At 42.5% G+C, this 123882-nt stretch overlaps 3 protein-coding genes and 1 long non-coding RNA gene across 4 annotated transcripts in view; 3 read left to right on the top strand and 1 right to left on the bottom strand.

Annotated features, from left to right (window-relative positions):
• LOC132874435 (uncharacterized) overlaps positions 1–7023 on the top strand; it is an 18972-nt gene extending 11949 nt beyond the window's left edge. The window contains exons 3-4 of the long non-coding RNA XR_009651663.1: positions 3722–3784; positions 5361–7023. This is a non-coding gene — a long non-coding RNA (uncharacterized LOC132874435). The remainder of the gene's footprint in view (positions 1–3721; positions 3785–5360) is intronic.
• An 18216-nt stretch (positions 7024–25239) lies between these two features.
• Positions 25240–33707, bottom strand: traip (TRAF-interacting protein). The gene is made up of 16 exons (XM_060910612.1): positions 33315–33707; positions 32278–32385; positions 32090–32147; positions 31147–31233; positions 30810–30849; positions 30602–30729; positions 29779–29873; positions 29569–29682; positions 28311–28398; positions 27451–27540; positions 27255–27343; positions 26951–27106; positions 26812–26851; positions 26614–26727; positions 26459–26509; positions 25240–25787 (listed from the first exon to the last, which is right to left on the bottom strand). The coding sequence occupies exons 2-16, from the start codon at positions 32373–32375 to the stop codon at positions 25671–25673; spliced, it is 1365 nt and encodes a 454-aa protein (XP_060766595.1). The 5' UTR covers positions 32376–32385; positions 33315–33707; the 3' UTR covers positions 25240–25670.
• Positions 33708–33730: 23 nt separating this feature from the next.
• On the top strand, positions 33731–40415 carry mon1a (MON1 secretory trafficking family member A). The gene is made up of 6 exons (XM_060910611.1): positions 33731–33964; positions 35096–35297; positions 35431–35811; positions 36150–36915; positions 38082–38229; positions 38490–40415. Exons 2-6 carry the CDS (start codon positions 35168–35170, stop codon positions 38628–38630), a joined length of 1566 nt encoding a protein of 521 aa, XP_060766594.1. The 5' UTR covers positions 33731–33964; positions 35096–35167; the 3' UTR covers positions 38631–40415.
• A 4667-nt stretch (positions 40416–45082) lies between these two features.
• On the top strand, positions 45083–86619 carry mst1rb (macrophage stimulating 1 receptor b). The gene is made up of 21 exons (XM_060910475.1): positions 45083–45340; positions 49960–51244; positions 59387–59563; positions 61283–61405; positions 62308–62478; positions 62845–63005; positions 63556–63697; positions 68949–69085; positions 69180–69359; positions 69869–69968; positions 70203–70421; positions 70952–71098; positions 71250–71403; positions 71571–71681; positions 71836–72051; positions 74206–74292; positions 74758–74939; positions 75036–75145; positions 75223–75388; positions 76222–76358; positions 81089–86619. The coding sequence occupies exons 2-21, from the start codon at positions 50018–50020 to the stop codon at positions 81318–81320; spliced, it is 4179 nt and encodes a 1392-aa protein (XP_060766458.1). The 5' UTR covers positions 45083–45340; positions 49960–50017; the 3' UTR covers positions 81321–86619.
• The last annotated feature ends 37263 nt before the right edge of the window (positions 86620–123882 follow it).

The following is a 123882-nucleotide window of genomic DNA, read 5'->3' as shown; positions in this document are numbered from 1 at the left end:
CAAGGAAAGGAGCAGAGTGTAATTTCGATGTTACATTAACACATACTGCTAATGACCCCATTCAGTCATTCAGTCTACACACACACGAGAGAGAGAGAGAGAGAGAGAGAGAGAGAATCACCCATGTCTCAGATCCATCTCCCAAACAGGTCACTTTGTAAGTGTAGCACATCTGTTACACCCCAAAAACCAAAAGTATTGGCATCCGTCTACCCCTGTCCACTGATCAAACAGAAGCACAATTCAGCAGAAGTCACTTGTTTGATGTTTATTCTCAGAACAGAAACAAGACGTGTGTGTGTGTGTGGGTGTGTTGAGGCTACAGCAGTGTTGTTCAAGGCTAGACCATAATTAACACACACTTTGCATGAACAAAAGCTGAAATTAATCCCTCATTAAACACCTACAAGGTGTGTGTGTGTGAGAACATCTCAGTCCATTCCCTGTTTTCTATCTTCCTGTTCCTCCAGCTCATTAACACACCTGTGTATAATTACCTTTAATCTATTTAATCAGTATCTGAGCATGTACTCACTTTACAACATCTTGCTGTTGCATTGTGTGAAATTTCCGAACTTTCAGTTGATTTGCTTGAACATTTCTAGATCTTTGACCGTCTTGTGTAATTTATAAATAATAAAGATAATGTTAAAGTGAGTAACAGCGGAGACCTCAGGTTTACAGACAGCAGCAGGCTGGAGATCAGTTCTGCAGGTTCTGTCCATTAAAATGTGGACTATTAGAGGTTAAAAAGCTGTTGTGAGACACGTCGCCTGTTATATCAAACCTGAACTGTTGCCTCGTTTCCAAAATAATCCAAAAATGAAACCAGATTAAACAATGTCACCTCATAATTACTGTTTTTTTTTTGTTTTTTTTTTGGGGGGGGGAAGTATTCTGTATTTTTTGAAGTGACTTTGGGTTGAGAGAGAGAGAGAGAGAGAGAGGGAGGGAGATGTGTGTGTGTGTGTGTGTGTGTGTTCTGTTTCAGGAAACTTCTTTAGTGATGTGTTAAGCTCTGAAACATGGAGGCCATGTGTGTACTGCTTCAATAACCAAACAACAAACCAATAAAAATCAACTGAACCAGCAAACAGAATTTCTCATCTCATCTCATTATCTGTAGCCACTTTATCCTTCTACAGGGTCGCAGGCAAGCTGGAGCCTATCCCAGCTGACTACGGGGTGAAAGGCGGGGTTTCACCCTGGACAAGTCGCCAGGTCATCACAGGGCTGACACATAGACACAGACAACCATTCACACTCACATTCACACCTACGCTCAATTTAGAGTCACCAGTTAACCTAACCTGCATGTCTTTGGACTGTGGGGGGAAACCGGAGCAACCCGGGAGGAAACCCACGTGGACACGGGGAGAACATGCAAACTCCACACAGAAAGGCCCTTGCCGGCCACGGGGCTCGAACCCGGACCTTCTTGCTGTGAGGTGACAGTGCTAACCACTACACCACCGTGCCGCCCCTTCGACACTTTTTCACGTCTAAATACAATGAAGTCACAGAATGATTTTGCAAGACTGCAGCACGATTCCTTTAGAGAGATCGTCCTGTTTCTGCTTCATCAAAACGAGAAAAGGACTGACTCGAGACAGATGTCCTGGCCACCTCACACCAAGTGATCTAGATGACAGAGCAACAGAACTCGAGCGAAACTCTCACGACTTTATTACGACATTGGAAACTTATCTGCGACGGTGAAATCACTTCAGTCGTTTGGCGTAAGGTCAGGATTAATGTGTCCAAAGACGATCTTCATTCGATAGAATTACTGCATGTTGTTTTTGCCTGGAAACATCATTAATCAGTGTTCACTTGTAGTATTTTACCTTGAGCTCGAATCTGACTTGGTGATGCAGTGAAACAAAAAAAATATCAAAGTAAACATCAGACACTCACGTGAAAGTGAGAGGAAAGTAGAAACATCAGAAATGAAACAGAATTTAAGAAACATAACGAGACTCAATATACAAGCTGATTATTCGTCATTTGTACAGTTTAAATAATACTGAAGCTGTGTTGTATTATGTGACATATTGTACACACACACACACGCGCGCGTACACTCACCGGCCACTTTAATAGGAACTTGTTGTTGATTCTAACACTACGTTCACACTGCAAGGCTTAATGCTCAATTCCGATTTTTTTTGTGAAATCCGATTTTTTTGTGAGGTCGTTCACATTAACAAATATATGCAACTTGTATGTGATCCTCAGTATGAACGAAAAGCGACCTAAAAGGTGTTCCGCATGCGCATTGCAGGATACGATGACGTCACAACGCAGTGAGCATGGCCAGTGTTTACGGAAGTAACCTAAAGTTTCCTGTGTATGACAGTAGCCAGCATGGAGTACCTGGTGATGATTGCAGTTGTTGTTGCGACGGAGCCAGAACATGCACAATAGCCTGATGTTAAGGAGGAGGTTGAGAAGGAAGAGGGCAAGGGTTTTGGCTCAGGCGTTCTGCGGGGTAGTGACTGCAACCTCTGTTCAAAGGAACATCAAAGCCATGTTGTTGTAACTTTTTTTGAGAGACCCGCCGCCTACTTCAGCGCAGAATAGTGACGTTTGTGGCTTGTTGATGACGTGTAAGTCGGATGAATGCGACCTGGCGGTTCAGACTGAAGTCGCATATGAAAAGATCGGATAGGAATCGGAATTAGGACCACATATCCAAACGGCCTGGGTCGGATTTGAAAAAAATCGGATCTGTGTCGTTCATATTGTCAATAAAGATCGGATACAGGTCACATATGGGCGAAAAAATCGGATTTGAGTCACTTCAGCCTGCAGTGTGAACGTAGTGCTAGATCCCTGTTCTTGGCTGCAGGAGTGGGAACCCAGTGTGTTGGTCTGCTGTTGCATGCTGAGATGCTTTTCTGCTCACCACGGTTGTAAAGAGTGATTATATGAGTTACTATATCCTTCCTGGCAAAAACAAAAGATCAACCAATCTGTCATTTCCCTCTGACCCTCTCTTATCAACAAGGCGTTTGTTTCCACCCACAGAACTGTCGCTCACTCACTCACTCACTCACTCACTCACTATGTGTTTTTTGTTTTTCGCACCATTCTGTGTAAACTCTAGAGACTGTTGTGTGTGAAAACCCCAGGAGATCAGCAGCTTCTGAAATACTCAAACCAGTCCATCTGGCTCCAAACCAACCAACACCCATACTGTACCACAGTGAAAGAAAGAAAGTCACACTTCACTGTGAGATCACAATTTTTCCCGTTCTGATGTTTGAACGTTGTGAACATTAACCGAAGCTCTTGATTTGTATCTGCGTGATTTGATGCGTGGTGCGGGCTGATTAGAGAACTGCAGAAAACAGAACAGCAGGTGGATGTTATGGATGTCCTTAATAAAGTGGCCAGTGGGTGTATTACTATGTTAAATGTGAGTAAATTAGTGAGTCTGTGCTTTCTAAGTTGGCAAACAGAGACTCTTCATTTTTAAAACTGTTTAATTTTTCTCGGATTCTTTACTCCTGCGTACTGAGACACTGAACTGATGTGAGGACAGGAGCACTCGTCCTCCTCGAGCTCAGCACTGCAGTCCGGTGGATTGTAGGGATTCAAATGTAAAGCTTGTGTTAAATGTAATTAACTGTCACATGTAGGTTTGTTTTAATTTTTTGCTGGAAATAAATTCTTGAATTGTATAATGAAGCAGTGTTTATGTCTGACTCTACTTCAGGACGTCAGTGGTGGTGTGGAGCAGATGTTTATCTTGTTTCCCTCCATCTGGAGTGAGGCTCAGGTACAACTCCATTACACACACACACACACACACACACACACGTAACTAAATACAGGACCAGCCAGAGCTCCATCTGGGTTTAAATCTCCTAATAATACCTGCAGCTGTGTGTGTGTGTGTGTGTGTGTGTGTGTGTGTGTGTGTGTGTGTGTTTCTCAGTGAAAGCAAAAGTGCATTAATAATGTGACTAGAATTGAAAATAAATCTGCTCAGGAACATTACGGTTCATGTCAAAAGCATTTTTTGTGTGTAAGTGACTCTCACTGTGGATTTCTGTGTCATTAAGTCATTTAATTGTTCTTCCTTAAACACGAGATTTAAAACGACCAAACACAAACCATGTGATGATGTCATAACCCTGACCTTTAATCCACCAAACAACCCTGATCCTGGATAATTGGCACACTGGAGACTTCAGCTCCGTCCCAAATCTCACACCGTGCTCTTTTTAAAAGTGATTTTAAAAAAAGAAAACGATTCTATTCCAGTCAGAGAAACTAAAAATTCTTTCATTTCCAGTTCCTGCTGACAGAGACATAAAGTTCCAACTTCCAAATTCTTACTTAAATATCCCAGTGAAAATATCTTCCTTTTGTGGAGGAAAATATCTAAAATTTCTCATGATGATATTTATTTATTTATTTATTTATTTTTTATAAGAAACAAATATGGGGCGGCATGGTGGTGTAGTGGTTAGCGCTGTCGCCTCACAGCAAGAAGGTCCTGGGTTCGAGCCCCGTGGCCGGCGAGGGCCTTTCTGTGTGGAGTTTGCATGTTCTCCCCGTGTCCGCGTGGGTTTCCTCCGGGTGCTCCGGTTTCCCCCACAGTCCAAAGACATGCAGGTTAGGTTAACTGGTGACTCTAAATTGAGCGTAGGTGTGAATGTGAGTGTGAATGGTTGTCTGTGTCTATGTGTCAGCCCTGTGATGACCTGGCGACTTGTCCAGGGTGAACCCCGCCTTTCGCCCGTAGTCAGCTGGGATAGGCTCCAGCTTGCCTGCGACCCTGTAGAACAGGATAAAGCGGCTAGAGATAATGAGATGAGATGAAGAAACAAATATCTGGTCAACAAAGCTGTTTCTCTGCGTTTGGACTCATCTGAATGTTCTCCATCCAGTGGATAATTTTATGATTTCAGTAGAATTGCCTCAGGATTTATTCAAGAAATGTATTTTTGCTTGCTAGGATATTTTAAAGGAGTGAAATTTATAACTTGGAATCGCTTCCCCACTTAATTATTTTATTTTCTTGATTTATTTATTTTTGTGCAGCCTCCATGTTGGTCGTAAAATTAATCAATTAACAAAATGTTTTTGAAAAAAAAATATATATATATATTTCTTAAGTTGTTTTATATTTTGTTTAAGTTGGAAGACTGCAATATCAAATGGGTTGATTAGAGGATTGTTTATCATCTGGTTAAAAATAGTTTACTTTTCTTTTTTGTCTCCTGTGAGTGGAGAGAGAGAGAGAGAGAGAGAGAGAGAGAGAGAAATCTTTGCTCCTTTGTTTCAACAAATGAAGATGAAATAAAAAATTTTAATTCAATTTGTTTGATCAGACGTGTTATTGACAGATGCTGGCGTTGGATGTAAAGCTCCGTATCTTGAGTTTGAATGAGTGACAGTGATTATGATGTGATTTGAACGCAGCCCCTGGCAGAGCTCTGCAGATTTCACTGATGGTGAGTAACAATGGCTGGTTTATCACTTTGGAGAGCCACCGATCTCCAAAACTCTCTCTCTCACTCTCTCTCTCTCTCTCTCTCTCTCTCACTCTCTCATATGTTCCCTCCTGCTGTCCTGCGTCCCGCTGAGCCTTTCAGCCTGTAATTAATCCCAGACCCACATCAGGCCCAGGGGCTGCCGCCAGGTCAGAGGTCACAGAGCGAAGTGGCACTCTGAGGGTCGTGGAGGTGAGAGTCGAATGAAACACACACACTCGGGTTTCTGAGTCAGCAGCAAGACTCGACTCCACACATCCTCCTCTAACACCAACAGGGAACGGGTTCAGTTCTGGATCACGCGCCACATTTTAAACCGTTTAGAGCATTTCAACCAAAAATATATTAAAAACCTGGAACTAAGATGTAGCTGTTTTTTCTAGCATGAACTGTGATGACATCAGTGGGCGTGTCATTAGTTTGGCAAGGAAGTGAAGCACAGTGATGGAAAACACAACAGAAAAGGAAACATCTTCAGAAAAAAATGGACCAAAAACAAATATCTGTAATAACAGAGCAAAACCTCGGAGGTCATCAATGTGCCATCTCCGCCATCTTGCGATGACTGTTTAGTCCTGTTGTGAATTGTGCCACACCCTCCGCTCATGACACATACCTTGATTGCAATGGTTTTGCGCAAAACTGGTGAAAATGTGCGTTGGTTCGCTTTCCAGTTCAAGAACCTGTTCCCTGTTGGTCGAAAAGGTGTACGAGTGATGATCTGATCAGTTCTGGTAATCAGACAGCAGCAGAGTCCTGAGACTCATCCTACATTAGATTAATCCACTTTTATCCAGAGTGACATACAACACACCCGGAGCAGCAGCTGGGGGTTCGGTACTTTGCTCAAGGGCACTTCAGCTATTCCTGCTGGTCCAAACCAGCAACCTTTTGGTCCCAAAGCTGCTTCTCTAACCATGAGGCCATGGCTTCTAATCTGCTCTCCTCTACAAAGATAATCACCTGCTCAACAGTCCGTCACACTGAAACACTCAAACACTACAACACATTCTGATAAACAGTCTCACAACACACTCGGACTCTTTGAATCGACTCTGAATGCACTCCAACACACTCCGACACACACTTCTTCTTCCCCTGTGATCTTGATGTGTCTCCGTCCTTCATCTCACCTGGTTTAATCATCACACTTTGAAGTGATCAAGTGCGAGAATCATTACAGGCTCTAAACAGACGGAGAGACAGGAAGACATCTGGGGTCCATATGGTGGACAATGCCATGGTGATGATGATGATGATGATGATGATGAAGAGTTCTCATGGGGAAACCAGATGATGAAAGATGATGTGCTGATATTTTCCCCAATTTAGTTTTGAAAAAAAGGACTTAATCAGCCCCTGAGGTGCTGGACGTTGTTTTTCTCTCCGGCGGTGGAATCTGATTTCAACTCAACACACATCACGTGATCTCTTAAATAAAAGACTTTTACAAGAAACTTTACAAAAGAAGAATCCATTTCTTTGACGAACTGATGTCAGTGGGCTGGATTTCTGTTCATCACATTTAAAATGTTGAGGTTTTTCTGCAAAAAATAAAAAGTGCTGGAAACATATCAGTGTCTGATAAAAAAAGCCATGAAATTAATTTGTGTTGCTTTTATATTAAAGCCTCAGATAAATTTTGGCTCCATAAGATGGGATTGGTCAAATATTCCAGTCATTATGGAGATTAGAAAGCTTTATGTACACACACACACACACACACACACACACACACACACACACACACACATAGATGAACTGTGCCAGTGCTAATCCTTGGTGCACAGTGGGATTGTGGGTAACAAACAGCCGACTTCCTTCTGAAGGGCTGCTCATTTGTCCTGGTCGTTATCTGTGTGTCTGGAGCCAAATAAAGCCAAAAGAACTTGGGTGAACTTCAGACGACTACACACACACACACACACAAATCGGAGTTTGGGTTGTGATATTTCCTTTTGGAAGTTAGTGTGTGTGTGTGTGTGTGTATGTGTGTGTGTGTGTGTGTGTGTGTGTGTGTGTGTGTGTGTGTGTGTGTGTGTGTGTGTGAATGAAAATAAGATCCAGACCCCCGTCTTTCTCTTCCTCTCACACTGTGTTGGACACACACACACACACACACACACACACACACACACACACACACACACACACACACTGTGGCCCTATCCGGTGTGTGTGATGGGTGCCAGGCCTATGAGCTACACTCTCTCTCTCTCTCTCTCTCTCTCTCTCTCTCTGTGCAAGATTTATTCCTGTTTCTGGAGACGCTCCTCTGTCTTGGAGCAAGAGGCCAGGTAGAGAGGAAGTTATCGTCTTCTCTCTCTCTCTCTCTCTCTCTCTCTCTCTCTCTCTGTGTACAGAGATGTGCTCAGATTCTCTTGTTCATGCCTTCCATGAAAAATAAGGAAACTGGGCAAAAGTCCAGAGCACAACAGTAACACACACACACACACACACACCATGTTCTGACAGTTAGACAGTTACATTTCTTTGCCTGTTAATTCTAACTGCACATTCATCCAAAATTTCTGCGTCTTTCGAATATTAGATTCATAGATTCAATTCATTTCAATTTATCGATTCGATTCAGTTACACAGTTGATTCACACAAAATTAATAATTCACATTCTTTTGATTCATTGATTCAGTCCACTTACAGTATTTGATTCACTTCGTATGTTCAGTCCAGATGTTTGATTGATTTCTACGCATTCAGTTCAGATATTTGATTCACATCGTCAGTTTTCATACACTACCGTTCAAAAGTTTGGGGTCACTTTGAAATGTCCTTATTTTTGAAAGAAAAGCACTGTTCTTTTCAATGAAGATCACTTTAAACTAATCAGAAATCCACTCTATACATTGCTAATGTGGTAAATGACTATTCTAGCTGCAAATGTCTGGTTTTTGGTGCAATATCTCCATAGGTGTATAGAGGCCCATTTCCAGCAACTCTCACTCCAGTGTTCTAATGGTACAATGTGTTTGCTCATTGCCTCAGAAGGCTAATGGATGATTAGAAAACCCTTGTACAATCATGTTAGCACAGCTGAAAACAGTTGAGCTCTTTAGAGAAGCTATAAAACTGACCTTCCTTTGAGCAGATTGAGTTTCTGGAGCATCACATTTGTGGGGTCGATTAAATGCTCAAAATGGCCAGAAAAATGTCTTGACTATATTTTCTATTCATTTTACAACTTATGGTGGGAAATAAAAGTGTGACTTTTCATGGAAAACACAAAATTGTCTGGGTGACCCCAAACTTTTGAACGGTAGTGCATTTGATTCATCTATTCGATTCACAAGTTCAGATATTCGGTCCAGATTCTTGAAATTTGATTCATACATTTAATTTGCATATTTGATTCAGAAACTTGATTCAGTTTGTCATTTCATTAATGTGAATTACAGATTAATGAAATGTGTATTTCATTAACTGATTGAGATCATCACACATTCATCTTCAGTCGTCACTTCATTCTGCTCAGGGAGGAAATGAATCTGGAGCTAAACTGAATCACACGTTTATGATGTTTTATCATGGATTCATAATTACACTCTCCAGCGTCACCCAGAAGAAGACAGGCTTCGTTTTTGAGTCCGGAACCTTTAAAGGTTTCTTAAAGGAGTTTCCCCTGTACAGTTGATTTGAACCTATTTCAGTCACATGTGCTGTGTTTGAATATTACTTTCGCTCCGTCTCTATAACTGATTATTTTTTATATGTATTTTAATATGTACTGTTTAAACCAGTGATGCTCCTCATTCAAGAGGTTCTGGAGAGAGGAACAGGAGACGGGCCTGAAAGACAAACCTATAGCATCAAATAAACAAGAGGATTTAAGTCTCTCAGCACTTTCACAGCACTTTAGGACGCTTTCCTGAGTGTTAAATGTCTGACTCTAACTTGGCGACACAGAGATGCTCTTCGCTGAGACGACAGCATACGCCTCAGAAATAAAACTGTGTCTGAAACAAAGCTGAATCGAAAGCATGAAATCGTTTGATCAGGAAGTAGCACGTGAGTTTTAGCACAAAATACTTTTCCGCAAAAGCAAAAGCAAAAGGAAGAGGAATGAGGAGAACAAGCGAGGTGGAGCTGGAGGTGTTGGTGTTTTAGACAAGCTGAGACATGGCACTGAAACTCTGACACATCAGACCTTTCCTGTTCCTGCTGGTGGAATGCAGGCACACACACACACACACACACACACACATTAAAAATGGATGAGATGATGGACATGTAGGTCCTGTGATGAGGAGACCTGCATGCCAGGTGTGCACAGATAAATAAACACACACATCCTCCGTTTTCTGTCTTTTCCAGAACCTTCTACTGACATAATAATCACTTTCGCTAATTAACATGGTGCCGAACCCACACCACGCCACACCACGCCACACCACACCATGAGGAAACCTGTTGGGTCTTTTGGTTTTGAAGCTGTACACTGGAGCACACTGTATCTTCATGAGGACCGGATGATCAGGAGGACGTTTTTACCATTTTTGGTGCTCACATTTTTGGGACACAGACATGTACATTCAGGTCAGAGAAATGTGGAAAAAAGAAAATCAGAGAGAGAGAGAGAGAGAGGAAGAAAAAAGCAGACTCATTAATAACCATTAAAATCCATTAATCCATTAAAAATCTGCCTCCGTTCCTCAGGCCACAGATTTCAATGATTCAGGAGAAACACAAGCGCTGGGATGGGTTCAAAGGAAACACAAGAAACGAGCAAGAACAAGCTTACTCAGAAACTCAAGGGAAGGGTTTTGCAAAAAGACAGGGAAGGTTTGAGTGCTGGAAGGTTTACTGTTGCTGAAAGACGTCCACGTGTGTGTGTGCGTGTGTGGATCAGTTTCAGAGCTAAAGTCACAAAGGTGCATTTTAACATGAGATAAAGATAATGTGATAGTGTCCTAGCGAGTTAGCCATACTAGCTGTCTGAGGCCTAGCCTTTATGAACATGGCTAAATTATAAAAAGCATGTTTTTGGATCTGTTTTGCCTTTCCATTCCCATTAAATCCCTGCTTAGCGTTCTGGGAAGAATGAAGCATGGTGGTGGGAGCATCATGTTAAGCGTGTTCCTTAGCGCATTCTAGGCTGCCTCTGTGACTAATCCCGTCTTTTCCCTGTGGAAAGAGCCACCATGTAATTGGACTAAACATCAAAATTTACATGGATCAAAGATTATAAAATATAATGTGTGTGCTTGAGCTGTAAAAATGGGCGTGTCTTTAAACCCGTATATGTATATGGAATGAGAAGTTGCAGATTTTCTATGGCTGAAAACATTCTGCCCAGCATGGGCTGCACTCGTGAGCACATACAGTGTCATTACAGGGCCTTGCATTAAGTATTCACCCCCCTGACATTTTCGACTTCTGTGCCGGTTCCCGACAAACCACAAGATTGCGGTGCTGCAGGAGCTTGAGCTATGAGGTCACGCTTTAGACGTGTGTCTATTTGTGTGAAGTCGCAGCTTGTTTTTCCTTCATGTGACAAGAAACTTGACTCCTCAAATCCCTCAGTCAGTCCTCCACACTTTTTACCTGTGCAGGTAGAAGAAGAAGCTCCACCCACTCTGTTGACTCATACATCACTCTTTGTCTTGGTGAAGGGGAGGGGAAGTGAAAACAGGACAATAGAGCTGTCAATCAAAGCCCTGTTGCTGGTGTGTGTGTGGATTGGTGGGGCTTTAATTGCAGGACTGTTGTGCCATGTGCTGTTGAATTCTGGATTGTGATTGGTCAGAAGGTGTTGATTAATTTTCTAGAACAGCAACTCGGACAGTAGTGCAGCTGCACATCACAGGTTTATATTAATGTGTATTAGTATGCTTGTTTTAACATGTTATCATTTCTATAGTAACTGTTCATTCACAGAGACTGGTACAGAGGATGCATATTGTGGTGACGTTTTCTTTGAGATGTTTATTAACCTGAACATTTCTGGAAGGAGTCTCCAGTGTCAGCACTTTGTAACAGTCAGAGGAGCTGGAACATTTTTTTTTTTTTTTGGACGTTTAACAACATTAAATGCAACTCTATAACTCTAATTTCGATCCACATTCACTGGATATGAGCAATCGCGCGCTCTGATTGGCTAATCTACTACTAGGCTATCAGCTCATGTATCATGAGTAGAGAAAAACAAAATGGTGTAGCGCATCAAGTCAGAGATATCACTTTGTTATCAAGTATTTAAAAGAAACAGAAATAGCTAAAAGAATATAGTTTTTTCCCCCAATATCTCCTGTTCTACACTCCAGACCAGTCAGTGGCACTAATGCACCTTTAAGTTGGTTTGCCAACCATCAAAAAAACCCTGAAGAAGAAGAAGAACATGGCGGAGCATGTTGCTGAACCAACCGAGGATGAAATAAAAACTGTTCTCGAAACCCCCCCCCCCCCCCCAAAAAAATACAAACAAAACAAAACCAACAAAATATGGAATATAAGTATTTAGTGGTAAGAATGTATCTTTTTTTTATTTTTCAAGAATTATTATTATCGCATTTTCCACAAACTGCTCCTGTCATTTCGCCGGTTTGTTTACATTCTAAGTGGAAATGATTTTATCGGACATTTTGTACAAAGTTTTTATTTATCAAATTTGCAAAAAATAAAAATAAAGTGTTCTGTTTCTCAAAAACCAGTGAGTGTGGATAGAATAAAACAGTGATTCCACTCAATCTCGGTGCTACGCGACTCATCGACTATCAGCTCATGTACGACTCGATTTCATGGAATAACTGTTAATTATTAAATTCTAGCGTTAAATCAGTGGCAGATTGCTGTGGTATAAGAGCAATAAAACATTTCTGAACGTGCTGTTCTGAGCAAACATTAGTAACAGTAACTCTGCTTCACCACACCACTCCGTCCTTGATTATTTTCTGATAACTGCACGACACGGAGTGTGTTTATTCCTTATATACCTTTTATTCCTTTTACTGTGTGTTATTTACAGATATTTACAGATAAATATTAAAGTATTACAGTTTATTCGACACTGATAGTGATGGCTTTGGTGTTTCATCCAGTCACGCAAGAGAAAGCAGAAATCATGTTGGTTTTGTGTGTGTGTGTGTGTGTGTGTGTGAGATGAGTGATGAGGGTCAGTGGCCTCTACCTGTGAATCAGCTTCCCATTAGTGACCTGCTGAGTGACTCATTGTGAGCGAGCAGCTTTATGAAACAGGAATAAAGGCTGCGTTGCTCTTCTGCACACCTCCATTACTCTGTGTGTGTGTGTGTGTGTGTGTGTGAGATACAACAACTTCAGGTTTGAGTAAATGAGTAAAAATGTTGAAGAATCGTCTCAATAATCCTCAAACTGCTTGCCATCTCACAGTGAGAACGATGAGATAAATCTGACGAAACTCCAGATGTTTTACTTCATAGGAAAGAAAAAAACAATATGATTTCAGTGTTTCCTTTCCATGTAAAAATTCTGCTTTGATTTTAAATCCACACGTTTATGATGTAACCGAAGCCTGTCTCAAGTCTGAGACACCTGAACTTTGACTTTCCTTCAGTGCTGATCTCCATGAGCCATTTAAGTCTGAGTGTAAATTTAACCTGCAGGACGGAGAGAGAGAAAGAAAAAAATGTTGAATGTCTCCTCAGAACTTGAGGGTGCCTTCAAGGTTCTTCATCTGAAATGTTTTCCTCTCAGAAAGGATTTCAGGATGAGCCTTTTCTGGAAGCTAAGAACCATAAAGAACTTGAGGAGAACCCTTTTTTTCTAACCGTGTGTGGACCATCGTGAGTAGTGTTCGCTAGCATTCGTTTGTGATAACTCTAATGTTCATGATCACCTTCTCAGAACAGTGATGAGTCTGGTGAGTGATATAGATCTGTTAAAAATGTTATAGTCATGTTGTCTGTTCTAACCCAAATGAGGATGGGTTCCCTTTTGAGTCTGGTTCCTCTCGAGGTTTCTTCCTCATGTCATCTGAGGGAGTTTTTCCTTGCCACCGTCGCCACAGGCTTCATCATTGGGGATAGATTAGGGATAAAATTAGCTCATGTTTAAAGTCATTAAAATTCTGTAAAGCTGCTTTGCGACAATGTCTATTGTTAAAAGCGCTATACAAATAAACTTGACTTGACTAGATTGAACCCAGTCCTGTGTCTGTATATTAACTGCTCTAGAGCCAATACTAATCCTATAAACTCAGTGAAAAGTCTCGAATCAGAACTCGATGCTGTTCGCCATGTGAGTGGCGGCCATGTTGATTTGACGTCACTCTGTAAACGGGGAAGGACCTGCTTGCTGAGAAGACCAGCCCAAGCTGCTGATTTGAAATCGAGGGATGTTTTCTGTGTTTTTTCGCGCCTGTAGGTGGAAAATTACAAGTTCCTTCAAAGAACTCGGCATAAGTTCTTGCTTCTTCCCTTTCTCATCATGAAACACTGTTCTAACTTTTTAATCCGGATTTAAAAGTGAACTCATTTCTCAGTTCTTGTGTAAACAAAAAGAGTCATAAATGCTTTTGTGAAAAGATGAAGGACGTTCAGCATACAGAGAAGTGTTAGAAAGAGAGAGAGAGGTTTTGTTTTCCTAAGATGCTGCACAAATCCTGAAGTTGGCTCTGCTCCTGGCTGAGGAACGCAAAGAGCTGAATCAGAGCCAGTAAAACTCGCACACACAAGTCTAATGGTCTAATGTGAGCAGCTGCTCGGCAGAAATGCACTGCATGTAGGCCAAACCACACACACACACACACACACACTGAACCCTCACAAAGTGTTCTGGTGTTTTGGCCGCAGATTTTAAAGTCAGATTATCATTCAGCGCCTGCTCCTTCCTGTTTGGATGTGCCCGAGTGCAAAACATTTCACTCTCCTCTCTTGTTAAAAACTAAAACTGGAGGCAGGAAGCGAACATCGGAGCGGCCTGGAAACGACCTCGAGGGGATGGAGATAAATCAGGAGACGGGGAGGTTCTCTGAAAGAGAGCACAAGTGAAGTGAAGTGAAGCTCAGGGGTTTTGCTGATCAAGCAAAAGTGTTTTTCAGAGTGTTTAACCATTTGAAGGGAGTTTTATTTTTCTTCCTTTTCTCTATTGTGTATTCTGTCTTTTCTGGTTGAACAGAAACACCAAAGACACACTTCAGCCCCAGAGCTTTCAGGAAGGATTTTCTGTCGACTGAGAACCAAAGACTGGGCAAAAACTCGAGAAGAAAACACACAAACACACACTTTTGGATGTTTATATTGCATTGATACTTAATCAAGATTTACAGACATGAAATTATGTTATAAAGGTTTTCATAAGATTGTAAATAAGTTCCCAATGCATAAATAATTAAAAACACACGCATTTCATCAGGGCGGCACGGTGGTGTAGTGGTTAGCGCTGTCGCCTCACGGCAAGAAGGTCTGGGTTCGAGCCCCGTGGCCGGCGAGGGCCTTTCTGTGCAGAGTTTGCATGTTGTCCGCGTGGGTTTCCTCCGGGTGCTCTGGTTTCCCCCACAGTCCAAAGACATGCAGGTTAGGTTAACTGGTGACTCTAAATTGAGCGTAGGTGTGAATGTGAGTGTGAATGGTTGTCTATGTGTCAGCCCTGTGATGACCTGGCGACTTGTCCAGGGTGTACCCCGCCTTTCGCCCATAGTCAGCTGGGATAGGCTCCAGCTTGCCTGCGACCCTGTAGAAGGATAAAGCGGCTAGAGATAATGAGATGAGAGACATTTCATCAGACAGTGAACAAACACTCAACCAAAAATCTGTCCAGATCATTCATGTGATTCATGACAAGTCTTTAAAATGGTGAGGGTTGTGTTTTTTTCTTTTCTTCTGATGAATTAATTTCTTGATCTCTGGATACGAGACTGAGTAATGAGTTCCTGCTCCTCCTCCTTTTTTTATTTGAGGAAAAAACATGACATGGCAGTGTTTATTCAACACCAGATAAAAAAGTGATATACACCGAGCCCTTTCGATGTTATAAAGGTGTAAAGATTTGTTGTGTAGCACGCTGCTGTCAGTGTCGTGTCGATATCGGATCTGATTTGTGTTCTTTTACTGTCTGATCAAAGCTCATCGAGGTTTCGCTCCATGATTTCTCTCTGAGTGTGAGCTGTAAACACATCACCCTGCTCTCCAGAAACTTCTTCCTCTCACAGATGCATCTCTGTTCCTGGACGAAGGTCCAAACAAGCATCAGCATCCACTGCCACCTCCATCCTCATTGGCCTCATCAATGATGAAAAAGCAGGAAGTGAGGCACCATTGTTCCCACTGACATGATTTCCTGCACCCTCTCTTGGGTCTAATGAAAGCCCTTCATCCTCCTCCTCCTCCTCTTCACGGTTCACATGTTCTCCTGGCTCGGTCCCAGCACGCTGCCATTTCCCCACGGCCTGAGAGTAAACACTCGCCGATCTGCTTTTTACACAGAGCAGAGCCATGGAGCAGCAGCCAGAGCCAGATGTGAGAACAGGAAGTGGCGTTAGGTTCAGCTCCCAGGCTGTTTTTCTCCCCATGATCATTTTTATCCATTTAGACTTACATTTATTGTTCTGGGAAACAAGTTAGTTCCCGTTCTCACTTATGTTATAGCTGCTATGAACGGTCATTCAGTCTTTTTTTTCTCCCTCATGAAAAACTAACAAACAAAAACCAGCTACACAAACTCTTCTTCTTCTTCCTCACCATACAGAATTATAGTCAGAGCTGCTGTTGTAGAAAATCAATCAACCATCTCCTTCTGACCAATCAGAATGGAGAATTAAAAAAAAAAAGCCAAACAAAAACAGCTCTGTTGTTTCACATAAAGCCAGGAATATTTGTCTGTAATGTAATGGATTTTTTTTCCTGTAATGTCCCTGTGAAAGAAAAGAAACACTCTCCTTCCTCTCTAAGAGCTTCCTGAATGAGATAGACACTCCAAACATAATGAATGATGATGTGTGTTGGACAGATGTGAATACAGCCATAATGGAATCGCATTCATGGTTAGAGGTGTGTGTGTGTGTGTGTGTGTCACAGATGATGAGGGGAAATTAGAAAAGGAATAAAAAGCACAGGGAACAATACTGTACACTGAAGCAGCTTTCCAGAGGGAGAATGAAACAGCATGAAGCTCATTAACACACATTTATCAAGAGTCTCAGAGTGAGGAGGGTTAATAATAATAATAATAATAATAATAATAATAATAAGTTACATTTATATTAGGGTCCAAATTTGTTTTATTTATATCCCAAGAAAGAAAGAAAAGGCAATAAAGTGATTCAGGATTTATTCTGATCTGTGTGAACAGTCTTCATTGGAAATGCGGTGTCACTCTTGGGATTTTATTATTATTGTGTTTCAAAAATCCACCTTTTGTTTGAAGAGTCAACGATTTTCTTTCTTTGTGTGTGTGTCCCTGCCTATATAGGCATGCACTTATGTAAGTATTGGGTGAGGTATCATTTATTCAGTGTGTGCAAAAAAAAAAAGAAGACAAAACCTCGTGACAAAAGTATCAGCAGTAAATCACACTCTAATGTCACCATGATTATATATTATATATATAAACTCTCTAATCTCGAAGGCAGAGTTCACTTTCCCTTGTAATCAAAGTTAAGTTTTTTAGTCTTGGAAATTAATAATAAAACAGTTTGGGTGTTTGTATTTTCAGTCCATGCAGCTGTTTATTCTGTATATATTTAAAGCCTCAAATTAATTATTTTCTTTTTTTATGAATCATAGCCTATAATGTGACACCAAATTCAATAGATCCACATTAAAACATTTATTTGTTTGAAGTAATAAAATCTGTTTAATCCACATAATGCTCATCCTGGGCGGCACGGTGGTGTAGTGGTTAGCGCTGTCGCCCCACAGCAAGAAGGTTCTGGGTTCGAGCCCCGTGGCCGGCGAGGGCCTTTCTGTGCGGAGTTTGCATGTTCTCCCCGTGTCCGCGTGGGTTTCCTCCGGGTGCTCCGGTTTCCCCCACAGTCCAAAGACATGCAGGTTAGGTTAACTGGTGACTCTAAATTGAGCGTAGGTGTGAATGTGAGTGTGAATGGTTGTCTGTGTCTATGTGTCAGCCCTGTGATGACCTGGCGACTTGTCCAGGGTGTACCCCGCCTTTCGCCCGTAGTCAGCTGGGATAGGCTCCAGCTTGCCTGCGACCCTGTAGAACAGGATAAAGCGGCTACAGATAATGAGATGAGATGAGATGATCTCGTCAACACAACTGAGTCAAACACACGACTCGACTCATGAATCATTAAGAAATGATCTGATCTGATGAAAAGAGGTTTTCTGAAATGGGTGGATGAATGAGTGATGACATTACTTACATTTACAAAGAATGAAAGAAAAAATAAATAAAGAGATGGTTCACCTAAAAGAGCCGACTCAAGGAGCTGACTCACTATGATGTAACACAGGGGAAATCCCACTGAGTGAGACACAGAGCTCTGAAACCTGGTGATGTGCCTGGACAGATGGAGTCCCATGTGAGCTGGGTTTCTGAGATTTCATATCCCTGGGCTTTTTTCTGATTCCTCACTCAGTGGAGGAGAAAAGTTGGAAATAATTCTGGAAACATGAAATGATGAAGTGGTGATGCATCTCCATGCATGCCTTCCATCAGGGTCAGACTCTCACACACAGGAAACTGAATCAGGTCTCTGGCTTGTCCAGAATCGCACTCTGTCCCTCCCACAGGCTCTCAGCGCCCTCTGCTGGTCACAACTGTGAAAGGCAAGGAGTCGCTTGAAAAAGGTCAACAGCGATGATAGGGGTCCAAGCATAGAGAAGAAAAATGGTCATTAATTGATCATACTGTGATTCTAATGTACACTGGCAGTCAATGAAAAAGTCCAGGTCAATAATTCAACATATTATACAATACGGAGTTGGGGAAATGTTTGTTTTGAGATGTTTCTATTGAATAGTGTGCACAGAAGTCATTAATGAGTTATCCTCAATCCAAACATTTTTCAATAGTCTTCAGGGAGTGGTCTTCAGGAATCAGCTCAAAGTGCTGTTTTGGAGAAAAACAAAAATTTGTACACGGTTGAAAGGATGGGTTGGATAGCCTTTATTAAGGCCATGAAAAAGCCGACTTTTGTATTCCTTATGTCCAAGATGCCACGGTTAAATCCAGATGACAGATGGCGGGCCCTCGGCATGGTGCAAGCCGGCCTAAGTTTTTCAGAAGTTGGGCGTCGATTGAATGTCCAAACCCTGCCATGGCCTGCGTATTCACCTGATCTCAATCCCATTGAGCATTTATGGGATCACCTTGGTGTTCAGATCCAGAACCGTGTTCCTCGTCCCATGAACAGAGGTCAACTGATCCAGGCTCTTCAAGAGGAGTGGCAGGCCATTCCACAAGACAGGATTCGCCGTTTGATACGCAGTATGCATCGCAGACTGACGGCTTGTATTGCTGTTGGTGGGGACAATACTCGGTACTGAAGCTGCAACTTTCCAATTACAGGGTATCCATTTTGTTCGGACTGTACATTATCAAAGCTCACAACAATAGTGATTTTTTGTTTATTCATCTCGAGTTAAATGTCAGTATATTGATCTGTAAGCTTCTAGTACATGATTTCATAGCTTATGAATAAAATTTTCATAAATGTCACCTGGACATTTTCATTGACTGTCAGTGTACAAGTCTGTACTGTCGCACTTATGTTAGTGTGCAAAAAAGTATTGGCACCCTTCTGTCTGGTCCAGTTGGGCTGTCGTCAAAAAAAAAGCCAAGGTCAGGTTAAGACTGAATCTTCCAGTGTCTCCAGTCTGTGAAATTTCAGCAAACCACACTGTGCGCCTTGGATCTCATGAACCTGGGTACAGCATCAAGTTTGATGTATGTAGACTGTGCAATGAGAAAACCTACTGAATCGTTGGTCTTTGGTCGCAAGGCTGGAACACGGCCATCTTTGAACCTCTATCACAGTGTGAACTCGGACCACCATTTTGGATCCGTGATCAAAGATCTCACCATGTTTCTTTGGTTATCTTTTGTCCAGGACAGCCCAAAATCACAGTGTATCCCCGTCCTTAAGGGAGTCGAGGCCAAACGTCAGCAAAACTGACTCAAGTTCAAGATTCAAAGCCGTTAAAACCTTTTCAAGACCAAGCCTTTCACTCACTATCCGTTTTGAGTCAGTTGACACGTCAGATGTGTGTATGACTAGCAGTCTTCAGCAGAGCTCTCCAGAGATGGGACTAAGTCACACATGTGCAAGTCTCAAGTAAGTCTCAAGTCTTAACCTTCAAGTCCCAAGTAAGTCCCAAGTCTTTTTTGTCTTGGGCAAGTCAAGTCAAGTCAAGTCAAGTCACAGGCTATGTCAAGTCAAGTCCTATAATAAGTCAAGTCAAGTCCAAGTCAAGTCACCTTAGGCGTATTGGCATAATTTTAGCAGCAGAATATGAATTTAATACATTGAAAAGGCAATACATAAGTAAATGTCAGTAAACATCCCTGGCACATGTGCCCAACCTGTTAAATATTTGCATTTTAAATACTCATGTTCTGTAAAATACATAAAACAAAACAGTAATAATGTCACAAAGTTATTTATTGATGGCAAAATTGATTGCAAGATTGAAAGCCAACTAAATTTCTCACATTGTCATCAGCCAACAAGAAAAATAAACAGAGAATTGGCATTCTGTTATGTGCGTAGTTAAAAGAGGGTAGGACGACACCTTGGGTTAACAGGGGCATGAGCTCCTCCAATCTCTAATCATGTCAGATGAGATGATTATTATTAATAAGATACACGTGGCGGCACGGTGGTGTAGTGGTTAGCGCTGTCGCCTCACAGCAAGAAGGTCCGGGTTCGAGCCCCGTGGCCGGCGAGGGCCTTTCTGTGCAGAGTTTGCATGTTCTCCCCGTGTCTGCGTGGGTTTCCTCCGGGTGCTCCGGTTTCCCCCACAGTCCAAAGACATGCAGGTTAGGTTAACTGGTGACTCTAAATTGAGCGTAGGTGTGAATGTGAGTGTGAATGGTTGTCTGTGTCTATGTGTCAGCCCTGTGATGACCTGGCGACTTGTCCAGGGTGTACCCCGCCTTTCGCCCGTAGTCAGCTGGGATAGGCTCCAGCTTGCCTGCGACCCTGTAGAAGGATAAAGCGGCTAGAGATAATGAGATGAGATGAGATGCCTTCTGGTGGTTTCTGATACATTCTCAGCTAATAAATTACTCACCATTTCTCTGGAAAATACTTGCAAAATATGTATGAAATTTCCCTCCAGATGTATGTGTGCTTTGCTTTCTCAGTTACCCTCTGTAGTACGCTGCCTGACCCTCTAACATAACTATATGGCGTAACATAACTACATACGCAACAGTGTGGTCGTGTGGTTTGGCTCAACTAATCAGAGCGCGAGAATCGATCAACAAATATGGCGTCACTTCTGGCCATGTTAGAATGAATCGAAGACAATTTCGTGGTGGAATAATTGGATTTGCAGCAAATTATAGGCAGCTGAAATAATGTAAATCGCTCGAACATTGAAAGGCAAGGTTGTTTTTTTTTGTGGGATCAAGTAGCCAGCGCAGACAGTCTGTGTAGGTGGAGAAAACCGCTTATGGCTGGCACTTGTGGACATCTCTGGATTTTAATAAACGTGCAATCACAGGGCAGCACGGTGGTGTAGTGGTTAGCGCTACTGCCTCACAGCAAGAAGGTCCGGGTTCGAGCCCCGGGGCCGGCGAGGTCCTTTCTGTGCGGAGTTTGCATGTTCTCCCCGTGTCCGCGTGGGTTTCCTCCGGGTGCTCCGGTTTCCCCCACAGTCCAAAGACATGCAGGTTAGGTTAACTGGTGACTCTAAATTGAGCGTAGGTGTGAATGTGAGTGTGAATGGTTGTCTGTGTCTATGTGTCAGCCCTGTGATGACCTGGTGACTTGTCCAGGGTGTACCCCGCCTTTCGCACGTAGTCAGCTGGGATAGGCTCCAGCTTGCCTGCGACCCTGTAGAAGGATAAAGCGGCTAGAGATAATGAGATGAGATGAGAAGATACACGTGGAGAAACCTGAAGCGACTTCGATGTATGTTTGCGCCAGTAAAAAAAACCCCAAAGAATAGAGAAATGTGTCAGACATAATTTAGGTCTCAAAAAGAAGACCTGTTCGCCCGTGCAAAAGTGACATCATCTTACCCCATATGACAAGCTACAGAGGTGTGTGCAAAAGCTCTCTCTCTCTCGCTCTCTCCCTCTCCGAGGCTGCCTCAGCCTGTGCGGAGCGGGGACATATAGAACGACTTTGGCGCGGGAGTCTTGGTTCCCGCTATAATAGATTGTTACGAAAATAAATGTTAAATGAAATATGCATCCCGCGCATTCCTTTCCACAGGAACTTTGATCACAACGTTTCGGTCGTGGCTAACGCACTGTCCTCCTTACCACAAGTGCAACGTTTCGGGAACAATACGGAAAGGACAGCGCGCGGGATTCATCTTTCCTCGAACAATTACCCAGAGACTTTTTAAATTACCTCACTGGGAAATATCCAATGCACCTGTTCAGTTACAGAGTTGTGCTCTCTAAACTGTAGTCATCCAAACCATTGTTTTGGCGGCCTGGTAGCCTGATATACTAAATGTAAATTCATGGTTTGGATGACTGCACAATTTATTTTCGTAACACTGTGTTACAGCAGGAACCGAGACTCCCGCGCACAGTCAGCCTATTTTGCAGAGTTCAGTATTGCTGCTAGCCTGTATTCAAACAGCGAGTGGCATGCCGGGGAATCCAAATCGTGGCGCTTTTTTCAATAGTGCATGATGGGCAGTGGGACGGAGTTTTCTTTTCTTTTTTGATCGGGTAGTGTGACGAAAAAAATGTGCAGGTTGCTGCACTGCTATTTCAAACGGCTATGATAAACTCCCCTGCCTCTCTGCCCTATGGACAGTCTGGCTAATGTACACGAACACACTTACACGAATTTGTACTGCTCATGAACGTGTACATGTTCACAAGCTGACCATTAGCTTAACCCTGAAACAGAACAACAGGGTAGGAAGCTGCTTATGTTATTCAGCATCACGACTGCAAAGTGCACAATCAACTTACTACTACTGATGTACAATATCATTAAACTTGACGTAACTACATTGCTTACCAGCATTCACATAAGAATTTCACAATAATAAACTGAATCCCTAGCTACATCTGCAACTGCTAAAATCCTCCTACCGCTCACTCTCGTGGCTAACATTGGCTAACGAGGAGTTTAGCTGATATCACCAAATAACAACACATTAATAAACTTACTGGGCAGAATGGATCTTCAAATGCCGGACGGAATTGGAGGTTGTGGTCTGGCTGTCAGAAATCGTCACGTTGCAAATCTTGCACTGCGCCATTCGTCGTTTACCTTCTAGGCAGTAGCCCTTGAAGCCGAAAGTGATTACTCTTGGGATGGCTGACATGATGATATGATGTGAAATCTGTGAACACATCGTGGCATGGGGCGTGGTATATAGCCCATGCAGAGAGCGTGCCTGATGGACAGGGCGGTGACAACGCAACGGCAGTGCAATCAAAATTACTGAAGTATGTGCATATTACATTTTATTTTCACAATAAAAACACGATGGAAATAACACTCAGGTCACTCAAGTCATCGTGTGTCAAGTCAAGTCAAGTCCGAGTCAAGTCTCAAGTATTTTCATGTTTTGTCAAGTCAAGTCACAAGTCATGAAAACAGTGACTCGAGTCGACTCGAGTCCAAGTCCCCACCTCTGGAGCTCTCCATTCAGCATGGTCTTGAGTTGCCTCCTCTGCAATATTCCATAGCTTCAAGTCAGCACAGACAGATTCTTTCCAGCTTTTACGAGGTCGGCCATGGTTGTTCACTCCTTCAACTTCCAAGGTAGTACATCTGTTGATCCAAGAATTACAGCGTTGGACGTGTCCAAACCAACGGAGACGATTGCATCTGACGACAGTGTCAAGGCAACGGAGGTTCAGCATCCGCAGAAGAGAAGACGTGCTAATTCGTGTTCCTCTTTTGACATTGCACATCTATAAAAGCATGGTTCTTTCAATGTGCTCAAGCCATTTTTGGTCATCTCTTTGGAGTGCCCAACATTCAGAACCATATAACATGGTGCTACACACACAACTGCTGTATAGTTGACCACGGGTATGAAGTGAGACAGCTTTGCAGGTTAACAATGGCAGCAGCTCTCTAAACTTTCCCCAAGCAGAACGAGTTCTGATAATCCGTGCCAGTTCCCAACCACCTCATATGCAATTGCACAAAAACATTGTGTTCATCGTGGATGACGCAGGGGCACTGCTAAAGATTTTGGGCCCTATGAATGGATATAATACACCCCCCGCCCTTTACGTTTCTGGTAGCCCGACTTCTTCACGATGGTGTCAATCTATTGATGGCTCACCATCAATTCTGCTTCCATCATGCTGGATTGGAAAGCAAAAAACCTAACATGGTGTCACGGTCTGGCTCCGCCTACACAAGACTGTACCATGTGATGAATAGGGAGGGGGTGAAATCTAAAGACTATCTATTCTAATAATTTTGCAGAAAATGGAAAACCAAACCAGAAAGTTGTTGTATTTACACATTTTAAGAGACAAAATTATTAAAAACATGTTTTATTAAATTAACTTACAAATGGTGGTGGCACGGTGGTGTAGTGGTTAGCGCTGTCGCCTCACAGCAAGAAGGTCTGGGTTCGAGCCCCGTGGCCGGCGAGGGCCTTTCTGTGCGGAGTTTGCATGTTCTCCCCGTGTCCGCGTGGGTTTCCTCCGGGTGCTCCGGTTTCCCCCACAGTCCAAAGACATGCAGGTTAGGTTAACTGGTGACTCTAAATTGAGCGTAGGTGTGAATGTGAGTGTGAATGGTTGTCTGTGTCTATGTGTCAGCCCTGTGATGACCTGGCGACTTGTCCAGGGTGAACCCCGCCTTTCGCCCGTAGTCAGCTGGGATAGGCTCCAGCTTGCCTGCGACCCTGTAGAACAGGATAAAGCGGCTAGAGATAATGAGATGAGAACTTACAAATGGTAATAATGTTAATATTCTCATCTGAGGGCCCTCAATCAATGCTGAGCCCTTAGAATCATCCAAACTTCCCTCTCCCAGAACAGCGCCCCTGGGATGACGTACTTTATCTTCTTGAATGAGATCTTTTTCGCAGCCAATATCAACACCTGTTCTTTAATCATTAGCTCAACTTGAACCCATGATGCGAGTTCTGTTAACTAGCTGCCTTTATTTGCACACTATACTCGTGATTCAACAATATTTTCTTGAAGGAATTAAACTTTGCACACGAGGAAAGAAAATACAAACATTATTTTCCGAACATCCAGCTGAGATCATGACCATATCATATTTCATATTTAGCGAGACCAATGTTCAAGACCGAGACAAGTCCAAGAACAAATGGAAATAATTTCAAGGCAAGTCAACATGGAAAACATCTTGAAACAGGACTCGAGTCCTCCAGCTCGACTGTTCATCAATGGGAAGGCCAGCGTGCGGGTTGGAGCTGATGCTGTTCGTGTGCTGATCCATTCTCAGTGACACTGTTAGAGTAGTTTGTTGCGTTGGTCTGATGGGAGCAGCTACGAGAGTGTAGACTGGAGAGATTTTTTTTTTTTGCACAAAATTCTTCCTTCAAACAAGCGGTGCTGGAGAGTTTGATGATTTTTCATTGGATTTGAATGCATTTAGCAGCAATGCTAAGAATGTTAAAGAAATGTTAAAACAGAGTGCAGAAAGCAAATAAACTTGTTTATTAAGTCTCACTCTGCAACTGGAATAACTACAACACAATTATATACATACAAGAGTCCACACCTTCAACAGCGACCAGAAAAATACACAAAGAAAAGAACTGACTGACATTTATACAATTATAAACAAGAAAAAAAATTACATAGGTCATGTTTAAAATAAACAAACAAACAAAAAAACCTCTCCAGTCAGCAATGGAGTTAGTTTTAATGGTGGGTCCCAGATAAAAATAAAATAAAATTTACAAGCCAATCCATTTGAAGGGATACAAGCCTGAACGACCTGCTCGTGTTTCTCAGCTTCCTGGTGCTGATGAAGGTCATGCAAGACGTCAGATGATGAGTTCCATCTCTCTCTGATCACACTGTTCATGACCCCACATTAGAGAGAAAGGAGCGTCCCGAAAGGTCAGAGGTCACTCCAGGAATCCGTCCAGTGTGGCGAGGTTGGGGGTCAGTTTGCTCGGCGCTGGCCTCGATACTTTCTTCCTCTTCGCCTTCATGACAAGCGGCCGGATCTCAGCCAGCGGGGACTGACGCACTCGGGTCAAGAAAAGCATCGTGTTAAGAACGTCGTTAAATACAAACGAAAAAACATTTCAGAAATGAAACGGTGATGAGTGGCAGCATTTTTGTACCTTGTTTTCTCCATCGTGTTCATTTTCTTTTCTTAATTCCAACTTAATCTTCTTTCTTTTCCCTTTCATTCCCTTTAATTCTTTGCTCTTATCATCGTGTCTTGTTCCTTTTCCTGTCTGTTTTTCTCTTTGATGTTCCAATTCTTTTTTTACTCCGATTTCTTCTTTCATTTGACTTTCCATGTTCATCTTTCTCGCTTCATTTTTCACCAATCTCTTTCGTTTTCCATTTTTACCCCAACTCCTTTTTCAGTTGTATTCTGTCTGTTTTCATTTCTCTTTTCTATTTAATTTTTTTCTCCCTTTCCTTTTTTTTCTAAAAAAAACCCTCTCGCTACATTTATTTCTTACTCATCTCCTGTTTAACCTTTCACTTCCTTTTCTTTTCATTCCGTTTTACTCCAAGTCGCCTCTCTTTTCTCAAATTGCAATCTTTTATTTATTTATTTGTACTTTCCTTGTTTTCATTCATTCCTGTGACTCAGTGATGGAAATATTCTCCACGAGGACGTGCCGTGATTTCAGGAACCTGTGTGTGAATAAAAGCCGTCTGTGATAAAGGATACCGGCTGGATGAACTTGGTCCTTCCTCCGAGTCCATCGTAGCCCGTTCTTACCTAACACACACACACACACACACAGGTTACAGGTCTGTATTCATAATAATAAATATACGAGTGTAAAACGATCAGGGATTGGTGGAACGAAGTGTGTGTCTCACAGCTCCAGGTTTGCTGTGCGGGTCGAGCATGCTGCCGAACATCTTCTTCCTGAACAGCAGGGAGTTCCTGAACATGGGCTCCATGGCAACCTCACTGTTTTTCAGGTGTGAGATCTGTCATCAAAAGGAAAACAGGGAGACGTCGATCTATTGGTCACTTCGAAGCAATCAGGCTGATTGATAATTTCTCAGACAGACCTGACTCCTGGACGTGTTCTCGCAGTGTTTGGACGACGCCCTACGGACGAGAACGAGACAAATCCGGATTAATCTCCGTGCCACTTTAAAGCACAGGGTACACGGTTTAAAAGGAGACACGTGGAGATGAGACACTCACTCGGCCGGGTACAGGCGCATCTTCTTCGAGGGAACGGCCACGGGCTTCTTCTCCACCTGCTCAGGCGTGCTGATGTCAAAGGTCATGTTGAGGTCGATGTCCTGGCTGTCTAAGGGCTGGTGCAGGCGCGGGGTCTTGAGCTCGACAGGGGCGGGGCTGAGATACGACGAGCACAGGACAAGCAGGTTGAAATGCGCCACTCAGTGGTGCTTTATATCACGTGTGAGTGTGTGAAAATCTTTGTGGAATGTAATTGTGTGTCATGTGCACAGCGATGGAGGTTTCAGTGAAATGAGACGCGAACCTCTCGAACACCAGGCGGCTGATGGCTTCGTTGGTGCGTGTGGGGGTGCTCAGGGTCTTCTGCAGGATCTCCACTTTTTTCTTCAGACTCTACACACACACACGCACACACGTCACCAACAGCACATGCTGTGCATGAGGTGTGATGACTGGATTAATAACAGACGTGTGTGTGCGCGTGTGTGTCTGTGTGTCACCGTGATCTCTTTATCGGAGTTGTTGAGGTCGTTCTGGAGAGCCTTCATGTCCTCCTTTGCTCGGTTCATCTCAACTGTGACTTTCTGCAACTACACACACACACACACACACACACACACACACACACACACACACACACAAACAGATAAACAAACAAAACAACAGTTTTATTCCTTTTACACCACATCAATCTGCCATTACAGTATTTTAAAACGTATTAAAGAATAACAGCGTATCTGACTTTTTATATCCACTCCCGGTTATGTTTCCTACTGTATAGTTGGCTCCTCCCACTGGAGACTCCTTCCAGAAAGGCCACATCACTGTCTCCTTACAGTGAACTGTACCTCATCACCGTTTACACAAGCGTTAATACAAACCTGCACGCTGCAGCTGCGCTAATGTCAGAGCTGCCGTTATAGAAAATTAATCAACACCGTCCGACCAATCAGAATCCAGAATTCAATGGCGCTGTGTGTCAGTCAGCCATTGTGGCAGCGGGGGCGTGGTCAAGCGCCGGTCTGTGACAGGAGGGCGGAGCCAGGGAAGGTGAGTGGCAGAATCACTACACCTGACGGTAATTAACCTGTGTTTGTGTGTCTTCCCAGTAACCGCGCCCTATTTAAGGAGGCAGAGGGAGAGCAGAGGAGACGCTCTTCCCCGGACGAGAACACAGTGTGTGTGTGTGTTTCTCTCCAGTGTTTATTGTTAAACTGAAAAGTGTGGCAATAAAGCCTTTTAGTCAACTTAATCTCTGTCCTGCCGTCCTCTGTGCTCCACCCACACCTAAGGGACATTCTACAGCCATTTAAAAGAAAAAAAAAAAGAGGAAGTGAGGAGTCCGAGCGCTCGGCTGTACCTTGTTATTCGAGGACAACAGTTCCCTCTTCAGCTTCTCACACATCTCGGTGGAGGTCTGGAAACTGCCTTTCAGACTGTCGTACTCTCTGGAAGAGCGAGAGAAAGAGACAGAGAAAGGGAAAGGTATGCAGAGGAAAAGGAGAAGAGAAAACACATGTCTAACTCTGAAGGCATCAGTGGAGGGAAAACAAAACACAACAACAACAAGAAGAAAACAGGGAAAGTGACTGAGTCTGGTGAAAGAGGAAATGGATTTTGAACCAGCGCTGTGAATAACAGGACGAGTGTGAACCAAGTTTTGGGTTCATAAGTGATAAAGCTCTGGAGTGTCACAAGTCTTGGGATTTTGTGTAAAATTATTATTTATTTTGGTGGAAATATGACATTAAACTTCTCTGTCATGTACAGGATGGACCATAATAATAATAATAATAATAATCTAATTTGTTTCTAGACACCTGTTTATTTTCCATCATCTATCTCACCATCCTTCTGTCTCTCCATCCATCTATTTATTTATTTCACCTTCCCCATCTATTTAATTTCTTCATCTTTCTCACTCACTCATTCTTTATCTATCAATCCATCTTTCTATTTATCCATCCATTTATCTAACCATCTATTCATCCACCAATCCATCCCTCCATATTTTATATATATATATATATATATATATATATATATATATACACAGTATATATATATATATATATATATATATATATATATATATATATATATCCATCCACTTCTCCACCCCTCCATCCATCTTGCGATCCACCAATCCATCCATTTGTTCATCTATTTATCCACTGATCTCTCCATCCATCCATCCCTCCCTCCCTCCCTGCTCATTATTCGTTTCGTTTTGAGCAGAGTGACACTTGATGATTTTTGTTTTGATCTAATTAATTTCCGTTATGATCAGAACGTGGAACCCACGGCGCGTTCATCAGGAGTGAAAGATATGACAAAAACATCACGTTACAATACATCACACACAATATTTAATTTAGCAAAAAATTCTGTTTAAAAAAATCATTTTGCAATTTTAAGCAAAAAGTCATGGCATCAAATGAGCTGCTTCCTTGATTTTTGAATTTGTGAATAAAAGTTTTATTTATAATAAAACAAGCAATCCTGTTACTCATGAAAGGTGGATCAGTATTACATCACCACGTGACTTGTCCCTGGAGTTAAATAAAATAAAACCATGTAAAAACGCAGGTGTGATATTTGATGATGTGTGACGTTACTTTTTGAGAGAGATGCAGTAGATGGAGAGCTGTTCCACAGCCGACTGCCCCGCCCCCATGTCCGAGATCATAGCCTCCACCTCGGCCCTCTGACCCTGCAGCACCACGTCCAGGCTGGAACACACACACACACCATTTAGAATGTTCATATCCGTGTGGAGATGCTCCAGGATGAAGTCCACTCATCCAAAAGTAAACCCAAACACAGACCTTTCGTAGGTTTTCATTTTGACCCGCAGCCTCTTTGCCTCCTCTCTGGCCGCCTCGCTTTCTCTCTGCTGACTCTCCAAATACTGCATCTGCTTCTGCAGGGGTTAAAACAGGGCGTGTCACACACCAGCACTCACACGGACCACGAAGGAGCGAGCAGAGCTCTCAAGTTACACCAGGATCACGATCACACTGACGGCGACTGCGGGGCTCTGCCCTGATTGGTCGCTTGTACAGACATGTGATCACTAACTTTTAGGATGAAAAACAAAAATCTGTGCTGAATAAATCAATTCGTACATTTTAATAACAAGCATGAGAATTAAAATATGGCAAAGACACACGTGGACTCGGGGCTGGATGATAAACAATAATTATACTGAAATCATTTTGTTTGTTTATTTAAAAAAAAAGGGCCCGCCTCTCCCATGTGGTTGTCATGGCAACCCATTTCTCATTTAATTCAGCAAGATTCCATGACTTTTTCTCTCATCGAGACAGGGCTCTCTCCATCTCTTCCTTTCATCATCTTTCTCATCCTCTCACTTCTCTTTATCTATCTCTTTGTCAATCATCTTTTTCTCATCATGTCTCTCTCTAGCTGTCTCTCCATCATCTCACTCTCTTTATACAACTCTCTCAATCATCTTTCTTTCTGTCTATCCCTCTCTCAACCTGTCCATCTCCCTCATCTCTTCCTCATCATGTCTCTCTCCATCCGTCTCTATTTCTCTCATTCAATCATTCCTCCTCCTCTCTCTCTGACTCTCTTTTTCAATTGTCTACCCCCCTCTCTCACTCATGCACACTCTCTCTCACTCACTCTCAGTGCAGTACACAGCATCTCCTTCTCTCCGAGCTCTCTCCTCACTCGGTCCAGGTCGGCTCTCTGCTTCTCGATCGTCTCCTTCAGAGCCTCGGCTGCTTTCTGTTTGTCTCTCCAGTCTCTCTCTGAAACACGCCGCGTCCCATCACACATCAGCAATCCATCATTCCATCCTTCAACACTTCCTGATCGAGTACACACTTACCTTTTTCACATAACATGACTTTCATTCTGGCCAACTCGTTCTGGGAAAAAAAAAAGCAGAACAGAAGCATTGAGGTTCATGTGAGGAACACAAACAGAGGACTGGAATAACGTTCAGTACGTTCAGACCAGATGTTTATCAGTTTATTATGAATGAACTTATTTATTTTCTGCTTACTTATTGTTTGCTTTCTTTCTTTTTAATATTGTTTATAGCAGGTTATATCTTTTTATTTTCCAATTAAAGTTGAAGGTCCTACTTTAAACTGTGATGATCACCACATCATAATGAAGAACATCATGACTTGTCCAGCTGTGCTGCAAGTGAATCTTCTCACCTGTAAGCTCTCGGGGTCGGCTGCGGATCCCTCTTCGTCTGGTGCTACATCGAAGAACAGCTTGCTGATGATGTGTCTCGTGCTGACCTGGTGATTGGACACGGAGAACACGTCAGAGACGATCAGATCAGAGTTCTACTGAACCGATACTTCACCATAAGAGCAGAGAAACGATACGGAACGCTTCTTTCTAGTGAACGTCACACGATTCACAAACGATTTTTTTCCTTTTCCTTAAAATCAAGTCTGCACTCGGAGGAACCCGTTCACAATCTGTTCCAGAAATGAAGAAGGAAGTGAAATGGAAGGTTTCTTTATTCACCTTCATATTTATGTATTTGCACATTACTGCCGTTTTGCTGCCGTTTCCTTGACTGGTTTCATTGTTTGCACATTCACACATTACTGCCCTTCTGCTGCTACGTCTGAGCATTGCCTTATTTTTGTATTACACTACCTATGTTGCACTACATTTACCTTTAGTTTGTACTATACTGGGTGTTTTTGTTGCTTTTGCTTTTCTTTGCCTTTATTTTGTATTACTTCTTCTGCTTATTTATTTATTTGTAATTGGCATTCATGGTGGACAGCAAACTAAGAATTTCACTGTGCAAGTGGACATGTCCATACTGTGCATATGACAATAAACACTTTGAACTTTATTAAAACTGAATTACAGCATTAGTCTTGTTATTTAATAGCCACAGCTCGTGTGTGTGTGCGTGTGTGTGTAAGGGATATGCATGTTGTCGGTGTGTAAATGTAGTTGTGTGTGAGATGGAGACAAAGTAATGGAGATGAATTCAGACCTGATGATTATTAATCTGTAATAAAGTAAAATAACTCACATGCTGACATTTATACAGGAAGTGATACTGGAGGCTTGATAAAATAACTTGATCACATTTAGTCCGGTAAAGAGAAAAGAAAAACACACACACACCTGCTTCCTGCACTGGGGACAGGTCTTCGTGGGAGCTGACTGGAACCACTGAAGAAGACTTTAAGGGAAGAGAAGAAAAAAAAAAGACAGGATGAACAGATGGATAATAAAAGTGTGTTCAGTTTGGACCATGATGAGACCCTGTGGTCTGAGGGTCAGTGCAGCTCCACACTCCGGGGGGCTCTTACCATGCCGCGTGGAAGGTGTGACCACAGTGGATCGCTGCTACATCACTGGAGTGGTCAAAGAAATCAGAGCAGATGGTGCAGTAAGCTCGGATAGGCATGATGGAGCAGCTGGGAGGAAGAAACACACACACAAACTTTATCAAAATACCACAGCAAGACAAACTGACATGAAGATCAGTGATGAGCAACAACACTGTGAATCTGATCAATCTCTCTCTCACTCACTCTCACACACTCTCTCTCACTCACACTCTCTCTCACTCACTCTCTCACACACACACTCACTCTCTCTCACTCACACACACACTCACTCTCTCTCACTCACACACACACACACTCACTCTCTCTCACTCACACTCTCTCTCACACACACTCTCACTCACTCTCACACACACACACACACACTCACTCTCTCTCACTCACACAGACACACTCACACTCTCTCACACACACAGACACACTCACACTCTCTCACACACACACTCACTCACTCACACTCTCTCACACACACACTCACTCACACAGACACTCTCACTCACACACACACACACACACTCTCTCACACACTCTCTCACTCTCACACACACACACTCTCTCTCTCACACACACTCTCTCACTCACACAGACACACTTACACTCTCTCACACACACAGACACACTCACACTCTCTCACACACACACTCACTCACTCACACACACACACACACACTCACTCACACAGACACTCTCTCACACACACACACTCTCTCACACACACACACTCTCTCGCACTCACACTCTCTCTCTCTCTCACACACACACTCACTCTCACACACACACACACACACTCACACTCTCTCTCACACACACACACTCTCTCACACACACACATACACACACACACTCTCTCTCTCTCTCTCGCACACACACACACACACACACACACACACTCACTCTCACAACTAACTGGTTCTCTGAATACAACCGAGATCAACACATATTACGTTATAATTTTGACAATCCCACCAATAGTTTCACATAACCATGATTTCTCTTACCCAAAACACGCGTTTATAGATCCTTATGTTAAAAAAATGACTTTATTCAAACTGATTTGGCATTTTTTCCTGTTTTGTTTCAGCCCACAGAAACATCTTCCGTGTCGCGCGTTCGGTTCAAACGTAACAGCCCCGCCCCTTGCGTCTTACGTCATCAAAACGCGACTCACAGACCACCGAATCACAGGTACCCAAAAAAAAACACACCCTAAAGCTTCTTTAAATCGCACTCATCGTGACACAGCTTTCTCCGCATATTAAAAACGTTTTTCCGTCTCCAGATGTAATATAGAGTTCTGGAAAAAATCAGAAAATATGATTCCGTGAGCTGTTTTCAAGACTCAGTGTCCCGTTCTGCATTGCGTTCGGATGATCTCTGCCATCCTCCTACACACACCCGTATTCAAGCAAACCCCGCCTCTATTCAGTTACAATTCGCGGATACTGTCCAGCGTTCGGTAAGACTATTGGCTCGTTGGAATGTCATCCAATCAGAGAGACGTTTGAAGTATGAAGAAGGCGGAAATGGTCTGAATGTGGGTGTGAGGAGAAGTAGTAATAATAATAATAAAGGCCGTGTGGCAGGTCGCGAGTTGGTTCCCAGGCAGGCAGACAGACAGAGAGCTAAAATGGACACCGCGTTAATAAAGGTAAAATATTTTTCTGTTTTCGGCTTGTAGAGTGTTAATTTGTATATGATGCGATTATGATTTGAAATGTTTCCTTTAGGAGGTAATTATCAGCTTTTACGGAGTGAGTTTAGTTTGTTTATTTCCTAGTTAGCTAACTTGGCGATGCAGCAGAGTCACACTTTCAGTTTTATTCACATTTTTTTCATCTAAATGATATTTATAGTTGTTTTTGGATAGAGACAGGCGCTGAAAGTTTTAGTCTCCGAGATAATTGTACAATCTTAACTTTGAGGTTTACCCCGGATCTGTAATGTCCCTCAGCTGACCACTGGACTAAATGATAAGGGTTTGGTGTGATGTGGATCTGATCTCACAACATGTGCTTGGGCTTTGTGTTAAACTAACTAACGAAACAAAATTAAAAGTGTGCTAAAATAAAATTTACCTGCTTATCATGAAGTCATCTGTGGATTCTTATTTGTGTGATTGTGCATCACACTTAATTCTACACTTTGCTGCCTTGTGCACACACTGGCCACTTTATTAGGAACACACACACACCCCAACCCTTGTTTGATGCAGTTCTCTAATCAGCCAATCGCTTGACAGCAGCACAACACATCAAATCATACAGATACAAATCAAAAGCTTCAGTTAATGTTCACAACGTTCAAACATCAGAATGGGAAAAATTGTGATCTCACAGTGAAGTGTGACTTTCTTTCTTTCTTTCACTGTGGTACAGTATGGGTGTTGGTTGGTTTGAGCCAGATGGAGCGTGAAGGTTTGAGTATTTCAGAAACTGCTGATCTGGGGTTTTCACACAGCTGTCTCCACATAATGGTGCGAAAAACAAAAAACATCAAGTGAGCACGTGAACAACAGTTCTGTGGGTGGAAACAAACGCCTTGCTGATACGAGAGGGTCGGAGGGAAATGGACAGATTGGTTCGAGCTTTTTTGCCAGGAAGGATATAATAACTCATATAATCACTCTTTACAACCGCGATGAGCAGAAAAGCATCTCAGCATGCAACAGAAAACAGAACACATTGGGTTCCAGGAATCTTAGAATCAAGAACAAGTTCCTAATAAAGCAGTATTTTATAGCTGCATGTGTGATTTTTTTTTTTTTTCCCTTCCTCAATAGAGTGATTGATTCTTGACTTGGTCCTTCACATCATTGGGACACATCAAGTCCTCTGTCTCCAAGACATCCAGCATGGCGGCCGACATCCACGGTAAAGGGGTGACATGGGACACTCCAAACGGACACCTCGCACCGGTTGAGCATCTTCGCAACAACAGATCGGAGAGTCCGACTCCGGGGCTGGTGGAAGGGACGGAACCAGGTGAGGCGGGCAGGCGCTTTGGATATTCTCAGGAATCTGTCTCAACTTTGAGATCGATGGTGATCTGTAAATGTATAAATATAGACAGGCTTTCGTGGACTGAATTTATAAACTTTGTGCGTGTGCTCCTCAGGCGCAGGTCAGGAACGTGCCATGTTCGTCCACACGCAGTCTTTCGAGGACCTGACGGCTGACGTGGAGCTGACGGGAAGCCGCCGCTCTGACGCTGATGAGGTGGAGGAGAAGGAGGAGGAACAGCAGCGAGGAGGAGAAGCAGAGCCTGTTGATGAGCTGAAGCAGGATGTGCAGGCTGTTGTCCGGGAGAAGGAGGAAGACGTGACGAGCGAGACATGGCGTTCACACAAGAAGCACGTGTTCATCCTCAGCGAGGCAGGGAAGCCCATTTACACTCGCTACGGCTCTGAGGAGGCGCTCTCCACCACCATGGGGGTCATGATGGCGCTCGTGTCGTTCGTCGAGGCCAAGAAGAACGTCATACTCTCCATTCACGCAGGTCATCGCCATGTTTCACTGATTAGCGGAGTTTTAATGAGAAGAATTAAACATGTAGCACTGAGTCTCTTGAGCCCATGCATCGGGATCAAAGGAAATAAGGAAACTTTTTTTTTTTTGCTTCTTCAGATTTATGTGTTTTAAACAGTTTCGAGTTATTAATCGAATTTAAGAATCTGTGTATCACAGCACTAAAAAAAACCACACGATATTTCTTAGTGAATTTAAACTAAAAACAGTTTAAATTCCAATTTAAAACGTTAATCGGATGTAGTTGAACACACTCCCGCTCGTTCATGTTGACCATTTGGTGTGTTTTTTTTTTTTTTCCCCCCTCAGATGGTTTTCGTGTGGTGTTCCTACGTAAGAGTCCTCTGGTGTTGGTGTGTGTCTCTCGCTCGGGTCAGTCAGACAGCGAGCTCTGGAGAGAGCTGCACTACGTCTACTATCAGATCCTGAGTCTGCTCACTCTGCCTCAGCTGCAGCGCGTCTTCCAGCAGCGTCAGAGCTACGACCTGCGCCGGCTGCTGGCCGGATCCGAGCGCGTCACCGCAGGGCTGCTGCGCCTGCTGGAGACGGACGCAGGGCTGATGCTCAACGCCACCATGAGCCTGCCGCTCTGTAGCACCACACGCAACATTGTCTGCACCAGTCTGCAGGCGGCCAGCTCCAAGAACCTCGTCTTCTCCATCCTGCTCGCCGGGAACAGACTCATCGCTCTGATCCGGAAGAAAGAGCAGCATCTCCATCACACCGACCTCCACCTGCTGTCCAACCTCGCTGCCTCGTCCTCATCGTTCAGGCAGGGGGAAGGCTGGACACCCGTCTGCCTGCCCAAGTTCAACGCCTCTGGGTTCTTCCACGCTCACATCTCATACCTGGAGCCAGCGTCTGATCTCTGTCTGATCCTGGTCTCCACAGACCGAGAGGACTTCTTTAACTTGTCCGACTGTAAGCAGCGCTTTCTGGAGCGGCTGAAGAAGCGTAACGCCTACCAGGCCCTGCAGGAGGCACTGCACTCGCCCACCTACCCCGTCTCACAGGTGGGCATCCCTGAGCTCTGGCACTTCGTCTACAAGTCCAAAAGCTCCGGGCTTTACACCAGGTGAGGAGGAGTTCACCATCAGGCACTATTTATTTTATTTATTTAGATAAAATTTTGGTGATAATGTTCTGATCATCATCATCATGATTTACATTTTATTACGTGCTACACAGAACTAAAAACTCTGCAGTGCGATACAGACACAGATACCTGAGGAAAGAAGGAAAGAAAAGGCCAGAAGTGTGGTGGTGATGATGAATTGCAGTGTGTAGAACTTTCCCAAAACCTTTTCACAAATGAAAGATTTAAACATCACTCATGGTGAAGCACATTAGTGAAATGTTCTACAACAATTAATAAGTTAGCTAAAAAATTATTCGTGTGAACATGAGATGAGAGATTTAATTACATTTTGTTAATATGGTTGTTCTTCATGAGTCGAATGAATATTCAGAAATAAGAGCAGGTCTCAGTATTGATGGAGGCAAAAACTCCACCTTTTTATTGATTTATATAGAAGATCTATTTATATTTGTAGAAGGGAAGTGTATCGAGGACGTGGCGTGTGACGGCTGCTTTAGTTTTGGCCTGAATGATGCCGAGTGATTTATTCTTATAACTGTGATATTTCTGTGTGAACAGAGCGAGTGTGAGAATTACACATTATAAATAAAATTCATTGCACCTCTGTTTGGCTGCAACGTCACGCTGGGTATCGGTATGGAGCAGCTCTTAGATTTCCGCCCACTTGCAGTAACCTGCGCTCACGCCCACTTTTTTAAAACGGGAAACGTTGTTTTGTGTGCGTGTGTCTGAAAGAAGCCTTGCCGGTTGTTACGGTGTGGCAGCGGGTCGTCACCGTCGCCTCACAGGAGTCAGGTTCTAGGTTTGAACCTCGTGGCTGACTGGCATCTCCCTGTGTGGAGTTTGTATGTTCTCCTCTTTGTGCCTGTGTGGGTTCCCTCTGGGTGCTCTGGTTTCCTCCGACAGTCCAAAGACATGTGGATGAGGTCAACTGGATACTCTGCTCTAAAACCCCCATTGGTGTTAGTGTGATGGTTGTTCGTCTCTCTGTAGCCCTGTGATAGACTGGTGACCTTCCCAGGGATTGGGATTGGCTCCAGCTCAATTATGACCCTGCTGGATAAGTAGTCTCGATGATGATGGATGGATGAATGCACGTAGATGAATATTGGTCGGCTGATAGTGTGTGTTCTTGTTGTTAGCCCGGAGCTGCCTGTGCCGTATCGCGCTGAAGAGGAGCAGGAGAGGCTCATGGAGTTGTACCAGTACCTCCACAGTCGCATGCACCATCCGACACGACCCCTGCGCTCCATTTACCGCTGCACCAACACGGAGAACCTGTTCGCCTGGGTGAGAACACACACACACACACACACACACGGGTCAGTCATTAAAATGTAAAAAATATAATTACTGAATTGAAAAAGTTTGAAAAATGGTAACTCTCGGTGTGATGCTCCCACCACCGTGCTTCATGTACATTCATGACACACAGTCCAAGTTTGTGCAAGATGTGGAAAAGTTTAAAGGGTGGTGGGGGGTGAAAACTTCCTGTAAGCTGCTGACATATCCATTTAACTGTTTGTTTTTCCCCTCCCCTGCTTCCTCAGTCAACCAGCGGCTTTGAGCTCTACCTCTGCTTCAGTCCTCTGGCCACAAAAGCCCTGGCCATGTTGGCCGTCACCAAACTTCTGAAGTGGATCAGGAAGGAGGAGGATCGCCTCTTTATCCTCAACTCGCTCACATACTGAGACCCAATTCCTGATCCCCAGGACGGGACGGGACACGTCTGACGCCTCTCGACCACTGACACTGTGCTGGAGCTGCTGTCAGGATCTGGTGAACCACACAGTGGAGGGCTGCACAGGAAACATTTCAGATCCTTCAGAGGCTCGGCATGAGCTTCACCGAACAGAGTAAAGCGAGCTGTATGAGGCTCGGGTCTCGATCATCAAACCTCAGTGACCATAACACAACAAAAACAGGATATTGTCTCAACAGCACCTCAAAAAAAAAACCCCAAAAACAACACCCCTCCCTCAAAAAATCAGAAACAAAAACACTAACATGGCATTCAAGGGACAGTGTGGAAAATGTAGTACTTTTAAATCTCACATAATATAAGATCAGGCTGCACCTTTGATCGAAAGATAGAGTTCCTCAAGGGTTCTTGGTTGCCCACCAGGAGTACACTTTTAAAGATAAGGGTGCTTTTTAGAGCTGTGCCATAGAAGAACCATTTTCATTCCCGAGAGAACCTTTCAGCTTCGGATTCTTTTGTCTTTTTGGGCTTAAATACACTGCTGTAAATACACAGGATGAACATTTTCCACCATCAAATCTTTCCATTTAATGCTGACATTAGAGGAGGGATCTTTTTAAATTTCTCTTTGGAACCAACAGAAATGATGATGAATGATGGTCCATTGATCCAAAGGTTCTTTAAAAATTCTTCTCCAGCATCCGTATAAATGACATTTTCTTTCACTTTTAGGTTAGAGTGTAAGTATCGCCATTTCTTTCTTTACTTGAAGAGTGACATGTAGAAAAGTTCCTTCAGGCTCCATAGGTGGGTTTTTTTCCTCAGAAAAAATCCTGAATTATTATTATTGTTATCTTGAAAGCTCAAAACTTTATGGAACCCCTGACTGCGACAATTTTTTTTGTTGCATCAGTATGTTTCTATGCAGAATGGGTTCTGATTGGAAACCTTCTGATTCCCCTTTCAGACCACCAGAAAACGGGTTCTTGAACTGGTTCTGTTTGGGATTCTTTGAACCTTGGTGCAAAGCAAACCGGCCCACGTTTTCATTAGTTTTGAGTGGAACCGTTGTAATCAAGGATGCATCGTGAATGGAGGGCATGGTACAGTTCACAACAGAGTAAACAGCCGTAGTAAGACGGTGGAGATGGCGCATTGACTACCTCTGAGCTTTTGTTCTGTTATTACAAATATTTGTTTATGGTCCATTTTTTTTCTGAAGACGTTTCCTTTTCCATTGCTGCGCTCTGCTATTGACACGCCCACTGACTTTGTCATGGTTCACGCTGGAAAAACCAGCTGTATTTTGGTTCCAGCTGGGATTCAGGTTTTTCATGTATTTTTGGTCGAAATGCTCTGAACGGTTCAAAATGTGGTGCGTGATCCAGAACTGAACCCGTTTCCTGTTGGTGGAAAAGGGGAATAAAAGGTTCTGTGTACAGGGTGAAAAAGGGTTCCACTTGATTCGAGGGTTCTTGGATTTGCCCCTCTGGGAGAATCCTTGGATGTTTTGAAGAGCGTTCAGTCGGGATATTGCGGAAAGTTAGTGCTTCAAATCTTCGGAATTCTTACTGCTTTCGATTTCCCTCAAACAAAAGACATCTCATCTCATCTCATTATCTGTAGCCGCTTTATCCTTCTACAGGGTCGCAGGCAAGCTGGAGCCTATCCCAGCTGACTATGGGCGAAAGGCGGGGTACACCCTGGACAAGTCGCCAGGTCATCACAGGGCTGACACATAGACACAGACAACCATTCACACTCACATTCACACCTACGCTCAATTTAGAGTCACCAGTTAACCTAACCTGCATGTCTTTGGACTGTGGGGGAAACCGGAGCACCCGGAGGAAACCCACGCGGACACGGGGAGAACATGCAAACTCCACACAGAAAGGCCCTCGCCGGCCCCGGGGCTCGAACCCAGGACCTTCTTGCTGTGAGGCGACAGCGCTAACCACTACACCACCGTGCCGCCAAACAAAAGACATTTTGTTCTAAATTTAAGGTAAAAATAGGAGAAGCGAACAGTTCATTGTGGAGCTGTGCACTTGTAGTTACACAAGTGGAGAATTTTAGCAGCTAAAGATGTGTTGAGATTTTTGTCGCAAAATTGATCTGGTCTTTTCAGGAAAGAATGATCCTGTCCGAATGCAGAATGATGTCAGTCAGGAAATATATGATGATGGAATATTGCGTCCAGCGAAGACAAATATCACGAACAAATCATACTTTTTTTTTCTTCTTCTTAACTAATTATCCGCTTCAATCCACATCCAGCTCATTGGTAATGTCCTGATGTGGCTGAGGACATAAAGATGAACAAAACAACCCGCTGCCTCTTCGGCTCTGCCTCTAAAATATTAAAGTGGTGCTGATTTGAGCTTCAAATTGCAAGTGTAAATATGTGCTTTTGTTTGTTTAAAAAGAAATACCATCGCTTCAGCTTACCTTGACATGAAGATAATCTAGAAATCTAGTCTGAGCTGACTGACTGTATTTGAGGGAAGTGGGGGAAATGTTGTAAATATGATTTTTCCTTTAATGGTGATGAGTAACGATGCTGCCTCGACACGACTCAACTCAATCACTCACCTTTGCCTTTAAAAAAAAGACCCGTCACTGTTCTGACCCACACTGACAAATCGAAAGGGTTTTATTTGAGTGATGTTTCAGATAGATCTTTTCATTTCAGCGTGTTGTCGTGACACACGACTTGACGGAAAAGACAAAAAAAAGTTTATTCACATATAACTGAAATTAATGGTTAAGAAAATCAAGCTGCTTTACTGAAAATGATTTTTTGTTTGATGGCGTGACCAAAAAATACATTTATGGCTTGCAGAAAGCTCATTTGCATATTACATATTAATACACGCTGCTTTAACACTGATCTTTATCGATAATGTCATTAAAGTGGCTATAAGTGTTTTGAATTGCTCATGTTAAAGGTGCACACTGTAACTTTGAAACGTGTTTCTTGATCTCAAGTAAGCACACGCTTCGAAAGGTATTTTGGAAAAAACTGTCATTTGCGATTTTTGTCCTGCGAAAGATCTTATTAGTTTCTGTTTGTTTCAGGGTTTTTTTTTTTCTTTCCTGGGTTGGAAATAAACTCCGTCCCTCCCCAAGATCCAAGATCAGTTTCAACAAAGGGCTGAAACTTGCATTTAAAAAAATAATTATTATTATTTTTTTAATTCAAGATCGATTGATGTTATTCAATTTAATTTATGGAAGATTATTAAAATCTTAACACCTTGCTGTTGGGGAAATTCTGGGCCTTATACCATATTTGACGTATAAATATATGACGTATAATTATTTTTAAAAATTATTCAAATGACATGAATTAGCATAAGCCGAGTGACATAATTAAATATTTTAAGCAATTAAAGAATGAGAACATCTGGGTGGATAAAATTACGCATCCTTTAATGGACTTGCTATGACTTTAGTGCTAAAATGTCTTTGAATTACATTCCTGTTAATATTTATTTTACCGAAATTTAAATGAAGTGTTTTCGAAGCCTGCAATGATAACATTCGGTTAAAGTAGCGTTGCCTAAACGTTCTGCAATAAATGCCTTTAAATCAGTTTGAGTCAAATCTATGCACTGTTCCGATGCTAATAACTATTATTATTATTTTGTGTTTGATGATTACGATAAAATTCCAATAAAATTTAAAAGTATGATGATGGTTGTTTATTTGGAATCAGGTTTGTGTCAGTTTCGTTTATTTCCTCATCCAGGCGACAATCGCAGCAAACACTAACCACTAACGCATCCTCCGCAGCATTACCGCCGTCTCTGATCTCAGTATTGCGGTCGCGGCTCGTAGTCGATATATTGCACAGACTCAGGTAGCCTTCATGCATTTCATCTTCTGACACGACCTGATGTCCAACCTCACTTTTTTCCGAGCTGAAAACCGCGTGGTATTGTGTATCAGGCTGTGATTAGGTTTTATTCGATGTGTGCTGAATGACTGACGCTGGTGATGTCGATGAGTGAGCGGGATGACGAGACATTCCTTTAAAGCAGGGTTCAGGAGATCTCCTCATGCACGAGGAAGCAGATATCATCATGTAGCGATGCGATGCTTTAAACCCATTTGAGCAGCTTGGGGAACTTGTGTGGTCCAGATTTTTCCTCTCAGATCTCACTGTTGTGGTGTTTGTCTGATCCACACAAATTATTCACTCTCCAATGTTGTAATGTAAATAAATTAACAAAAGAAAATCAATAAAGTCTTATTTAAAGATACAGGTTTTTGTTGTTTTTTTTTCTGGTATGAATCACTGTTTCCAGGACACTGTGTATCAGTGAGAGGTGACGCACGTCACGTGATTAATGTTCATGTTGTAAAAGTCAGTGGAGTTTAGTGACGAGCTGCTGATGTTTTATTAATTGCAAGAATAATAAAACATCAGCAGCTCGTCACTAAACTCCAGCATTGATAATCACTGCTCTATAACACACACACACACTAATTCAGTTCACTTTTGTCTCATATCTCTATAACCTGCTTTTCACAGGAGTGTGTGTGTGTGTGTGTGTGTGTGGCCTGAAATATTTAAATGAATGGATTCTGTGGATGCAACTCTTTTTTATTTTGTCTTTAAAAATGAGGGGTTTTTAAGCAAAACAAAACGTGTCATTGTGCACAAAGTGGTTTTCTCCGTTTTTGTTTTAAGCACCTGAAGTGGTTATTAGATCCATCACACAGTCTGTTGCTCTTTATTTATTTTTATGATTAAAATGTATTTATTTATTCTGAAAAACAACAAAAAGCAGGACACTGTGCACAAGGTGGTTCTTTTTTCTTTCTTTCTTCCTCCATTATTCATTTTCTTTCTTTCTTTTACTTTCTCTTATTTACTGACCCCTCTCTCTCTCTCTCTCTCTCTCTCTCCATTTTCTTTCCTTTCTTTCGTTCTCCATTTTCTTTCTCCTTTCTTTTTCTTATTTACTGACTTTCTCTTTCTTTCTCCATTTTCTTTCTTTTCTCCATTTTTCTTTTCTTCTCCATTTTTTTCTTTCTCCTCTCTCTCTCTGTGTTTAAAGCCCCTCAGTGCTCCTTGGATCGGTTACAGAGACTGTTTTTGTTTGTTTGTTTTTATTATTTATTGAGGAGAGAAACCCCCACATACATAAAGCGCGTGCGCGAGCCTCTCACTGGCTGATGCTCCTGAATTAATGTAAAGTTTTTCTTTCATTCTTTTTCCAAGTAAAAATCACCTCACCGTCCGCGAGACAGTGACCCGCGCGCATGCTCTGTACTGGCTGATTGATGAGCGGGTGAGAGACAGTGACCCGCGCGCATGCTCTGTATTGGCTGATTGAGGTGAGCGGGCGCGAGACAGTGACCCGCGCGCATGCTCTGTATTGGCTGATTGATGAGCGGGTGAGAGACAGTGACCCGCGCGCATGCTCTGTACTGGCTGATTGATGAGCGGGTGAGAGACAGTGACCCGCGCGCATGCTCTGTATTGGCTGATTGAGGTGAGCGGGCGCGAGACAGTGACCCGCGCGCATGCTCTGTATTGGCTGATTGATGAGCGGGTGAGAGACAGTGACCCGCGCGCATGCTCTGTATTGGCTGATTGATGAGCGGGTGAGAGACAGTGACCCGCGCGCATGCTCTGTACTGGCTGATTGATGAGCGGGTGAGAGACAGTGACCCGCGCGCATGCTCTGTATTGGCTGATTGAGGTGAGCGGGCGCGAGACAGTGACCCGCGCGCATGCTCTGTATTGGCTGATTGATGAGCGGGTGAGAGACAGTGACCCGCGCGCATGCTCTGTATTGGCTGATTGAGGTGAGCGGGCGCGAGACAGTGACCCGCGCGCATGCTCTGTATTGGCTGATTGAGGTGAGCGGGCGCGAGACAGTGACCCGCGCGCATGCTCTGTATTGGCTGATTGAGGTGAGCGGGCGCGAGACAGTGACCCGCGCGCATGCTCTGTATTGGCTGATTGAGGTGAGCGGGCGCGAGACAGTGACCCGCGCGCATGCTCTGTATTGGCTGATTGAGGTGAGCGGGCGCGAGACAGTGACCCGCGCGCATGCTCTGTATTGGCTGATTGAGGTGAGCGGGCGCGAGACAGTGACCCGCGCGCATGCTCTGTATTGGCTGATTGAGGTGAGCGGGCGCGAGACAGTGACCCGCGCGCATGCTCTGTATTGGCTGATTGAGGTGAGCGGGCGCGAGACAGTGACCCGCGCGCATGCTCTGTATTGGCTGATTGAGGTGAGCGGGCGCGAGACAGTGACCCGCGCGCATGCTCTGTATTGGCTGATTGAGGTGAGCGGGCGCGAGGCGGCGCCGTGAGGCCGCAGTGATCAGCGCTGGAGCTCACGCGCCTCCCGCCTCGATCCTCGGGCGCGCACAGAGGGGGGCGGAGCGCGCGCTCACTTGTGCCGCGCTCTCGTGCCTCCCGCGCTGTGAGCAGCAGAAGCGCGCAGACCTCCGCGTTCACCGCCTCAGGTTAGCATCGAGCTAACGAGCTTTACAGGCGGAGGAGCAGCAGAGCACCGAGGGGAAGACACCCGGCCGCATCGGTTCTCTGTCCGTTTACACAGAGGAGGTGATTTTTGTTTGTTTGTTTGTTTTATTTTGAAAATGCAGTAAAGGAGAGGGAGAGCGCGAGAGATCTGTCTCCTGTTCAGGAAACTTTACCTCACAGTCTCTCAGGTAAGAGTCCGAGCTGGAACTTTCCACTCAACACACCGACTCACTTCACACTGTTTCAGTGGGAAGCGCAGGGAGGTGAACACACAACCTTCTCACAACTCAACTTCATCAGAGTTCTGCCGAAATCTTTCAGGGAGTGAGTGAGTGAGGAGGGAGTGAATGAGGAGTGAGTGAGTGAATGAATGAGGAGTAAGTGAATGAGTGAGTGAATGAGGAGTGAGTGAATGGTGAGTGAGGAGTGAATGAGGAGTGAGTGAGTGAATGAGGAGTGAGTGAGTGAGTGAGTGGTGAGTGAGGAGTGAATAAGGAATGAGTGAGTGAATGAGGAGTGAGTGAATGAGTGAGTGAATGAGGAGTGAGTGAGTGAATGAGGAGTGAGTGAGTGAATGGTGAGTGAGGAGTGAATAAGGAATGAGTGAGTGAATGAGGAGTGAGTGAATGAGGAGTGAGTGAGTGAATGAGGAGTGAGTGAATGAGTGAGTGAATGAGGAGTGAGTGAGTGAATGAGGAGTGAGTGAGTGAATGGTGAGTGAGGAGTGAATAAGGAGTGAGTGAATGAGTGAGTGAATGAGGAGTGAGTGAATGAGGAGTGAGTGAGTGAGTGAATGAGGAGTGAGTGAATGAGGAGTGAGTGAATGGTGAGTGAGGAGTGAATGAGGAGTGAGTGAATGAATGAGGAGTGAGTGAATGAGGAGTGAGTGAATGGTGAGTGAGGAGTGAGTGAGTGAATGAGTGAGGAGTGAGTGAGTGAATGAGGAGTGAATGAGTGAGGAGTGAGTGAGTGAATGAGGAGTGTGTGAGTGTCAGAACACATCCTGCGCCTCTTAGTGATAAAATCAGTAAGTTTATAACTTTACATTCAGCAGGAGGAAAAGTGTCCATCAGTTTTTAACTGCTTTAAATCTATCTATCTATCTATCTATCTATCTATCTATCTATCTATCTATCTATCTATCTATCTATCTATCTATCAAACTGAAAGCTCTTTAAACATGCACATTAATAATTTGGTGGTTGACTGAAATCTTTCCACACACACAACCCATTTTTACTAAAGTTACACATTACAGCCGATCTGATGTAGTTTACGTTTTATTTACAGGAACAGTAACTTTTAATAAAACTAGTTTCTGATGAAATAAAAAGCAAATAACAGCCCCCCCACTTCCCTGAACCACACCTATAGCCTAAAGCTTTCAGTGATTTAATTTAAAAAATTTTGTTTGTTTTCTTGATGTGTTTTGACTTCACAGGATGCTCATGAACCAAATACCAAACATTCACGCTTTATTTACACAGTGTGTGACGTGTGGAATACCTCAGGAATACCTCATGTCACGAAGAGATCATATCAAGAATGTTTGTTTTTATTGATTTCTTTTCACTGAACCATCATCACTCTTCTTTACATCTGCATCTATATTTCCTCTTTTTATACCGTACTGCTTTTCCAAAAAAAAAAAAAATCCACGAGAACCTTCTAACTTTTTATTCTCTCAGCATCATCCTTATTTTATTTATTGTTAAATATATTTTGTGAGAAAGTGTAATCAATTTGAGAGTTTAATTGTACAGCGAAGTTCAGGGTTCAGGTGTCAGAAGTGTCATCAGCTCTGGTGTGAATAAAAGTGTAATAAAGTGTTCATTACCCCTGATTTAATATTCACATCTCTCTCTTTAACACACACACATGCAGTCTAAACTGCAATTAATTCCAAATTAATAGGATGAGGAAATAAATGACTCACTCGCATCTCCACGTTATCTGTCCTCTTGTGTTTATACAGTTCACGTCAAACGTCTCGGGCTCATGCAAAGAAGCCTTGAGGAATAATAAAATTAATGTTTTCACTTAAAAAAATACTATTCAGTGCAGTAAACAGTAATAAAGTCAGTATTTGGTGCCGCAACCCCTTGCTTTAAAAAAACAACAGTAGTTTCAGGTTGAATGTGTTCGGTTTTATAAGGAAATGAGCTGTACGTAAGTAATTTTTACTGAACATTTTGTAAAAGCAGCCTCAGTTCCTTTGGACACTTTGACTGTCACACTTGCTTCTTATTTTTGCAGAAAAAAGTAGCCTTCATTATGTGTTTAATACGCTGCTTTCCTTACTGACATACACATGTTTCTGTCACATTTAATTTTGTTTGAATGTTTGGAAAATATCTGATGTGTTTGTACTGACTCCATGATGTATGCCAGAAAATAAAAATCAGCAATTTATTTTTGTCCTAGAAAAAAAAAGGTGCCTCAGACTTGTGCACTTTACTGTGTTTAAGTGTGAAACGCTCATTTATTTGGGTGGATGCCAGATAGAATTGCTTTTTGAATTGTTGATTTCTTTATCTGACAAAAATAAGATGCTAGTAAGAGGACACAATTTATTTTACCTTTATAAAACAAAATCTACAGTTCATTTCACTGTTTTTATTGTAAAGAGAAAAATGCCTGATCCTGATTGGTTAATCCTTTTTGTCAGCTGGGAGCCAATAAAAGACGATTAAACGCACCAAAGATCTTCGTTTACTCAGTTGTCATTTGGGGAGGTTAAATATTTATGAGTGGAGATCACCTTGTGGATCTTTAATGGATGTGATTACAGCTGGAACATGTTCTGAGTGTGTGTCTGACCCAGAGGAGCGTGACTGTGAGCAGGACTCTGTGGTCATGTTTTTAAACGGTGTATATAATGAGCTGCGCTCTACAGATGCCATGTTCACCATTCGGTGATTTTGGGTGATGGACAAAAGGCAGGTCTAATTTATTAATAATAATTAATTGCATGCTAATTAATTACCAATGATTCAATTAATTCAAATGGCATTTATTGGGTGCTTAGTGCTGTCTATCTATTGCTCTGTCTCTCTATCCACGTGTCTGTCTGATCTGTCTGTCAGCCTGTCTATCTGTCGATCACTTGATCTGTTTGTCTGCCTGTCGATCTATCTGCTTGCCCATTTGGCTGTCTGTCTGTCTGTCTGCTTGCCTGTCTGTCTTGTTTCTGTGTCTATTGATTGATCTAGCTGTCTGTCTGTCTGCCTTTCGATCTGTCTGCTTGCACATCTATCTGTCTGTCAGCCTGTCTATCTGTTGATCACTTGATCTGTTTGTCTGCCTGTCGATCTATCTGCTTGCCCATTTGTCTGTCTGTCTGTCTGCTTGCCTGTCTGTCTTGTTTCTATGTCTGTTGATTGATCTAGCTGTCTGTCTTTCTTTCTATCAATCCTTCAGAGTTCTACATGGATCCCAGCTGGACAAAAACAATATCAGTGACAGGAAATTTATAAATGGAAAGAAATTTCATTAAATCACCTCCTTAGAATTTCCTTTGTTAAAGAAAGCGGTCAAATGTTCCAGGATTTTCCCGTAATACTGTTCATGCAGTACGAATATAAAGTGCAGCACTCCTGCTCATGTTGTTGCTCAGCTCAAGGCTTCATACACAAATGCATTCGAATGCTAAATTTCAGAAATTGAAATTGAAGCGTACTTTAGAGGCATTTACAAGCTTTAAAAATGCGTTTAAGAGCAAACTCCACCTGCTCCTTTCTCCTTATCATGGAGTGTGTAAGCTGCCTGTCAGTCAGTGCCAGTCTGCGCTTTACCAAAGCCCTTGTCCACTCAGCCTGCAGAAAATAAAAAAGGCACTCATTAACAGGTTTGAAGAGCTTATCGTTTATTTAGGTGACTATTTGCCCTGTGCAGTGGCTCCGATAAAGCTCCAAATGTCCACTACTTCCAAAGACCAGGTCACCAGGAACACAAAGCGGTTTATGTGCAATGTTTAACATCCTTAGGCCTGAAGAGGAACTGCAGCGTGCTTTATAAGTTTTATAAATGCGGTCACTTAGCAGTAGTGGAAAAGAAAACAGGACAGACTTTGATTCGAACGAATCACTGGAAATGCAATTAAAACACTCAGACTGATTTATCCTCGAGCATAAACCTGGTCATTAAAATGTGAACTCATGTTTCAGCAGCAGTTAACACTCGGGTACAATATAGAATAGAGGATACAGGAGAGACATGGACAGAGTGCAGCCTGTATTTTTTTGGCTTATGAAACATGGCTTTCAAGCTTGAGAAATCTCTGACTGTTAAACTGTCCTCATGTTGATACAAGGTGCATGCAGCTAATCGCATCTATTTGTGTATTTAATGCAGCGGTGAAAATTCTTCAGCACGTCTTTAACCAGTCATTAGTTCACTTGTTACTTTAACAGACAGGCATTGGGTGAGCCTTGGTTGAGTTTTCACACAAGAAGCACGTAGCGTTTGTGACAGGAATATAAAGTAGTGAGGCCCGCCAGTCACACCGCGATCACCTCTGTTAATGAGCGACAGTGTCAGAGGACAGGCCACAGAATACATTATGCTTCTGTCCATTCTGGAAACAATCAAAATGACCAAATTTCCTTTTCATTTCCTCATGATGATGTTTCAACTCATCAGAAAAGAGCACATCATGGCTCTGATTCATCTCTTGGAGATAGCCACAGATTATTTATTTCCAATCATCCTAAACAAAATAAAATGCATAAAGATATACAATATGATCAGAACCCCTAACCTCAATTTATCCTAAAAGTCGTTTTTGTTTCCTAATCTCTGTCCTCAGAATGACTCCATTCAAAAGCTGGAGGTAACCAGAAGATATCTGCGTTCTTTTGTTCGACATGGTCCACTGGACCACTGTTCTGGTGCCATGTATTTGGATTCAGGCCCTTACGATGTTGGTGGCATCAGATACCTGCCCCTCTTCGTCCCTCGCACCCGTCAACTTCTCTGTGCCTTACCCTATGCCCTCCTTTCAGACCTCCAACCCCATCCAGAACATCGTCGTCAACCCGATTTACAACGAGGTCTACGTGGGGTCGCGGAACCTCATCGAGGCAGTAAACGGCACTCTGGGTAAACTGTGGGAGCTGCGCACCGGACCTGTGGGCAGCAAGGAGTGCCACCTGTGTCAACTGTGCGACATTGAGAACGATCCGTTCGGGGAGGATACGGACAGCGAGGTGCTGCTGCTTGACACCTTCCTCATGTACCTGTACGCGTGTGGCAGCTCTCAGTATGGAGTGTGTTACTTCCACCAGCTCAATGAAAACGGACAGGCGCCGGCGCCCTCCCAGTGCCTTTTTCGCAAAGAAGCCAATTCCGCTGATTTCTGCCCAGACTGCATCGCCAGTCCACTGGGCACCAAGGTCAGCATGGTGGAGGAGGGACAGACAGTGTATTTTTATGTCACTGCAACAGTCAACGACAGCGTGACACAGCGGTACGGCCGGAAGTCCGTCTCGGTGCGGCGTCCTTTAGCCACCGAGGATGGCTTCCACACGGACGTGCAGGACCTGACGGTGCTGCCCGAGCTGAGGCGGGTGTACCCCATTGAGTACGTTTACAGCTTCTACAGTTATGACTTTGTCTACTTCCTGTCGGTGCAGAGGGAGAAGGCGGAGCCACAGGGCGCGTCTCCTTTTCAGACACGACTCGGACGTCTGCCGCGCAACGAATGGGAAATGCGCCGCTACCGAGAGGTTGTGCTTGAGTGCCGCTTCGAGCCCAAGCGCAGACGCAGGAACGCGGGCGGCACCAGCACCGGCGCCAGCGAGGCCTTCAAGGACATCGTGTACAACGTGGTGCAGGCGGCGCACTTCAGCAAGGCCGGGCGTGAGCTCGCCGATGAGCTCGGTGCAGAAGAAAACGATGACATCCTGTACGGTGTTTTCGCCGTCACGGACGACTCGGGTGTTACCGAGCACAACTCTGCTCTTTGTGCGTTCCCCATGGATGTGGTGAACAAGTTCATTGATCAGGGAGTGGAGGACTGCTGCAAATCTGGACCTGAGCAGCTCTCTCGCGGGCTGTGCCACTTCCAGACCTGCGAAAGCTGCCCACACGAGGTCAGTGCAACATGTCTGACAGTCAGCCAGGAAAATCTGCAGGGAAACATCAGGAATTTTAATACAGTAACTAAATATGGGTGTGTTTTGCTTTGCAGTCTCTTTGTCCTGGCAGAAAGTCTCGTGAAATATGTGAAATATTTTGATGGAAATGTGAATATACTCATCACTGTTGTGCACATTTCGAAGTTCTTCAAAATTCAAAAAGCATGCTTTGCTATTTTGACCCATTTATCACAAAAACCTGTGTCCTTAAAGTTTAGTTTTTAAGTCCCATGAGAAGTTAATAATTACCTGTTTATGCAAACCTCGACTGACCAAAGCGGACGAGAGAACATTCCTGTTATTTCAAAAAATTAAGGAAAATTTATCTTTACATTAATTTATTGTGAGGGCATAAAAGATGATCTAAAGACTGCTAGCGCTACTTGATTATACAGTAGACATGACAAATCGATGTATGCAGACATTTCATGAAGTAGTATTTTATTTACAAAAGCCCATAAACCAGAACACAGATCATAAGCAGTAAACAGACTTGTGGCACGACACTAAAACCACTTTTCTAAAACACAGACCTGAACCAAGCGTGTGTGCTTTTTTTCTCTCTCTCTCTCTCTCTCTCTCTCTCTCTCTCTCTCTCTCTCTCTCTCTCTCCATGCTTCCAAGGGGAATGCAGTGGGAGTGATGAGTAACGACAGAATCGTAAATGGATAGTGTGAGTTTTCTGGAAATTATGTCGATGCCATTATGACATATAAAAAAGAGCAGGAAGGGATGATTGCTCCAATTTTACTTTCATATGCACAGGGTGATTTGTTCCATCTGCTTTGAGATTCGAGTTTGTTTTGTTTGGCACGTGAAGCTGGAAATTTGTGACCAAGCAGGGTGAAAGGATCCAAGAGTAGTGAGGAAGTGCCTTCTCTGGCAGGCCAGGACTGTGTGCTTAAAGTAAGGACACAAAGGACGGACACAAATTAAGGTCCACTGAATTAAATTTAGTTTGTACAATGTTTTTAACAATGGATGATGTCACAACTCAGCCTCATGGACATCTGGACATAGATTTAGGTCCCTAATGAACAAGTCAGAGCGGAAACGGTACCGAGTGTGTTGAGAGGATGTTCAGGATGAGCAGATTGTGTCAAAGAGTCCTGGGATGAGCACACAGAGGCAGAGATATAGGATAATTGCTTGGGGGCCCATGAAGTCCAATTGTAAGTCCATGAAAATATCAAAGTAGGGCTTTATGTTGACTTTCTTTGACCTGTTTGGAAGCCAAAACAAGAAAAAAGAAGCTTGAGGAAGGGGACAAGAGGAAACGGATGATCGATGACAGGAATAATTAAAGATGATTACCTGAAGGCAGAACCAGGAAGTAATTTAACATCATTTTGGCAAGCAAGCAGATTGCGAGGACCTGGAGCATCTCACGTTCATTGTTTTAGCTTCTTCTTCTTTTTTTTGGTAGAATTTGTTATTCTGCTCAAGTCGACTCGATAGCTTTCTCATTTCAAATATATACAGAGTTTAAAACCAGAAATGTAGCCTCTGTTGGGGTCAGCGTCATGCGTTGATGGTTTATCTACTCCGGAACTCGTTCTCTGTCTCGCAGTTAAAATATAACGAAAAAGATTCCAGACAGTTACGCAATAGTTGGCTCATTACACTGAAGCATAATATAAATCAGCAGCGTCTCTTTCGCTTTCCTACCTGGAGCTACGATAGTCACTGAAATCACCTCTGTGAGAACAGGAGAGTCTTTCTAACTACAGCAGCAGCTCTTTGGGACAACTCTGAGATTAAACTCCGGAGCAAAGGAGGGACTTGGACATGAACTATTATTTAGAGTGTCTGTGTAGGACGATGCAGAGCAGCACAAAATGACTTTTTTTTTTAATCGTAAATGGTTCAACATAAACTGAATAAAATATTACTGCGAGGGTTATTTGCTCAGGTTGGCTCTTCTTACCGAGCCTCTGTTCTCATGAATATATGTTCTAGAGCAGGGGTGTCAAAACTCAAATTCTGCTCAGGCCACATCCGCATATTTGTCAGAAGTGAGCGCGTTTATCTTTAACACATTATCAATTCTATTGATTCACATCAACACCCGAGAACCGGGATGATTCTTAGAAAATAAGAGCAAACTGAAATTATTTGATTGTCTGCACGATTAGGCCTGAGTGATCACATTTGATTAAACTGATTAAAGTGTTTTTTTTTTTAATCTGTTTTGTAGCTCTTGGAAAAAATATAACGTGGAGAAGAAATTTCAGAAGAACTCGCATGGAGTGATCTCTGCTAAAAATACACATGGTCTTAGTCTTCCACCTCTGTTGTCCCTGTTGCGTTCCGTCAGCTTCTCTTTTTTCAGCATATGAAGTAGGGTTGGGCGGTATCCAAATTTTGATACCTTTAAACCGTCTCTGTGTTTTCCCGGGGTATACGGTATTACCGAGAAAAAAATAATATTTTGTTTCGGCCTACTGTGTAACGTGCGCCTATGCCTCAAATGTACTATTTAAAAGCAGCATAGCGAATTGTGTGCATTGTGGTATGGATTAAGCAGCAAAGCGAATTTTGTGCATTGATGAATGGATTAAGAGATATTTCAAAGCATCACGCAACTCTTCCTTCATCTTGAAAATAGCATTCAACTGTCGTTTACGCATGTCTGCGTTGAAACGCCATTTGCAGCACTATTTCACCTACTCCATCAAAAAAAAGTACACGATGAGCAGGATCATACCCTTTCAAGCATGGGAAATAAAAAAAAGAAAAAGAATCAACCAACACCCAAGTCCGTTTAGACTGCGTGATAAACCATATTCTTCAGCGCAAATGAGGCGAACCTAATTCAAATGCGTGGTAGCTGCACAAGGCAAAATCATATGGGCCCACGTCATGCCATGGCGGGGAAATTAATAATCAAATGGCCTTACCTTGCTTAAAACGTTGTCTTGATCACATAACTCCTTACAATTATTCCACTTAAATCCATACGGTTTAACACACCCAACAAAGATAGCAAGCGCATTGCTAATTCCCACCAGAAACTGAACAGTTTACGCTACGATGTTTTCTTCCGTTTCTTCAGTAGATGACATTTCAAACGTTTATTACCCACATCCCAAATGTCATACGTTATATTATTTTACCTTGTTGTTACTCATGTAACCTACTCAAAACACAACTCATTGGAGAGATCTCGTGGAAGTGGAGTACCCCAGGCTATGGTGTGCCTTAGGGGACATATTAGATTTTTTTCGATTTTGCGCGGTCATTTACATTATTGCTGGCTCTTCCTTTTCGTTTGAAACCAAAATACTGCCACACTGCCGATGTTGTATTTTTTTTTTGCCACTAACTCGTTATCTTGACTTGCCATCTTTCAACCGCGGTCTCAGTCTCTTTTTTTTTTTTTTTAGATAGGACAGTGTAGAGAGACAGGAAATGAGCGGGGGAGAGAGAGAGACGGGATCGGGAAATAACCTCGGGTCGGAATCGAACCCGGGTCCCCGGATTTATGGTACGGTGCCTTAGCCATCTGAGCCATGACACCCCCGGGCTCAGTCTCTTGCGAAGCTTTCTGTCAGACTCCAAAATGTCACGCAGGGTTGCCATGGTAACGACATAAACAACCCTGCACGCGATGAAAACTTCTTTAGGAAATTGATAGAATTAGTGAAAATACGATCACACAGTTATTCGGGATGATCTTCAATTTATTATTTTATATTATGACCTCATGTACTCCATATTTATTTAGATATTATATATTTTTTTAAAATGACGGTAATGAGACCGATACCGTTGGTACTTTTGGATACCTCGGGATACCTTCTTACCGTAATACCGCCCAACCCTAATATGAAGGCCTACGTTAAATCCAACATGTTTAAACATGGCTCTGACTTGCATCAAAAAGGCCACAGATAGGCATCTGTTTTAACCCACATTTTCCAGCTGAACAGGTCTCCACACTCCAGGCTGACTGTGAGTTCTTGAAAGTTTGCGGAGAAAATGTTGAGTAGTGCACTACGGGTCCACAAGGGCTGAATGAAACGGGGCACGGTGTTGAGTTTGACTTCTTCTTAAAGAGGCTGGCTCACCCTTCCCAGAATCCTCCTCAGCACCAAGTATCGAGTCACTATTTTCACGTCTATGGATTTCACTGTTTGAAAAACAGTCTGCAACAATCCAGTGACATCTTCAGCCGTAGATCATAAATTGTAACATGAAATTGAAGAGATTTTGTCTGAGTAGTTATATTTTAAATTATTTTGACCGATTCATTCTGTTTTCATATGGTTGTTCCATTGTAATGGATCAGAACCAGGCTCGGCAGTCTCGCAGGTGGCCTCGAAGGACAGGAAATATCAGGTATAATTCTAATCAAAACTTCTGCCTATGATGCATCGATGAAGAAAAAGTTTGAGATGGATTTTAAAGGAATTTGCAGATGTTTTGGTGCACGGAGACGTCGCAGAATAGTGGTTACATGCTTTCAAATCTAAACCGGCAAACTGGATTCTGGGAAGAGAGAGTCTGCACCTTGAAGGTCTTTGACATCGAAACATTTAGCTTGATGTTTCAGCAAACAATTGAATCAGGTTTTGAGCAGAGTGTAGTGAAATGCTGAGGCCTGTCTGTAATCTCACACGCTGCTGATGAACTGAAATGCGCTCCACTCCTGCACCAGCTGGCCGATGGTCTGATTCAGGAATGAGTCGTAATGCAGCTTCTCTTTGCCTGAGGGAGGTGTGTTTACACTCCATACACACACTTGACATTTGTCCATTTTTAAAGGATTATGGAGAATGCCTCTCAAGTAAAACAAAGAAGTGGGATTTAGGAAAATATTTGACTTGATGCTTGATGTACAGTATATTATTAGTGTATTATATGATTATCCATCCATCCATCATCTGTAGCTGCTTATCCTATTCTACAGGGTCGCGGGCGAGCTGGAGCCTATCCCAGCTGACTCTGGGCGAGAGGCGGGGTACACCCTGGACAAGTCGCCAGGTCATCACAGGGCTGACTAGGGGTGTCACGGTATGAAAATTTAACATGACGGTTATTGTGACCAAAATTATTGCGGTGTACGGTATTATCACGGTTATTTGAGTGGGCGTGGCTCAGGTTGAGTGGGCGGGAGCTACTTCGTGTGTTTCACTGACCCATTTCTACCGTCTTGTGGCGAATGACAGTTGAGCTGTTTAACTTAGGTTAGAATGGTGTTTACATCCGAATAGCGCAAAACACCACAGCTAGACACATTTTAAAATGCTAGCAGTGGGCGCACTTCGCAATAAAGATCATTATCAAAGTTTAACATTATTGACAGTCGGATACAACTGTTGTATTTTCCCTCGACCCAAAGTCATACGGTACTTCGTGTGTTTCACTGATCCATTTTCACCGTCTTGTGGCGAATGAAAGTTTAGCTGTGTAACTTAGCTTAGAATGGTGATGTTTACCTCAGAATAGCGCTAACCACAGCTAGTGCTAGATGCATTTTAAAACTGCTAGCAGTGGCCATCTTTCGACAATAAAGATTATCATCAAGGTCTAACATTATTGACAGTCGGAAATAATTGTTTCATCTTCCCTCGTCAAAAGTCAAAAGTTACTTTGCGCATTTCAGCTAAAACATACACGTTAACCTACCTTGCACTTGCTGTACAGATGCTGATGATGGTCTCGCAGATGAGTCATTAGATTTGATGTATTGCTGCCTTTCGCTGACACCTTTTTTCTGCACACTCTACATGCAGGAGCACCGTCATCAACAAGTTGTCCCTCCGAATTTTTGAAATATCCAAAATATTTCCACACTTCCGATTTTATCCGCTTGGAAGGCGGATAGATGTCTTCATCTTGATGACCACCACAGTCTCCTCCTTCCGCCATGCTTGAACTTCGGACAGTGAGTGAGTGAACTTGAGTGGTGTCGGCGGGAAAACTTGCACGAAAGTTCAAAGTCTCGCGAAAATGGAAGCTATCGCGGTTTTGACACTCAGAAGGTTATGGTCACCGTCAAAATATTTTAGCGCGGTAACCGTGTACACCGGTAATCATGACAGCCCTAGGGCTGACACACAGCTATTCACACCTATGGTCAATTTAGAGCCACTAATTATCCTAACCTGCATGTCTTTGGGGGAAACCGGAGCAAACCCACGCAGACACGGGGAGAACATGCAAACTCCACACAGAAAGGCCGTCACTGGCCACTGGGCTCGAACCCAGGACCTTCTTGGTGTGAGGCAACAGCGCTAACCACTACACCACCGTGCCACCCTATTATATGATTCGTTTATTATTTTATTTGTTTATGATATGATGAGGATTTGTATATATTATATGATCGTGTATCAGTGCTCATGCTTGAGTGTCACAAAACGTGTAATGTTATTTATTACTCGAAGTGTGTATTTTGAGCTTGGTGACAAGTGCGAGAAAGAAATCTCTTTGCTTAGATGTAAAGGAGGAAGAGTGTAGAGTAGTTTTACTCACGTCACAAGCACCTTAGAGCTCCGAGTATTACAGCTTGGACTACTGTTTGGACTCAGACCTGAGACTGACGGTGGCATTAATAAAGTGCCCTCACCTTCGTCCTGGACTTAAGTGAAACCGAGCGCAGCAGCAGAACGAAGATGAAGCGAGACTGCAGCGACTCCTTTCTTATCAGTGATGGTCGGGTCAGGTGATCTCACAGAGTGACACGCCCCTTAGATCTGATCTTTAATTGGTCTGATATTATTTACAGCCTTACGTAACGTAACATCAGCAGTGATTGAAAAGAAGCATGTGAAATGCAGGCCCAAATGAGGTGGAGTATTTAGTTACTGAGGCATCCTTTCTTTTCTTTTCTTTTCTAGACTAAACACTGGACAAAACAAAGTGCTGTCTAAACAAAGCACAAAATACATAAAAGGACACAACAGAACAGTTTAGTGTTTTTTGTTTCGAAGGAAAGCATGACAAATTTTTCTGTTTGGTATTCGGAGGGCATGAACCCAGTCGATCCTTAAGGACTTGAAGCACGTTAACAAGCGAGAAATCGTGTGTGTGATAGTTTCCTCATTCCATTCTTATTATGTCATTGAAAAGGATCTTGCGCAACACATTGTGCAGCATGAGTTTCTTCAAGGAGTTATTAATACTGTAGTTTCTGGCCTCTTGTGAAATTTCACTACCAGCCATGACTGTTTGAGTTGAATAACTGTTTCAGTAAATCAGTACTAAGGTACTTTTTCAGCGTATCCTCTGTGGATTTTTATTTGTGCAACAAGCGTATGTGCATTTTTCATACTTCAGCTCTGTTCCAGACGGCTGTGGGCTGCGAGAGCTTTCATGGTCAGTTGTGTGGGTTGTTCAGAGTCAGGAACCTTTGATTTTGAGCAATTTCCTCACTGGATAAAGTCTCAGAGCTTTCTTTTCTGTTTCTCATCCTTCTGAACGATTTTAGTGAGCATTACATACAGTACATCACGGTTTAGCGCTGAAGCCTTTGCGTTATATGAACCAGACTTGCCATGACTTGACGTGGGCGTGTTTCCCTTGGACAGGATTACAGTCAGAGCATCTTGTCAGATATGATTTTGGAAGACATTGCTGTTATTTTCCACAGAGGTGACTTGTGTATGGAGCTCCCTCAGGGTGATGGTGGGGAATTTAGTTTTGGAGCTGCTTTTGCATTATCTTGCAATAAGAGTGAAGGTTCATGCAAAAGTATTGCAAGGGAACTTAAAATAGCTAAAAAAAAAACCCCACTGTGACTCTGATGGGGCTCTGTGTGATCACGGAGGTTTGTTAGTTTTCTCCTTTTCAACTGGAGGAATTTGAGTCATAATAAAAAGAAAATTAATCAGCAAGCTGAAAAAGGCTGAGTGAAATGCAGCACTCGGATACATTACCATGTCTTCTATGTGCAAAATGGGAGATTTATAACTTGTTTAAAACAAAATAACTACAGCAGAGAGTCTGATTTATCAGTTTCAACTTTTTTAACTGAATTTAACTGATCTGCAGATCTAAATACATCTTTGGAAATATTGCTGGGGGAGAAAAATAATTCCAGACATGATTGCTCAATCTGGTGTGTGTGTGTGTGTGTATGTGTGAGAGCAGAGCATGGAGCATAATGTGAGCTGCAGAGATCAGCCCACTCTGGTGGCCCAGTCATGTTACAGAGTGGATCTGCTCAACAGACAGATGAGAGACACGTTGCTCACCTCCCTGCTCGTCACTACCATCGACAACAAAACCCTCGCTCACATCGGCACGGCCGACGGCAGGCTGCTACAGGTACGACATGCATGACACAACACACGATTCTCACGGAGAAAATGAAACTGAAAAGGAAAATAGTCTGAAATGTAAAAAAAACCAAAACTCCCCCACCATAGGCGATACTGAGTCACATCTGTCTCGAATGGTTGTTTCTGAGATCCTCCTTCTGTACATGCACCTTTTACTGAATAAAGTGCTAAATATCTCATCATTCACCTTTCTGCTGTCAGCTTTGGTGCAGCAGAGAATCTGGCCATCAGGAAACACACCGGAAGAAGAGTGTGTGTGTGGGGTCATACAGTATGATCATTCTTCCGTCATACACTGGATTATTCCATAGTTCAAAGATCATTTCTGCTGTGTCTCAGCATCCTTGTCATGTGTTCTGCCTTCAAAGCCCTTTTGAAAATGTGTCCTCACAGGGACCGTCATAATTATATCAACAACACTGACTTATGATACACCGTAAATTTTCTCCTTCGGACAAAACCCTATCACTAAACCACCAGAACCCTCTAATGTGCCATTTTTAAAATGTTAAAATAATTTCTACAAACCTTCGTTGTACGGTCAGCTCCAGAATGAAAGTGACACTGAAAAAAATCAAAAGTAGACTGTCTTTCAGTTTCATAAAATCGGTGAAATTTTGTTCCATCGGAAATGCGGTCATTGTGATATATGTTTATTTCTGTAATATCTCATAAAATATCAGGCCATTCTGTGGCTGGGAAGTTATTTAATTTGAGGGGATTAAAGCAAATAATGTGCATGAAATCGCTCGCTTGGCGCAGTCAAGCAGACAGAGGAAGTCCGTGTGTGTGTGTGTGTGTGTGTGTGTGCGCATGCGCAGGTTTCCCTTTGAGTGTGCACTGACAGTTCTGTCATTCTGTCACTAAACGAACAGCTGATCACACCGAGGTGCTCGCTGAGCGCCAATATTTATTAGTTTGGTCCTGCGTTTCCTTTCCTTCGTATATAACATAACGTCTTTTCTTCTCGCTTTCTTTCCGTTACTGTAGTCGGTCTTTCACATTTCATTCGCACACTCACGTCCTCCTTTTTTCTCTCCTGTTTCAAATTTGTATCCCACAATGCCTTGCGTGAACGGGGAAAGCCCACCACGTGATGTATGACGTAGTATCTTGAATCGGGTCATGGGGAAGCAGGAAAAAATAGCGGAGAATTTAGGGCCACGTGGAGATAAATTCATTAATTGTTCTGTTTAAAAAAAAAAACTAATAAAATTGGAAGTCTGTGATTCGAATTCAGTAGCTTTCGGTCACTAAACAAAAATAATTGGGTGTCGGGAAAATTATTTTTATGACCTAAACCTGAAAAATATGAAAGGCAGTCTAGCTTTAATTAATTTATGAATAAATAATTAAATGATTATTAAAATCAATATCAGAATGATTCTTAATCATCAGGATGAAAACCTGAAGAGGAAAATTATGCAGAGAACACACTTAATTTCTTGAGTTCACGAACATGTTTGTTTCTTTATGTTGAGAGAAGCGTCTAGTTTGACGTTCTTGACCATAACATGAACGAAATTGCACAAAAACGCCATGCTATTATTCCTTTTCATGAAATACTGTATATCGAGTTATGAAAAAATTAGAAAACAGACATTTTGAGTGGTGCGTCATGTCATATCATGTGTTGCGGGTTATTTATTTTATTTTTTAAATTCACTGTGTTTTGTGTGACATATCGACTCTGTTTGTATTGAAGTTCGTCTTGCGGCGGTCCAGTCCCTTCCTTTTCGCCAACTATTCCCTCGCACACAACCAGAGGGTGTCGTCCACGGCTGCTGTGCTTCTCCCAGACCATCTCCTGTTTGTCGTGGGGAATAAGGTATGAGCTCAGATATGGAGTGACGTTGTTGTTGTTGTTGTTACAGCCATTACCAAAGGTAATCGAGTCATCTCGTGCAATAGTGAACATCTCAGAATCCCCATATGCTGTTACCTTGATACCTTTATGACAGCTGACTTGACATTATCGTGACATTATTGCAGAAATTAGATTATGATTGTCGGGTTAATATCCTTTGCATTATTCAGTGCTGGAAAACATCCAAGATAATACCTGGCTTAACATTCAGCAAGACGAATATCAAATATTTGTTTAGCTGATTGGATTTGAAAGGTGCTTTTTGAGTCAGTGAAACACAGCCTGAGATAGCACGCTTGTGTCGAGCTTTATCATTCAATGAGTGGAGGAAAAATTATCTCGGCGTGAAACACCGCTCTCAGGTTATTGTATAACTTTATCCTTAATGCTTGCATTGTCGTTTGAGACAGCATGGACTTCAGTGACTTTATCATTTTATGAGGTTGATACACTTTAAGATAGACTTTTTACTCATTACCACGTCTCACTGGCTGAATGTTTACACACAAAGATTTTCACCAAATCTTTATACATTTATTCCACCTGCAGAGTCTGCATTTAACAATGAGAAGCGCGTGAGCGGCCGAGGTTCAGCTCAATTTATCTCAGGAAATCGTCATTCGTGTGATTTTTAAACAGATCACAAGAAGAAGAACTGATAACCAAGCTAAAGTTGTTTGACATTTCCGATATTTTGCCTGACATTCAGGAGCGACGATGGTCTGGTTGATGAAAAAGATGCCAAATGCAGAGATTATTCATAGAAATGCTGATATAGGTTAACTTCTCCTCTTGCTCCTGCTTCAGACTTTATTGATGCCCTTTCACAGTTATTTTAAATGAATTTTTACGTTTCTGTCCAGATGATCCAGGTGCCTCAGAGAGGTCCAGGGTGTCTCCATTTCCTCACCTGTGCTGAGTGTCTGAGTGCACCGAGGTTTATGGCTTGTGGCTGGTGTTCTGGACGGTGCACCTGGCAGTCTGAGTGTTCAGGGAACTGGGTCAAAGAGTTTTGCCCACCTGTCATCACTGACGTGAGCTACATGGCCTACACACACACACACACACACACACACACACACACTACAGGGTGTGACTCCTGTTTACATTACAGGTGATACACCAGCAGCACCTACAGTCTCTGCAACAGAGAGGGTTTCCATATTTTTATTGCCACAAGGCTTATCTTATCTTATCTTTTATTCCACCTATGACTTTGCCGTCAGGGTCGGGAAACAATGTCTCATTCCTGTCACGGAAATTAATCAGACGTAAACGAGATTACACACATTACAGAGTTTAAGCCTAAACATGATGAGTAGTTATGAATAATCATCATTCAGTGATCTGTCGACTTTATAACTGTTGACTGTGAAACCGAATCATCATTGCCGTTGTAGTTCTTCCCAAAGACAGCGCCCCCTGATGGTCAGACGGAGGTGTCGCTGTGTGGATTCGAGTTCCAGTCGCCCCACAAACCTGACATCACCACCATGACTCACGTGGTGAAGTTCGGAGAAACCAGCTGCATGGTGTACCCTCAAAAAAGCAACAGCACAGTGTGAGCACACACACACACACACATTTATTTACACAGCTTTTTGTTCATTAAACAAACTCAAGTCCACAAGTACATAAGGCATTTAAGGTAAGAATCAGGAGTCCTCTAAAAACACTCCTTTTTATTTGTGATTAAATAAAGATTTTTAATGTAGCAGGTCATCAAAAAGAAATTAAAAATGTCGTCATTTTTTAAAAAGCTGTTCTTGTTTTTCCTGGCGAGATGACATGATGAAAAAAGAATTATGTAATGCTTGAACTCGACAGGCTGAATCCAGCTCAGTACTCAAGTCTGGAAAAGAAACTGTTCTGCTTCAAGGGATTTTTTAAAAATAAAGATGTCTTTAGATTTACAATTTTAATCGTAAAATTAAAGTAAAAATAGTTCCGTTCCAGAAAATATATCTTGCTGTAATATTTTTGCAGCTATTTTACGCCTTTGATTATGTTATTAACATGTAGTATGGAGTTATTCGTAATTTAAGTACATTCACTCTGTACACAGGACTATTTGAATATTTTCAGCAGGATTTTTGCGTGTATGTCCACAGGCTGATGTGTAAGATCCGGTCCGGGGTAACGGAGCCTCCGTTTAATAAGCCGATTAACGTCACAGTGAGCGTGCGTGAGGATCGCAAGGAAGGCCCTTACTTCATCAACGGGACTGACGAAATGCCCGGATTCACATTTGTGGTATTTTATTTGATCGACATAAAAAAAATCCACATATAAATGTTTAATGATTGAGAGTTTATACTTAATTTAAAACAAATTCAGAAATATTTGCTGAATGTAAGAAATTAGGTCTGAAGAAGTGTGTGTACTTTATGGTGTACTTTATTTCTGTATGTCATCTATCAATGTCTTTTTGTCTCAGAGTATCATTGTTGGTCTTTCATTGCGCCTGGGTATTGGAGTATATTACATTATGGACTCGACCCTACAATGCCATTATATAATTAGGATACATATTTAACTGTCCTGGATCGAACTGTGTTAGAAAACCTGAAATCAGGGCTCGAAATTAACTTTTTTTCTTTGTGTCCCCCAGTGGTCCCGAATTCTGTGTTGTATTGTCCCGAATGGAAGCAATAGTGTCCCCATTTTTTTCCTCTCTGAAATAACCAGTGGTTAATATTATCATATGAAGTTACTATTATATTTGTAACTATGTGATTTTGAACCCTTTATATCATTTAAGACACAAGCGACACATGTCCTATACATCATCTACTTCAAAATTACAGTTATTGCATTTTCAGTTTATTAAACTTTGGCGATCTCACTGTATGAATAGATACCCGTTTATTTAAAGGGGCCAACTAGCTCATTCAGAAAATGTTTCAACTCACTACATCTGCAGTACACTTTAGTTGAAAATAAGACCCCTTTTATGTTCATTTCATCTACTTATACCTTGAATATCTGTTGGCACTTATAAGGCCAACTTATCATTTTCACCATTACCGTTATCCATAGCCCTGTGATGACCTGGCGACTTGTCCAGGGTGAACCCCGCCTTTCGCCCGTAGTCAGCTGGGATAGGCTCCAGCTTGCCTGCAACCCTGTAGAACAGGATAAAGCAGCTACAGATAATGAGATGAGATGAGATGAGACCGTTATCCATTTTTATGAACTTTCCGTTATCCATTACCGTTATCCATTTTTATGAACTTTCCGTTATCCATTTTATGAACTTTCCGTTATCCATTACCGTTATCCATTTTTATGAACTTTCCGTTATCCATTACCGTTATCCATTTTTATGAACTTTCCGTTATCCATTACCGTTATCCATTTTTATGAACTTTCCGTTATCCATTTTATGAACTTTCCGTTATCCATTACCGTTATCCATTTTTATGAACTTTCCGTTATCCATTACCGTTATCCATTTTTATGAACTTTCCGTTATTCATTTTATGAACTTTCCGTTATCCATTACCGTTATCCATTTTTATGAACTTTCCGTTATCCATTTTTATGAACTTTCCGTTATCCATTACCGTTATCCATTTTTATGAACTTTCCGTTATCCATTTTATGAACTTTCCGTTATCCATTACCGTTATCCATTTTATGAACTTTCCGTTATCCATTTTATGAACTTTCCGTTATCCATTACCGTTATCCATTTTATGAACTTTCCGTTATCCATTTTATGAACTTTCCGTTATCCATTACCGTTATCCATTTTATGAACTTTCCGTTATCCATTTTTATGAACTTTCCGTTATCCATTTTTATGAACTTTCCGTTATCCATTTTATGAACTTTCCGTTATCCATTACCGTTATCCATTTTTATGAACTTTCCGTTATCCATTACCGTTATCCATTTTTATGAACTTTCCGTTATCCATTACCGTTATCCATTTTTATGAACTTTCCGTTATCCATTTTATGAACTTTCCGTTATCCATTACCGTTATCCATTTTTATGAACTTTCCGTTATCCATTACCGTTATCCATTTTTATGAACTTTCCGTTATCCATTTTATGAACTTTCCGTTATCCATTACCGTTATCCATTTTTATGAACTTTCCGTTATCCATTTTTATGAACTTTCCGTTATCCATTACCGTTATCCATTTTTATGAACTTTCCGTTATCCATTACCGTTATCCATTTTTATGAACTTTCCGTTATCCATTTTATGAACTTTCCGTTATCCATTACCGTTATCCATTTTTATGAACTTTCCGTTATCCATTACCGTTATCCATTTTTATGAACTTTCCGTTATCCATTTTATGAACTTTCCGTTATCCATTACCGTTATCCATTTTTATGAACTTTCCGTTATCCATTACCGTTATCCATTTTTATGAACTTTCCGTTATCCATTTTATGAACTTTCCGTTATCCATTACCGTTATCCATTTTTATGAACTTTCCGTTATCCATTACCGTTATCCATTTTTATGAACTTTCCGTTATCCATTACCGTTATCCATTTTTATGAACTTTCCGTTATCCATTTTATGAACTTTCCGTTATCCATTACCGTTATCCATTTTTATGAACTTTCCGTTATCCATTACCGTTATCCATTTTTATGAACTTTCCGTTATCCATTTTATGAACTTTCCGTTATCCATTACCGTTATCCATTTTTATGAACTTTCCGTTATCCATTACCGTTATCCATTTTTATGAACTTTCCGTTATTCATTTTATGAACTTTCCGTTATCCATTACCGTTATCCATTTTTATGAACTTTCCGTTATCCATTTTTATGAACTTTCCGTTATCCATTACCGTTATCCATTTTTATGAACTTTCCGTTATCCATTTTATGAACTTTCCGTTATCCATTACCGTTATCCATTTTATGAACTTTCCGTTATCCATTTTATGAACTTTCCGTTATCCATTACCGTTATCCATTTTATGAACTTTCCGTTATCCATTTTATGAACTTTCCGTTATCCATTACCGTTATCCATTTTATGAACTTTCCGTTATCCATTTTTATGAACTTTCCGTTATCCATTTTTATGAACTTTCCGTTATCCATTTTATGAACTTTCCGTTATCCATTACCGTTATCCATTTTTATGAACTTTCCGTTATCCATTACCGTTATCCATTTTTATGAACTTTCCGTTATCCATTACCGTTATCCATTTTTATGAACTTTCCGTTATCCATTTTATGAACTTTCCGTTATCCATTACCGTTATCCATTTTTATGAACTTTCCGTTATCCATTACCGTTATCCATTTTTATGAACTTTCCGTTATCCATTTTATGAACTTTCCGTTATCCATTACCGTTATCCATTTTTATGAACTTTCCGTTATCCATTTTTATGAACTTTCCGTTATCCATTACCGTTATCCATTTTTATGAACTTTCCGTTATCCATTACCGTTATCCATTTTTATGAACTTTCCGTTATCCATTTTATGAACTTTCCGTTATCCATTACCGTTATCCATTTTTATGAACTTTCCGTTATCCATTACCGTTATCCATTTTTATGAACTTTCCGTTATCCATTTTATGAACTTTCCGTTATCCATTACCGTTATCCATTTTTATGAACTTTCCGTTATCCATTACCGTTATCCATTTTTATGAACTTTCCGTTATCCATTTTATGAACTTTCCGTTATCCATTACCGTTATCCATTTTTATGAACTTTCCGTTATCCATTACCGTTATCCATTTTTATGAACTTTCCGTTATCCATTACCGTTATCCATTTTTATGAACTTTCCGTTATCCATTTTATGAACTTTCCGTTATCCATTACCGTTATCCATTTTTATGAACTTTCCGTTATCCATTACCGTTATCCATTTTTATGAACTTTCCGTTATCCATTTTATGAACTTTCCGTTATCCATTACCGTTATCCATTTTTATGAACTTTCCGTTATCCATTTTATGAACTTTCCGTTATCCATTACCGTTATCCATTTTATGAACTTTCCGTTATCCATTTTATGAACTTTCCGTTATCCATTACCGTTATCCATTTTATGAACTTTCCGTTATCCATTTTATGAACTTTCCGTTATCCATTACCGTTATCCATTTTATGAACTTTCCGTTATCCATTTTTATGAACTTTCCGTTATCCATTACCGTTATCCATTTTTATGAACTTTCCGTTATCCATTTTATTAACTTTCCGTTATCCATTACCGTTATCCATTTTTATGAACTTTCCGTTATCCATTACCGTTATCCATTTTTATGAACTTTCCGTTATCCATTTTATGAACTTTCCGTTATCCATTTTATGAACTTTCGCTGCCGAAACGTGGGTGCAAATGTTAGCAACATCAGCATAGTGGCAGGTCCGAGCCTAGTTGTGCTGCTGACTGACTAAACTTTCTGAACTAGAAAGACACCAAGAAAACTCACTTATTCTGTTGAACGGTATCTTCCGTCAATATCATCCACATCATTCCTGTTGTATTTTATAACGTGTCTAACAGTGTTCATTCAGTTGCTAGCGTTGCCTGCAGACCAGGCGATGACACTTTGGATCCTGAAGGTCCCGGAGACGTTATGTCCGGGCTTTCAGTTTCTTCCCCGCGGTCGGTCCGCTTCAACCACTTCAGCATTTTTGTTCTGGCAAGAGTCGGCGCAGCGTGTGCGGTAGCAATTCCATTCCAAGTCCATATAATGCGGACTCCGGCCGAAGATTCTAGAACAGAATGCGCTGCTCTGTAGCCTACGGATGCAGGTGCATCGAAAGTGTAGCTACTATGTATTTTTCGCTGTTAACGTTTTAAAATTAAAATTGACAAATTAGGTGAATGTCTACGTGTGTGTTACGGCTTTGTAAATAATATTAATGTAGAACTTTTTTTCTAGATCTATTTTTTTCCATTGTCCCGGGATTGTCCCAGATATGATAATTTTGTGTCCCGATGACATTTTTTATGGTCCCCGGGACATCGGGACACCGTTAGTTTCGAGCGCTGCCTGAAATGCGCAAAAAAAAAAAGTCCTGCATGAAGAGGGTGGATGTTGCATCCTCAGTAAACAAGAACACATTGCCCTGGTCCATGTCATAACATAATATTGTCTTCTCGTGATTTTTTTTTCCCTCACAACATGTATTAAATAATATTTTGCTGTTGTGAAACATTTTTTTTCTCCCTTTTCTCCTACTTGCTAATTCCCAAACCCATCCACTAACCAACTGGAGTGTTTCCTTCGAGACAGGAGACTCCACCACAGCGTTGCTCCTGTGATGTAACAGGGCAGCGTAACACACTCTGAGGAAAGGACTTCCTGCCCTCTTCTACATACAGTATATGATCTCAGAGTTGTACACAATTTTCATGTGTGTTGCCCCTTCCACTCAGACAGCACAGCCAGTTTAGCTCTCTTGGACACTCTTAAACTGAAGTTTGAATGATTTTTTTTTAGCGAGTTGTCTGTAACAGCACTGTGTCCTGTGTCTGTGTGTCTCAGCTGCCCAACATCACAGAGGTGCAGCCGGATTACGGTCCCATGAATGGAGGCACCTTGATCAACATCACCGGAGATTTTTTACACTCGGGGAAGACCAGAAAGGTCACCCTGGATGGCGAAGTTTGTCATATCAAAGGGTGTGTGTATGTGCATGTGACCAAAATGTCTTTTCCCGGTACAAGAAGTAAATGCTCATGAGTGAACGAGTAAACGCTGTGTTCTGTCCTGCAGCGTGTCTGTCATCCAGGAGACCCTGTCCTCCATCCTGTGTCTTTCTGACCATGTCCATGAGGTGAAGGATGTCGTGCTGCAAGTCTACATCGATAAGTTTCGCATTTCCACTACCAGAGTGTTCCGCTACAAGGAGACGCCCGAGATCCACTCCGTACAGCCCGACTGCAGCTTCAACAAGTACGACATGTCGTGTTTTCACAGCAGGCCTCTCTTAAATACATCTCATCTCATTATCTCTAGCTGCTTTATCCTGTTCTACAGGGTCGCAGGCAAGCTGGAGCCTATCCCAGCTGACTACGGGCGAAAGGCGGGGTACACCCTGGACAAGTCGCCAGGTCATCACAGGGCTGACACATAGACACAGACAACCATTCACACTCACATTCACACCTACGCTCAATTTAGAGTCACCAGTTAACCTAACCTGCATGTCTTTGGACTGTGGGGGAAACCGGAGCACCCGGAGGAAACCCACACGGACACGGGGAGAACATGCAAACTCCGCACAGAAAGGCCCTCGCTGGCCACGGGGCTCGAACCCAGACCTTCTTGCTGTGAGGTGACAGCGTTAACCACTACACCACCGTGCCGCCCCTCTTAAATACATCTTTAGAGTCAATTCCATCACCACACTCGTCATTCAGGCTCTTTTTAATTATTTTCATTTCTCCATCTTTGATCTGTAGCGGCTCGCGAATCACGATCGAAGGGAAAAACCTGGACTCTGTCTACAGGACCATCATCCACTTCAAACCCAAAGAGAGCCACCTGAAACCAGTTTCCACTGTAAGGCCTGGCCTTCCATTGAGTTTTTTTTTTTTTTAATGGTTTGCAAATTATCTTGGGTTTTATTTATTTATGTGCCTAAATATAAATAACCCTGAGTGAGAACCTTCGTCTTAACCCGATATCCGGTACACAAGTGATGGACTGTTGTTCAAGACCAATTACCCAAAGGTCTAATTGTCCTTCAGGATATAAGCTTTATCTCTGTGCCTCATGCTTTTTTTTTTTTCCTAGGAATGCATTGGAAAAGCCAAGTCCACCCGTATGGAGTGTGTGACTCCCGTCTTCCCCAGAGATGAGACGGAAGAAGGAGAGCTCTCCTTTGACATGGATGGAGCTGTGGGTCTGTGGAAGCAGGACTTCTCCTATCACCCCTACGGCAGACCCATTCCGTTTGAGACTGAGGGGCACATTCTCACACTCTATCCTGGGTTTGATGAAGTTTCTTTACATGTGCGTGGGCTACAGGCGCTGTGTGTGTGTGTGTGTGTGTGCGTGCTGACATTTTGGTTTAACCTCACTTTGACCTTTGACTCACAGTGGGATCATGTGAGATAGTATCGGTCAGTGCAAAACATTGAAACTGTTAATGTATGTGGAAAGCCCGGACTTTTATAGGCTACTTTTCCAGTCATGGAAAAGACCTGGAAAGTGGGAATTATGCACTTGGAAATGTCCCAGAAATGAGTGAAGTTCCGGAAAAGTGCAGTACACATTAAGCTATCTATGTCACATCACCCTGCAGAGTAGGTCTTTTTAAAAGTTGGAAAATGTCATCCAACATGTCAGTAATCTCATATTTGCTCACGAACAAGAATTATTTTTCATCGCCACTTTGTGTATCTGATTGGCTAAAAAAAAAAACATCTTGGGTGAAACCAGCCTTATTTGAACTGATAAGATTCCCGAGTGTGTTTTTAATAAGTGGATTTGTTATATTTATGATGCTGTACTCTGTGTGTGTGTGTGTGTGTGTGAGACAGCACCAGAAGCTGAACCTGGTGAATTCCTGCATGAAGATTACCATGACCGTCGGAGGGGTCGATTGTGGAGCGAAGGTTTTGGATAACGAGATCACCTGCCGCATCCCCAAAAACCTCACCATCCCTAACGAGGGCTTACCTGTGAAGGTGAGTCCTCTGAGATGAGATTGTTACACCAGCGATCTCAGTCTCTTCTGGCTGTTTACTGAGTGTGATGATTTTTTAAGGTGGTTCATTTTTTTTTTGAGTCTTAGTCATGCTGATATTTTTTTAAATCTTTTTTTTCCCATTTGTGAAGATTACGGTCAATGGCCACGTTCATGCCGTGGGCACGGTCGTCCTGGTGAGCAACCACTATGTAGTGGGTATCGTGCTCGGCATCCTGGGAGCTCTGGTGGCCGGTGCAGTGCTGGCTTATGTCACCATGAAACACCTAAGGAAGAAGAAGACCGGTGAGGCAGAATTGTGCCTTTTTTTATTTTTATTTTTTTTTGTCAGTGATTCAGTCGAGTTGATGCAGTCCAAATAATTTTGGTGCAAGTAAATTTCCCTTCCTGCTAAAATAATTAAAACCCTTATGTGTGCAAGATTAAACAAAATCGTCTTGTCTAATGTGCAGCTTCTCTGGCTGAGAGTCGGCTTTCCCACTACTCTCACAATCACAGTCTCTCAGGCAACGGCAACGTCGAGCTCCTGCCTCTCGGAGACTACAGACGAAGTGAGAATAGAGGTGAGACCACTCTTGAGCTTTGTAAATTTTTTTCTGTACACATCAGATTTCATGGCTTTAGAGAATCCCAAGTTAAAAAAATCAAACAAATGACAGCAAAGTGCTATTCACTGGGATTCCACTATATTTTTACATGACGTGTATTACGCTCCAGGAGAACATGGCTTCAGTACGAGCACTGCGTCTCCCGTGCCTGTAGCGTTTCAAGGACTGGCCTACAGCAACACGCTGGACCCCAGCCTCAACCCGCTCTTGCCTTCCAAGAAAATTTCTATCTCAAGCTTCCACCCTGAGCTCCTGGAGGAGGTGAAGGACGTCCTCATCCCGGCGTCCATGCTGAACGTACAGTACCATCAGATCATCGGGAAAGGTACGCTCCTGAGCTGCAGGTGCACTTTGAACACCTTATTAAGCACTCTAATATCACGTCATGATGATATGAGCTGATATGCAGTTTCTTTTACCACATCGTGATGTTAACACAGTGTCTAATTACAACCCCGATTCCAAAAAAAGTTGGGACAAAGTACAAATTGTAAATAAAAATGGAATGCAATAATTTACAAATCTCAAAAACTGATATTGTATTCACAGTAGAACATAGACAACATATCAAATGTCAAAAGTGACACATTTTGAAATTTCATGCCAAATATTGGCTCATTTGAAATTTTATGACCGCAACACATCTCAAAAAAGTTGGGACAGGGGCAATAAGAGGCTGGAAAAGTTAAAGGTACAAAAAAGGAACAGCTGGAGGACCAAATTGCAACTCATTAGGTCAATTGGCAATAGGTCATTAACATGACTGGGTATAAAAAGAGCATCTTGGAGTGGCAGCGGCTCTCAGAAGTAAAGATGGGAAGAGGATCACCAATCCCCCTAATTCTGCGCCAACAAATAGTGGAGCAATATCAGAAAGGAGTTCGACAGTGTAAAATTGCAAAGAGTTTGAACATATCATCATCTACAGTGCATAATATCATCAAAAGATTCAGAGAATCTGGAAGAATCTCTGTGCGTAAGGGTCAAGGCCGGAAAACCATACTGGGTGCCCGTGATCTTCGGGCCCTTAGACGGCACTGCATCACATACAGGCATGCTTCTGTATTGGAAATCACAAAATGGGCTCAGGAATATTTCCAGAGAACATTATCTGTGAACACAATTCACCGTGCCATCCGCCGTTGCCAGCTAAAACTCTATAGTTCAAAGAAGAAGCCGTATCTAAACATGATCCAGAAGCGCAGACGTCTTCTCTGGGCCAAGGCTCATTTAAAATGGACTGTGGCAAAGTGGAAAACTGTTCTGTGGTCAGACGAATCAAAATTTGAAGTTCTTTATGGAAATCAGGGACGCCGTGTCATTCGGACTAAAGAGGAGAAGGACGACCCAAGTTGTTATCAGCGCTCAGTTCAGAAGCCTGCATCTCTGATGGTATGGGGTTGCATTAGTGCGTGTGGCATGGGCAGCTTACACATCTGGAAAGACACCATCAATGCTGAAAGGTATATCCAGGTTCTAGAGCAACATATGCTCCCATCCAGACGACGTCTCTTTCAGGGAAGACCTTGCATTTTCCAACATGACAATGCCAAACCACATACTGCATCAATTACAGCATCATGGCTGCGTAGAAGAAGGGTCCGGGTACTGAACTGGCCAGCCTGCAGTCCAGATCTTTCACCCATAGAAAACATTTGGCGCATCATAAAACGGAAGATACGACAAAAAAGACCTAAGACAGTTGAGCAACTAGAATCCTACATTAGACAAGAATGGGTTAACATTCCTATCCCTAAACTTGAGCAACTTGTCTCCTCAGTCCCCAGACGTTTACAGACTGTTGTAAAGAGAAAAGGGGATGTCTCACAGTGGGAAACATGGCCTTGTCCCAACTTTTTTGAGATGTGTTGTCATGAAATTTAAAATCACCAAATTTTTCTCTTTAAATGATACATTTTCTCAGTTTAAACATTTGATATTTCATCTATGTTCTATTCTGAATAAAATATGGAATTTTGAAACTTCCACATCATTGCATTCCGTTTTTATTTACAATTTGTACTTTGTCCCAAGGCGGCATGGTGGTGTAGTGGTTAGCGCTGTCGCCTCACAGCAAGAAGGTCCGGGTTTGAGCCCCGTGGCCGGCGGGGCCTTTCTGTGCGGAGTTTGCATGTTCTCCCCGTGTCCGTGTGGGCTTCCTCCGGGTGCTCCGGTTTCCCCCACAGTCCAAAGACATGCAGGTTAGGTTAACTGGTGACTCTAAATTGAGCGTAGGTGTGAATGTGAGTGTGAATGGTTGTCTGTGTCTATGTGTCAGCCCTGTGATGACCTGGCGACTTGTCCAGGGTGAACCCCGCCTTTCGCCCGTAGTCAGCTGGGATAGGCTCCAGCTCGCCTGCGACCCTGTAGAACAGGATAAAGCGGCTACAGATAATGAGATGAGATGAGACTTTGTCCCAACTTTTTTGGAATCGGGGTTGTATTTGGGTATCAGATTTTAGCACTGTTTTGTTTGCAGGTCACTTCGGCACAGTTTACCACGGTTACCTAACCACCGACCACAACAAATGGGAAACCCACTGTGCTGTGAAGTCACTCAGTAACAGTAAGTACCTGTGATAAGCTCATACTCGAAGTATTGCGCAACACTGGCACAGCGTTGGTAATTGGTCAGACGTCGCCACAACTTCCTTTTGGGTCGCTTTTGCTGATTCAGATTAATCATGGTAGGAATAGGTATAGAGTGTCTTACAAAACTGACAGGTCACACATTTTTCAAAAAGTGAAATGGTGGCAGATTGCAACCATAGATCGGTCAGTGTGAGAAATGTTTGACTCAGAGTCTCAGTATGAGTGCTGCTATGATATATGTTCTTAAAATCCACCAAAAGTAGGACGGTACACTATGACGGTAAGCTCACAGGACAGCTCCAAATGTGGTAGTTGTGATCATGAAATGCAAACAAGGCATGTATTTATGAACTAAAATACGCAAACAGGATAAGATCACTGCCCAGCGATCCAGTGATGGACGTCTCTGCGATAATCATCTCTCCGTCTCTGTGTTCAGGGATAACAGACGTGGAGGAGGTTGAGCAGTTTTTGAAGGAGGGGATTCTGATGAAGGCTTTCCACCACACTAATGTGCTCTCTCTGCTGGGCATCCTGTTGCCTCATGAAGGGCTCCCCTTAGTGGTGCTGCCTTACATGAAGCATGGAGACCTGCGTCACTTCATACGCTGTGAGAACAGGGTGAGTGATGACCCGCGGACCAGAGAGGCTCTTAATCATCTCTGACGCGCAGGGTGTCGTTATTATTCTTACCGCTAACCTTGTTCTTTACCCCAGAGCCCTACAGTCAAGGACCTGATTGGCTTCGGGCTTCAGGTTGCCAAGGGGATGGAGTATTTGGCGCAGAAGAAGTTTGTGCACAGAGACCTAGCTGCCCGCAACTGCATGTGAGCCTAAAACACGCTATTATTATTATTATTATTACTATTTCAGTAGTTTGTGATGATGTCTGTTGCTCCTGCAGGCTGGACGAGTCATACACGGTGAAGGTGGCGGACTTTGGCATGGCTCGTGACGTGTTCGATAAGGAGTACTACAGCATCCAGGACCACAGGAAAGCGAAGCTGCCTGTCAAATGGATGGCCATCGAGAGCCTGCAGACGCAAAAATTCACATCCAAATCTGACGTGGTGAGACACAGAAAGACGCAGAGGGGTGGGCGTGGAAACATTCCACTGTAGCAAGTCAGCGTGATACCTCAGCGCTGGGGAATTCTCAAATCTGAAAGAGTGGATTAATTTCCTGACGGACTGTAATTCAAATCACACGTTTTAATATAAACACTTAAGTCTCTTGTTATTTAACAAAGAATAACATAGCATTCATTCAGTGAAGCTTTCTGTCAGTAGGCGTTTATATCACGTGTGTAGGTGTAGTCTCCGGCGTCGGCGCTTTGGATAGTTCAGTACGCCTTCAGGACTGAGGATTTTATGCTGTAACTTTTATGCTGAAAACTTGTGCTGTTTTTCGCTCAACTTCACGAGAGGTAAAAAGAAAGAAAAGCTGGTGAAGGAACAAGGCGAGAACACTAACTTGTCTTGTAGATGTTTTGTAACCATGCATTATCCATACCGCTTATCCATCAGGGTCAGGCGAGAGGCGGGGTCAACCCTGGGCAGGTCACCAATCTATCGCAAGGCTTAACTGTAATTATAAATGATTGCAACACACTGTGATTTTTAATCAAACATCAAAAACAGCAAAACTGTCAACAAATTGCTCTGGTGGTGTGGTGCAAGAGTGAAAATGACACACTTCGGGACATGTTATCAGAAAATATTCACATCTGCTCCTTCCCGATTGTGGATTAATTTCCTATAACAGCACAGCACATCACATCACGTTTTATTCCTCCTCCAACTCCCTCAATCATTGTGGATCTTTTTTTTTTTAATTACTTAATCACTTCCTGTCTTTGTCACTCACCAAATTTGCATTTCTTTGTTTTTCTTGCTCTCTCTAGTGGTCCTTTGGGGTTCTGTTGTGGGAGTTATTGACGCGAGGAGCGAGCCCTTACCCAGAGGTCGACCCATATGACATCACACATTTCCTCTTAAAGGGGCGGCGACTTCCTCAGCCACAGTATTGTCCTGATCCACTGTGAGGAGTTTTTTTTTCTCTTTGTTTGTTTGTTTAAACTCTGATGCTTCACCTGCTTTAAGTTAAACTCAAATGCAGTTTGATGAGTGATTGGCCCAGGCTGTTACCTTCATGGGCGATTGAAGCGATTGTTTATTAATATTAGTCTCATCTCATCTCATTATCTGTAGCCGCTTTATCCTGTTCTACAGGGTTGCAGGCAAGCTGGAGCCTATCCCAGCTGACTACGGGCGAAAGGCAGGGTACACCCTGGACAAGTCGCCAGGTCATCACAGGGCTGACACATAGACACAGACAACCATTCACACTCACATTCACACCTACGGTCAATTTAGAGTCACCAGTTACCCTAACCTGCATGTCTTTGGACTGTGGGGGAAACCGGAGCACCCGGAGGAAACCCACGCGGACACGGGGAGAACATGCAAACTCCGCACAGAAAGGCCCTCGCCGGCCACGGGGCTCGAACCCGGACCTTCTTGCTGTGAGGCGACAGTGCTGACCACTACACCACCGTGCCGCCTTAATTATTAGTTTCCAGCCTAAAAAAATTACAGATAAATGTTTCTACAGTTCATGGAGACAGTTAGAGTCTTTAGAAATAATTTTGATCAGTTCAGTAGGTTTGGTTTCGAGTAATAATCATGACCATTAAAAAATGTAAATCAGTAACAGTCCAGTCCAAGTCACCAAAGTAAAGAGTGTGGAAGATTCTAGAGAAGGTGCATAACATTGGTGTACAATTTGATTTGGAGTAATACATTTAACCATTCAAAATATATTGGAGTTTTAACAACAAAAAGGTTGAGAAATTTTGATTTCTGACATTCCCAACGTTTTTTCCTTTACTCTTTTTACCATGACAGGAAAAAAAAAAACAGTTTTGGAGTTTGATGATGGGGAATTGAACTTGTCACTGATTTAGAGAAGTCAACTTGCTCTGCAATACATTTCAGTCTCCTCAAAAGCTAATGAAAACAGAGCAGTTTTAAGTGTAGATTTAAAGACTATAACAGGAAAAAGAACACTGAATGTGTAATGGTAAGCTCATCCAGAGCCTCGGTGCTGCCACTGAGAATACCCGGTCATCCTTTGTTTTCAACCGTGACCTTTGAGTGGTCAAAAGAAGCTGTATAGAGGACTTCAGCGAGCTTGATGCAGGAAGTGGACTTGGCAAATCAGCAATATAAGAAGGAGCTATAACTCATGCAGGGCTTTAAAAATGAATCATAAAATCTTCAACTGAATCTTGTACTTTAGACAGCCAAAGGAGGGAAGCCAGAACTGGAGTAATAAGGTCCTTCTTCTTTGCACCAGTTAAAAATCGTGCAGCAGTGAGTTACAGTAAACTAAACGAGACAAAATTAAAGTATGAACAAGTTTTCTCTGTCCTGAGAAGAGCAGTATGGCTGATTTTTTTTTTTTTGAAATAATAATAATTTAAATTTATATAGCGCCTTTCTCAAACCCAAGGACGCTTTACACAGGAGTTATACACACACACAAAAAAAAGGCCACACTAGGAAGAGTAGTGTAGGTAAAGAGAAAAGTTTTCAAGTTAGCTTTGAAGGAAGAGAGAGTGGAAGAGTCATGAAGCGATTGTGGTAACGAGTTCCAGAGTTTAGGAGCAGCAACACTGAATGATCTGCCACCCATAGATGCCAGTTTAAAACGTGGGACAGTCAGAAGTCCACAGACAGAAGATCTGAGGGAGCGGGAGGGACAGTACAAATGAATTAGCTCACAGAGATAGGAAGGGGTGAGACCATGAAGAACCTTATAGGTTAAAAGCAAGATTTTGTATTTAATCCGAGAGATAACTGGCAACCAGTGCAGTTGCTGTAAAACAGGAGTGATGTGAGCAGTGCGCTTGGTGAGTGTGAGGACTCGAGCTCCTCCAAATTGTCCAAAGTTGGGTAAAATGACCCACAGCATTCATTCATTCATTCATTCATTGTAACATCAGAGGCAAAAATGACACCAAGATTTCTGGCATAAGGTCTAACATGTTGAGACAAAGAACCCAGATTTCCCAGAATACTTTGAGTCAGTTTATTTGGTCCTCATCACCTGATTTAAAAAAAAAAAAATTAGATTTGCAGACATTTAGGCCCACTTTACATGGGGACGGTCTGAAACAAAAACGCAAAAGTCCGTTTTCGTTCTCTCTTTTTTCCACGTCTACACGACTGTTTTCAAGGAGGAAATCTGCGTCTATACGGTGACGCATAAATGTGTGGAATTCAATTGGATGTGCATGCCAGGCGGCTAGGTGGTGCTGTGAAAGACCTCCGCTATGTCTGCACGCATGCGCAACGTCTTCCGTCTTGTCTGATCTGCACATCTGCGCCGCGAAAACTTTGACTACTCTGGCTATGGTAAGTAAAAAGGTAAGTAAAAAAGTAAGCGCATGCTATACCCGCCTCTGTTCATTAACGGTATATGTGCAGATTCGGTATAGATGTTCGAAGGACTCCTGGACGTTTATTAAAGCTGCCAGAGCAGCTTGAAGGTCCGTTGGATCGATGTAATCAGACATGCTCTTACTTTTTTACTTACTTTCTTACTTCCCGGGCTGGCATGTACAGTATATGACATATGTATGATGTAAACGCGTACCCGACGTGAGCAGATCCGAGCAGAGTTTCGCGTATTGGGTAGTTTAGACGGATATGCAACAGGGGCTGTTTTTAACTTATCCACTCTGGAAGGCGTTTTCAATTTTTTCCGTTTTTCAGCCTCGGAAACGCCGTCCCCATGTAGACGAAAGGCACTTCCGATAAAATATTTAGTCGTTTTTACCCGGCAGCGTCCTCGTGTAAACGAGCCCTTAGTTGGAAGAAATCTTTAAACATTCAACATTTGATAACATGCAGGCAATCCTGAGGCCTGTGTAGAGAGTCTGGATCATTAGGTCGCAAGGGGAAATACGTCTGTGTCTCATCAGCATTATGATCAAAACCAACGTTATGTTTCATTTATTGTTTGAGATAAGAAACAAATCACTTTCATGCTGCACCTTGAAGACCAACACAATGTTTCAAAGATTTTTTGGGGGGCTTTTTCCACCTTTATTGGATAGGACAGTGTAGAGACAGGAAATGAGCAGGAGAGAGAGACGGGAAGGGATTAGGAAATTACCTCGGGTCGGAGTCGAACCCGGGTCCCCGGATTTATGGCATGGCATTTTATCCAACTGAGCCACGACGCCCCCCGACACAACGTTTCAAACGTGCGATCAGCAAATCATGGTCCGCAGTGTCGAAGGCTGCGCTGAGGTCGAACAAAATTATAATTTCATGGCACAATTATCAGATTCGGTAGCAAGCAGCAAATTATTTGTTATCTCCAAAATTAAGGCATAAACACTGCTATCATGAGGAAAATGATAACCAGGAAGTTAAAGGTTAATGACAAGCATTAATTAAAACCACCACGATGCAAGCAAAAGCAGGAAACTACTGAACAATGTGCTGATGTTGCCTTCATCAGTTCACTAACATACGACTTTCATACAGTATATGTTTTATATTCACATCACACAAAACATGATTCTTAATGATGTTACATATATATTTAGCAAATGTCCGTGATAACACTGTGCACTGTTGCTTAAAGCTTGATCTCTGTGCATGTCTGATACTCTGGTAAATATTTTCTTTGTTTGTCGTTGATGAGCAGCTTGCTGTCAATTTCACAACTTTCCGTCTCTTCAGGGTTGAGAAAGACCCGTTTCCTCTTGCCAAAACTTCACACTGAGAAAAGTTACTGATTTATTTGACAGAGGAAAGACGGGAACCTTTCTGGCCTGAACTGAGAAACACGACTTTTGGATCCTCTCGGTTGTAATATTAAATTTGAATCATGATAAGAATTCATCTTTCTTGCCAGCTTTACTCTTGAATCTGCCAGTCAAGCAGGGGGTGATGGGACTTTGGTCTTTAAGTGAGTCTTTATTAAATCGTCAGATGCCAAGCTAAATGATTTCCTTCGCCTTTTTTTCTGTTACTTTTGTTCACTTGGCAGACTCATTTTATCAAAGCGACTTACAACAAAGCAGAATATAGACCAAGGCTTAAAGTGGTTCTCTGCCAGCATGGCTGAAGCTCAAAATCTCTCACATAAACCTGGACTGCTTCCCTGCCTCTTATCAGAGTTAACATTACTTAGGAGGAGAACTAATTTAAAAGTAAATTCCTCAAGTTGCTCTGTCGTAGGCATGCAAGCTAATACAAATACTTTATTCAGTTTGAGCAGATGTGGCCTTCTACATGTTCTCCTAGTGGGTTTCTTGAGGGTTCTCCGGTTTTGTCTACCTCCTTAAAAACATTCTAAGCCAGGGGAAGCTGTGGCCTAATGGTTAGAGAAGCAGTTTTGGGACCAAAAGGTTGCTGGTTTGATTCCCTGGACCAGCAGGAATGGCTGAAGCACCCTTGAGCAAGGCACCTAACCCTTATCTGTAAAGGTGTGTGTGCTGGTACCCTGCAATGGACAGGAGTCCCATCCAGGGTGTGTTCCTTCCTTATGCCTGGAATGTTCCGGATCTAAATTGACTAATCAGGATAAAGCAGTTACTGAAACTGTAGGATTAAAAAACCCACTTATGAACTGGAGTGATGTAGCTGAGGTTGAGGAACTGTCACATCCACAGTTGATATGTTTTCTACTTCTATGTTTTTTGTTTTTTTTACCCCAGTGTTCTGCCCTTACACTGACTCTGCTGTGTGCAGGTTTGCTATCATGCTGCAGTGTTGGGATCCAGACCCAGAGCTGAGACCCAGCTTCTCCACACTGGTCTCTGAGGTGATGGATATCCTCTCGGGCCTGGAAGGAGAGCACTACATCAGCCTGAAAGTGACGTACGTCAACCTGGACCAGCCACGCCCTTACCCCGCCCTCACCGACTCCGCAGACGAGTGCGAGTCCTTGGATGAGGACGAGGCGGTCTCGACTGCCACCTGAGCAGCTGCGCGTGCCCGTCACTATTAGAAAAGGTGCTAAGACGTCAACCCAGAGTCAGTGATTATTTATTTATTACATAGCAGCCGTACTGGAATGTAAAGTTGTGAAAGAAGTGTGCTTTCTGTAGCATCCAGAAAAGGTGTCTGAGGCAAAACGAAGTGCACACTGCACAAAGTCAGCCTTTCATTTTATTCAGAAATCGCAACACATCCACCAAGATTGGACCTGAATCAGAACAGGTGCCAGTTATTACAGTGCGAACAGTTGAGCGATTAAGAGACTGACAAAGGATTTGGTTCATCAGAGATGATCTGGTATTTTTAGTAAAAAAAAAAAAAAAAAAGGAAGTTGTGATTACAGAAATTAGCGACAAATGAGAAAGAGGCTTGGATTTCACATCAATCATTTCCAGACCTGTAGAATTCTGGAAACATGCAATATGTTCTGTCGACTTTAAAGGTTTCCTTTTTCAGGATACAGACAATAACCTTAAAAAAAAACAAAATACTTGCTTTGTATTTGTATCAATTCAATAATTAGTGCTCTGTAAGGAACATGATGAGCATCTGCCATAATTTTACGACATAGCAGTTTGGGTTTTTATTAAAATTAAATTGAAGGTTTTGTTTGTTTGTTTTTCTCTGCACAACGTCAGCTGAAAGCTGCTGTATTCCTTGTCAGGTTCAATCCACCTGAGCAAAAGCAGAAACCATGTCTTCACAGATATTACTTTTGAAAACCAGCAGAGTTTTTTTTTTTTGTTGTTTTGAGGGATCCAAGTCACTCAAAGTGTCCGAAGTTGTAATTTGTAAAATCCTGCATTTTGTAACTTCTGTCATGTCGACGCTGCTGACAGATTGTGACAAAAAAATTTCTGCACTGACAGAAATATGGCTGATTTTTAAAGTTGTGCTCTTCGCCTGAGTGTTTTGCGTTCTCAGTCCTGCAGCACAGCTCGTCTCATCCATCTGCGTTTCCAAAATGTTTTGTAGCACATTTTGATGATTGATCTAAAGCATCAGAACACGTTCTAGAAAAGCTAGGAGGCAAAAATCCCACATTGGATTGTTTTAAGATCTTATTTTCCCACTATTCACTGTGCTGTCTGGGTGGGAGGGGTTTACACTCTCTCCCCCACTGATCACACTGGCACGAGCCAATCGTGAGCGTCTGTGTGTTCATGTATGCGGAAGAAGGCAGACGGCGCATTTGCTCTGAGGGTGTCTGACTGTAAGCACTTTGCAGTGAGCTCCGAGGTCAGACCTCGCTCGTTCACGATGCACTCATCTTCCCCTCGTATGATCTCATTTATGTGAATTTTCACAGTCGTGAATTCATTTTCCTGATTATTCCATCACCAGGTGAATGCACCTTTCGCCTTGACGCTTCCGTGAGCAATCGGTCTCATCAGGCCGCACTCGGACAGGTCCGAGTGAACAAAAAAATAAAGGAGCAAAAGAGGATGTATTATCGAGGATGCGTATTATATGTATTATAACTATTGAAATATTTTTAAGTGCTTCTCATTGCATATTGTACTGTACATATACAGCGCTGTGCAAAAGTCTTTGGCCCCTTTTTTTCATACAAACTTTGTTATAGATTTCTGTTTTATGACATCTACGTTCATTATCAAGTCACAACATTACAAAAACATTTTAGAGTTCCAAACGTTTGTTGTTGTTGTTTGTTCCAGCACAAAATTAAATGTTACAGAAAGAAAAAAGTTTGTATCTGAGCAGCATATTACAGACAGAAGAGCCCACTTTCAGATTAAAAAAGAAACCATAATGAAGGCTGCTGGGTTTTGGTGCAAAATGAAGAAGTGAGTGTGACAGTCAAAGTGTGCAGAAGAACTGCGGCTGGTTCTGTAAGATGCTCAGTAAAACCTACAGCTCATTTCTGCATCAAACTGCACTCACTGGACCGGAAACTTTTTTTTTTTTAAAGCAGGGGGTCGTCTCACACCAAATACTGACTTTGTTTCATTTATTATGACTTACTGATTACTGTTTATAGTATTTTTTTTATGTTGAAGCATTTAATTTCATTATTTTTAAGGACATTTTTGGTCGACAGCATTTTTTTTTACATGAGCCTCAGACTTTTGTATGTGTTGTATGTGATCAATTTAGATTAATTAATCAAAAAGCATGTAATTAATTAGATTGTTTTTATTTTTAATTGTTTCACAGAATGAATAATAATAATGAAAAAAAAAATGTCGCAAGGTTCTGGCTGCCGTAATCACAGGTATTAAACCTGGTGATTGTCATGAAGGAAAATGATGATGCTCTGTTTTAATAATAGAGAAATCAGGAATCAAGGTTACGGGTGTCAACAGGATACGTTACGATTTCTGTCCAACAATTTAATATTTTCTTTTACAATAGCACTGAGCTAGCAGTAGACTGGGAGAGTTATAAAACACCAGGATCGGTACAGGCAGGATTTTTTTTTTTTTTTTTTTGTGTGTGTGTGTGTGTGTGTGTGTGTGTGTGTGAAAGTAAACAGTTATATAAGAGAGCAGTATCGTGTTCCTCAGAGACAGTGATATTACAGATATTAGCTGAGATGGTGAATCGTCGAGCTTTCGCATCTTCTGATGTTGTAAACACGCACATTTGAGTTTTGTTGACATTTATATTTGTCGAATGTACATTCCAGTAGAAGACAGTGGTCACACTTTACTACTAGACCACTAAAAAGGAATATTTAGCCCGAATGTGCTCATGCGTCGAACACTGAACCAGGTAGCATCTTATTTATTTTAGTGTTAACCAGCACCTGCTTGGTTTCAGTCCTAATTAGCAAAGCTAAAGTGTTTTTCAGCCTGATCTCTGTTTGTTACGTTTGCGTGTTCAGTCCAGACAAGAATTTTTACAAGACAAGAATCCAACTATAAACACAAATCTGAATAATCTTCTGAAAGGACGAATTTTTCAGATGTACAGATAAATTTAAGATGCGTCTGCAGGCGCGGGCGGATTTATTCATCACGGGTTAAAGGAGATACACAGAACCTTTATTTTTAAATACATTTCTAAGTGGATAGTATGTCCGCCCTTGACTCTTGTATGCTGCATAAATGGAAATAAAAATATATATTTTTGAGAGTTAAAATCGACTGCAAAGTTGGGATTGGAGCTGCCCCGCTGAGCCAGCCAACCCTGAGTGCGTGACGTCACGGCAGGAACCGGTTTTCAGGCCGAGGCCTTTTACAGCTATAGGCCAAAGTCATATAAATTAAAAATTTATGGTGAGAGTGAGAAATAACGTTACCGACTTGCTCAACTAAGACTGATTTGACTTCATTGATTGTGGTTTGACTCTCATTAAAACAGGATGGGTGTTATAACTTATGCCACATACATGTACATGCATGCATTTTCACTGATAAAATGTAAAAGGCTCATTAAATAATCAGATGAACTGAGACAATCACATTCTGAAGCAAATTAAATAATCTCATGCCGCTAACTTAAACACACAATACAAGTTACATGTATTAATCTAAATGCAGGTACACAAATGAGAGTCGGCGCTTACCCATCTGTGTTCTCGCTTCTTGAAGGCCGACCTTGTGGCCGATTTGTTTTGAAACAATCTGACTTTCAGTTGTTCATTCAGTTCTCCGTTCATTCGCTTCTTCCACGTAAGGGTGAGATATTGCTGCTGAGGCAAGTATATCCAACGGAGAAATCAGACTGCTGCTCCACTCATTCTCCATTTTCTCCATACTGAGTACTCCGCCATTACTGCTCGGCTCAGGCAATCACTAAAACCCGGGACTGGACGGGACGTCACCCTCGGCTCACGCTCCGGGAGGACTGGTGCAACTGAACTTACTTTCCTTTTTTTTTTTTAAATTTAATTAAATACTTTTCCTTTTCTTGTAGTTTTCTTTTTCTTTAATTGTTGGTACTGCACCCTCTTTCAGTACGGGCTTATAGCCAACGCTCCTCAACAGATCAGAGGTTTCGTACGAGTCTTCAGTAAAATGTGCAGAGCAGAGGAGAGACCACTTTGTAGGCGCCCAATGTGCCCATGAACTTCTTGCAAAACGTGTCCAAATCTTTGCAGTTTGAACATTCTTGGGCCATGAATGCAACGTAAATCCAGCTTCTGTCGTGTTGCTGCACCCGCCAGCAGCACATCTACGTGGCAAGGCGATAAATTAGCTCAAAATGGAGGATCGGAGCTGCAGTCAGCTCTGTGTTTTAGTATAGCGGAAATGGCGATGAGACCGATAGACTTCCTGCTGTGACGTCAAGGTCATTCACTCAGACCGCTACCTATATGAATCACTTTAATCGTAAAAATTACTGTATTAGATTTATTGTTAACGCTTAAAACTATTCCTGTGCCATTCTTGAGGTCATTTATAAATGAAAGTGAGGCCATGGCTCTGCGTATATGCTTTAAGCAAGCATCAAAAACAAAACAAAAAAATCTCCATAGAGACTTTTGTAAAACATTTTCATTTTATGTTCGGGTTAAAATTTAATGTGCGCCACGATGTTCAACGCAGTCTTTCGAATCCCACCACCTGCCGCACTCCACACATCAACAGAGAGGTGAGAATCAACTGATTTTTAAAAAATAAATACACACTGTTGCATCGAGAGAAACTAAAGATGCTAGTCAGAGTTTATTTTATTTTATTTATATATTTTTTTAACGTGAGATGCAAGGATAAAACACCAGCTTGTGCGATTATATTTGTTTGTGTCCCAGAGTCTGAATAAATTCTGTAACTCACAAACTTGCTGAGGACAGACAGTGTATTTCTGATATCGCGTTAACGCCCACTTTTTTAGCCGAGTCAGTTAAGGGACTGTAGATGACACTGGAGCTTTTACACACCTGGAGGACTTGATCAATTCATGAGTCCATTTGAATTGTGTCCTATTTCAAGTCATTTCTGTGTCTGTTACTCGTGATAAACATTCGACTGAAAAACGTTTTGACTGTTTGTGATCACTGACCGCATGAGCTGCGGCTGCAGTGTACTTTGGCTCATAGGACTGTACATAATTGTACGTTTGAGAATGAAACAGTATGTACTTGCTTTAGATTCTTGATGCACAAGTTTTATTGATGCCTGATTTTCATTCTGTAACTGAACTCATGACATTGTGTGGCTGTGCTCGATGTGACCTGTGCGTTTCTCATTTAAACACCTCAGATAGCATCACGATACTTTATTTCACTGGCTTTAATTTGAAGTTCCTCAAATCGTATAGGAGTTTTATCATGGTTCATAACAAATGTTTAAATAAAAAGATGTCAAGAAAGACAGTTTTGTTTCACTTCATGCCGTCTTTATTTCTTTTATACATTGATGAGTGATGTGATTGTGTCGTTATTGTTTTTTTTGTTTTTTTTTTAATTGTTCTGTCATGTTATGATGATCACACTGGCTCATATTCACTGTTATATCAGTATTTACACGGTTACATTTGCGTGAAACCACACTTCGTCCTCATAGGTACTTTTCTCGGCTCCATGTTCAGGTTGTGCAAATCACCTGCGCTGAGATGGCAGATTTTTCTTGAATAGAAGCATCCGAGATTATTCAATAGTGCCTTTAAATGTACGCCCTCACCATTAATCTTGGGGGGGGGAATCGGGATAGAAAATACGGACTTTCCTTTGCTATGAATTGTAATAAGAAGTCACATAAAATCAACACACTATTTGAAGACTAAAAAGACTCCTATGATGATATATGAATGAGTATTAAATGATATTTGTATTTCCTAATGGTCACCGTGTCGGATCAGACAATCATCGTGCCATAAATTCTTGCCGTGTCTTAGTCGGGAGACTGGCAACACTGCAAGTTTGACTCTCATCAATCATCGTTGGGGAGGAGGGTCAAGAAACTGTCAATCATGGGTACAGAAGGAACGTCAAGAAACATGTTGGAGGAGTCGTCAAACTCGGCGAGAAAAGAAAATTCTGACATGCTCGAGTTTTTGTCAGGGTGTCATCGGGTGTCTGAGACGCGACATCACTGTTCTTTGATTGTGTCACACTACAAAGTCTGTTCATCGTTCCTGACTTTTCATGTTCAGGCCTGAGGCTGGAAATTTGTCCAAATCAGGCTGAATTTGTATCATCTGATCCCGGCGTAAGAGATGGCATAATCCCACTTTTTCTTTTCCCATACCGATACTGAAACGTTGAGTATCACCTGATACCGATACTTAAGGAATATTATTTTCTTTAAAAACTCTTAAGCTTGAAAATGTTATTCAAATTAAAAAAAGTCTGTTTATATGTAAAGGTTTCCAGTTCTGAAAAACATTTCTAAATTCAATTCAATTCCAGTCTTTGCTGTTTTTACAGGATCTGATATCTGATACATTTTCTTCAAAATCTGATCCACCATTTTTGTTTGTGTATTGGACATCGGATCAATGCCGTCTCTGTATTAAATCCTCATGAGTCGAAATCCTTCAACATGAACCAACTCGGAGGAGGCTGCACTGGCAGAGTGTCACCATTGGAGGACAGTAGAGTCTCTCTCGTCTCGTGCCCCTTCTCTCTCTCTCTCTCTCTCTCTCTCTCTCACACACACAGCTGCAGGTGAGTCTTTGTCGAGGAGAATGAATGAGTTCCATATTTTTCCACAGAATGTTCTGCAGACCCATGTTACTGCACTTCATAAACTCTATCATTAACGTGAACGTGTCAGTTTTCTGCTTTTCCAGTCATCAGGTCTGTTCACGTCTCCACCACGGTCTTGCGCCCCTCCTTATTGACGGCAGCTTTCTCAGGGGTTTGTGAGTATTTTACTGTACGAGTTTGGATGTGTGTGTGTGTGTTAGGTGAAGTCGATGGTTTCTGCAGTAAAGGAAAAGGAACCTGATGTGTTGAGATTTAGATTTGCACTAAAATTACAAGGCTAATGAGGAACAGAAGAATATTGCTATCAGTTTGGCGTTGTAGAGCTTGCAAGCGTCAGGCGTCACACGCTCACTGGATTGTTTGGCAGTTTTTTGACACTTTGCGTCGTGGAATTTTCAAGTGTAGCACATTTTTATTTCCCCACACGCGATCAGATGGTGTTACAGAGTGAAACAACAGGCCTCGTTTATCACTCATTTAATAAAGTTGTCTAAATGTTTTCCCAAGCTAAAGATCCCCTTTAGATTTCCAAATTTCAGCTCGAAATTACCAAGAGCTTTTTTAAAAGATGTTTTTAATAAAAAAATGTGCCCGTATAATCTGTATATATACACACACTCACCAGCCACTTTATTAGGAACACCCATACACCCACCTGCAGCTGTTTTCTGCAGTTCTCTAATCAGCCAATCCCTTGACACGCATCAAATCACGCAGAAACAAATCAAGAGCTTCAGTTAATGTTCACAGTGTTCAAACATCAGAATGGGAAACATTGTGATCTCACAGTGAAGTGTGACTTTCTTTCTTTCACTGTGGTACAGTATGGGTGTTGGGTGGTTTGAGCCAGATGGAGCGTGAAGGTTTGAGTATTTCAGAAACTGCTGATCTCCTGGGGTTTTCACACACAACAGGCTCTAGAGTTTACACAGAATGGTGCGAAAAACAAAAAACCTCAAATGAGTGAATGAGGGACAGTTCTGTAGGTGGAAACAAAAACGCCTTGTTGATAAGAAAGGGTCAGAGATCAGAAAATGGTCAGATTGGTTTGAGCTTTTTGTGCCAGGAAGGATACAGTAACTCATATAATCACTCTTTACAACCGTGGTGAGCAGAAAAGCATCTCAGCATGCAACAGCAGAACAGAAGAACACACTGGGTTCCACTCCTGCAGCCAAGAACAGGGATCTTAGAATCAACAACAAGTTCCTATTAAAGTGGCCGGGGAGTGAGTATTCGCAGTCACTCACTGCCAGCTCTACTGAACGCTCAAGGATCATGTTGTAGACGCACTCCGGAGCAAACGTGGGAATTTACAAATAAATCTGTTCATTAAACCTGTCACTATCCGCTGCGTTTACTTTTTAGCAACAAGATCCTTGTAGCTTCTGTGTGACGGAGGAAATCAAATTTCAGACCACAAGCATGTTTTGTCTGATAAGGGAAAAGTGTGCAAATTTTAATTTTGGCTTCTTTTGTGAGGTAAGGGTTGGGTCTCTCTCTCTCTCTCTCTCTCTCTCTTTATCTTTCTCTCTGATCTCTTCAGACAGGAGAGAGAAAACGAGAGCAAGCTGTGAGGAAGTTCTGACACCCTGCAGAACTCTACAGCTTGCAAAGGACTGAGAGGGTAAAAGAAAAATAGAGGGAGGGAGAAGACGAAGAGTGAGGGAGAAAGCATCTGATGATCAGTCTCAGCATTTAAGTCTAGGCTGAAAACATATCTGTTTAGTCAAGCCTTTTGTTAATGGTGTTTATGAGGTAAAGGAGTAGATCTGGAGGGTCCTCAGACATAGAGTGTTTTGGTAAACTGGGATGTATGGATGCTGTCAGTCCCCACTCGCTTGCTCACTCGAGTTTGTTGACGGTGTAGTGGCTGCTGCTTTATGTCCCGGGGCCCCTCATGCCTGTGTTACCTTCTGGCTCTCTCCTTTTAGTTATGCTGTCATAGTTAGTTGCCGGAGTCCCTGCTTGTACTCGGTGCAATATGTATACTGTTCCTACTTATTCAGGTGACATTGGGCATACCTAACCACCTGTGTTTTCTTTCCCTCCCCCCCACCCCAAATCTGTCCCTCTGAGTTACATGGAGTCAACAGGAAATCTTTTGGTGGAGACGGTGGGGACCTCGACTGGCTATCGTAGCCTGCAGGGAATCGGCCGTCAGACTTTCTGTCGCATGTCCCAGACCCGGTGAAATGTAACTGAATTGTCTTGGCCAGCCCTAAGGGTCCCATCTGCATCTCATCATTGCTGAAGAGTGTGCTCCCATCACCCAATCAAGCATCCAGCCAGAGCAGGTCATGATATATTTTTTACCATATTAACATGCCATTGTTGTGTGTTATGCCTGATGTAAAGACTCTCGTCTCTGCGAGCCTACCACACAGATTTAATACTTGTCATTTTTAGGGCATACCTAACAACGTGTTTTCTTCCCCCCCCCCCCCCCCCCCCCCCCCCATCTGTCCCTCTGAGTTACATGTTGATCCTGGGATTGAGATGCTGGCCTCTTCTGCCCCTCGGACCTGCTTGATCCATCCTGGTGCCCTGTGTCTGGTCGGAGTTTTATCGCCCCACTCCTGTGAAGGACGGCCCCATGAGGACAGTTGAGGGTTATACCTGTTAAAACTGTTAATATTATAGTCAGGCTGTCTGTTGTTGCCCAAATGAGGATGGGTTCCCTTTTGAGTCTGGTTCCTCTCGAGGTTTCTTCCTCATGTCGTCTGAGGGAGTTTTTCCTTGCCACCGTCGCCACAGGCTTCTCATTGGGGATAGATTAGGGATAAAATTAGCTCATGTTTTAAGTCGTTCAAATTCTGTAAAGCTGCTTTGCGGCAATGTTTATTGTTAAAAGCGCTATACAAATAAACTTGATTTGATTTGATGTTTATTTCCTTCTTGGTTTTTTTCTGTTGAAGTTAGTGTGTGTGTGTGTGTGTTGTACTGCTGTGAGCCTCAGCGCCCCAACACACACACACACACACACACACACAAAACAAACTACTTCTCCCAGAACTTTCTGAACTTTATATTGGTCTCTCACGCTCTCCCTCATTTTCTGTGTACAAAAGTAAAATCCCAGATGGTGGAGCTTCCGAATGGCACTGAGATGAGAACGCACATTGTCATCAAGTTTCAGACTCGGAGTGTGTGTGTAGAGCACAGGGCATGTGAGAAACAGAGGAGTCACACACACACTTGTCTTGCACCAAGGCATAAATAATGCACACTTCACTTCATCAGGAAGGACGTGGAGCTGATCGTATGATGTGTGAAGACCAGACTTGAGTTCTGGAGCGTTCCAGCGAGACGAAGTTGCCAAGAAGCTCATAGGTTTACATGTCCAGGCCGTGACACAGGGTTTCTCAGCTACCTTGTAGCTACAGCCTGTAATCAGTGAGTCAGTGGTTCTGCATCACATACTGTCGCTTGCCATCTTGTGTAACTTCATGAGTCCAGAACAGAAGAGGCATGGCTTGGACCTGAGGAGCGAATACGCATGAAAGGTTTTTCAGTTTTCTAAGGAAGGAGTCTCCAGTGTCAGCACTTTGTTCGTCATTCAGTACGTGGTTGGGGGTTTTTTGAGCAGAGGAAAATCTTCAGGACAGACGAGTTTGTGATTTCTTTCCTTCCATGACATGGTGCAGTTCCTCAGGTAAGGCGTGTGTAGGATTGAGGACTGTTATTATAATCTGATAAAATTGTATTTGCCACACTCTTTCTGCTGTCGAACCTTTTTCTTTTGCTTATTATTAGGGCCCGAGCCCTATGGGCGAAGGCCCTATTGTTCTTGTAAGAGTTCACTATTATTAGGGCCCGAGCCCTATGGGCGAAGGCCCTATTGTTCTTGTAAGAGTTCACTATTGTTATTCTTCTTCTTCTTCTTCTTCTTCTTCCGTCTTCTTCTTCTTCTTTATTTTTCTCCGCTGTTGGGCCATTTTCGGGGCGCTTGCCATGGGCGAAAACGCACGAAATTTGGCACCAGTTCCGAGAATTGCCACCGCTACTCAGAACCAGAAGCCCAAACTTGGCCGGGGCTCAGGGCCTCTATAGCGCCCCCTAAGTCGTTGTGATTTTGGCCTCCCGCATTAAGGTGCCTGGGTGCCATGTAGTTTGTAGTAGTGGCATGCCATTTGGTACGCATATGTATCTCACTAAGCCGGACAAAAATGTAATGCCAATGCATTGGCCACGCCCAACAGGACGTGAGGTAATTTCACTTTTGTGCGAAATGCATGGCCACGAAGACGGCGCAACTCCTCCTAGACCGTTCATAGGAATGTCACCAAAATTGATAGACATCATCTACAGACATGGCTGACAAAAGTTACTAAATACGTTTCACGTAGGATAAACCGTTCAGAAGTTATACGTCAATCAGTTTTCGATGCAAAATTTTACATGCTTAAAAATTCATAACAAATCTTCTGATTGCTCAAAACTGCTCATACTTCACACGCAAATCACTCATTGGGCTTCTGACATGTTACCCAATTTCTGTGATATTTCGCCACTGGGGGCGCTATTTTTGGGCAAAAATTCCAATCTTTCCTCAAATTTGGTCAAACTTCACGGCCACCCTCTTACTACCTCCCATGTCATGTATACCACATTTTGGGAATTTTCGTCCATGGGGGGCGCTGTTTTTGGCCGACGCGTTTGCTCCAAAACGGGTTTTTGGTAAATAATTCCATCATGCTTTTCCTTCACACCACTACCTTGTGATAGTACGTTGCTGTTGTAGACACTTATTTTTCCAACTCATAATCGCTCATGTACAGCATAGCGCCACCTACTGACATGGGAAAAACCAAACAATTTATTCTTCAAAAATCTATATCTCATCTTCTATTTACTCAATTGTCATCAAACTTCATACGCAAACTCTTCATAGCTCACCTGACACATACGCCAAATTTTGTGCACTTTTGCCACTGGGGGCGCTATTTTTGGGCAAAAAATACAATCTTTCCTCAAATTTGGTCAAACTTCACGGCCACCCTCTTACTACCTCCCATGTCATGTATACCACATTTTGGGAATTTTCGTCCATGGGGGGCGCTGTTTTTGGCCGACGCAATTGCTCCAAAACGGGTTTTTGGTAAATCATTCCATAATGCTTTTCCTTCACACCACTACCTTGTGATAGTACGTTGCTGTTGTAGACACTTATTTTTCCAACTCATAATCGCTCATGTACAGCATAGCGCCACCTACTGACATGGGAAAAAACACAAAATTTATTCTTCAAAAATCTATATCTCATCTTCTATTTACTCAATTGTCATCAAACTTCATACGCAAACTCTTCATAGCTCACCTGACATATACGCCAGATTTTGTGCACTTTCGCCCCTGGGGGTGCTGGTTATGGCTAAAATGATATTGCAGCTTCTGATTTGTCAAACTTGGCAAGCAAACTCTTTACAAGACCCTTATTGGGGCGCTTGCCATGGTCGACAACGCACGAAATTTGGCTCCTTTTTCTTAGACTGCCACCGCTACTGAGAACCAGAAGCCCAGATCCAGGCGGGCCTCAGGGCCTCTATAGCGCCCCCCGAGCACCGTACAGTGCGAGACCCTATTGTTGCCATGTGTCCAATTCTGTGCTTTGTCGCCACTGTGGGAGTAATGTCTCTTGCCGAAGAAGCTGTGGAAGGTCTTTCGCGGGGACGCATGCCCCCGCCCCCCTTGGCCGCTGGAGCGAGGGCCCGTCGAGGCCGCTTGCGGCTTTAATTATTCTTCCGTCTTCTTCTTCTTCTTCTTCTTCTTCCGTCTTCTTCTTCTTCTTTATTTTTCTCCGCTGTTGGGCCATTTTCGGGGCGCTTGCCATGGGCGAAAACGCACGAAATTTGGCACCAGTTCCGAGAATTGCCACCGCTACTCAGAACCAGAAGCCCAAACTTGGCCGGGGCTCAGGGCCTCTATAGCGCCCCCTAAGTCGTTGTGATTTTGGCCTCCCGCATTAAGGTGCCTGGGTGCCATGTAGTTTGTAGTAGTGGCATGCCATTTGGTACGCATATGTATCTCACTAAGCCGGACAAAAATCTAATGCCAATGCATTAGCCACGCCCAACAGGAAGTGAGGTACTTTCACTTTTGTGCGAAATGCATGGCCTCGAAGACGGCGCAACTCCTCCTAGACCGTTCATAGGAATGTCACCAAAATTGATACACATCATCTACAGACATGGCTGACAAAAGTTACTAAATACGTTTCACGTAGGATAAACCGTTCCGAAGTTATACGTCAATCAATTTTCGATGCAAAATTTTACATGCTTAAAAATTCATAAATCTTCTGATTGCTCAAAACTGCTCATACTTCACACGCAAATCACTCATTGGGCTTCTGACATGTTACCCAATTTCTGTGATATTTCGCCACTGGGGGCGCTATTTTTGGGCAAAAATTCCAATCTTTCCTCAAATTTGGTCAAACTTCACGGCCACCCTCTTACTACCTCCCATGTCATGTATACCACGTTTTGGAAATTTTCGTCCATGGGGGGCGCTGTTTTTGGCCGACGCAATTGCTCCAAAACGGGTTTTTGGTTAATAATTCCATAATGCTTTTCCTTCACACCACTACCTTGTGACAGTACGTTGCTGTTGTAGACACTTATTTTTCCAACTCATAATCGCTCATGTACAGCATAGCGCCACCTACTGACATGGGAAAAACCAAAAAATTTATTCTTCAAAAATCTATATCTCATCTTCTATTTACTCAATTGTCATCAAACTTCATACGCAAACTCTTCATAGCTCACCTGACGTCTACGCCAAATTTTGTGCACTTTCGCCCCTGGGGGTGCTGGTTATGGCAAAAATGATATTGCAGCTTCTGATTTGTCAAACTTGCCAAGCAAACTCTTTACAAGACCCTTATTGGGGCGCTTGCTATGGTCGACAACGCACGAAATTTGGCTCCTTTTTCTTAGACTGCCACCGCTACTGAGAACCAGAAGCCCAGATCCAGGCGGGCCTCAGGGCCTCTATAGCGCCCCCTAACTCGTTGTGATTTTGGCCTCCCGCATTAAGGTGCCTGGTTGCCATGTAGTTTGTAGTAGTGGCATGCCATTTGGTACGCATATGTATCTCACTAAGCCGGACAAAAATGTAATGCCAATGCATTAGCCACGCCCAACAGGAAGTGAGGTAATTTCACTTTTGTGCGAAATGCATGGCCGTGAAGACGGCGCAACTCCTCCTAGACCGTTCATAGGAATGTCACCAAAATTGATACACATCATCTACAGACATGGCTGACAAAAGTTACTAAATACGTTTCACGTAGCATAAACCGTTCAGAAGTTATACGTCAATCAATTTTCAATGCAAAATTTTACTTGCTTAAAAATTCATAACAAATCTTCTAATTGCTCAAAACTGCTCATACTTCACATGCAGATCACTCATTGGGCTTCTGACATGTTACCCACTTTCTGTGATATTTCGCCACTGGGGGCGCTATTTTTGGGCAAAAAATCCAATCTTTCCTCAAATTTGGTCAAACTTCACGGCCACCCTCTTCCTACCTCCCATGTCATGTATACCACATTTTGGGAATTTTCATCCATGGGGGGCGCTGTTTTAAAATTTATTCTTCAAAAATCTATATCTCATCTTCTATTTACTCAATTGTCATCAAACTTCATACGCAAACTCTTCATAGCTCACCTTACATATACGCCAAATTTTGTGCACTTTCGCCCCTGGGGGTGCTGGTTATGGCAAAAATGATATTGCAGCTTCTGATTTGTCAAACTTGGCAAGCAAACTCTTTACAAGACCCTTATTGGGGCGCTTGCCATGGTCGACAACGCACAAAATTTGGTTCCTTTTTCTTAGACTGCCACCGCTACTGAGAACCAGAAGCCCAGATCCAGGCGGGCCTCTATAGCGCCACCCGAGCACCGTTCAGTGCGAGACCCTATTGTTGCCATGTGTCCATTTCTGTGCTTTGACGCCATTTTGGGAGTAATGTCTCTTGCCGAAGAAGCTGTGGAAGGTATTTCGCGGGGACGCATGCCCCCGCCCCCCTTGGCCCCTGGCGCGAGGGCCCGTCGAGGCCGCTTGCGGCTTTAATTATTCTTTCTCCCTGAGGTGGTGAAGGTGTTATGGCTTTTTATCTGTTTTGTTTGTTTGTGCATCTGTTCATCTGAGATTCTTGTTAGCACGATATTTCAAGGACCAGTGGTTGAATGTTTGGAGGATTTATGTGGTCTGGTCATTTGGCCCAGAAGATGAGATTTTGGAATTGATCCAAACAGGGACAAGGTCACAGCAAGGTCAGATATCTGAAATGGTTTTCCTTTAACAGCTTCCTTGCTGTTTGAAGTGTACTTTAACGGTATTTCAGGGATACAAATTAGTAGCAAGGATACCACTGATGTCGGATTGTTCTACTTGGTGTGTGTGTGTGTGTGTGTGTAAAAGTCATATTAAGCAATTTACCATTCAAGTTTCGATTAGCTTTAAATTTTTTTTACCATTTGCGATCCTCAACATTTTGGAATTGCTTTCGGAGGAACAGTGTAAGATGTGTGAGTGCAAGGACAAGAAGGCTTCCTGTGAAACACTCGGACACACAGCAGTTCCGAGAGAGGAGCAGGAAGAAACATCTGGTACAACCACTGTGCATTTTACATCGTCCAATTTTTCTGAAGCCATAGATGCCTTTTCACTGTTTATGGCTGCAGTAAATCTGCACTTTGTGGTAATCACTGACTGTAACTCTCCAGAGTGGACACACCAAGTTCTCTCTCTCTCTCTCTCTCTCTCTCTCTGTGTATCAGCAGGAGCCTGAGAGAACGCTCACTGTCGGAGCCTCCTGCCACTCACCTGAAAGAGGGGGAAAAAAGACATTCTTCTTCTCCTCCCCACGATATCGAACTCTGCATCTTCAATATTTCATGACTGTATCTCTGAGAACCAACAACAGGAAGAAAAGAGAATAAATCAGAGAGAGATAGGGAGGCGCTCTCCTCACACTGATGGGAGGTCAGAGTCATGAACGCAGCGGTGTAAAGAGTGATCGATCCGTCACAGAAAGAGCATCGCACTGTTTCCCCTCCTCAACTGAGCAGCTGTTTCTCCATCGTTCCTCACCTCAGGTTGTTATTGACCCTGAATCAGGAGGGGTGAAGAGAAACGAGTTCTCTAGCAACGGTGCTTGAAATGAACTTTATCAGTAATTCAAAAAAACACGCAAACGAGTTAAATACAAAATACAGGAACTGTGTAAACCAGCAGTACAAAACAAGGCCATAATAATAATAATAATAATAATAATAGCAGCAGCATATTCAAGACTTTTTTTTTTAGATTACAGAGACATTTCAGAATATAACCCAATGTGATGATGGTGATGGTGAAGGAAAGAAAAAGGAATAAAACTAAGAGTAATAAACATACCTGCAAACTAGTCGCTTTTCGGCGAAATTCGCTGTTTTGCAAACAAACTATGTCATTCTCGTGATTCATCTAGATCCGAAAAGTTTTTTTGTTGGAGGGGTCGGGGGATCAGCGGTGGATAGGACTTTCAGTAAAATGGGATTGCCATCTTCACAAGAGTCATTTGGCCAATCACAAACATCCAAGTCAATCCATCTTTCCCACAGCGAACTAAACCTTTCATCTCATTATCTGTAGCCGCTTTATCCTGTTCTACAGGGTCGCAGGCAAGCTGGAGCCTATCCCAGCTGACTACGGGCGAAAGGCGGGGTACACCCTGGACAAGTCGCCAGGTCATCACAGGGCTGACACATAGACACAGACAACCATTCACACTCACATTCACACCTACGCTCAATTTAGAGTCACCAGTTAACCTAACCTGCATGTCTTTGGACTGTGGGGGAAACCGGAGCACCCGGAGGAAACCCACGCGGACACGGGGAGAACATGCAAACTCCACACAGAAAGGCCCTCGCCGGCCACGGGGCTCGAACCCGGACCTTCTTGGCGAACTAAACCTTTGCCTGACTAAACCACAGACAGTAAACATCCGACCTGCGTCAGAGACTTCGGAGATCTATGGACACTAGCGACAGACTCGAGGTAAGTCTCGTTATCTGCCAACAGTGTAATATGCTGTGTAAATTAAACTTGGTTTGTCAAAGATAATCCTACTTTAGCAACGGTACGTGTGTCGTGACATGCAACCTTTTCCAACATGTTTAACGTTATACATAATGTAAAGATTTTCAGCTTGTATGCTAACGTTAGCCAGGATGTCAGCTAACATCAGTGAATTGTGTGTTAACGTTAACCTTTCATGCCAGTCGGTTCAGTTCGAATAATTTTTGTGAAGGCTATCTCTACTGCATCCGGACTGTTATCTGATGATAATGCGACATTGGCACAAGATGAGGAATGAACACGTAACATTAACGTTAGTACACCGGCATTTTTTTAAGTGATCGAAACACCTTCTCCGGCGGATCATTTAACATGGATGGATGTAGTCAGAGTTAGCCTTTACAAACGTTTATGGGAACAAAAAGGAGCCCTGACCCAGCCGATAATATTTGGTCAATTCTCTTCCAGAATGAGTGAGCTTAAAGAGGAAGACGCTGTTTATGTAGCAAAGCTTGCTGCAGGTCTGAGGTGCAGGTGGAGCTGGGCCTGGCGAAAAATCGAGGTCAAGACTGAAGTGAAGGGAGTTCAGCACAGCTTCCCGCTGTCACAGTTTTTTCATAAGATAGACAAAGCCGGGTATTCAAAATGCAGCCTTTGCCAAAAAGAAATAAATTACAGCAACAAAGGCTCTCATGCTCTTGTGGCACACTGCCAAACAGAGGTGCACCGTCAAAAAGTGTGCACTGTTATGACCACATCCAGTGCCCTTCCAGTCCCACAGCAAAGTGCTTCCAAGGGGCCTGATGTTATGAGGGAGCGAGTCAGGGTGCCTGTACCTACATTTCAGCGAGTTGCCAATGCAGAAGTGTGTACAGATTAGGCTAAATAGGCTCGGCTTGTAGTTTTCTGTAATTCTACCATTTCACTGTTTAACAGGTTACTTGATATTTGCCAGTAGGCTAATGTTAGGCAAAATAGGAGTAGACTAGCCTACATTACCAAAAAATATTGTACATTGCATGTTTAGTTAATTTAGAGATTAACTACCGTAGCCTAGATCATGTCAATTGGAATGAGGATCCAGTCTTAACAACTTTGTAATAGCAATGGAAGTTTGCGAATATTAAACCAGCTTTAATAATGTAAATCTAATAATATTTTCTTTGTTTAGGCAATGGTTCTGGCTACTGTTGCTGAATATTCACTTCCTTTCACCTTTGCACCAGTGATGGTGAACCTGGCCCAAGTGCTGGCTGAAGACAAAGTAGCCCTTAGTGGGCTGAAGCTACAGTATGTTGCCCGAAAGAGACACATGACAAAGCAGAGGAAACTGGCCATGGAACGGCTTGTCCAGGCCAAAAAAATGAAGAAATGAGATTTACTATTAGTAAATTACTTGTTGTTACTTGATTGTGGTTGATTTTGTTGATTGACCATCAGCCATTTTGCACTGATTGACCAAAAAACAAGGTTATGTTAATAAACAGTTTTTTTGTTTACCTGTAGCTATGTTGCACCTTTTTTCGGAGAGGGGGCGGGCTCGGGTTTTGGTTTACATCGGGGGGGGGGTGTAAAAAAGTTTGTCACCTTTTTCAGACCTTCTGAGTTTGCAGGTATGAATAAATGAAAAGAAAAAGAACAGATGAAACTAAAATTAGTTTAATAATAATAATCATATAATACAGTAATATTAATAATTAATTTGCTAATTATTTTTTATTTAAGTTTGTGTGCGAATGATGCTGGAGGTTTGTAACAGAATGAGGAACGTAAATATCGTCTCTTCATCTCTGTCACTCCATCTGTTCTGATGTATTATAAGTTTATCATAAACCAGACCATTGAAATGACTTTTTAAAAATGAACTAAATTTGAATCAAATTCAGGATTCAAATGCTTCTGGATCTTGATCATTTTTGTTTGAAAGCAGTTATGCAGTTTTGCCTGAAAACATCGTTCCATCTCAGTTATTTGTCTCAGCTGTTTCACAATCAGAGGAAAGGGTTCAGGTTCACAATCGTCTAAAAATAGAACCTCAGACTTTTGTGTTTCTCTGCTGCCGAAAATGACCTTTTGAGATGGAAATGAACTGTGCAGAATTTCAGAGCTGCAGGTCGTATACTGGGCGTGCCAGTGTGGGGAGAAGAGGCGGAGAGTGTATTTATTTCTAAAACAGACCACCTTTCTTATCGTCTACAAGAGGATGAGATACAAACTGAAAAACTGTTGAAATGGACGTGACGTATGAAGTGGTGACCAGGACACTTTTTGAAGTAAAAAGAGGACACTTTTTTAAGTGGACATTTTTTGACTTTCACATTTCAACCACATGTGAAGCTCCGCTGCAAGTGTGTCTGTTTCAAGTTCTGTTTTTCCTGCGGAACAAAGAGCAATATTTTTTTCAAAAATCATTTACAGCCTCATCGTATGGTGAGCGTCTTCCAAAGAGGACGTTTTTGACAGATGAAGGATCCTGGGGCACTTAGTTTATATCTTCTAAAAATGTATCTTCCACGTCAGTATCTTTCAATTGAACGTGAATGAGAGAACAGTATACGTCCCAAAGTAAAACCTAGTTAGTGCAAAAAAAAAAAATGCAATTCTGAATTTAACCAGTAAAAGTGTAAGTGTTTAAGAATTAAAGTAGAATTAAATGAAGTGACCACAAGGTCAAAACTGAGCTGCATTTGACTCTTAAATATAAGTATTTATACAGTGGTGCTTGAAAGTTTGTGAACCCTTTAGAATTTTCTATATTTCTGCATAAATATGACCTAAAACATCAGATTTTCACACAAGTCCTAAAAGTAGATAAAGAGAACCCAGTTAAACAAATGAGACAAAAATATTATACTTAATCATTTATTTATTGAGGAAAATGATCCAATATTACATATCTGTGAGTGGCAAAAGTATGTGAACCTCTAGGATTAGCAGTTAATTTGAAGGTGAAATTAGAGTCAGGTGTTTTCAATCAATGGGATGACAATCAGGTGTGAGTGGGCACCCTGTTTTATTTAAAGAACAGGGATCTATCAAAGTCTGATCTTCACAACACACTTGTGGAAGTGTATCATGGCACGAACAAAGAAGATTTCTGAGGACCTCAGAAAAAGCGTTGCTGATGCTCATCAGGCTGGAAAAGGTTACAAAACCATCTCTAAAGAGTTTGGACTCCACCAATCCATAGTCAGACAGATTGTGTACAAATGGAGGAAATTCAAGACCATTGTTACCCTCCCCAGGAGTGGTCGACCAACAAAGATCACTCCAAGAGCAAGGCGTGTAATAGTCGGCGAGGTCACAAAGGACCCCAGGGTAACTTCTAAGCAACTGAAGGCCTCTCTGACATTGGCTAATGTTAATGTTCATGAGTCCACCATCAGGAGAACACTGAACAACAATGGTGTGCATGGCAGGGTTGCAAGGAGAAAGCCACTGCTCTCCAAAAAGAACATTGTTGCTTGTCTGCAGTTTGCTAAAGATCATGTGGACAAGCCAGAAGGCTATTGGAAAAATGTCTTGTGGACGGATGAGACCAGAATAGAACTTTTTGGTTTAAATGAGAAGTGTTATGTTTGGAGAAAGGAAAACACTGCATTCCAGCATAAGAACCTTATCCCATCTGTGAAACATGGTGGTGGTAGTATCATGGTTTGGGCCTGTTTTGCTGCATCTGGGCCAGGACGGCTTGCCATCACCGATGGAACAACAAATTCTGAATTATACCAGCGAATTCTAAAGGAAAATGTCAGGACATCTGTCCATGAACTGAATCTCAACAGAAGATGGGTCATGCAGCAAGACAACGACCCTAAGCACACAAGTCGTTCTACCAAAGAATGGTTAAAATAGAATAAAGTGAATGTTTTGGAATGGCCGAGTCAAAGTCCTGACCTTAATCCAATGGAAATGTTGTGGAAGGACCTGAAGCGAGCAGTTCATATGAGGAAACCCACCAACATCCTAGAGTTGAAGCTGTTCTGTACGGAGGAACGGGCTAAAATTCCTCCAAGCCGGTGTGCAGGACTGATCAACAGTTACCGCAAACGTTTAGTTGCAGTTATTGCTGCACAAGGGGGTCACACCAGATACTGAAAGCAAAGGTTCACATACTTTTGCCACTCACAGATATGTAATATTGGATCATTTTCCTCAATAAATAAATGACCGAGTATGATATTTTTGTCTCATTTGTTTAACTGGGTTCTCTTTATCTACTTTTTGAAAATCTGACGATGTTTTAGGTCATATTTATGCAGAAATATAGAAAATTCTGAAGGGTTCACAAACTTTCAAGCACCACTGTAAGAGACATTTAGTGCTGTAGGTGTGTCCTTGTAAAATAAGGTAGAAGAAACTCCAGTGTATATAAAGTGGACCTACAGTAGTTGCAGAAGTTAGTTGGTGTTATTCAACAAGACAACCGTGATTGTGAAACAGCCCTGATATTCCTGGAATCGATGCTCGCTAACCTGGCATTAGCAAAGCAAAACAAACTACCGGAGTTCATTAGATGCTTGAGACAGAGGTAAATGAGACGAGTCTTTATTTACTCCAGTGGACTGAAACATTCTACTGAGGGACGGTCGGACGCACACGTCCTCAAGTGCCACCCAGACTGATAGCTTCAGCGCTAACGACACTGTGTAGCACGACATGGTCACGATCGAGACGATATGTCGATGAACCTGATTGGAAGCTAAACTCAGCTGATGTATGGCGCACAGGAGACCTTTAAGATTTGTGTACGAGTAGTTTTGAAAATTCTAAATAAAAATGTAAGGAAGATGTGTGTTGTATCATAAAAGTACAAGTATTCAGGAACACTCGGGGAAAGTATAAATTACATGAAAAGATGATGTATCGTAATGAAGTACTGTGTAATTGTTCAAGTCTTATCCACTCCCACTGTCAACGTCGACAGTATGTATCGCTGATAAACTACGCAATCGCTTTCTCCATGATCGTTCTCTGTGTGATCATTTCAAGGACTCTGAAACCTAGAATATGAACTGTAAGGAGTGAAGACTACAGCGCCTCAAGTCTCGAGCAATTTGAGCTGTATTGTCTTTAAGCTCCCTCGTGTCCGCTCTTTATGGCCTCGGAGCCAGCAGCAGCATGACGCTTTATTGGATAACAGTGTCAGCTCGCCTCCAGAGACAGAACGGGTGAGAAAAGGCAGAAATGACACCTCAGGACCTGCAGCGCGCACGGCAAATATATACAGCACACCCGGTGCAAAAACATCAGGAATAATTTAACACCAGAGAGACGAGGAAGAGATCGGATGTTGAGGAGAGTATATACCGAGAACACTTCAGGGCTAAGTGTTCATTTAAACCAGTCGTTTCTTTGTTTGTTTGTTTGTTTACTCCTGATCCAGATGAAAAACTACCTCCTCCTCCTCCTTATTTATCATCACTTTTATCCGTTTGAATCTTGTGCAAAATTTTTTTTAGAAAGCAGAGCTTCGGGTGCTTTAGGGCTCCGACTCCTGTGGTCGAGTCCAAGAGTCTGATTTCTTGTCATGTCAGTGTTATTGATTTCTCAGGTATCAGGAATACATGACTGCGTTTGTGCCTCCCCTTTCACGTAACTCTGGGCAGCACAGTGGTGTAGTCTCCCAGCAAGAAGGGTCTGGGTTCGAGCCCAGTGCCCGACGGGGGCCTTTCTGTGTGGAGTCTGCATGTTCTCCCCGTGTCTGTGTGGGTTTCCTCCGCAGTTCAAAGATAAACATGGGGCAGCCATGGCCTGAAGGTTGGGCTGAAGTGCCCTTGAGCGAGGCACCTAACCCACAACTGCTCCCTGGGTGCTGTAGCATCGCTGCCCACTGCTCTGGGTATGTGTGTGTGTGCTCATTGCTCACTTGTGTGCGTTCCCTGCTTCAGATGGGTTAAATACAGAGAGGAATTTCACTGTGCTTGAGAGTATGTGTGATAAATAAAGGCGGCTTCTTCTTCAAATGTTTTCTCATTGTGCAATTATTTAAAATGACATTTTACAAACTCTGATCCGTTTAACATCTTAGAGTCACACAGGATCGTCTTCACGATGTATTTTGTTCAAGCAGAAAATGATGGCACGATATTCACTGAAATATTTGCAGCACACAAAATTGTTCCATCAGAGGTTGCGTTACAGTTGCGTTACGCACTGATATCGAAATTGTGAGTTTCGTCAAAGTCGATTTGCCAGTTATATTTACTGCTTGTGGCCATTTTATGAGATTCTTCTCCTTCCCCCCATCCCCCCATACTCAGGTCATTATGATTTAATGAGTACTTTTACTTCTACTTGAGTCATTATGATGATTAAAGGAACAACACTTTTACTTGAGGACAGGTTTTGCTTCTTCTCCCCACCTCTGCTCCGTGATCAGTGAGATGTGGTTAATTGTTAACTGCAACGACATTTGGGTGAAATGTGGAAATTAGCAATGTACACACAGCGCCGTGCAAAAGTCTGAGGCACCCTATGGTTTTTTTTTCATACAAACTTTGTTATAGATTTCTGTTTTATGACTTCTACATTCATTATTGAGTCACAACATGACAAAAACATTTTAGAGTTCCAAACGTTTGTGGGGGGGTTCAGAAAAAATGTTTGTAAATGTCTGAGCAGCGTATTCCATCCATAAGAGAGCACGTTTCAGATTAAAAAAGAAAACATAATGAAGGCTGCTGGGTTTTGGTGTAAAATGAAGATGTGAGTGTGACCGTCAAAGTGTCCAGAAGAACTGTGGCTGGTTCTGTAAGACGCTCAGGAAAACCTTATAAAACTGCACTCTTTTTTTTTTTTTTTTTTAAAGCAAAGGGTCGTCTCACACCAAATATCAACTTTGTTTTATTTATTATGGCTCACTGATTACTGTTTATAGGGTTTTTTTTAATGTTGAAATGTTTCATTTTGGGGTGGCATGGTGGTGTAGTGGTTAGCGCTGTCGCCTCACAGCAAGAAGGTCCTGGGTTCGAGCCCCGTGGCCGGCGAGGGCCTTTCTGTGTGGAGTTTGCATGTTCTCCCCGTGTCCGCGTGGGTTTCCTCCGGGTGCTCCGGTTTCCCCCACAGTCCAAAGACATGCAGGTTAGGTTAACTGGTGACTCTAAATTGAGCGTAGGTGTGAATGGTTGTCTGTGTCTATGTGTCAGCCCTGTGATGACCTGGCGACTTGTCCAGGGTGTACCCCGCCTTTCGCCCGTAGTCAGCTGGGATAGGCTCCAGCTCGCCTGCGACCCTGTAGAAGGATAAAGCGGCTACAGATAATGAGATGAGAGATGTTTCATTTCATTATTTTTAAGTCGTTTTTTGGTCGGCAGCATTTCTTTACATGAGCCTCAGACTTTTGCACAGGACTGTGTATTTATATATTTATAAAAAACATTTCAAATCACAGATTATCAAGTAAAACTGGACACTTTTCAGAAATCACTGCCACATCATTTGGAGCAACTCCATCTTCCTGAACTCATGACGATGTCCCAGCTCCTGAAACTCCAGTCCTACAAGGACACACGAGTCAGAATTCAATTTATTCAAAACTCCTGGAGATGAAGTTTCCTGACGAGTGAGCCGGTGTCGAACCGTGTGTGCCGAGCACAGAAAGTTTCCTGAAGAGTGATGCTGATTGACAGGCACTGAAGGGGGATAAAGCCATGCAGGTTCTCCTCCAGGCAGCAGAACCGGAGTCTCATGATGATCGCCATCGCTCGCTGCATGCCAAAAATACACCCACATTTGCATCGAGGAAGTGGAAACGGTGCAGTGGAATACCGAAGCATGTAGAGCACTCGTTACTCGCAATCAAAGGCGTTTTATTCTTTGCGGATTATGATTTAATCCAAAACATTGTCTTGCTTTATAATTGCAGTGTAAAATAGCGTATGATGGTCCTTCCCTGTGACCCTGCACTTCCAATTAGGCTGAAGAAACTGCTGATGTGTTTACGGTGTTCCTTAACAACCCTCGGAACATTACTGTAGCGCAGTCGTCTCACAGATCACAGCTAATGAACTGAGATAGATTTGATTCCTCTCCTCGCCTGAATAGACCGTCTGCTTAAATGGAGGACGTACTAATTGCCAAGATCAGTCTCAATAAATCAGCCTCAATAAATATTTACCCAGGAGGAGTTACATCATTTATACCCACGTAGGATCTGAGAAGGAAGAACTTTCTTTGCAAACCTTTTTTTTTTCCCCCTCTGCAGTATCTTGGAGAATCCTCAATGCTTGGTGTTTACATAAGTCATGAGCACACCTTTAAATAAAAACTGTAGTGTTAAACAAAACCTTTGAAAAAGTCGCCAGTCATCCAAGGAATGCGTGATGTTCCAAAGAAATTCACTTCTACATTTTCACGCTGAAGTGATAAGAACAATGAACAATTAATATAAGCGTATAAACTCCTCTAACACCTTTTGAGAAGTTGATACGTTTCCTAAAACAGTCGTGGCACCATTTTTTACCAAATCGCTTTGTTCCTCGGCACGCAGTCGGATAACGTAAACAGAAACCTGACATTGTTGAACGTTGTAAAATATTATCATGGATCTTCCATCGATACTGGAGACGTTTCCATCTCAGCAATTAGCTCCATTTTTATCACAAATTAAAATGTTTTGAAGCATCGTCTCAACACCAACAACCCCATGATCACGTCTTGACTTCCAGGTGGAACTTGGACTCGCTCAGTGCTAACGACGCATGTTTCTGTGAGAATGATATTTCTGTATCTGTATGAAGAAGGTCACGTTTCTTGACTGGACTCATTGCTCAAACGCTCCCGTGTTGTTCTTCGGACTGCTCCTGCATTTCTGATTCTCTCTCCACACTCGGAACGGCGCGACTAACCGAGTCGGTGTGTGCAAGAGCTTCTGAAGGTGATGTTCACGCAAAGCTTCATCATACATCCCCGACCACAAAGGTCAGAAAATACCTGCTTTATATGGAACTCGTTTTGTAGAAGGAACAGAAACAATAATAATTGATATAAATATTGGAGTAATATTTTGAGAAACCTGAAGAACATGCTGCTGTGTCACAGGATGGTTAAATGTAAACAATGCTGCTGGAAAGGCGAGAGCTGCTCCGTCTCAGACCGCATCATTAAAAACAGTCCATTACTTTATATTAGGTGCGATTATCAATCTTTCAAATCATTTTAGTGATGCCGACACGTTTAGGTTTTACTACAGCGCCCCCTGCAGATGGGGCTAATTATCCTTCTTCTTCTTCTTCTTTCCTCCTCCTCTTCTCCACCTTCTTCATTGCTCCTCATCCTCTCCATCTTCTTCTTCTGTCTTCCTCCTCTTCTCCACCTTCTTCTTCTTCTACTATGACTTCTTCTTAATTGCTCTTCATCCGCTCCATCTTCTTCTTCTGTTTTCCTCCTCCTCCTCTTCTTCTCCACCATCTTCTACTTCTTTCTTCTTAGTTGCTCCTCATCCTCTCTCTTCTTCTTCTTCTTTCCTTCTTTTTCTCTGCCTTCTTCTTGTTCTTCTACTCCTTTCCTCCCCTCCTCTTCTCCACTTTCTTCTTCTTCATTGCTCCTCATCCTCTCCATCTTCTTCTCTTTTCCTCCTCTGCTCCATCTTATTCTTCTTTCACCCCCCTCCTCCTCCGCTTCACCTTCTGCTGCTGCAACTACTACTTCTACTTCTTTCCTCCTCCTCCTTAGTTGCTCCTCATCCTCTCCATCCTCCTCCTTCTTCTTCCCTTCCCCTCCTCTTCTCCACTTTCTTCTTCATTGCTCCTTATCCTCTCCGTCTTCTTCTCTCTTCCTCCTCTGCTCCATCTTCTTCTTTTCTCCTCCTCTTCACCTTCTTCTGCTGCAACTACTTCTCCTCCTCTCCTTCTACTTCTTTCCTCCCCTTCCTCTTCTCTACTTTCTTCTTCTTCCTCTTCTTTGTTACTCCTCATCCTTTCTGTCTTCTCCTCTCTTCCTCCTCTGCTCCATCTTCTGCTACTACTTCTTCTTTCCTCCTCCTCTTCACCCTCCTCTTCTTCTTCTGCTGCAACTACTTCTTCTACTTCTTTCCTCCTCTTTTTCTAGTTCTTTCTTCTTCTTAGTTGCTCCTCATCTTGTCTTCTTCTTTTCTTCTCTGCCTTCTTCTCCTTTCTTGCTCCTTCCTCCACTTCTTCTTCTTCTTCTTCTTTTAAATTTCTTGAGTAAACATGACCTCCCTGGTCATGCTCCTGTTCCTCAGGGCTGGATGTGAGCCATGAAGGCTCGGCCAGGTGTTTTATTTTTTCCTTCAGCAGTCGCAACTTGTTCATCCACTTAATGGTTTGTTGATAAAGCGAAGCCGTATCAGAGCAGAACACTTTCAGAGACGTCTATCGGGGACACGCATCTTTGAATTTCAGTTATTGACCTGAAACAAAGCAGAGTCTGGGATCTAATGGTCTTTTAAGTACTTTCTTGGGGATGAAGTTTAATGTTGACTTGCCTGAGTGAATACATTTTCTGGGTTCACCGAAGCAGTGCTAATCTCTCCAAGCAGCAGAGCGATGATGCTCACTAGCCCACGTTCACTTTTACTATCTGGTGGCTACTTCAGTATGATTTGGCTCTCTGTGCTGGAGCAGTAATGCGTACACCGGTCTTGAGTAATTGCTTTGGACAGTCTTCAAATGTGCTTGTCACAAGAATAAATCTTCCCGAGCACTTTATATTTCTGTTCTTCTCAGATGCAAGTGTTTTCAAAGTTGCTAAAAAGGCACCGGCTTCAGCGAGCCAAAAATCATTCCAGACGTTCACATTTCAAAACTACTGTTGCTGTTGGAGACATTTTCATAATTGGCCACTGAGTCAGCGTTGCTCCGCAGAGCTGCAGGTCAGCGTGGGAAGCAGCGTATTTGCATACAGACGTCTGCGGCCTGAGATTGAACTCGGAGTAAAATGTTCCACCGTGATTACCAAGCCCGGGGAGAAGCGAGCGGATTATACGTCGATCTACAGTAAATCCTCCCCCGCTGATTAGCTCTGTTTCAGTCTTTGTGTTAATGCGGGCCACATCCGCTGGACTGCTTTTAATAACGCCTCAGTCTGGTAGCTTAGCGCTGTTCTGTTTACATCCATTTAATTTATGGAAGACATTTGCATTCAGAGATTGCAGTAAACTTTCTGATGCGCTAATTGGGTTTGGCTCAGCCATGATTCGTTAATCCAGGTGCTACTCAGCTGAACTCCTGAAGGGCCAGAGAGATACGTGGTGCGCTGATTTTCTACTCCAGTGTCGCGTTCGGCTCATAAAGAGCTCCGAAGTTTGCTGATGGGTTGAATCACGTGTAGAAGCGCAAAGAAAAAAACCCACAACAGTATCTTGGAGTGTGACAAAAGTATTGAGATCTACAGAACACTTTTCTCAAAAACACTGCAGCTGCATGAGACGCTGCATGAAAACTGTGTCTCAGTCCTCATGTTGGAGGTGTGGCCTCTGGATTTGTCAGTCACAATGGAGGAGGCGTGGCCTCGGTGCCTGTCAACTCCATTAAAAATTCGTGGCCTCTCTGTCAGTCACAATGGAGGTGTGGCCTCTGGAGCAGTCACTCCAGAGAAGGAGGCATGGCCTTTATGTCTGTCAATCTTAGGGAAGTAGGTGTGGCCTCTATGTCTCAGTCACGGTGAAGGAGGTGTGGCCTCTGAGTCTTGGTCACAGTGAAGGAGTCGTGGTCTCTCTTCCTAATTAAATTGTATCTTCTGGTCACAGTGAAGGAGGCGTGGCCTTTGTTCCTGATTAAATTGTATCTTCTTGGTCACAATGAAGGAGGCGTGGCCTTTGTTCCTGATTAAATTGTATCTTCTTGGTCACAATGAAGGTGTGACCGCTGTTCCTAATTAAATTGTATCTTCTGGTCACAGTGAAGGAGGCGTGGCCTTTGTTCCTGATTAAATTGTATCTTCTTGGTCACAGTGAAGGAGGCGTGGCCTTTATGTCTGTCAAGCTTAGGGAAGTAGGCGTGGCCTCTGTTTCAGTCACAGTGAAGGAGGTGTGGCCTCTGAGTCTTGGTCACAGTGAAGGAGGCGTGGCCTCTGTTCCAGATTAAATTGTATTTTCTTGGTCATAGTGAAGGAGGCGTGGCCTTTGTTCCTGATTAAATTGTATCTTCTTGGTCACAGTGAAGAAGGCGTGGCCTTTGGTCCTGATTAAATTGTATCTTCTTGGTCACAGTGAAGGAGGCGTGGCCTCTGTTCCAGATTAAACTGTATCTTCTGGTCACAGTGAAGGAGGTGTGGTCACAGTGAAGGAGGTGTGGTCACAGTGAAGGATGCGTGGTCACAGTGAAGGAGGCGTGGCCTCTGTTCCTGATTAAATTGTATCTTCTTGGTCACAGTGAAGGAGGCGTGGCCTCTGTTCCAGATTAAATTGTATCTTCTTGGTCACAGTGAAGGAGGCGTGGCCTTTGTTCCAGATTAAATTGTATCTTCTGGTCACAGTGAAGGAGGTGTGGTCACAGTGAAGGAGGCGTGGTCACAGTGAAGGAGGCGTGGCCTTTGTTCCAGATTAAATTGTATCTTCTGGTCACAGTGAAGGAGGCGTGGCCTCTGTTCCAGATTAAATTGTATCTTCTGGTCACAGTGAAGGAGGTGTGGTCACAGTGAAGGAGGCGTGGCCTTTGTTCCAGATTAAATTGTATCTTCTGGTCACAGTGAAGGAGGCGTGGCCTCTGTTCCAGATTAAATTGTATCTTCTTGGTCACAGTGAAGGAGGCGTGGCCTCTGTTCCAGATTAAATTGTATCTTCTGGTCACAGTGAAGGAGGCGTGGCCTTTGTTCCAGATTAAATTGTATCTTCTGGTCACAGTGAGGGAGGTGTGGCCTTTGTTCCAGATTAAATTGTATCTTCTGGTCACAGTGAAGGAGGTGTGGTCACAGTGAAGGAGGCGGGGTCACAGTGAAGGCAGCGTGGCCTTTGTTCCAGATTAAATTGTATCTTCTGGTCAAGTGAAGGAGGTGTGGTCACAGTGAAGGCAGCATGGCCTTTGTTCCAGATTAAATTGTATCTTCTGGTCACAGTGAAGGAGGTGTGGTCACAGTGAAGGAGGCGTGGCCTCTGTTCCAGATTAAATTGTATCTTCTGGTCACAGTGAAGGAGGTGTGGTCACAGTGAAGGAGGTGTGGCCTTTGTTCCAGATTAAATTGTATCTTCTGGTCACAGTGAAGGAGGCGTGGCCTCTGTTCCAGATTAAATTGTGTCTTCTGGTCACAGTGAAGGAGGTGTGGTCACAGTGAAGGAGGCGTGGTCACAGTGAAGGAGGCGTGGCCTCTGTTCCTGATTAAATCGTATCTTTCCAGCATTAGATGACTGATCAGGTATTGAGATGTTGATGATCTCGTCTCTGAAGAGCAGATCCACCGCTCGGCCAGCGTCTGCTTTCTCACTGACATGAGAGGAGAGCGAGGAGGTGAACTGGCCTTTTATCTGCGACTCTGTTTCTGAGAATAGAACCCGTCCACACACCGTCTCTCTATCCATCAGCTCCAGTTTATCAGAGCTCTTTATCACTGTTTTTATTATTTGTGTCACACTGCGGGGTTTTTTTTTTTTTTGGTCTTGTTAACAAAATACACTTCCTGTAAATAATTTCTTGCCCAATCACAAGCCTGCCTGCCGTTCAGGTAAACACACAGTGACTCTCGCTCTGTCCTCTTGCCCACACACACCGCTTCACCTCTCCTGATAATCTAATGATGTTTAATGGCTCGTAATTACAGCAGGAGATATTTAGATTTTTCATAAATATTGAACACATTGAAACAGGATTAGGGTTTTAATGTGGACTCTCGGCAAACATGTGTGCTGCAAAATCACACTGCTACTTGCTCGTGTGTGTGTGTGTGTGTAGATTTACAGGCCTGGATAAGAGTCTGTACTTCAGCATGGATGACCCTGATACCAAGCTACACACCGCACACACACCACTCATTTTTCCCTCTGTATGTATGCTTATTTATTTATTTACCACTCGTTTTAAGTCAACTGCAGAAGACGAACACATGAGCGAGCATGTTTATCATTCCTAGAACTGACTGAGAGGTAGGAATGACCCTGAGAGCCCGGAGCCAGAGATCTGAAACCTCCTTCAGTGAACATCAACAGAATGTGCCAAATTCTTACTCGATTAAAAGTCAAAGTCAAAAAAGTTGCTACATTTCAGTGGACTCGAGTATCGCAAAGTAAAAAAAAGTGAATGTTTTGAACCGATGAAATAAAAAAAGGTCACAGCAGAAAACTAACTGAAAAGATTCTTGATATACACTCACTGGCCACTTTATTAGGAACACCCCTACATCCACCTGCTGTTTGTTTTCTGCAGGTCTCTAATCAGCCGATCGCTCGACAGCAGCACGACACATCAAATCACGCAGATACAAATCAAGAGCTTCGGTTAATGTTCACAACGTTCAAACATCAGAACGGGGAAAATTGTGATCTCACAGTGAAGTGTGACTGACTTTCTTTCACTGTGGTACAGTATGGGTGTTGGCTGGTTTGAGCTGGATGGAGCGTGAAGGTTTGAGTATTTCAGAAACTGCTGATCTCCTGGGGTTTTCACACACAACAGACTCTAGAGCAGGGGTTTTCAGAGTGTGGGAGAGTGAGCCCCCCTCAGAGAGCAAATAAACAACAGCGCCCCCCCCTTACAATTTTTGTTGTTGCTATACTTAATGTTCCATTCGTATTTTTAAAAAAATGGTTGTTGTACACTTTTTTTAATTTTTTCTTTTACACATTTTAAACATCTGTGCTTTAAAAAAAAAACATCTTGTTTTACACATTTTAAACATCTCATAGCATCGTTAGCTAGCACCTCTTGGCAGACAGCACACTGTGGCAGTGGAGCATCTTCAGATCCAGTCCATGAAAATCCAAACTTTAAATAATCGTGGTCATACTTCCTTCCTTCTTTTTTTGCTTGGCCCAGACTCTGTCTCCTCACTCACTGTAGCTTTAGGTACTAAAAATCGATCCATTTTGTCTCTGGCAAAGGCTAGCTGAAGTTCGCTAAATGTCCGCAATAGTAACTTATTCTGGTTTATTTTTCCTGACGTTGCGCCCCCCCGAAGAACTCTGGCGCCCCCTAGGGGAGGCGCGCCCCACACTTTGAAAAGCCCTGCTCTAGAGTTTACATAGAACGGTGCGAAAAACAAAAAACCTTGAGTGAGAGTGAGCGACAGTTCTGTGGGTGGAAACAAACACCTTGTTTATAAGAGAGGGTCAGAGATCAGAAAATGGCTCTTTACAACCATGATGAGCAGAAAAGCATCTCAGCATGCAACAGCAGACAGAAGAACACACTGGGTTCCAATCCTGCAGCCAAGAACAAGGATCTTAGAATCAACAAGAAGTTCCTATTAAAGTGGCCGGGGAGTGAGTGTATATTTGTATAATTTTTTTTCTCAATTGATGAATATGATCGGATGCTTTTGGCGAGATGAGAGAAAAGAGTTTCGTGATTTGTACACGAGGAGATAAATTTGACGGTCTAAATAAAAATGTAAGGAGGAAAAAGAATACATTTGTATTAAACACGTGCGTATAAACGCGTCAGAATAACACGTCAGGACAGTCATGAAGAAGTGCTCCAGTGTTTCCCAATCCTGATGTAACTGCAGCGTCAGGCAAATCGTTCTTCCCCTTTTTCTCTGAATGAAATGCTGAAGAGTGAGAACACATGCAAGATGGAAGAAGTGGTTTTGGTTCCAAATGCAGTTATAACCTGCATGAGTTCAGAAGTCCTTTGGTTCTTCAAGCAGTGGACTGGATCCTGAGTCGCTGGAGATCAGTTTGAACCACATTTATAAATTTGACGTATAAATCCAGATCTCCATCTTCTCATTGAAGACTCGCTGTGTTTAGTTTGTGTTTTATCTTCGCTGCTGAGGAGGATGTTTTGCTACCCACAGTGCATTTCGTTATCCAGAAAGTACATCGTGGGCTGAAACTGATTGTTCAGACTTTGTCAATGTAGTGCTCCAGTTTTTTGCCAAAACAAAAATAAAAACGTGTCTTATACAACTGAGGCAAAATCTCACGCTTCCTGGCTGCAGCGAGACACGGCCGTGTCCCGATAAGAGACAGAACACAAATAAACCACGGCAGCTACCACACGCCGCTCTGACATTTCCCTCCTCTCCTATTGTTGTGGCGTCAGTGAGAAAGCAAAAGAGGGTGTAATTTGGATTCCAGCCCACACACACTCACACACTCTCTCGAGAGCCACAGCACAGCAGTGAAACCGAACACACATTTGCTTTTATAAAGCGACTGCAGTTCCAGGATCAGATCATAAAGTTCTGTGAACTCAGCACAGCGTGAAACACAGCCATCTTTTAACGTTGGTTCATCGCCCTGGCACTGATACTTGTTGATTGAGTTCACTCGTTCACCTCAGCTCATTTTGTTCTTGCCTCGAGCATCAGACATGGAGAGAAGGTCTTTATTGCTTGCATTTGAATGAAATTGAAGGAAAATTCCACCAACCTGCAAATCAAGATCAGTTTTTATGACTAATGTGATTTTCACTGCCATCCAACAGCTACCTTTGAGTTAAACTTCTTTCTTTAATATTCTGCGCTACAGTTTTACTTGGTTAACAGCTTCCTAAATTACCCACGATGCCTCACAATTGCCTTTTAAAAGTGGTGCAGTAGGATTTATACTGCATTCCATTCACCTTGGAAGTTGGAGTTGGGAATGACATCACGCTTGAGTTTCAATCGAACATGTTGGAAAACCAAGATGGACGCCTTCAGGAAACCCTTTGTACACAATGTTTGCAGAACGAGTTAATAACAGGGCGTTACACAGTATTTTGCACACACAAACACCACCGCAACGTCCACAGTATTGTTTGGATGACCGATTTAACACGACACAAATAGGGCGGAATATTGCTCCAACTTTCACTTACTATTAACGTGCAGAGCAGCCATCTTGGATTTTGAGGTCGGGGTTGATAAGGTTCTTCCAACTTTCTGAGTCAGAAATCTGACTTAAGTGGGCATTCTGGTTGAACTTTCAAACAGGGAACTCAGAAATTCCAACTTCCCAGTTCAAATGGAACGCACCGTTAGCCTTTGTTTCGTCTCTATTTAGAGAGAATGATGCAGCGGCGCTTTAACGTTTTACTCCTTTCCATCTGTCTCACCTCCTCATCTGTACACTCTGCTCAAACAGATCAGCTTCCAAAGCTTCATGTGAACACCACCGTCAGCGCCATCACGTTCGTTATCTCACAGGTCGCGAGCTCGCCAAGCTGAGCCTCAGCTGCGTCTCATTGCTGCATTGCATCCTGGGACTTTGAGTTCAACATTTGCTCCAACGCCTCTAGTCCGTCCACGCTGGATTTCTCAATGAAATGAAACACAAGTGACAAAAGAAGCTTTTGTTTTTAGGAGCAGATTGTCATCCTTTACGTTTGAGATCCATTTAACTCCACTGTAAATGATCTTATTTGATATCAGATCAACACTCAGCAGCGAACTTCTCACAGGAATAAAAATACAGCGCGAATCAACTGATGAGCAAAATCACACGTATTTTGATCGAAATGTTTTTAATGTTTAATGTGTTTCAGGATGGAGTTTTCATTAAAAAGATCTCCATCAACACTTTCTCATGTTGGCGTCAACTGGGATTGAGAAAGTGGAGCTTCTTTTCTGGGGAGCTTCTTTACTGAAGGGGATCTGTTTATTACAGAACTGTGTCCTTTTGTATGGAGTTCGTATTTAGATAAGACGGTCTATTTCTAGACTGTTTAAAAAAAATGGCAATAAGAAATGGGACAGGACTTTTACGACTGCACTTGAAGTCAGAAATACTGGTTTGGTGTTCTGTCTGAGCTCAGATGGCACCTCAAGAAGTAGAATTGTTAGCACAATCTGATGACAAAACAAGGGCATGGGTTCGATTTTCTTTCGACGGAAGAAATGGTTTACACCCAAACATATTCATCAAGTTGAAATGATAAACAGGACACGCTGCAAGAACAAATGAGGCCCCTGGAGCCAGATGTTTGTTTGCATTTGTGTGCTTTGTACCTTTCCATACAAATATAGAGCAGGGTTAATATAGTTAACGAAAATTAAGACTAAAACCGTCAATGAAAAGTTCATTTTGTGAACTGAAACAAAAAAGGACTGTTTAAAAAAAAAAGAAAACTAAATAAAAACTACAGTGAACAGTGAACTCAGGCTTGCTCATCAGGGATAAATACATTTATTCGGGATAAAATTAGTTCATACGTTTAAAGTCTTTAATTTTCTGTAAAGCTGCTTTGCGACAATGTCTGTTAAAATTGTTGAACTAAAACAAGATCGAATCACAGATAAAAATAAGATTTCTTTTCATTTTTGTTTTGTTTTCCTCCCTGGGACAGTAACAGATTAGTTCCTGAAGGTGGCAGTAATAACGGCTGGCTGCAGTAAAACTCCAAAGGAAGAAGAAGACGCTCTTGTGCAAAACCTGAAAAACTAAGGGCCTCTGCATGCTCTTGCGACAAGGCTTTCGCAGACAGTTGTAATTTATCGTTGAGCGGGGAGTAATAGGCGTGCGCGATGTTATTCACCGCCACAACGCAAGGGGGCGCGAAGTCGCGAAATCGCTAGGAGTAGTTGGTGGGTGTGGTTAGTGGAGTGTTTATCCTCTGGTTACTTATAATGACTAGAACTGGAGTCGTATAGATGTACGTACTTCCTCACTTCCTCGATCAACCGCTCTTCGTGCTGCTCCATCTTCGCTCGTGTTTTTAAAAATGGCGGTCGTGAAAACAAAACAAACCGGGAAAGTAGGGAAGCGGAAGTGCGTGTACAGCGGATGTAGAGTGGACCAATCAGAGCCCTCTTGTCTGCGGCTGTCTGCGGTGGTCACAATTTTTGGGAGGTGTGCGCAGAGCGTCTGCGAGGGGGGGGGCTTCGCAGACGCCATCTGCGACGCCATCTGTGAGGACTGGGTTGTCAGCATAAATTGGCCTTAAATCTAACACTAAATCTAAACTAATACTTGTCAACTCATCGAAATAAAACTAAAACTACTTGTGCACTTGTACCAGCCTGACTAAAACTAAACTCAAATGGAAAAAAACAAAAACTGAAAGACTAAACAAAACACAAACTCAACTCATGAAACTTTCAAAACTATAATAACTCTGGTGTCCAGTTCACATGTTAAACAGCGTTTGTTTTGTTCGAAGGATCACACGGATGTTAAAAATGAACAGGACGGCCTTGGCTAATGAGAGCCTCGCTCAGATCCCAGTCTGGAAAAACTTTTATATTTAAATCCGTACATTTAAAAACATTTCACGTCTTCCGCTCACGGCCACTCGAGCTGTAAATGAGCACCTCTCGCAAAAAAATTAAAAAAACACAAAAAACCCACAAAACTTCAAAGATGAAAGTATTTATTTATTTATTTATTTATTTATTTACTTTTTGAACACTTCATTTTGGAGGCTGCTGTGAGATCACAGAGAATAACAGAGGGTGAAAATATTTACTGAAATCAAAGCATTGACGTCACGCCGGCTTTATATCTCGCAGAACAGAACGGCGAGATGTGTCACGCTTGACGCCGGGACGGACTCGAGCGCGCTGTAGTGAGATGGGGAAAGTGAGTGTCTGTAAAAGAGACGAGGGTGCGAGAGAATTTCTCAGAGAGGGATGGTGTGTGTTTTTCAGGCCGCTTTTCTACCTGAATCACATGAATTCACATGAATCAGAATCAGCCAAATTGATTCTTTTGGTTCGGTTGCTTTTTGGTTTGGTTTCCAAACAAAATTGGTGTCATAAAACTCTTTTGTTCTTTAGTTGGGTACACGGTGATGGAACACGGTGAGGAAATCTCAAGCATGTGCAGACAGCAATCGCAAGAAACACCCGAGAACACAGTTCGTGAATGTGATGATTGATTATATCGTCACTCGCTGAAAGCATTTCACGTTACACATCAAATACTGATGGAGTTTCATATTTTTATAGATTCGTTGGTCCAGATCCTAAGAACAGAACACAAGGTGTTTCTGCAGTGAGTCGATTCAGAGTCAAATCATGTGTCGAGTCTGGAGTTCACTCGGACCGATTCCACCTCGCTCAGACGCGCTCATGTTCAGGAGTTAATCAGGAATGAGATTCTCTCAACTGCCTTCTTTGCTGTGAAAGATTCTCCAGGTTAGTTGGTCATGTTTTTTATTTCAAGAAAATTATAAAAATGTGATGTTTCTCCTGATATTCAACTTGCACTGCCGTTCAAAAGTTTGGGGTCACTTTGAAATGTCCTTATTTTTGAAAGAAAAGCACTGTTCTTTTCAATGAAGATCACTTTAAACTAATCAGAAATCCACTCTATACATTGCTAATGTGGTAAATGACTATTCTAGCTGCAAATGTCTGGTTTTTGGTGCAATATCTCCATAGGTGTATAGAGGCCCATTTCCAGCAACTCTCACTCCAGTGTTCTAATGGTACAATGTGTTTGCTCATTGCCTCAGAAGGCTAATGGATGATTAGAAAACCCTTGTACAATCATGTTAGCACAGCTGAAAACAGTTGAGCTCTTTAGAGAAGCTATAAAACTGACCTTCCTTTGAGCAGATTGAGTTTCTGGAGCATCACATTTGCGGGGTCGATTAAATGCTCAAAATGGCCAGAAAAATGTCTCGACTATATTTTCTATTCATTTTACAACTTATGGTGGTAAATAAAAGTGTGACTTTTCATGGAAAACACTAAATTGTCTGGGTGACCCCAAACTTTTGAACGGTAGTGTAGGTGTTGATTATTCTGGCCCTTTTGGCTTTCCACACTCTCTAAACTGACCTGCTTTCTGTTGTTTTTGTTGAGAGAGAGAGAGAGAGAGAGAGAGAGTGTTTTATTTTTGTGTGAGCAGTGTATCATGAACTCCCAACACCCAATTATTTTTATGGTGTGTGTACAACATGCCGGATTCTTGACGCACCTGACACCTGCGAGACACCTTCCTGCCCCCCCTATATTTCTTTCCCAAAAGTTCCCATGTCAACTAAAGTCCAGCTGGAACCGGATTTCAGTGTGTCACAGCGAGCAGAAACAAACACACCATTTCACACATGAGGCAAGAACTTCATTGCATTTCATCACATGTTCCCGTCACTCGATGTCCTTCAGTTTGATTATGAGCACATGTTCCAGCCTTTCTGTTCCAACACGTCTCCATCTCCGTTTCACACATTTCAACACTGAGTTGTTCCTGTGGCTTAAAAAAAACACATAAAATCAGGTTTTGACCAAATCTCGGTCCTTTTTCCTGCCTAGAGCATGCTTCGACATCTCTGCTTTCAGGAAACAGAAATCTATTTCACACACCGTGTCTCGAGCCCTGCCAGCGCACTGTGATTTCCTCACACAGATATCATCACGCTCTGATCGCGGTGTCGATACCTGCGATATCTTTGTAATCGGATATCGGCTGCCAAAATGTCCGCTGCAGTCAGAAGGAAATGCTGTGTTTCAGTGTGTATTTAAGGATTTTTTTTTTTAATGTTCACTTTCAGAGGAATTAAAAAATGTTCAGGCTTTACGTCTGGTTGAGATTCATGCCAAAGGGAAGGAAAAAAAAGCTTTTCAGTTCAGGAAAGTTTATAGACAAGACTGTAGATATTAAATATCAAAGTAATTGATTTTTACGATGTGAGGGTTTTATCAGGTCTCACAGATTCACGTCATCCAGATTTGCAGAAAATAAAGAGGTGAATAAATTGGTCTTTAAAGCCCTGTTCCTTTATTCAGTCTGTAGATTCTTCACAAGATTTAAAGCGAATTCAGATTTGGGTGAATGTGAGGAGAATTACTCAGTGTGGCACTGGGCTCGCTCACACACACACACACACACACACACACTCCGTCTAAATGATACAGGCTAATTCTGCTGCTGCAGAGTGTTGGAATTGGTCCCAATTATACAATTTAGAGAGAGAGAGAGAGAGAGAATATAAGGGAAAGTGGAGACATCAGTTCAGATCAAATTTGATTCCAGTCTGATTAGAACAGAACTGATAACAACTGATGTGTTCATTCTCTCTCTCTCTCTCTCTCGATTGGTCTTAATCTCTTTCTCTCTTTCTTGTTTGGTCTCATTCCCTTTCTCTCTCTCTCATTTGGTCTCTCTCTCTCTCTCTCTCTCTCTCTCTCTCTCGATTGGTCTTAATCTCTTTCTCTCTTTCTTGTTTGGTCTCATTCCCTCTCTCTCTCTCTCTCTCTCTCTCTCGATTGGTTTTAATCTCTCTCTTTCTTGTTTGGTCTCATTCCCTTACTCTCTCTCTCATTTGGTCGGTCTCTCTCTCTCTCGATTGGTCTTAATCTCTTTCTCTCTTTCTTGTTTGGTCTCATTCCCTTTCTCTCTCTCTCTCTCTCTCTCTCTCTCACTCTCGATTGGTTTTAATCTCTTTCTCTCTTTCTTGTTTGGTCTCATTCCCTTACTCTCTCTCTCTCATTTGGTCTCTCTCTCTCTCTCTCTCTCTCTCTCTCTCTCTCTCGATTGGTGTTAATCTCTTTCTCTCTTTCTTGTTTGGTCTCATTCCCTTTCTCTCTCTCATTTGGTGTCTCTCTTTCTCTCTCTCGATTGGTCTTAATCTTTTTCTCTCTTTCTTGTTTGGTCTCATTCCCTTACACACTCTCTCTCTCTCTCTCTCTCTCTCTCTCTCCCCCCTTTGGTGTCTCTCTCTCTCTCTCTCTCGATTGGTGTTAATCTCTTTCTCTCTTTCTTGTTTGGTCTCATTCCCTTTCTCTCTCCCCTTTGGTGTCTCTCTCTCTCTCTCTCTCTCTCTCTCGATTGGTCTTAATCTCTTTCTCTCTTTCTTGTTTGGTCTCATTCCCTTTCTCTCTCTCTCTCGATTGGTTTTAATCTCTTTCTCTCTTTCTTGTTTGGTCTCATTCCCTTACTCTCTCTCTCATTTGGTCGGTCTCTCTCTCTCTCTCTCTCTCTCGATTGGTCTTAATCTCTTTCTCTCTTTCTTGTTTGGTCTCATTCCCTTACTCTCTCTCTCTCATTTGGTCTCTCTCTCTCTCTCTCTCTCTCTCTCTCTCTCTCGATTGGTGTTAATCTCTTTCTCTCTTTCTTGTTTGGTCTCATTCCCTTTCTCTCTCTCTCTCTCTCTCTCTCTCTCTCTCTCTCTCTCTCTGAAGGAAGCCTAGCTGTGAAAGAGCATTTTTAGACTCAGTCTCTCGCAGCCCGTTCCAATAAAAAGACCAGAAGAACAGACTCGGTCGTTAAAATGAACTGCTGTGAAATCTGCTGCTCCAGTTCAGGATCCATTAGCAGAGCAGCGGAAGGCAGAAGCACAGCATCCAGCTTGTGTTCATCTCAATTAACTGGTGTTTAAAAAAAAAAACATGAAAGATGATGCGAATTATTCTCCAGTTATGCAAATACGGCCTCGGAATAAGACTCTTCTGCTTCTTTTGTTCTTCTTACCATGACCATAAGGGCAGCTGAAATAACTTTACCACACCATATTCAACTTTTTTTTTTTAAAACATCAATTGAACCGATTTCGTGACAGCAGTAAAGTGCCACAGAGCACCACGGGCACTGAACCAATTAGGAACGATTTTCATTTCATCCTTTGGAGTGCAGAGTAGCAAGCACACACATGCTGCTTGAAAAAAATGTACACATTCAACTGTCAAGTAAATTCAAGGAAATGGTAAATTTTGCCTCATTACTGAATCATAAACGGAAAATCAGGGTAAATGTTACATCATAAATCATGAGCAATAAAGTGAGCACAACATAAAAATAGGATAAAAGTAACGTCAGTGTTTGATTATAAACAGAAAGTGAAGCTGATTGTGGCGAAAGGAACCGTGATGTCATCCGCAGGGTATTAAAGTAACTGTGGTGTCAGAAATGAGGCAAAAATAATTAAGACATCTCCTTGCTTCATCTGATCTTCATCAGGTTTTTACTGAGCATTGAAAGCTGTGTGATTGATTGATTGATTTTTTTTTTTTTAAAGTTGAGGTTCAACAGTAAATTCTAAATTTATACATTTTTCCTTAATGAGTAATCCTGAGGTGATGGTTGTGAGGAAAACCTCTCTGAAATGACATGAGGAAGAACCCTTGAGAGGAACCAGACTCAAAAGGGAACCCATCCTCATCTGGGTGATAACAGATCACATGATTATCAATAACTCACTTTGATTAAATTAAATTGGATCGGCAAATTGGTTCCGTAGTGAAGTCTAGCTTCTTTCAAATTAGGCAGCTGGCAAAGGTGAAGCCTTTCCTTGCACAAACACACTTTGAGACAGTAATCCACGCCTTCATAACATCTCGGCTGGATTACTGTAATGCACTTTATTTTGGAGTTAGCCAGTCCTCCCTCGCACGTCTCCAGCTGGTGCAAAATGCAGCCACTCGCCTCCTAACTGGAGCACGTAAAAGGGAGCACATAACTCCTATCCTGGCCTCCCTCCACTGGCTGCCTGTGCACTTTAGAGTCCATTTTAAGATTCTTTTATTTGTTTTTAAGTCTTTAAATGGTCCCCCCCCACCTCTCTGAGCTCCTTCAACCCTACGCTCCTGCTCGGTGCCTCAGGTCAGCTGACTTGTTGCTCCTGGAGGTACCGAGGTCCAAACGGAAGCTCAGAGGGGACAGAGCTTTCTCCATTGCTGCTCCAAAATTATGGAATGAGCTACCATTGCACATTAGGCAAGCTTCCTCACTGTCCATTTTTAAAACTAGTCTTAAAACCCATTTTTACTCCTTGGCTTTTAACTCCACATGAGACTCTGCTCTTGTTTTAGTGTTTTTATGGTTTGCTTTTATTTGTTTTATTGTTTCTAATTGCTTTTAAAAACAATGAAACAACTGTTCGACTGTCTGTTTTTATTTATTTCATTGCTTTTAGTTGTTTTATGTCTTTTTATGTACAGCACCTTGTTTTCAACTACGGTTGTTTTAAAGTGCTATATACCGTAAATTGAGTTGAGTTGATAAGTGTGTCCTCTTTGGTCAGAAAGTGTAATTGTGTAACCAGGAAAATCATGAAGTCTATTTTGTTGACGTTATCACTTGTTCATTGACGGAGACTTGAGTGTAAAACTGTCAATGGCATCTGCAGTCCAAAGCCGTCTTGATGGTTTCTCAGTGCATCTTTAGGATGTTCAGATGGAGTCCTCGTCAGCAGGAGCGACGGGTTTCCTCCAAGTGATGAGAACTCCAACCCATCAGGATGGATCAGGCAGGTCCATCAACAGTGACTTGTTTTATACATTTACTGAATTTGCTGTTAGCTACACATGGTGTATTTGGCTCCAGGACACGGACAGTGTCCTTTGGGAATGTTTCCTTCCAGTTGAGAAACGTTCATCTGCAGGAAGACTTTTCTCTGCACATGATCCAAGTCACTGTTCATTCCTCCTCATAGAACAACACAAATGACTTTCACTTGGACTTGCACATCATCCATTGTCAAGGGATGTGAGCCACGTCCACGCTGGGATTTTTTTTTTTTTTGGTTCTTCAGTTTCTGCACATTGGTTATTTGGAAGAGGCAAGTGAAGCTGTTTTGAGTTCCACCTTTTCCAAGTGATGCTCCAGGCCTGGAAGAGTTTCATTCACAATCAGCTCTTGTCATTGTGTGTAGGTCAGTTTAGAGGGTTTTTTTTTTGTTTGTTTTGCTTTTTTTTTATTGAGTATTTGATGTTGTCCCTCATCCTTGTATTAAAATTTCATTCTTTAGTTTAGGCAGCTTGCAACGTTCTGGCCAGGTAACATCTGACTACAATCCTTCTTCTGCTTCTTCTTCTTTTTTTGGTTGTTCCCATTAGGGGTCTCCACATCAGATAATGTCCC

The sequence above is a fragment of the Neoarius graeffei genome, chromosome 26, assembly GCF_027579695.1.
Source record: "Neoarius graeffei isolate fNeoGra1 chromosome 26, fNeoGra1.pri, whole genome shotgun sequence".
Classification (NCBI taxonomy): Eukaryota; Metazoa; Chordata; class Actinopteri; order Siluriformes; family Ariidae; genus Neoarius; species Neoarius graeffei.
The sequence above is the reverse complement of the archived record's forward strand: the minus strand, read 5'-3'. Positions and strand labels throughout refer to the sequence as shown.

Bases quoted from the DNA above. Each gene is read 5' to 3' on its own strand.
- traip (XM_060910612.1), bottom strand. From the start codon at position 32,375: ATGCCTATCCGAGCTTACTGCACCATCTGCTCTGATTTCTTTGACCAC. The intron at 30,850-31,146 runs GTGAGAAGATTC...TTTTTTTCCCAG, and splicing joins CCGACCCCGAGAGCTTACAG to AACGAGTTGGCCAGAATGAA. The intron at 26,510-26,613 runs GTGAGACACACA...TGTGTGTGTTAG, and splicing joins CGCACAGCAAACCTGGAGCT to GTAAGAACGGGCTACGATGG.
- mst1rb (XM_060910475.1), top strand. From the start codon at position 50,018: ATGGTCCACTGGACCACTGTTCTGGTGCCATGTATTTGGATTCAGGCC. The intron at 69,969-70,202 runs GTAAGGCCTGGC...TTTTTTTCCTAG, and splicing joins ACCTGAAACCAGTTTCCACT to GAATGCATTGGAAAAGCCAA. The intron at 74,940-75,035 runs GTGAGTGATGAC...TCTTTACCCCAG, and splicing joins TCATACGCTGTGAGAACAGG to AGCCCTACAGTCAAGGACCT.
- mon1a (XM_060910611.1), top strand. From the start codon at position 35,168: ATGGCGGCCGACATCCACGGTAAAGGGGTGACATGGGACACTCCAAAC. The intron at 35,298-35,430 runs GTGAGGCGGGCA...TGTGCTCCTCAG, and splicing joins GGTGGAAGGGACGGAACCAG to GCGCAGGTCAGGAACGTGCC. The intron at 35,812-36,149 runs GTCATCGCCATG...TTCCCCCCTCAG, and splicing joins CATACTCTCCATTCACGCAG to ATGGTTTTCGTGTGGTGTTC.